The following is a 129275-nucleotide window of genomic DNA, read 5'->3' as shown; positions in this document are numbered from 1 at the left end:
ATATGTCTTTCGTGTGAACAGAATATATTTTTCGTGTGACAGTTGTCAAAACTGTGTTGATTTCAGTCAGTTTGGCTTGAAGAAGCCGTGAGGTCTAGAGAAATTGTGTGAACATAGTAAAAAGTTATCCATTGTGCAGTTACTTTGTTGTCAGCTTCAAAGCTACAAATCGTATTAGAAATAGTTGATACAGTTGTATTGACAGAAACTATTCATCATGTAACAAGAAAAACTTCTTCCTATAATTCAACTTAACAGAAAGATGGACTTTTTGGATATGGTCAGTTTCAAGTTATACGTGTCTAAAAAATAATAAAAATAATCCAGATTATTTTCAGTGGTTGTTAACAACTTTCAGTAGTATGCGATTCCACTGAGCAAGGGGGAAAAGCATATTTAGGAGCTCTATAGTATTCATAAAGATGAAGAACAGGTATATGTCCAAATTCCAGATGAGATTTTTTCTCCCAAATTACTTTTACTTCCAAATTATTCAAGCAAAACTCATGGAGATATTGTGCTTGTGCTTTGAGGTATGACAATGAGATAGTTGTTTCTTGGTGTGGAATCCACTACATTCCATTGTGTGTGTGTGTGTGTGTGTGTACTCACATGTTATGAAAATGGAATAAAATTAAATTAAGAGAGTGCCTACAGACTTTGAGGGTGAGATTTTTGTATGCCAAGTATATTTTTGAGAAAGAATAAACATCTTTTTTCTTCCTGAATAAATTATGTTTGAATTAATGTTACACCCTGTTACTGAACTTGAATGTTAAAGCTACTCATAACATAAGCCAGCAACACTACCTCAAAACCGTTTCATATTTAAGGTTGTTGGTACAGAAATGATTGAGTTGTTAAAGCACAATCACCTGTAGGTGAAATACTTGTGGGTTTTGAGAATAATATAATAATCCCTTAACCAAAGAATATATGTGTGTGGTTATTACCAAACCAGCAATGTTATACGTCATTATTAAAAAATACTAACATAAATTATCTATAGAAGATTGGAACAACTTGTAGGAGCAGATACAGGGGAAGATCAGTTACATTCTGAAGGTAGGTTGAAGAAAGACAAACTACTATTTATAGCATTTGTAGATTCAAAAGAGTTATCAAGGTTCAGATACAGGAGAAAAAATACTATCCGCAACTTGTTCACAAATCATGTACCAAAGCTAAATGTATTTGCATTATATCTCTAAAATCTAACAGTCATATTTTTAATCCAATATGTTTAATTTCCAAGCATATTAATTAAAATAAGAAACATATTACAAATTTAAAGGCAAGATGGTGAGTTCAGTATCCTGCAGCATTTTCTGAAGATTCCAGGTGGAAGGAATAGGAAGGATGAGGCTACAGGGTCTCACAATAGTGCTACTTATTTATCTCTATTTGATTCTGATTGCTGTGGAGTATGAAGATTGCTTGGGCTACAAATGGTTGCCATCATTAGGAGCATAACATGTAAATGTGACAAAAGCCCAGTGAGGCTATATAACCCCCATCCTGGTGGAGAGAACAGCTGAGGACATATGGAACAGATGTAATGCCCCATGTTTCCTCTAATTGCTGTTCCAGTTTTTCCACTTATAGATGGGTTTGAAAGCAGCAATCAGCTGGAGCCTGTCAAAGCTGTTGATTTCACTACTAAAAGTTCAGAAACTGCTTTTTCAGTTGTTTTTCGTACCGATCGTGCTTTTCATAATTGCTTTATAGTCAACTGGATAGGTTCAAGGACCCTGAATAGTGTGTGTAAGTGGCTGCACTTTGGTTAACACAGACAACTCTTACACTTTTTTTCTGGCAGAATCAATAAAATCGGTGTGACAGCAACTTATTGAGGAGGTCGTACTGTGACACAGACACAGGAATTCTCTCTCTTCTTACTAATGTGGAATGAGCTCTCTTTCCAGTATCCTTTATACTGGCATTTTTACAAATAATTGCGTCTAGATCACTAAATATACTTTCATTGATTGCGAGATTTCAGCGACTTCCATAATCAGATATGTAATTAAGGAATAAGTTATATACTAATGTAAAACAGTATATACACATTATCAGTCAAATTCACCCACCAAAACTTGAAACCTGTAAAAAGAAGTTCACTGTCCGTTACAATAAACAATATAAATATGTGGTGCATCAACTATGAGATTTTAATCCTTTTGCAGTCAGCCCTTTTCTGTGGTGAGTTCTAATGTCATACACTTTTATACTGTCATGCTGTGTTCCATTTAAATTGCCATATGTCATGCAATATTATTTAAAAATATGAAAAAATACCACTTACCCACAAAAGTATGCAGTTTAGTTTGGTATACCCAGATTGTTATATTTCGTCACTTAAATTGTTTATTAAGTGACCAAATAAATAATATTTTTAAAAATAAATTTGGTTTTGTTTCTATATAATTAACACTACACTTGATTTAAAGAAAGCTCACTATGTGCCACGTAAGCTTTGAAGAAGCCCATTGTATGAAAAATATTCAAAGGCGAATAAAGTATTTTATTCTGTTCTGTCCTGTTTCATAAAACATATAGAAATTTCTGCATAAAATAATACAAGAAAACTGACAATTTTCATATTATTTACAGAGAGAATAATTACTATAATCGGGTAGAATATTACAGTCTGTCTGATGTACAGGGTCCTGTTTCTCCAAAGCCATATATTTAGGAGAAGAATATGTTTTGCCAATTCATGGAAATGCCAGAGATGTTTTGTGCTCCAGTATGAAAACAATATAGGTCTTTTGTTGAGCCCCATATTCAGGAAGCATCTTATAAAATCTTTTACCCCAAAATGGGTGTGATAGCAGCTGTAGTTTTTCAGTTGCAATTACTTCAGTGTACTGTGCTCATCCATTTTGTCTTCACTGCCAATCTATAAACCAGCAGGAAAGTCACTGTCACTTTCTGCACTGCTGCTATTTTCACTAAAATACTCTGTATCACTAGTATTTTCGAATAACTCATGAATGTCATTGTTAGTAAGTCCTCTGATTGGATCAGGCATTGGACTCTTTAAGAGATGAAAATAAATTAAAAAAGGGACTAAGGTAGATGGAATGAACAAACTCTAACTTAAAGAAAACCAGTAGAGACACAGTATTAAATAACAATACTGCGCAAAAATGACAACGTCAGATGAAATAACAAAATATAAACTGCTACGAAGCATGATGACAAATGAATAACACAGCAGCAGAGTTAACGACCATTAGTATTTCACTGCATCAAAGCTCAAAAGTCAATAATTATCAACATGCATGTAAATCAAAATGTAGTGTGTCAATATTGAGCACGCTGGCACCATCTAGGGGTGAATTTTATGAGCTAAGCAAAGCTAAACAGAGTATTGTCGAATTGGCAGTCTGACAGCACTTATCATAAATCGTGATCTTGACATTCAAAGGGTTAATAAACAGTACTAGCTATTTCATCCATAAGAGGTGGAAAATGTTGAGAGAATGTTTGTTTAATCGAGTAACAGTACAGGTTCCAACAAATGGGCATCAAAGCATGTGCTGGGAGTTGAATTCAGCTATAAATAGTGGTGTGAACCAGCAATACATCCCAGCCTGGTGGGGCCCAGGCAGCAGGTAAACAACAACATAGCATATGAAGACGATGAGTGGGTTGGTCATCAAAATAATATATGTAAATAGAATCAAAAACACATCTGTACACCCAAAGACACACACATTAATTAATTACACTGAGAGATCTCAGCATTTGATTGATAAATTAACACATTTTGGAAAGGTAGTTCCATCTCTCAGCAGTATCAGCAATTTATTATCAAAAGAATGGTCGGTTGTCCTGCAGCCAGTGCTAGTGCTGCTTATGCATGTCACAGCCAGAACATGTCACTGAACAAGTCCTGAAAAATTTCAAAAAAGCAATTAGCAATAAACTCACTCTGTTCATTTAAAATTTTTTTAGGTTCTTTGTTTTTATGGGTAAAAATTCAAAGTCCTCCAGTGTATTTAAGGCATGCCCATTTTTACTCTGTTTTCTACTTTTGCATTTTTAGTGGATAGTTTAAGCACTATTGCTCCCATCGTAGGAGTGCTTTCTAAATCTTGTAGTGAAATTCCTCGTTGTTTGTGCTTATATAAAATTTATTGCAGTTGCTACAGTTTATATCTTGAGCCAGTGTATTTGTCACCTTTTTCCCTAATTTTATTTTTCTAGTTTGAAAGTCTATGCTGATATTAGCTTTATTGAAGCTGCACATCTTGCTACTATCATTTCTCCTATACCCATTTGCACTACGTAATTGCCTTAAGTTCTTGCTTAATCCCGTCCTCGTTCAATAGTAACTTCAAGACTGTGTACATCATACATTTGAAGAACCTTCTTAGAAGACACAACTTTGCAGTTATGATCACCTCTATATTTCTTGTTTCCTGTGTGCCACCTGTCATTGTTAGTAATTGCAAGTTCCGAAAAATATATGGTTTTCTCTCCTCTGAGCTCCACCATTAAGTTAATTTTAGAGTACATGGCACTCATCTTCCTATCCAATGAGAATTATCTCTATGCAACAAAATAATTTCATCCAAATATAATAGACCATATTCTCTTTTATGTGCAGTTTTGTCTGACAGAACCTATTCTCTAGATCCATCAAGTTGATGTAGGTTGCTACATACACTCAGAATTGAAGAGAGATTGTGACGGTATCTAGCTGGTGGATCTTCTGAGAAAACAGTCTACGTGTGCTGGACAAAAAATTTAGTAAACCCTTTTAAAGGTTTCCAATTCACTCAAAATTTATTGTTGCAACAGTGAATATGGAGCATGTGAAATGAGTACATTTACATATCAGTAGCACAAGCGGTTCTGAGATACCAGGTATAGACCTATGGTGAAGTACCCACATTAGTACGTGATGTAGCCTCTACAGGCAGCAATGCAGGTGCAGACTCTGGCATCCAGTGAATTGTACAAATGGCACATACTGCCGTGGGGTACATTATGCCATGTATGCTTGACCTGCTCGCTTAGTTCTGTAGGAATTATTATTTGGCGAGACACACAAGTCACTTGTCTCATTACATACCACATGTGGTCGATTGGAGACAAGTCCGGGGATCATGCTGGCCAGGGAAGTTGCTGCACATCTTGCAGAGTGCATTGAATTTTACAATCAGTGTGTAGACAAGCTTTATGCTTTTGGAACAGCCTTACTGTTGCAAGAATGGCAAAAGGATGGGTCCAACAACGTTTTTCATGTGCTGGGCGTTGGTTAGTATCCCCTCCAGAAAAACAAAGGTGAACAAGAGTTGTAGCTTATTGCACCCAAGACCGTAAGATCTGGATTGGGGCCATGTGTGTTGGACGAATGCATTCTAAGGAGACAGTGCTCAACTGATCTATGTTGTACACATGAGCAACCATCACTTGTGTGCAGCCAGAATCTACTTTCATTGCATAAGACCATGGTGCATCATGTCATCTTACAAGTGATCCTCTGACAGCACCAGTCAAGCTGTGCACATCAATGCTGTGGCATGAATGGAAGATGGCTAGGGGTGTGCATGCCTGTAGTCCCACTACTAATGACCAGTTAGCAACAGTTCTTGTTGACACATTTGGGCTTGTAAGCCCTCTTATCTCTACTGTGGTAGCTGTATGGTCTCCGACTGCTGCTCATACAGTGTGAAGATCCTGGTGAGTGTCTGTGCTGCACTGGTGTCCAGAACCCCATCTACAGAGGTGAGGATGTTCACGTGACCACTGATACATTATTGCACAATTGACGCAGCATGTCCAACTTGTGTGACAGTTCTCTAAAAGGACCATGCCGCCACTTGGAAGGCCACGATTTGACCCGTTTCAGTCTCACCCAGTGGGCTGTTGCAAGCATGAATGCATTGCCATGGCGAGGTTGCCTGCTTGCTTCACACATTTGCACCACACTGTGCTTTCAGGCTGTGAGCAAACAGATGGCACTCGGGTACCTATGCCACTATGCAGTCCGTTGGTGGACTATGTTGAAACCATTATCAGTACGTCTACTATCCCCCAGGTGGCATACGCTGTCATTGGATCAAAATCAACATCGTCTTCCCAGGTGTGCTAATTATTTTTTCTGGCAGTGTGTTTGTGAGTTATCTGATATACATGAATGCATTCAGAACCAAATAAAGTAATAATGCCTTTCATGATGCTAAACAATCTTGGAAAATCCACAGATGCATCTACAAACCATACTATATACTGTCAGATGCCATTCTTCCAGCAATAATTGCAAGATGTTTTCATATGACCAATATGCAAACTTATGGCCTTTCAGTACACAGAGAATTTGAGCTTACCAGAACAGTCAGATCCTTGTACAACAGTAGGAGTTCAGTTCCACTTCTGCTGCATAATTGGAAGCATTTGGTGCTAACAGACATTTATTATAATAGGTACAGCCCTGACTTGTGCTTTCAGAGCTCACCTGGAATAGGGAGTCATGAAGTGATGTCTTACAAGATGAGGGTCTAACATGTGGGTCACTGATTTTGATCAAGTTATGCAAGAACATTTTGAATAACAGATACCCAATGTAGGTTGTAGCCTTAAAGCACAAAAATGTAAATTACTCAAACATGATTAACTTTGGACCGCATATTATTATTAAAAAAAATGTTTGTTTTTAGGTGATCTTTTGATGTATAACATTCAGAATATGATTTTCCGTCATCAGCTTTGACCTTGATTTTCTTCAAAAACTAGGGAGTGTCTAGCAAAAAGCAGAAACATGTGTCTTTATTTTTAATACAGAATGTGCTTGCAAAACTTGATCAAAATTGGTGACGCAGGTGTCAGACCCTCCCCTTGTTAGACAAGAATCTGGCAGTTACTCCATTGTGTAATATGTGCCAGTTTGTACTTTTCTATCTCCTCTTCTCTTCTTTTAAAAACAGCATATGTCATTTCAACAGTTTCCATGTTAGTTATTTGCAGTAATGCAATATATTTGAAGCATCACAATTTTAAAGACTCATTGATTCGAAGAATCATTAATTATTATTGGTACTAACAAGTACTAGTTCACAAACTTTGCACTTTCAGAAATATTTACTTCACAGATAAAGTAATCACTGCAGTGACAATTTATCAAAATCACTGTGTTCCAGAATGAAAAATACATTATGTGCATTCTGACAGCTTATCACAGACAGACTAACTCATGCCGTTTTATAAATTTGTGAGCTATCTGTTATTAGCATCAGATGAAGGGAATAGTTAAAATTGTGAGATTTAGCTACATTATAAAAATTTGTCCACCCTACAATAATTGCACCATAGACAGGTAAGTGAAATAATCAGGGCCAGTAAGTTATAAACAGTCTTATAGACATACTATGAGAGGAGAGGAAGAATAGAGAGCAACTCATAAATGAAAGACTGTAGTAAATGACAAGTATAGAAACAGGAACAAAGCACAAAGATAAATAATAATTCAGTTTTTGTCTGTAGATAGTGATATTTCTCAAGTGAATTTCAAAAACGAGGTGATGTTACATAGTGTGTGAAATAGTATCTACATAATACTAGGCAAGCGTAAAATCGAAGCATATTTATTTTGCATGTTGGTATTCCAGTTGCTGTGGGCTTATTTATTGATTGTCATTTTTATTTTCAGTTCAGTGCTGTTATCTGAGTTAACATTTTGTCATTCAGAGACAGTGAGTGGAGCTGTGGACACAAGGAAATGGAGTGCCAAGTGGAGAAATCAGAACATGTCTGACATATTCTTCTGTTTGAATTCAGTAGAAGGGTGACAGCCTTGAAAGCAGCCAGAAACATTTGCACCGTGTATGGGGATAATGCCATTGGATAGAGCATGGCAAGAAAATGTCTTTGTCGTTTTAAGGAGGATCGTTTTGACATAGTGACTCTCCATGTTCAGGAAAGATGAAGATTGTTTAACTCCACTAATCCACAATGATCCACATCAGTGAACTTGAGAACTGGCAGATGCGATGAATTGTGATCATTTCACCATCATGCGATATTTACATGCAATGGGAAAGGTTCAAAAACTGGGTGTTTGTATGCCGCATACTCTTAAGCCAAAATCACAAAAATCGGTGGTTAGCTGTATGTGCATCTCTGCCTGCTCATCATCAATTGGCTTGTGAGCAACACTGACCATTCCTGTCCTGTATCATTACTGGTAATGAGAAATGGTGTCTTTATGCAAACATAAAGAAAAGAAAGAATGGTTGATCCCAAACAAAGCAGCAACTCCCTGAACGAAGATCTTTATGCATCCGCAAAAGATAATGCTATGCATCTGGTGGAACAGCGACGGTGTGGTGTACTATGAATTGCTTCTATAAGGTGTAACCATCACTGTTGACATCTATTGTCAACAATCGAGGTGTCTTGCAGATACAATCCACGAACAGCAACCAAGGAGACTGCGTGAAGTGATGCTACTCCACGATAACACCAGCCCCCCTTCTGCTAGACTGACAAAAAACACTCTACAGGAGTTGCCTTGGGAAGTGATTCCACACCAACCTTATTCACATGAATTCTCCCCTCAGATCTTCAGCTTTTCTGCTCTCTATTGAACAACCTTCAATGAACTCCTGTTCTGGATGCAAATGCACTCTGAACATGGCTCAAAGAGTTCTTTGCCTCAAACCTTGTGTTGTCCACTGTCGCGGAATTGAAAAGTTACCCGAGCATTGGCAGACTGTTATAAATAGAGAAGGAGAATATATTATAGTTGATGAAGGTCTCTGTTATGTATATATGTTGTTTTTATTAAACTTATGGAAAAACACTACAAACTTATGCACCAACCTAATACAAAGAGTGGGTTTTGAACCCTTGAATAAGAAAGAAATTATCCAGAAACTAAAATAATGGGTCAACATAGAGACCATCTGAGGCAGCTGTACCAAAACTGTTTACTTTAAGGTCATCAAACCCTGGTCCCTACCGCGTATGTGATGAAACCTTCAGTATCTCTATTTGTAGAATGAATTTAGACTACTTGAACATGCACATTCAGTGCACCAACTGGGAACAGCCTTAAGGGGTGCTGTGTAACAAATGCACTGGGTGTGAAGGAGATAACATCTTGGGGCTACTGATAACAAACAGACCCGAACTTTTCGACTCTGTATGTGCAGAACAGGGAATCAGTGATCATAAGGCCGTTGCAGCATCCCTGAATATGGAAGTTAATAGGAATATAAACACCGTCTGTACCTTTGTAAAAATTTCGGCAGAATTTCTCTCTGGCTTCAGCCAGCTTTCTGTATCTATAACAATTTCAGCTTCGGTGCTGAAATGTGATGTAGTTGAGCTTCTCATGGTCAGGGTATTACTGGGTGATTAGAGGAGTGCTACATGGCGGCTGCTTAACAGGGGTTACTGGTATCAGAGGAGGAGATGGCATGGGAGATCTGTTTATGGATGCACTGAATAGGGTATTGTCTGTCAATAAAGATTCTGGTAAGGCTATCAGTATATTTCAACAACTCCTGCTGTCCATTGCAGATATGGCATCCATGTGTGGCATGGCTATAAGGAGGAGACTTTTTGACATGTAACAGGCAACAGCTGTCAAAGTGGAGGTACTGCTGGTGGTCGATGTGCTTTATATGAACAGGCATACTTATGGAGCCACCTGAGAGGCGGAGATTAGCATCTAGAAAGGTAGCTCGTTAATTTGAGAAAGACCAGGTGGAGTGGATTTTGGAGTAGGTATTAAGGTTATGGAGGAAGGAGCTAAGGTCGTTCCTGCCATGAGTCCAGATCATGAAAATGTCAGCAGTGAATCTGAACCAGGCAAGGGGCTTTAGGCATTGACTGGATAGGAAGGATTCTTCCAGAATCTACATGGTCCGTAAGACATCACATTACTTTTCCTCTTCTGTCCCCATCCAGATCACATATTGCTTCAACCACCAGTCTTGCTCCCCCCCCCCCCCCCCCTCCACCTCCATAACTCATGCAGACACTCCCTCTGGCCTCATATGGGCTCTCTATCTCATTCTCTTTGCCCCCACCCCCTTCTCTCTCCTCTCACCCTGTTTTTCCACCCATCTGCCTTACTCTCTCTCTCTTCAACACCACCTTCCTCTCTTTTCCCTCTCACCCCTCTCCCTCTCTCTATCCCTTATACGCCCTCCCTCTGAACTCCTTGTCGTCTTGTTATGCAGTTGCTAAGTCATCTGATGAAAGACCTACTTCACACTACCCACTACTTGCCTCATGCATCCTTCCCTACACTCTACCCAGGCAACTGCTTGCAATAATTGATATTCCATAATCGTCTCACCACCATCAGATTTGCTTAGCTTTGGGTGTCTGTGTGATTGTGTGTGTGAATGTATGTACTCTTACTAGAAAAGCAGCAAGAGCTCGAATGCTAGTATTGCCTGTTTTCTGTTCCATGTTTCTGTACACCATGCGCCAGTCTTCTTTTGGTAAGTGGTAGCCTTTCCTCTGTTTACGTATTTTTTCCATCCATGAATTTCTATTATTGTTACACTTCAGAGTACAGATGATTTCAAAAAGTCGATCACATTTCTTGGGGCCTCTACTTCTTAGCAGTGAACCACTTGTAGGACTGACCTGCTACTGTTTGCACTCTGCATGCTAGGGTTGAATGTGGAGCATTGGTTAGTATGCTTGCATCATCAGTAAACATTACAGCTTTGAAGTGCCCTTTAAAGTCAGTGGAAGATCATTTGTGTAGAGGGCCCAATATTCTCAAGTTATAATTAGTAGTACACTGTCTGTTTTTCTCTACCCAGTTTCAAAATCTGATTATATATGTGTCAGACTCTTCAAAACACACTGACGTTTGGGCAGATTCATTCCTAACTGCGGATCAATTTTGTCTAAAAATTTCTGAGGTATCTTGCAGGGCTTCTGATGTCATCCTTAACTGTATGTCACGGTGCACAAAAACGTATATTTGCAACATTGCATCACTATTTTGCATTTTTGCAATAGCAACAAGTAATAAAATTAATGCTAACATGTTGGAAACCTTATATTTAATTGTGTATACTCCAAGCACCACACCAGACAACAAAAGAATCTAGAACAGTACACCAATCAAATTCAAGTGCAGGAACTAAGTGAAAATCAGCATGCCTTATAACTGTTTTTCAGTAATTTCCAGGTAATGTCAGTAGCGAAAATTTTGTATATGGATTTTACCTGGTGTTAAGTACAAGAAGCAAGAACATTGCTAAAGGTTTTGACATGACAAGTCTGACCATTACCTTGAAAGAATTTCTCACATCTTGGAAACTTGGTGTTGTGGTCTTCAATCTGAAGACTGGTTTGATGCAGCTCTCCATGCTACCCTATCCTGTGTAAGCTGCTTCATGTCTGAATAACTAATGCAACCTGCATCCTTCTGAATCTGCTTAGTGTATTCATTTCTTGGTCACTCTCCATGATTTTTAACCCTCTCTCTTCCCTCCAATATTCAAGTGGTGATACTTTGAGGTCTCAGAATGTGTCCTGTCAACTGATCATTCTTTTAGTCAAGTTGTGCCACAGGTTTCTTGTCTCTCCAATTCTATTCAGTACCTCTTCATTACTTATTTGATCTATCCATATAATTTTCAGCATACTTCTGTAGCACATTTCAAAAGCTTCAACTCTCTTCTTATCTAAACTGTTTAGCATCCATGTTTCCCTTCCATACATGGCTACACTCCAGACAAAAACCTCCAGAAGAGATTTCCTAACATTTAAGTCTATATTCTACGTCAACAAGTTTCTTTTTTCCAAATATGCTTTTCTTGCCATTCCCAATTTGCATTTTATATCTTCTCTACACCAGACATCATCAGTAATTTTGCTGACCAAATACCAAAACTCATCTGCTACTTTCTGAGTGTCATTTCCTAACCTAAATCCCTCAGCGTCGTATGATTTAATTATACTACATTCCATTATCCTTGTTTTGTTTTTGCTGAAGTTCATCTTATATCCTCCTTTCAAGGCACTTTCCATTCTGTTCAGCTGCTCTTCCAAGAATTTGCTGTTCTCGACAGAATTAAAATGTCATTGACAAACTTCAGAGTTTTTGTTTCTTGACCTTGAACTTTAATTCCTGTTCCAAATTTTTCTTTGGTTTCCTTTACTGCTTGCTCAATGTACAGATTGAATTATGTCAGGGTTACACTACTATCCTCAATTCTCAAACAGTGCTTTCCTTTTGTGTCCTTTAACTCTTATAATTGCAGTCTGGTTTCTGTACAGATTGTAAATAACCTTTCTCTCCTGTATCTTATCAATGCTATCTTCAGAATTTTAAAAAGTGTTTTCACTCAAAGTTGTCTAAAACTGTAAGTCTACAAGTGCTTTAATGTAGGTTTGCCTTTCCTTAACCTACCTTCCAAGATAAGCCATAGGTTTCATATTGCCTTGCATGTTCCTACATTTCTCTGGAATCCAAACTGATCTTCTCCAGTATCAGATGCTACCTGTTTTTCAATTCTTCTGTAAAGCATTCATGTTTGTATTTTGTAACCATGACTTATCAAACTAATAGTTCAGTAAATATACTAGAGGGAAACATTCCACATGGGAAAAATGATGTGACTTACCAAACTTAAGTGCTGGCAGGTCGATAGACACACAAACAGTTCAGTAATTTTGACATCTCTCACAACTGCTTTCTTTGGAATTGGAGTTATTATATTCTTCTTGAAATCTGAAGGTATTTCGCCCAACTCATACATCTTGCATGCCAGATGGAAGAGTTTTGTCATGGCTGATTCTTCCGGGGCTATCAGTAGTTCTGATGGAATGGTCTGCTCCTGTGACCTTGTTTCAGTGCTACGTCAAATTTTTCTCACAGTGTCTCCCATCTAATCTTCATCTACATCCTCTTACTTTCTATAATATTGCCTTGAAGTTCACTCCTTCCACCTTTCAGCAAAGAAGTCTGCTTAGGATTGATTTCCATCTGAGCTCTTGATATTCATACATCTGCTTCTCTTTTCTCCAAAAGCCTCTAATTTTCCTGCAGGTGGCATCTATCCTTCTACTAGTGGAATATGCTTCTAAATCCTTACATTTGTCCTCTATCCATTCCTGCTTAGCCATTTTGCGCTCACTGTCAATCTCATTTTCTATTGTTTGTATTCCCTTTTGCATGCTTCAAGTTGTTCACACTGTATGAAGCATTTGGGTAAATTTTAGCAGTCAGTAAAATTTGACCGTAGTAGGACCTAATAGCCAGAATTACAAAGACCAGTGTTATGCATATGAATATGAATTCTCTGCTGGGGAATGTAAAAGGTGTTTTTTTTTTCTTTTTTTTTCAGAGAGATTAATGGCACATTAAGTGAATGTGCTGTATTTTATTTTTAACAAATGCTTCAAACTGTAAATGTGTTCTCTCGTGGGATATGAAAATGTTAGTGGATGAGAAGCTGGTGACATCACAGTGAGGAATTCCATCATTGTGCAGCCTATGTAGTATCTCTTACCAACAATTCACTGTTGAAGCCATCATCGAGCCCAGATTCTTCTTCACAGTTTTCTCCACTCTTCTTTGATGATTGCTAACAGTGCTAAAGCAATGGTTTTAGGTGTGTCCATTTTCATAAATAAACTGTGTGATTAGGTTCCAGATGCAGCTGACGACTGCTACTGGAGACTGCTATGGTCGCAATTCACGATAAGGACCACGTTCCATGATATGTATCGTAACACATCATTTCAGAGTGTATAGCAACACTCGATACCACGTGTGGGTTGCTTCATGATGTGAAACACATCCCGTGTGAGGACAGTTTAACATACCTGGAAATAAAAACATGAGGAAAGGAGTGCTAGTTCTGCAAGGTTTGCAGGAGAGCTTCTGTAAAGTTTGGAAGGTAGGAGACGAGATACTGGCAGAAGTAAAGCTGTGAGGACCGGACGTGAGGCGTGCTTCGGTAGCTCAGTCAGTAGAGCACTTGCCCGCAAAAGGCAAAGGTCCAGAGTTCGAGTCTTGGTCGGGCACACAGTTTTAATCTGCCAGGAAGTTTCATATCAGCGCACACTCCGCTGCAGAGCGAAAGTCTCATTCTGGATGAGGAAAGTCGTCCACTTACTTGAAGATGAATAATATGTTGCTGATATGGACACTTACTTGATCAGATTATTGTGAACAGTAAATTTTGTGTCGAACAACATACACTGCTGGCAATTAAAATTTCAACATCAGAAAGGAAAACAAATAACACAATCTTATTTCTTGTGTGTATATAGTTTAATAGGAAGAATACAGGATACCATTTGCAGGTGATTTGGGGATGTATAGGATGCGAAATTTATTACACAAACCTGTCATCTATGACAGCCAAAATGGCTCTAATCCAGCCAAGCATCGAATCAAAGTGAGCTTGGTTGACACACTGGTACGTCGTTCCACGTTGCTTCAATTACAAGTAAGAGTCCATCAATCGTAGTGGCTGGTGAGTGGTGCATGCTGCCCTTGGCAACTCATGAACAAATGTTTTTGGTGGGTGAGATATCAGTAGATGTACTGGCCAGGGAAAAAGTTGGACATCCTTTGTACTGAAATAGGTCAGGACATTATGCGGTTTTGCAAACTGACATTGAAAGACAACATCACAGAGCCTTCTACAATAAGACACACCCACTAACCTTAACATGTCAGAAACGTAAAGCCTGCTGTCCAAACTACCAGCTATGTGAACCAGAGCTGACTGCACTGTGTACCCCATGACATCCCATATGATCACGCCAGGCACTGAACCCGTATGACGATGATGATGGTGACAGATGCAGTCTGGCAATCTTTTATTATCCTCAGAGCATCCACACAGGGACAGGTATGTCATGAAACTAAAAAAAGAACTGCGACTCATCTGATCATCTGAAAATATGACATGGTGGTACTCCTCAGACTAATGTTGGTAACGGGCATGCCACAATTTGTGCATCTGTCTGCTGACATAACCGAACGGACCCGCAAAAATGGTTACCATGCTGACAGTGTTTAGTGCTCTAGACTTTTCACACTGTATGGATGGATATATGTCTTTCTGCAAACAAGTTCATTTAGTGACTCAATGTACGTGACGTGGCTGTTTATCCTACACGGCCGAATGAACAATATGTCGGTCTTCTCAGCTGCTAGTAGCCTGGAACCAATTTTTTTATTCTGCCCACTCATCTAATATAAGGTGCATAGGAAGCTGCTTTTTCGGATTGCTAAACAACACTTCAAGCAAATCTTATTAACAGAGTTTAACACTAATTTAAATTGACTATACATAACTTTGGTATTCACAAAGGTGTGTAACAAGCAAGTGGCAACATGCAAATAATCAATGTCCTTCGGTATATACAGTTTCAATGCAAGAAAAACAATACAGTTCATAATTCACTGCTGCAGCATTTGTATGACGGCTCTTCTTCCACTCCATCCACGGCTAGACAGTGCAGTGCTCATATTCTCTTCGTGTAGAGGAAGCACCTGTCTTGGTGTCATCCTAGAGAGGGGTTAGTCAGCATGACGTCGTCTCACAGCCGTCTCTGCTCTTCCATCCTTGATCGTTATGCCATCGCTTGTTACGCTGCAACATCATTGAGATCCTGCATGGGGTTCAGTATGACCCTTTGAATCCACCAACTGCATAAGATTCAACAGTCATTTTAACCCATTGATTCCATATTCACATGACAGTTGTGACCCCTGACCAACGAGACCAGCAATATTTTGGAACAACAAACTGCAGTGACGATTGTGCTGCCATTGAATTCTGACATGTGCTGTGTAATGGGACACCTTTTTCTAAGAGAAAATTTTTTTTTAGAAGTAACTGATACCAGGATTAATCCCTAATCTGGTATAGGTGAACATTCTCAGTTGTTTCACTGAAAGGATTTAATTTGATTTTGTATACGATGTATTATATTTCAGATTAAAATGTACAAACAGATATTAATTTGTTACACCCTCCATGTATGGTTAAAATTATTCTTTATTTAAATTACAAAATATGTGGCATACTTAGAATTCATATTATTAATTGCACAATCTAATGTGAATTATTAAATTTATTTCTGGATTCATTTATAAGGTAATGATATAACTTGGTAAAGATTCTACTTTTGTCAAGAAAGCCTGTAAACTCTTTGGAATGTTGTCAGTACCGCAGAGTGTTGGTGGTAGTGGGCATGCCTCTGATGGAAACAGATGTAGTTACAATTTTAACAATGTGGATTTGTATTCTGAAGTGGAAATTGTAAAGCCGGTGTGATATTGAATAATGTGACAAAAATAAAATTCAAGAGTAAAAGAAGCAAATCTTCAAACATTATTCAGATCAACAGGAACATACAAAATCAAAATTTCAGCTTCAAGAATACCCCCAGACGCGACAACTGCAGCCAACACCAAGAGAAAATGAAGATAAGTAAAAATATTTTCTTTTGTACATCTTATGTCTCTTGAAGCTTTCGAAACTTTTAGAGACAGAGAAATTTAATGGTGATGTGAGGGAGGGTAAGATTACAAGTGGGGGTGCTCAGCCAGGATCTGTTGACTGATAATGAAGTTTTGTCTGTTGCAGAAGAACAACAACAACAACAACAAAGATTGAAGTCCCAATCACGCAACAAAAGAAGACCTGAGGACTGTCCAACAAAGTCATGTCATTAGTGATGAGATACTATCAACAATGACGAACCAGATCAATTGAAAGAGGCCTTTACAGCTACGATGACGGACATCAATAAGAAAAAAAGCTAAAGACAAACTTTTTTTTTTTTGGTGGACTCGTGAGATTGCTAAGAAAATGAATAGAGGCGAGGGTAGTGGTGATGAAGTGAAAGCTGTATGACCCAGCCAAAACATGTCTGAACCAAGTGAAAGTCTAGTCAGCAAAGAAACCTTGGAAACCAATGTTTTGAGTTGATTTTAGCAAAATTAGAAAAAATGAAGACGGATAATAAAAACAAATTTTGCGCAGTGAATATCAGTTAACTGAGATAAAGACACATAACAATAGCAAATTTCGTGCCGTTAATGATCAGTTAACCAGAAAATTTACTTCACTACAAGGACAATTAAATGACCTGAAAACTGAAAACAATGGTAAAATGGACAGGGTACAATACCAAATAGACCAACTTAGTAATCAGGTTTGGGAAATAAAAAATGGGCTATCACATGTATTAAAAGGTGTGAATGAAAAAGTTGATGTCTTCTCCAAAGTAAATTTATTGTTTTGGAAAATGATCTAGTAAATGAATCTGCATGACAGGAGAAGAATGTTAATGACATAAAGAGTTCAGCAAAAGGTCGTAGAGGAAAAACGGAACAGAACTTTAGTAGCTTAGATCAAAAAATTTTAAATGCTGAAAACAGTATGCTACTGTAAATGTTTTAGATTAAAAAATTTCAGTAGTTTAGGAAAATTGCATTCACAACAATCTATATTCAGATAATGGTATTGCGTAGTCCAACATTCCAATCAAAAGTTTTCCATCACACAATTTACATCCAGTGGATTTTCTACACCACTGTAGAGATAGTTTTGTGTCAGGCATGAGTGATGACCAAAAAATTAAATTTATTAAAAGATGTCTTGAAGGTGAAGCTCTGTCTTGGGTAAATCTAAATGTAAGTCAGTGGGAGACATAGCAAAGTTTCGAAAAAAGTTTTTTAAATAAATTTTGGTCAGAAGCTGACCAAGGGAGAATTAAAAGTGAATTTCTGAATGGTCCTAATTATAGGAATAGAGATGGTACCCTGAAAGAGTTTTGTAAGAATCAGCTTAAGAAATTAACACACCTTAAAAAACCATTTGACGAAATGACATTGATTGATGCATACAGAAGATTACCAGAGAGATTGCAGTGTTTTTTAGTACATGGACCTGATGATTGTCTTGAACAATTTTTACGATATGTTGACAGGCTAGATAGGGCAATGGAAAGCAGCCTGTACCATAACAATTGAAATGATAGAGATCAAAATGGTAATAACTACAGAGACAGAGCTAGTGGTAACTTCTATCAGGATCAACATGGTAATAGAGACAGAAACTTTGAACATCAGCAGAACAGGAATAATGGGGATAATCATGTCAATTTAATAGGAGAAACAATCATAGAGGTAACTACTTGAGAAACGGCAGTCCGCTTCAATGAAGGTTCACAGTTTTGGGGTGAGGAAACACAACAAGTACAGGACCTCCAATTTACACTTGCAATTAGACAATAATAACAGTACTAATAATGAGGCACAAGTATCTGAAGTTGGACATAAGGAATATCGGATTCTCATTTATGTTTTGGTCAAAAGTTTTGGAATACTATGTTTAATTATAGTGATGTAGGTACTAATCACAAACCAGAATGAGAGAGTAATGGGAATTTTGATGCAGCGTGTTTTACTGATTACTTCCCTTGGTTAGAAAACAGCATTATTGATGCATGTAAAACAGGTTTTGACTGCATTGGATCTGAATTAGGTGGTATTTTTTATGTAGATGTGAATGAGAGGTGTGAAATAACTGAGGTTGGTAAGTCTGAGGCTGGGAGCTTATTGCAAATGAATGTAGGTGAGGTGTGTGACTTTAATGTTGCTGAAACTTTTGTTGCTGATGATGTTGATGAAGTAATGTTGGAAGAATATTATGATGATGAGTTGGGTTGGGTTGTTTGGGGGAAGAGACCAAACAGCGAGGTCATCGGTCTCATCAGATATGGGAAGGATGTGGATGGAAGTCGGCCGTGCCCTTTGAAAGGAACCATCCCGGCATTTGCCTGGACCGATTTAGGGAAATCACGGAAAACCTAAATCAGGATGGCCGGACACGGGATTGAACCGTCGTCCTTCCGAATGCGAGTCCAGTGTGCTACCACTGTGCCACCTCGCTCGGTGGGACGATGATGGTCAGGTTTTGTGGAGTTTAAGAATAATGAAGTTTCAGAGTTATTTGCGAATACAGATAAGGTAAGTGATGCTTATGATGATATAAGCGAGAGTAGTATGGAGAGCTGCATCAAACCAGTCTCAGGACTGAAGACCACAACAACAACAACAACAACAACAAGCGAGAGTCATGGAATACTAGTCCAGTCAAAGCAGTTTTTCATTAATTTCATGCAGAGCAGTGACCCAAACAGTAAAGGTGTGTTATCTGTAAGCTTAGAGAATAAAGGTGAAAACTTTTTGAAATTTGTTTGGGAACAAATTGATGATAATGTAGATAAATGTGCAATCTGGAGTAAGTTATGTGGTTAGTTAAAATTTGTATCCAAATTGGTGGAATGAAGTGAAAGATGATGTCAGTAGGAAATGTAATTTTGACAGTAATATATTTTGTGTTCCTTCTGTAATAAGTGATGTAAGTTGTGCTATGGAACCCATGCAGTGCGTTCAATCTTCACCTGACAGCATGTGTAACCAAAGTAATGCTATGATACCAGTAAAATTGATAAAACCTTGGATAAACAGTGTGGATGTAGCATTTAATGAAACTGAAAGTTATCTTTTACATGAAGCGCCTAATAACAGAGATAATGATTCAGATTTTGGATGTCCTTACATTAAGATCAAGGTTGATCAATGGGAAGGGAACTGTTTGATGCAGGTAGCCCAATTTGTGGTATATCTGAACAATTTAGAGACAAGATCCAGTATAGTTAGAATTTTGTGGAAATGCCCATAGTAGGTCTAAAGATAAGAGGAGCTACAGGTAAGCAAAGCAAATTGGTAAAATCTCAGGAACTATTAACGTTTAGTATAGAGGGCAAAACCTTTGAACATGGATGATTACCGATCCCTAGTCTGGAAGAAAATATAATTCTTGGTATGGATTGGATAGTGAAAGTTGAGGCTTGTTTTGGATGGAGTGCTAAAGAATTGTTTATTTTCGAACCTAAAAGTAATACTTATGTGACAACTAATTTCTATATTTTAAACTTTGGGAAAAGTTGTAACTATCTGCAAAACATTGTGAACCAAGGTGAGTACCAGGTGTTTGATGATGATATTAGTTTTTGATGAGATTGAGGATCAAGATTTTGAAAGTGTAGTAGATTCTAAAGCAAGGGAAGCCACAAGCTTAATGATCTACAAAACGATTAACTTAGGAATTCGTTATTGGAGTTTAAAAACATGTTTAGTGAAAAACCAGGAAAAGTGAAAGGCTATCAGTGTATGCTTTACCATAGAGATCATCAACCTTTCCTTCTCAAGCCACATAATATACCATTTTCGAAAAGGAAAGATGTAGAGAAAGAAATTCAGAAAATGGAAACATGGGGTGTAATTGAGAGAAATAGGAATGCTTACAATAATCCTTTAGTTGTGGTAAGTAAGATAAATGATCGAGTGAGAATTGTTTTGAACTCCAGACATCTTAATAAATTTCTCATCAGACAGAATTTGGTTAAGTAAAATACATGAGTAGTTTGGACTTGATCTCTGGATCTCACCAGATCCCACTTGAAATTAATTCTAGAAAGTATACAGCATTTTTGTATGGAGGTAAGTGTTTTCAATAATATGTGGTGCAATTTGGGCTAAATGTATCGGTAGCTTAATTCATAAGAGCTCTGGATTCTGTCTTAGGAAGTGAAGTGCGTTCAAAATTAATTGTGTATGTTGATAACATTCTGGCCACAGAAAAGACTTGGGAACAACATTTGAATCTGTTAAGAGATGTGTTTTCAAAATTAGAATCAGGAGACATGACTCTGAAAATAGGTAAGTGTAAATTTGGTGTGGAAGAAGTTAAATTTTTAGGACATGTTATATCTGAAAAAGGAATTGCACCAGATAAAGAGAAACTTGCTGCTATTGCTAATTTTCCTACTCCTCACAACAAAAAACAGCTTAAATCATTTTTTGGGCTAACAGGATTTTATAGAAAACTTTGTAACAGCCAAGCTTTGATTGCTCCATGCTTGTGTGAACTTTTGAAGAATACTGTTTGGGATTGGAATCAGGAGTGTCAGGATGCTTTCGATGAGATCAAATGACAGTTGTATCAAAGTCAGATATTGTTCAGACCAGATTTGTCTCTTCCTTTTTGTTTTATGACAGACAGTAGTGATGTTGTGTTGGGTGTTCATTTATTTCAAGAGAATGAAATTGTTGGTGTTATTGAACACAGATCTCTTGCATTTGCTAGTAGAGTATTGCAGAAACACGAAAAGACATACACTGTAAATTTGGCTGTATATTGGGTTTTCAACAAATTTAAAAATTATTTGCTAGGTCACAAAGTCATCATCTATACTGATCACAAAGCATTATGTTATCTTCAGGTGTGTAAGCTGTACCATAACAGAATTACTCATTGGGCCTTGTTTTCACAGCAGTTCAATTATAAAATCAGATACATTAAGGGCATAAACAATGTAGTTGATGACACTTTGTCTAGGCACCTTTAGGCAGTAAATCATCTAACAGCTTTGGAGAAGGAGAGAACGAGTTTAAAATTATGTACTTGAGAGGTGTGAAACAGGAGAAAGAATTCTTGAAAATTTGCAAACACATCTGCACATATCAAAATAATGATCAAAATTGGAAATTGGTTAAGAGCATGTTGGGTAAGAAAGGAGAAGAAAAGACAGAACTTTATTATAAGGTACACAAGGGTATTTTATTCAGGAGACATAAGACTCACTCACAGGATTGGAAACTATGTTGGCCGGAACAGTATATTGATACTTTAATTACTTATACACATGAGAGTTTTGGTCATTGTGGATCCACCAAATGCTAACAAAAGAATCAGGAAAACATATATTTTAAAACATAGGAAGGAAAGTCAAGAAGAAGATTGCCAGCTGTGACAGATGTCAAAGAGTGAAGGTAACCAAACTAGTAGAGGCCAAATGCAAAGCATACTGCCTAATAGTAACCTAGATCTCGTGTCTGTGGATGTTTATGGACCCTTACCTAAATCTAAGAATGAATTTCGTTAACAGGTTTTAATGTCATTATTTCTTCGTCAGACAATTGTTAGCCTCATTTTCATAATCTGCCACCACGATACCACTCCTTTTAATATACTACACGCAGTTTTTTCGAAATTTTCCCGAATTTCTCCGTTCTTTAACGTGTTTTGGCGGCAACACAACCACCTAACCTTTATGCACACATCGTTGTCTATCAACCCAAGTCCAACATAGCCCAGCTGTAACCAACACCTTTTCGCCTTTTTTCATTCCAGATCTCCAGTTACTTTCCGGTTCACCTTTATCTCTCCCCATATATTTTTATTTTCATTTTCATTTGACCTCATGTTACACCTTCCACCTTCTAATACCATGTCACCCTCACAACACCCCCACAACGACCCCTTTAAGTTTTATTTACATTCCCTCCGCAAACATGCCTTCGCCCTAGCCAGATTACGCTCCCATATTCTATTTTCTCAGGCTTGTCTGACATTTGGCATCACCCCCAAAGGCCTCACACTTAAAGTTCCCATCTCTGGCTGCAACCCTTCCTTCCATCAGTCCCTATACCAGTTCCAAACTGAACAATCCATTGCCCTCACCCACCTAATCCTTCACCTACACATCAACTCAGCCAATGAACACACCCGTCAACTCCTATCCTTAATAAAAGTCCTTAATCTTTCCTCTCCCACATCCACACCGGCTGTTCAGAGCATCCTCCTACAGGCCAACCGTAAATTAGAACAGCATGCCACCCTCCACCTCAAAAAACTATCCAATCTCCTGGTTTCCCACCTCCGGAAAGGCAACTCACTCACCCTTCAGAACCTTTCCAGCAAACCTCAACCTCCTCTCATTGCACACAAACCCAGTCTCTCCCATCTACTCAATCTCCCACTTCCAGCTCCACTCCCTCCAAAACCTCAAAATTCCGATCAACACAATCTGGAACCACAACACCCTAATTCAGTAGTTAACCTTTCCTCCAAACCTCTCTCCCAATCCGAAACCTCTGTCCTATCCAAAGGCCTCACCTTCAGCCCCACTCCCAGATTCAACCAGACAGCCCTCGTCAAAGATTTACTGTCCTACACTCGTACTCTCTGCTGGAAGTATCACTTTGCCACGAAGAAAAATGATCCTAATCCTACTCCTAATGATCCGACTCCCCAAGACACCATCCAAATTGAACCCTGCCTGGAACAGTTCCGTCCTCCGTCACAGCGGGACCCACCTCCTCTTCCTCAAAATCACCCTCTCCAAACCTTCCAGGAATTTCTGACTTCCAGCCTTGCATCTCAATCCTTCTTAAAAAACCTTAATCCTACACCCAACATCACCACTGCTGAAGCCCAGGCTATCCGTGATCTGAAGGCTGACCGATCCATCGTCATTCTTCCGGCGGACAAGGGTTCCACGACCGTGGTACTTGATCGTCGGGAGTATGTGGCTGAGGGACTGCGTCAGCTTTCAGACAACACCACATACAAAGTTTGCCAAGATAACCCCATCCCCGATGTCCAGGCGGAGCTTCAAGGAATCCTCAGAGCCTTAGGCCCCCTACAAAACCTTTCACCTGACTCCATCAACCTCCTGACCCCACCGACACCCCGCACCCCTACCTTCTTCCTAAAATCCACAAACCCAATCATCCCGGCCGCCCCATTGTAGCTGGTTACCAAGCCCCCACAGAATGTATCTCTGCCTACGTAGATCAACACCTTCAACCCATTACATGCAGTCTCACATCCTTCATCAAAGACACCAACCACTTCCTTGAACGCCTGGAATCCTTACCCAATCTGTTACCCCCGGAAACCATCCTTGTAACCATTGATGCCACTTCCTTATACACAAATATTCTGCACGTCCAAGGGCCTCGCTGCGATGGAGCATTTCCTTTCACGCCGATCACCTGCCACCCTACCTAAAACCTCTTTCCTCATTACCTTAGCCAGCTTCATCCTGACCCACAACTTCTTCACTTTTGAAGGCCAGACATACCAACAATTAAAGGGAACCGCCATGGGTACCAGAATGGCCCCCTCGTACGCCAACCTATTCATGGGTCACTTAGAGGAAGCCTTCTTGGTTACCCAAGTCTACCAACCCAAAGTTTGGTACAGATTTATTGATGACATCTTCATGATCTGGACTCACAGTGAAGAAGAACTCCAGAATTTCCTCTCCAACCTCAACTCCTTTGGTTCCATCAGATTCACCTGGTCCTACTCCAAATCCCATGCCACTTTCCTTGACGTTGACCTCCACCTGTCCAATGGCCAACTTCACACGTCCATCCACATCAAACCCACCAACAAGCAACAGTACCTCCATTATGACAGCTGCCACCCATTCCACATCAAACGGTCCCTTCCCTACAGCCTAGGTCTTCGTGGCAAACGAATCTGCTCCAGTCCGGAATCCCTGAATCATTACACCAACAACCTGACAACAGCTTTCGCATCCCGCAACTACCCTCCCAACCTGGTACAGAAGCAAATAACCAGAGCCATTTCCTCATCCCCTCAAACCCAGAATCCCCCACAGAAGAACCACAAAAGTGCCCCACTTGTGACAGGATACTTTCCCGGACTGGACCAGACTCTGAATGTGGCTCTCCAGCGGGGATAAGACTTCCTCAAATCCTGCCCTGAAATGAGATCCATCCTTCATGAAATCCTCCCCACTCCGCCAAGAGTGTCTTTCCGCCACCCACCTAACCATCGTAACCTGTTAGTTCATCCCTATGAAATCCCCAAACCACCTTCCCTACCCTCTGGCTCCTATCCTTGTAACCGCACCCGATGCAAAACCTGTCCCATGCACCCTCCCACCACCACCTACTCCAGTCCTGTAACCCGGAAGGTGTACACGATCAAAGGCAGAGCCACGTGTGAAAGCACCCACGTGATTTACCAACTGACCTGCCTACACTGTGATGCATTCTATGTGGGAATGACCAGCAACAAACTGTCCATTCGCATGAATGGACACAGGCAGACAGTGTTTGTTGGTAATGAGGATCACCCTGTGGCTAAACATGCCTTGGTGCACAGCCAGCACATCTTGGCACAGTGTTACACCGTCCGGGTTATCTGGATACTTCCCACCAACACCAACCTATCCGAACTCCGGAGATGGGAACTTGCCCTTCAGTATATCCTCTCTTCTCGTCATCCGCCAGGCCTCAATCTCCGCTAATTTCAAGTTGCCGCCACTCATACCTCACCTGTCTTTCAACAACTTCTTTGCCTCTACACTTCTGCCTCGACTGACATCTCTGCCCAAACTCTTTGTCTTTTAAATATGTCTGCTTGTGTCTGTATGTGTGGATGGATATGTGCGTGAGTGCGAGTGTATACCTGTCCTTTTTTCCCCCTAAGGTAAGTCTTTCTGCTCCCGGGATTGGAATGACTCCTTAGCCTCTCCCTTAAAACCCACTTCCTTTCGTCTTCCCCTCTCCTTCCCTCTTTCCTGATGAGGCAACAGTTTGTTGCGAAAGCTTGAATTTTGCGTGTATGTTTGTGTTTGTTTGTGTGTCTATCGACCTGCCAGCGCTTTCGTTCGGTAAGTCACCTCATCTTTGTTTTTATATATAAGAATCATACCAGTTGGATAGATTATGTCAGTGATTTTGAGGATATTATGAACAGCTTACAACATTCTTCAACAGGTTTTTCACCATTTGAAACCATGTTTAATAGCAGATGAGCTACTTTATTTCTGAAAATGTTGAGTTTCGTCTATGTAAAATTCTGTCACCGCAAGAGAGGGAAGAATGTGTTAGGGAGATGATGAAAAAACAGGGGGGTAGGAGAAAGTAGAGACATGATGGGAAAAAGTAGATTTTCTAAGGTGGAGGGAGGAGATTTTGGGTTGGTGAAAGCCAGAGAGAAATCTAAAGTGTTGACATCTGAGATAAAGAAATTTTCCGATACTTATGTTGAATCATTTGAAATTCATGACAATTCACATCCTAGTGCATACAGGCTTGTGTATCCTAAATCTAAGAAGTTATTTGGATTATGCAATATCACTGAGCTGAAAGCATATAGACATGATCCACAAGTATCTATTTTTTTCCTATTGTCATTTATTTAGTAGGTAAGATGATGTGAATTTTAAAGTTCTATTTTATCTATTGACTGAGTTAAAAATCTGTGCTAGACTATATAATTATGTTCTGTAATAGATTTGTGCTTTAGAATTTGATACATATATGCCATGAGACTAAATGAGAAGATCTTTTTGCAATTTTAAAATGGGAGAGTGTTCATAATTTGTACTGCAAAAATTAGGAATAGTATCTGAGGATATCTGTGTGTAATACCTTAATAATCCATTTCTTTTCATTGCATTTAACTCTGAATATTAATGTTTCATATATGAACACTTTTTAATCACACCTGACATAAATGCCATATAATTGACTTAGAAAAATGACTAAGGAGAGCATATCTCGTCTGATGTGAAGAATGTATAGAACAGTGTATTTAGTACACAAAATAATGTTTCAAGATTTGATATGAATGCTAGACAGGACGTTACTTATCCGTCGGAGTGTGTGATAAGAACTCTAAGGAGGAAGCTGAAAGATGTGGGCGGATTCACTCACCACACAGCTGTATGGCTGTACCCTGCTGACCAATTGACTTACAAGAGATCATAAGTGCTGGGTAATGTATGCGCATCCGTCAACTACATCTGCGTTGTGTCTGATATTTGTGAATTGTTAGCCAAGATTGCTAAAGACAGTGTTATTCAACATAAATGCATGTTTTTTCGAGTAGGGGGATTTACTTTCCAAAACATTATGTAACTTTCAATCAGTATGTATTTTTTTAAATCAGTTGTAAATGAATCTTTTAGGTCTTGGTGCACGTAGGTTGGTTGTATAGATAATTGGCAAATAGTGTGGAAGACATTTACACGTATAGACAATATAACAAGATGTATACATGCCTGCTTTCAATTCTCAAGCTACTGCATTGTGTCATCCTTCAAAGATAACCATGACTCTGTTTACCTGTATTTATCCTGAGTATTGCAATATTGTATCTGATTTGAACTTGAGTTGTGGACAGATTCATGCTTATCTCTGTTTTGGGTACCCCTGGTCATCGTGACTCTGTGTACTCAAGGAGAGCATACAACTATTGATTGAGGCTGGATGATTCTTACAATTACTCTTTGCATAATTGAACTTATTGACATGATTATGAGCTTTATTCATTTTGTTGCGTCGAAACATTATTCTGGTCTGTACTCGTCATTGTGAGTTTTTTGAGTCGGCCCACTTGTCGTATACTTAGGCTCTGAAATTTTCTCTTCTCTTTTGAAGATTTTGAAAGCTTGATTGCATGGGTGTTACTTACAATTTATAAGTCTAGTAATTTACATTGGCTCTGTATTTATTTATATAGTTTAGTGATGTAATGTTGTAGTTTTGACTTGTATTATTTTCTTGTGACAGTATGTTCCACAGATCTGAAAATCTGAATAGTGTGGAAGACATTTACACGTATAGACAATATAACAAGATGTATACATGCCTGCTTTCAATTCTCAAGCAACTGCATTGTGTCATCCTTCAAAGATAACGATGACTCTGTTTACCTGTATTTATGTATAGATTATGACTTGTATAGTAGATATTTTGCTTATGTTTTCTGTAATATCTTATGTATCAGATACTTCTGTACACTATATTCTAGCATCATCTTGTACACTGTTTGGCAAACCTTATAGTCTGTCACAAAATACTGTAAACATACTGTAATGGGACACCTTTTTCTAACAAAACCTTTTTTTTAGAAGTAGCTGATACCAGGATTAATCCTGAATCTGGTATAGATGAACATCCTCATCTGTTTCACTGAAAAGAATTTCATTTGATTTGTATATGATGTATTATATTTCAGACTAAGATGTACAAAAAGAAATTAATTTGTTACACTCTGCATGTATGGTTAAAATTATTCTTTATTGGAAATTATGAAATATGTGTTATACTTAAAATTCATATTATTAATTGCACAATTTAATGCAAATTATTACATTTATTTCTGGATTCATTTATAAGATAATGATATAACATGGTAAAAATTCTTCTTTTGTCAAGAAAGTTTGTAAACTCTTTTGCTTTGTAAACTCTTTGGAATATTGTCAGTACTGCATGTTGGGGGTAGTGGGCATGCCTCCCATGGAAACAGATGTATTTATAATTTTAACAATGTGGATTTGTGTTCTGAAGTGGAAATTGTAAAATCGGTGTGATACTGAAAAATGTGACAAAAAATAAAATTCAAGAGTAAAAGAGGCAAATCTTCAAACATTATTCACATCGACAGGAACCTACAAAATCAAAATTTTCAGCCTTGAGAATGTACCCCTAGACACGAGAACTGCAGCCAACAACAAGAGAAAATGACGATACGTAAAAAGTTTTTGTTTTGTATACCTTACGCCTCTCAAAGCTTTCAAAACTTTTAAAGACCAACAAATTTAATGGTGACAAGTGGGAGTGTAAGATTAAAGCAGGTAGACATTTCTCTTTCTTCTTAAGCATGGTGGACTCACATACCTTAGTGCATTAAAAAATAAATGTCAAAAGCTCTCAGAACCTATGACAATCTTCTCACACACAATCAACATTCAAAAGCACAAATGTGATTTCTGAATGAGAAATCTGCCGTGTAATCATTCTTTACGTACAGAAAATGGGTCTTGCAACTCTTGCCTACTTTATGTGCTTACACTGAAATGTTAATTATTTGCATATACAAGCTCATACTACACTTCATGCCAATTTAATGCCGTCTTCACGGTGTTGCAACTTGAATGGCCACTAGCATAATTACCTAGGACTAGTGTGGTCAAATGTTACAAAGTGTTGGAAAAGGAGAAGAAGGTCTTTGTGGATGGATGGATGGCAAGCAACAAGAGGAATTTTTATAGTAAATCCACTGAGAGAGATACAAATTGCTGAGGAGAATTTCAGTTTCATTAGGGAGACAGCAAATTTTTTAAAGTGGCAAAAGTAGAATGAAGGTTCATGGTGGGGCCAAGCACAGAAGTAGTGTCCCAACAGAGGGAGTGAAAATAGGGAAGAACAATTTTAAAAGTAATTTTTTAAAGAAGTCATCATTGTGATAAGGTTGTGCAGAGAGTATAAAATGACAAAAATAGTGGAGAGGGTAATGTGTTGTATTTGAATGTGTCAGCTCAGAAATCTGCATGCACCATTACAATAAAATACACATGACTGTGATGGATAACCAGTGGTTAGCAAACTGAGATGTACATATCAAGAGTGCATCAGCAAGGCAAAGTATATATTATAAAATGAAAATAAATTGAAGGATAATGTATTGCAGAAACATTACAATTTAGTGTTATGGCAAAGACAAAGTGGTGTTACAGTAGGACATTAACCTAGGTGACTACACATTTCAAAAACAGGTTTTCAAACTGCAGATCACAGGGTGAGTAATAAGTGAGCAGGAAGCGATTGTGTATGACAACTTATCAAATGTCTCCCTGTATGACTGACTACCACAATTCAAAAACTCGACTACCCAGTTGTGGAACATGCTGCAGTCTGTAACACTAATGACACTAACAACTGCTTCAACACCTGTACCATTTGAATTCTCTTCCTGCGCCATAACCTTCTCTATGCTGTGAAGAAACATTCTCCCATCCCTCCACCCCTGGTCAAAACTTACTAAATCTTGATGATTGGCAAATCCCTTCCTATTTTCTAGCCCTCATCCTTTTCTGCTATCATTTACAATCGCATACTTCTTCTGTTCCAATACTGTATTCTCCTCTACCATTATCTATACCCCAACTCCCTTATTTTGGTAAGATGTTACCCAGATACTTCTCTAACTCCTCCTTGTACATCTTGCCCCCATACTTTATCTTATAGCTACTATGTGCAACCACCTCAAAACCTATGCAACTTTCTGATCTTCTATGGGTGCTTAAGCACCATCCCTCATGCATCTATAAATGAATTGTTACCTTTAGCCCTCCCCCCTTTCGTTCTCAACCTGCAGTATACTTAAGCGCCCACACACACACACACACACACACACACACACACACACACACGAGGATATTTTTCAGCAGTCATTCCCTTAAAAAATTTCTTAAAATGTTTATTATAGGATCCTCACACACAAAAGTTCATGCATAAATATTCACCATTATGTTGAAAGTACTTCCACAAATTTCTATTGAAAATTACCACAAATGCAGTTGGCAACAAGTAACAAGGTGTTAAAACAGCTCTCAAGTTCTTTATTGTATACTCATTTAAAAAATGACATAAGAATGCTTTCTCCCATGAACTGAAGACAAAAATAATTAACACGAATTTCTGCAATAATATATTAACATCAGCAACATACTGAAATTGGATGAGCGGTAAAACGATAAAAAAATTGACTAATAATAATATCACATTAGAGCAACAAGTTATAAATGTTCTATGATTGCTTTGGTTAGGTGCTGAGGTGTTGGTTTTTCTGCCGTTGTCCACACAGTTAAACCTGCAGTCTTCAGAGAGGCCTCCGTAGTGGGCCCAATTGCCACAATCTAAAAAGAAATTAATACATTTATTTTAATTAATATTCCAGCTGATATTCTATCTGCTGCATGACACAGAGTAAGTACAGTACTCACTGACAAGGGAAAACTCATGGGACAATATCAGTGAAGCGTATGTTTCAAATATACACATGCCTTCAACAGTAGACAGGGTGCTTAAAAAAATGTATCACAAATTTTGAAAGGTGGCATGTTGGACCAAAACAAGACAAAATGTGGGTCCTAAAATGCATATCTTGAGAACTGTAAGCAAGTGTCCATCTTGACTAATGTGAAACCTACGTCTTCAACTGCAAGTTCTTTACTATTACAAATCACCTATAAAATGCAGTAAACAAATGAGGATGAATTCCTCTGTTGATGTCCATGGATACAGCATTTAGTGAACATCTGTTAGTGTTGTTACTGTAACCATATTCACAGTTTTGGGTAAATGTGGCATATACACTAGTTCCAACAGAACTAGTTTGCATTTCAGTAAGTTTTACATTGTGATGTTATCTCTGCACTTACTCGCATCGGAGAAGTCAATTATTCCACACAGGAAATGACAGACATGATCTTCTGTTACGGTCTGCAAACGGAATCAGCAGTTGAGCCATTTAGGGAAACCATGAAAAACATATATCTGGATAGACTGATAGGGATTTGAACCCCACTTGTCAGGTAAGACCGTATAACAGTGGGTACAGGACAGACAGGACACTCCACTGTGTGAACAAGCAATATTCGATGCTCCACTCTCTTCTATAGATAATGAATGCTGCACTGGAGATATTATGAACTATTTTGGACAGTGCAGTGACATACCAAAGGCGCTTTATGAATAAAACTGGTGATCTCAAGTACAAATTTTAGGAAGTAACTACCAAGCCATAATGATTAACATTACTTCAGAGTAGAATCCAGATGATATACAAATACTGGACATGATGATGAGGCATTTTTAGACCTACATGTACTCCTGTACTCTTATAAGCCACCATATAGTGTACAAGAATCTTTTTCCCCCCTCTTCCTATTTCAGCTGTGGATGGTATGCAGGAAGGACTGACAGTATCCCACTGCATACGCATAAATTTCTCGGATTTTCTCTTTTTCATCATTACACATTATGTATTCTGGAGGATGTTGTATGTTTCTTGGCACATATTAAGATGTGGTCTTGAAATTTTGGGAGTAATTCTCTCTGCAATGTATATCACCTTGCAGCATCTCCTACTGGATATCTCTGTTATGCTTTCATTCTGGGTACATAAACTCATGACTATTCACGCATGTCTCCTGAAACACTGTTATCTGTTAGTCCAACCTGATAAAGTTCCTACACTGAAAAACAATACCTACGAATTGATCAACTTAGAACTTTGTAAGAAGCGTTCTTTGTGGGTGAGTTACCTTCCTTACAACTTGACAGATAGATCCAGTTTGATCGGTGGAGTGATTCTATCTTAAATTAGTCTGGACAGATACTTGACTGACTAAAATACTGATTGCCAATCATGCAGTTAAACAATATTGGGTCTTTTTGTCTGTTTATGTGGATTAGATTGAATTTATTTACTTTGGTGGTTAATTGTCTTTGCAGCAAACACTAATCATCTGAGAGTCTTCCTGCTTGTACGATAGCTATGTGATGATGCAAAATTATATGTAACAGTTTCTGAAAGATGTAAAACACAGCATCAACCTTGCCTCCACACACAATCAGCATCTGTAGACTTCACATAGATTCCTATAGAGAGAATGCCTGATCTTGGGGAAAGAAAAGAAGCCATCATATCTTCCTGTAGTAAACTGGTATAATGAAGATGGGTCTGAAGTTCTGTATGTCTATCCTGCAACCTTTCTTAAAGACTTTGAATGATCTGAGCCTTTCTCCAACAATGTACTTTGTTTGTTCCACAAATTTACAACACACTGCCAGTAAGAGAAAAGCTAGCTCTTCTGCATATTCAGCATAGAATCTTATGGCTGAGCATCAGGTCTATTGGCTTTTTGCCCATAAAATATCTACAGTTTTTCGGTTCTAAGTTCAATCAATTCCATGTCCTGAATTTTGACATCCCTCTGACGATCGAAACAAGGAACTGTGTTGTGTTCTCAGTGAAGCAGTTTTGGAAGCAGAATTTTAAATATAAGTCTGTATTTCATCATATTCCATTTCTGTGTTGTAATGATCAGCTAGCAGATGACTTTGAGCCAGTGACAGATGGAATGCAGAAAAACAATGTTTTTGAGTTCTTTGACAACTTGGAAAATGAGATCCTCCTCCTCAATTCAGTGAATACTTATCAAGTAGCTGTCATTATGTCTGTTTTGACTTTGTTCAGCTTTTGTCAGCAAGGATTCATCTTTCTTTCAACTTGGCATGCAACTCTCTCTGCTTCCAAAGATACTTTCTAATACAGGTATTGAAATATGGTGGGTGTTTGCAATCCAACATTACCTTCTACAGCAAAAATGTATTTAGCATACTTTACATTCTCTTTTTCAATGCTGAATTTTGCTGTTGATCACTTTGGCACTTCATAACCATTTTACTGTTGTACGTAGTAAGCAGAAATCTCTAACATTTTTTAACTATTTATTTAACAAATGATCAATGATGCTTTAACAACCTTATGGTTGCCAATTTCATGGAACATCAGATCAGATGGCCAACCAAATTATCTTCCTTGAGCCACTGCACAGAAGACAGCACATACTGCACAGAAGACAGCACATTTCCATTTCATTAAGGTCATTGAAGATAGAGCACATGTTCTAGTTATGGAAGGATGGGGAGGGAAATAAGCTGTGCCCATTTAAAGGAACCATTTCAACACTTGGCTTAACTGAATTATGGAAATCATGGAAAACCTAAATCTGGATAGCCAGACAGATGGAGATTTGAACTATTGTCTGTACGAGCCCAGTGTACTAACCACTGTGCCACATCGCTTGATGTGCTTACTGGACCTTAGGGGTGTAAGACATGTAAGATGAGTCACCGTATCAGCCACTCTCGGCTGAGTTTTGCCCCTGGCCATAGACTGTTGACAAGGCACTATACATAGTGATCATGTATAGAACTCTATACATGGTTTTGTTATTTTGCACATGCATGCTATCTCGTGGTACTAACAACGCTAAAGTATTTACTTCTAAAAACAAAGATGATGTGACTTACCAAATGAAAGCGCTGGCATTTCGATAGACACACAAACAAACACAAGCATACACACAAAATTCAAGCTTTCACAACCAACGGTTGCTTCGTCAGGAAAGAGAGGAGGAGAGGGAAAGACGAAAGGAAGTGGGTTTTAAGGGAGAGGGTAAGGAGTCATTCCAATCCCGGGAGCAGAAAGACTTACCTTAGGGGGAAAAAAGGACAGGTATACACTCGCGCGCGCACACACACACACACACACACACACACACACACACACACACACACACATACACACACACAAGCAGACATTCGTAAAGGCAAAGAGTTTGGGCAGAGATGTCAGTCGAGGCGGAAGTACAGAGGCAAAGATGTTGTTGAATGACAGGTGAGGTATGAGCGGCAGCAACTTGAAATTAGTGGAGGTTGAGGCCTGGTGGGTAACGAGAAGAGAGGATATACTGAAGGGCAAGATCCCATCTCCGGAGTTTTGACAGGTTGGTGTTAGTGGGAAGTATCCAGATAACCCGGACGGTGTAACACTGTGCCAAGACGTGCTGGCCGTGCACCAAGGCATGTTTAGCCACAGCGTGATCCTCATTACCAACAAACACTGTCTGCCTGTGTCCATTCATGCGAATGGACAGTTTGTTGCTGGTCATTCCCACATAGAAAGCTTCACAGTGTAGGCAGGTCAGTTGGTAAATCACGTGGGTGCTTTCACACGTGGCTCTGCCTTTGATCGTGTACACCTTCCGGGTTACAGGACTGGAGTAGGTGGTGGTGGGAGGGTGCATGGGACAGGTTTTACACTGGGGACGGTTACAAGGGTAGGAGCCAGAGGGTAGGGAAGGTGGTTTGGGGATTTCATAGGGATGAACCACGAGGTTACGAAGGTTAGGTGGACGGCGGAAAGACACTCTTGGTGGAGTGGGGAGGATTTCATGAAGGATGGATCTCATTTCAGGGCAGGATTTGAGGAAGTTGTATCCATGCTGGAGAGCCACATTCAGAGTCTGATACAGTCCCGGAAAGTATCCTGTCACAAGTGGGGCACTTTTGGGGTTCTTCTGTGGGAGGTTCTGGGTTTGAGAGGATGAGGAAGTGGCTCTGGTAATTTGCTTCTGTACCAGGTTGGGAGGGTAGTTGCGGGATGCGAAAGCTGTTTTCAGGTTGTTGGTGTAATGGTTCAGCTTATTTCCTCTAGAAGCTGTGACCACAAATTTTGATAACGATAGCTGCATGAGACACTAAGTATAAGAACCAAAGAAATGTTCCCCCACAGATGAGTCAAGTAAAATCCTAGTGATAAACTGTTGAAGCATTTGCAACAAAGTCCCAGAGTTTGAAGCAATTCTAAAAGGCACTGGAGTTTGTAATGCCTCGCAAAATTTCGGGGTAAATTGTAGAGATCCTCGTATTTCCACCATCTCGAACATGCGTTATTTTAGAAATGAGTGTGGTAAAGTGCAACTGTGTCTACTGCACCACAATTACGTGTGTGCAGAACAGATGTGTATCGGACGAGTGATCGGCGCAGGCAGGTAGTCACCGAGCCTGCCTCAGAAGTTACATGTCCAGTTCAAGGAATTGATGCGCCCTACTCCGTGCGACATCAAACATTATTGTGTGAACATTTGAATGTTGTTGAAAGAAGAGAAGAGACCATTAGTAATTCATTCATTCTCTTTCTTTGGTAAGGTCCGGAGAGTTGTCTTGTTAAACTTGGAGATTTTTGTAGAATGTATTTATGCAAAAATGAAAGTGATAGTTTCTGACAGTGAGATTGAGCTCAAAGTATTCTTGAATGTGTGGAGTAATTTTAAAAACACAAAAAATTGATCCAAAGTAGCATCTTATCCTCGGAGAAGAAATTGTGCAGGCCTTTGCACCTGGCTATCCTGAAAAGAAGATCGCTGATCAACTCCAAGTAAGTTCTATAGCCAAGGGGGAGTGTGAATCTTGCACACCAGTACCACACTGCCACCCTTAATCACCAGAAAAGTGAGCAGGACATGAAAAGGAGGAATTTTTTTTGAAGAAGATTGAGATGAGAAAAAGTTGAGAGTTGCCATAGCAACATATAATAACGAGACAAAAAAAAGTTGGTCTGCAAGATTCGATGAAGAAGATTTGGTTGTGGGGAGGAAGCAATCCTCACACATGCAGTAACCAGCCAACGCAGTAACCAGCCATTGTTGCTGGTTGCTGTTCAAGTTGCTGACTTCACGCCTGCCGATGAAGACACCGATGCCGCGACCAACATTTGACACTGCCGGCGCCCCTGTGGTACACTGGTGCAGTATCTACACCTCACCGATGCAGCCTGCCAGGTGAGCTCAAGATAATAACTATCTGAATGTAAACTAGGGTGGTCATTATTTACAGAGGTAAGTTTTTTTTAAATGATCACAAGATCAAAGAAAAGTAGGACAGTGGAGGAGGAACAACAACCTACAGAAACTGTAGGACCAGACATGGCGATGACAGTGACCAAGGTCACGCCAGACTGGACTGAAGTAGCAAATTTAATTAAGGGACGAAGTCTGAAGTTGCACTCTGTGATTAATACTTTAAATGAAGAACTAGAAGCACAGAGTGCTACTTTAAGCGAAAAGTTAGAAGCACAGAGTGTAACTTTAACTGCTCAAATTGAGTCTTTGAGAAATGAAATAAGTACTACTTTAAGTGAAAAGTTAGAAGCACAGAGTGAAGCTTTAAATTCTAAATTTGAGATGTTTAATGATAAAGTGGAAAATTTACGAGTACATTTAAAGAATGAATTAAGTAATTCTTTACCTGTACAAATGAATCAAATGTTTACGGACTTTAACCAAAAGCAGGATCATCAATTTCAGAAGTTGACCCAGAAATTAGAATTTGATATTGAGGACAAGTGTACCAATATAGAGCCTGAGTTTAATGAGAACTTAGGGTCATTTCAAAGTGTGTGTAATGTTACATTCGACGCAGTGAAACAGAGATTATATACCTTAAAAGATACCATTGAAAGACAAGACAAACTGATCACTATTGTCCAATCGCAAATTTCAGGGGTCAACACACATGTAGATGTAGTAGAGAGAAATTTTAATGAAAGACACCATAAATATAAGCAGTCTGGAGGAACAGGTAGAGGAATTAATCGACCGAAAGTTGCTGAAAGGGTAAACACAGACAACATTCCACCATGTTTAGCTTCAGAACTTGATGATACTAAAAAAGGCATAGACGATTTGTGGACGGAATTTAAACTTATCCAGAATAAGACAGAGAACGGGGTAGCTTCACAGAATGTAGTGTTCGCTAGTAAAGTGGTAATTGTTTTGTTGAGGGGAGACTTTCACACAAAATGTAATAAGAAGTGCTGGTCTGCACTTGCTCAAGTGATGTTAAGAGCAGATCCATGGGATCCGGGTGGAGTCACATCATTCCCCAGGGACATTAACATTCTGTGTTAACGGGCGGAGTGATGACCATCGGATCCCAAGTTGGGTTTGGTGTTACTTCCATATTCGTTTTCTTACATCAAATTATCTTCAAGTCTTATACTATCCTGTATTCTATTTTATTCCTCTTACACTGTCATATAGCTTAGTACTTGGGCATAATCATCTAGACGCTGTGGACAAGCATGGTTGATATCAAGGTCATACTGCTTTCTGTGGAGGTAGTAATAAGTGATCTTTTCAATTCAATTTTATTTTTATTATCACATAACATGCCTTATACAATCAAAGATTGTGACATAGGTGACTTGTCAGTTTTACACTGTATATAATAATACTAAAAATAGACAATAAACTAATAATATATATGGTGTAACATCTTCAAAGAGGTATTTTAATTACAATTATAATGCATTGTTGCCATTCATGAAATCTTCTACACTAAAGTAACATTTATCTTTCAGATATTTTTCCAGGTCTCTTTTGGTACCTTTTACATTTGGGTCATCCATATCTTTCCTTATTTTATTTACAAATTTCATGCCCATATAGTATGGGGTTTTTTCACATGATTTTAAACGGTGGGTGGGTAACATGTAGCTCGTTCTATATCTAGTATCATATTGATGCAAGAAGAAGTTGCCCTCAAAAAGTTGTGGGTTTCTTTTTGTGAAAGTGAGAGTTTCATAAATGTATATGCTTGGAATGCTCATTAGATCTAGTTTTACAAATAAAGGTTTGCAATGTTGCTTTGCTTTTGCTCCCACCATTGCTCGGATGATTCTTTTTTGTAGTCTAAAAGCTCTAAGTAAATTTGTTTTTTCAGACCCCCAGAAAATTATACTATACCTAATGACTGAAACAAAATATGCATTATATACAGTTTTTCTTACAGCTAAATCAGTAATACTATACAAGATATTCATAATATATACAAGGCTATTCAGTCGACCCAGTATGTTGTCCACATGGTGACTCCATAACAGGTTTTTATTGACTAACACGCCAAGGAATTTGACACAGTCTGCAGTCTCTAATTTTTTGTCCATATACCTTATTTCACATATAGACTGTGCAGATTGTTTTGTGGTAAAATCAACAATTTCTGTTTTTGTAAAATTTAATGTCAATTTATTGTTTTAGTCCCATGCCTCTACTTCCCCAAGTGTTTGTTCAATATGACAAATTAGGTCTACCTCATTTTTACAACCGACTACAGCTGTTGAGTCATCTGCATAGAGGATAGTATCAGACTGGACCTAACATGGCATATCATTAATATAATACAGAAAAAGCAGTGCCCCCTATATTGAAACTTGTGGAACACCTAATTGAGTGTTTTTCAGGCCAGAGAGAAATTTCTTGCCGTTGATGTTAAAAAGTACTCTTTGTTTTCTGTTTGCCAAGTATGATGACATCCAGCTAAGAGATTTTCCTTGAAAACCATAGCGTGCCAATTTTTGGAGAAGCAGGTCATGATTTACTGTGTCGAAGGCTTTGGACAGGTAACAAAAGATGCCTGACACACACATTCTATCATCAAGACATCTGCTGACTTTTGTGACTAATTCATTTATTGCATGGATTGTGCTGCTGCGGCCTTTTCTGAAACCATATTGACTGCCTAAGATAATGCTGTTAGATGAATTGTGATTTTCAATCTGATCACATGCAGCTCTTTCAAATATTTTTGAGAAAATTGGTAACAGTGAGATTGGCCTATAGTTGCCCAATTCATCTTGTTTGCCTTTTTTATGTATGGGCCGAACTTCTGCATATTTTAATCTATCTGGGAAACATCCCTCATCAAAAGATTGGTTGATTATGAAAGAGAGTGGATATGTAATACTGTGACGGACTATTTTTATTATTTCAGTGGGGACCTCATCCCAACCCGCAGATTTTGGATTTTTGAAGGACATTATGATTTTGATGACATCTGGGATGTCTCACTCACGTACCGGTAAAGTGGGGATCCTGGGGAAGGGGGGTGGGAAGAGTTTCCTGTCTTTCGGGCTAACTTCTTTCTCTTCTTCAATCTTAGCAACCATTTCTACTTTTCCCTTCCTTACTTCTCTTTTGAGTACCAGTCTATCTTTCCCTCTGTCCATATGCACCCACTTCTATCAAGTCTTTCTCAATTTCCGTGGTTTTCTACGACTTTCAACTTATTTTTCATAAGCTGGTCGAAGAATCAGGCTACATGACTACCCATATGCATACACACAAAGACACAAACAGGAAGAGTACAGTTTAAGATAATGAGGGAACCGTCATGTGTTGGAGGGAGAATAGTGTGTACATAGTGATAGGTATGTGCACCTGGTTATGTGAGGTCATGGTTCCACACCACCTAAGGTATGCACAGGGATATATTTATATATGTAAGAGCTAAGAGTATTTAAGGTTATGATGATGACTGTATTACACTAGTATGTGTACACGAGAGGAGGAGGAACATATTGTGGTTCGTTATGCTACATTGTATACTTAAGTGGACAGAATTGGTGTCAGTCTAACGACTGTTCTGACGAATTGTAGGATAAGGGGACAAGCAGAGTATAAGTAGGAGCGTGAATCAGGCTACACGATTACCCATACGCATACACACAATGAAACACAAAGACACAAACAGGAAGAGTGCAGTTTAAAATAATGAGGGAACCGTCATGTGTTGGAGGGTGAATAGTGTGTACATAATGATAGGTATGTGCACCTGGTTATGTGAGGTCATGGTTCCACATCACGTAAAGGTATGTACAGGGGTATATTTATATATGTAAGAGCTAAGAGAATTTATGGTTATGAAGACTGTGTTACACTAGTATGTGTACATGAGAGGAGGAGGAACATATTGTGGTTCATTATGCTACACTGTACACTTAAGTGGATAGAATTGATGTCAGCCTAACTACTGATCTGACAAATTGTAGGATAATGGGACAAGCGGAGATTAAGTAGGTGTGTGTGTGTGTGTGTGTGTGTGTGTGTATTAAATAACATTTCCAAATGGAAGAGTAATGGTGGAGGACTCTAAAGGGTTAAAGAAAGTATTGAGAAGCGAGTGGTAAGGAGCGAAGTAGGATGTTAATTTCTCTGTATTCGAATTCTGGGGTACATAAAGATGTATGCTAGGGCAATGAACTATGCAGCCCACTCAGGAAGGAGAAGGAGGATGCAGCCAGCATAGATTGGATGGAAAAGGGCAGGTAGGCACACCCAAGAAAGGCTGACCTATACTGTGCGGGCACGAGCACCAAGAAGGGGATTGACCTGTACCATAGTATATTAGGAATTTGTTTAAAGAGGCGTACCTACCAAAATGCAAGGAGGAAGTGCTTTCATAGTATCAACCCGTATGTGAGGTATAGGTACTGTGCCAAAGGAAAAGGGCAGTATCGTGACAAGTCACACATTTTGTAGAGATTATTCTGGTAAAGGTCCCGAGTTCGAGTCTCTGTCCTGCACACAGTTTTAATCTGCCAGGAAGCTTCATTATTCTGGTAAATTTGAATTCTTTTTTCCACTCACATTGTTATGTTTGTGTGAAGTTACATGTGTTGAAAAGAACACCTTTATTTACCCAGAGTTCCTCCAGATTGTAAAAGGCATTGAATGAGTCCATACTTAGAAAAAGTAGTACACGAAGTACGGGCAAATAACTGCATACGCTTGGGTTATGCACACTTGGAGTTTATGATTGGAAATGGAACAGAAAGATTCTTGTCCTTACAAAGTTTACATTGATCAAAAGGTCCATGATTATAATGGTATTAACATGGAAAAGCAAATAGAACTATATATAAAGAACCCGATGGCTTTAAAAAAAAAAAAAGTCATATACATTGATGGAAACGTAAAGTAATATTATATGAATACAATATTGATGTACATAATGAACATGTATAAAATATCGTGTGTTCGAGCTAAGGGGAGGGATATGTAGTGCCTCGAGAATTTCGGGGTAAATTCTAGAGGCCCTCGTATTTCCACCATATCAAACATGCGTTATTTTATAAATGAGTGTGGTAAAGTAGAACTGTATCTGCTGCACCACAATTACATGTGTGCAGGACGGACGTGTATCGGATGGATGATCGGCATGGGCAGGTGGTCGCCGAACCCGCCTACGATGTTACACGTCCAGCTCAAGGAATAAATGCACCTTACTCCGTGCGACATCAAACATTATTGTGTGAACATTTGAATGGTGTTGAAAGAAGAGAAGAGACAATTACTTATTCATTTATTCTCTTACCTTCGTAAGGTCCAGAGAGTTGTCTCGTTAGACTTGGAGATATTTGTAGAATGTATTAATGGAAAAATGAATGTGATAGTTTCTGACAGACCGGTAGGTGTCGAGCTTACAAAAAATATTTCAGTTGCATGAACACTGTTATGTGTGATGAAAATACAGTGAGGTTGAGTTCAAAGTATTCTCGAGTGTAAGCAGTTATTTTAAAAGCATAAGAAATTGATCAAAAGTAGCAGCTTATCTTCGGAGAAGGAGCTGTGCAGGACATTGCAGCCGGCTATCCTGAAAAGAAGATCAGTGAAGCAACTCCAAGTAAGTTCGATAGCCAAGGGGGAGTGTGAGTCTTGCACACCAGTACCTCACTGCCACCCTTAATCACCGGAAACTGCCAGAAGTTCATAAAATACTATGCACAGAATGCTGGCCAAAACCTGGACAGCAGTAAGATTTTTGGGGTAAATTTAAATTACACCAAAGGAATAAGCTAACAGGAAATGGAAGAGTTTTGTTCATCACAGTAAACAAACTCAAATCCAACAAGATAGAAATGGAGCTGGATGTGAGACAGCTTGGTCAAGAATCATTATATGGGGTGGGAATAAACTTTTATAGTGCAACTCACTAATTCATTCACTGATGAGCCACAACATTATGGCCACCTACCTAATATCTGGTATGACCACCTTAGACACAGATACAGGATGACAATTACTGAACTATATGAAATAAAATCGTCGCAGCTTCTGAACGGTTTGCATTAGGACTTTCAAACTGCACGGCCACGGGGCATGATGGGAATTAGTATGTGCATATGGTTTGGTTTACCAATGAAGCCCACTTTCATTTGGATGGGTTCATCAAAAAGCAAAACTGGTGCATCTGAGGGACTGAGAATCTGCTTTTCGCCATCGAGAAGTCTCTTCACCCTCAACGAGTGACTGTGTGGGGTACAATGTACAGTCACAGAATAATAAATATGATATTCCTTGATGGCACAGTGACTACCGAATAGTACATCAAGGGTTTGGAAGATGATTTCATCCCCATTACCCAAAGTGACCCTGATTTCAACAAAATGTGGTTCATGCAAGACAGAGCTCGACCCCATTGAAGCAGGATAGTGTTTGACGTCTGGGAGGAGCACTTTGGGACCGCATTCTGGCTCTGGGGTACCCAAGTCCACTGGCATGGGCCTCGATTGGCCACCATATTCTCATGATCTGAACAAATGTGACTCCTTTTTGTGGGGCTATGTTAACAATAACGTGAATAGCAATAAACCCAAAACTGTTGCTGAGCTGGAAACAGCCATTCAGGAGGTCATCAACAGCATCGATGTTCCGATACTTCAACGGATGATGCACAATTTTGCTATTTGTCTGCGCCACATCATCGCCAATGATGGCAGGCTTATCGAACATATCGTAACATAAATCAAAATATCTGTAGTGATGTTTACATGGGAAATAAAGTCTGCACTTGCCTTCGTTTGTAACTAATTTACATTTTTTTCATGTACTTCAATACTTGTCACCCTGTAACTGTGGCAACACATCATGGTAGTAAAGCAATGAGGCCTCGGTAGGTCGTTGGATGGAGTTGGCACCACATTTGCACACACAAGTCACCTAGTTCCCATAAATTCCAGTGAGGGGGACGATGAGCTCTGACGAGACATTCAATCACATCCCAGATGTATTTGATCAGATTCAGATTTGGCGAGTTGTGTGTGTGTGTGTGTGTGTGTGTGTGTGTGTGTGGGGGGGGGGGGGGGGGGGGGGGGGGGGGGCAGAATATCAATTGGAATACGCCACTGTGTTCTTCAAACCACTCCACCACACTGTTGGCCTTGCGACATGGCACATTATCTTGTTGAAAAATGACACTGCCATCGAGAAACATGATCCTCGGGATGGGGTGTACATGGTCTGCAACCAGGGTATGATACTCATCGGCCATCATGGTGCCTCACACGAGCTACACTGGACCCATGTATGACCCGTGTGAATGTTCCCCAGAGCATAATGGAGCTGCTGCCAACTTGTCTTCATCCCGCAGTATAGAAGAAGGTATTGGGATTCATCAGATGATGCAATGCTCTGCCACTGCGCCAACTTCTAGTGCCAATGCTCACATGCCCATTTCACTCAAAGTTGCCAATGTCGTGGTGTTAACACTGGCACACGCATGGGTTGTCAACTGTGCAAACCCATCGTTAGGAGTCTTTAGTGCACAGTGTGTTCAGACACTTGCAGTTGCCCAGCATTAAAGTCTGATGTTAGTTCCGCCACACTTTGCTGCCTGCCCTGTTTTCCAATCTGCCCAGCCTATGACATCTGATATCTGTAATGAGGGGTGGCCGCCCAACCTCACGATGTCTGGATGTTTTGTTTTGTTTTGTTTTAGGGCACAAAAACAACTAGGCGCCCACGTCAGAACCGTAGAACACAAAGATGAAAAAGAAGTTAAAAGCAACTACACATTATGCCCAATCAACAGAAGGAAAGACAGATAAAAACAGGGACTTTCTTTTGGAGAAAGGTCCACAAAATAAGCCACAGAGATAATGGAGGTCCTGAACTAAAGATTAAATGTCCTCCATCTTATTGTTATGACAGATACATCGTAAAATGTGGTAGACACCCGTATGTCGATTGGTAAAATGGCCGATAACTCAGACGGCAAAGATAAATTAGTACATAAGTGGTAAAAAAAGGGCATTCCACCAGCAATGGCAAACTGTCAAAGGTTGATGCCAATGAGCACAAAGTGGTGGGGGCTCATCGCTTAACAAATGGCGATGGCTAAAATGACAGTGCCCAATACGCAACCTAGGTAAAATGATCTCCTTGCGGCGAGGGGAGGCCAGCCAAGTTGCTGGGTGAGGTTTAATTCCCCAGAGCTTGTTCCCATGAAGGAAAGACCAGTGGTGATGCCAAAGTAACACCACCTGCTGACAGATGGCAACACAGAGATCATTGAAGAGAATGGAAGAACCAGCAGGCTGAGTCTTGGGCAACAGACTCAGAGGTCTCATTTCCTGTCACACTGATGTGACCAGGAACCCACATAAACGTCACAGTGACTCCATCAAGAGTGAGCATGTGAAGGCTTTCCTGAACCTGTTCCACTAAGGGATGGACAGTCTACATCACGCACAGGCTCTGAAGGGCACTGAGAGAGTAGGAGCAAATGACACAATTGAAAAGCCTGTGTCGCTGGATGTACTGTGTGGCCTGATACAGCACGAAGAGCTCTGCTGTAAATACAGGGCAGTGTTCTGGAAGCCGATACCAAAAATTGTCGGTACCAATGATGAAGGCACATGTGACACCATGTTCAGTTCGAGAGCCATCAGTGTTCACAAAGGTACTATTGTGAAGTTCCTTGTGAAGGTCAAGAAACTTACAGTGATACAGCTAGTCTGGAGTAGTGTCCTTAGGAAGCGAATGAAGTCCAAGGTGAACACAGGCCACCACATGAATCCAATGTAGTGAAGCGTTCACATCCATTGGGGAAGTGGAGGTAGTGTGAAGTTAAGCTGCCAAAGCAACAGCCAAAAGTGAACTCCAGGAGGTAACAGAGAAGAGGGTTGCACACCATACTAGCGGTCAAGGGATTCATCGAAGAAGGAGGCATAGGATGGGTGGCCAGGCATGGCAGACAAATGGCATGTGTATCCACTGAGGAGAACGTTACATTGGTATGACAGAGGTAGTTCAGTAGTTTCTTTATATAGATTCCCAACTGGGCTCGTGTAAAAGGCGCCAGTGGCCAAATGGATGCCACGATGGTGGATTGTATAGAGACGGTGTAAGATGGATGGACGTACAGATGAATAAATGAAACACCCATAGTCTAGTTTCAAACAGAGGGATCGGTACAAATGGAGGATGGTGGTCTGATCCGCTCCCCAGGGAGTACAGCCACGGACACGTAGGACATTGAGGAACAGGTATGGCGCGGGCGGCCAGGTAAGATATGTGGGAGGACCAAGAAAGTTCTCTATCGAGCATAAGCCCCAGGAATTTGGTAGTTGCAGCAAACGGAAGAGCAACAGGCTCAAGATGTAAAGATGGTGGAAGAAACCCAAAGTGCTCCCAGAAATTCATACAAACGGTTTTCTCAGTGGAAAAATGAGAGCCATTGTCGATGCTCCACAAGTAAAGACAATCGAGACAACGCTCCAGACGCTGCCCAAGAAGGCAAGTCCATGGAGAACGCAACATATGGCAAAATGATTAACCAAAAGAGAGCCTGAGGTGCCTGAAAGGAGACAAGCCATAATAGGATTAACGGCGATAGGAAAGAGGGTGACGCTCCAAACTGGATCCTGAGGCGCACAGTTTTCCTGGATAAAGGTTTCCTACAGGGCAGAACCAACATGTAACTTGAAAACACTGTCTTTTAAAAATTTCTGAAGGAAACGGGGCAGGTGAGAGAGTACAGAGGATACCAGTCCTCAAGCAGGTGTCATAGTAGGCTTTCTCCAAATCAAAAAACATGGCCATAGTCTGGTATTTCCACAGAAAACCATTCCTGTCAAGGGTTGACAAAGTGAAGAGATGGTCAACTGCAGAATGGCACACTCGAAATCCGCACTGTGCAGTGGTTAGCAAATTGCAAGATTCCAGCCACCATACCAGCTGGTCATAAATCATACGTTCCATCACATTGCAAACACAGCTTGTCAGAAAATGGGGCGGTACCTAGAAGGAAGGTGTTCATCCTTACTGGGCTTAGTGGTTTCACCCCAGCATCTGGGAAACGTGCCCTCTGCCCAGATGTGATTATATGTATGAAGGAGAAAGTCTTGCCTGCAAGAGAAAGGTTCTGCAAGGAATCAGTGTGAACATCGTCTGGCCCTGGGGCGAAGGATCGGGATGAAGTGAGAGTATGATCTAGCTTCCCCCTAGTAAATGCGGCATTGTAACAGTCACAATTCTTGGAAGAGAAGGGTATTGCCCGAGCCTTCACCATTTGTTTCCGATGGAGGAAAGCACAGTGATAGTGGGTGAAGCTCGAAATACCCACAAAATAGCAGTCCAAGGTGTTGGAAGTAGCAGTAGGGTCCACTATGACATCATCTGCTATGGTCAGGCTGGAAATTGGGGAACAGACCTTGGTCCCAGAGAGCTGTCGGAAGTTGGCCCACATAACGCAGGAGGGACAGGAACTATTAAAAGAACTAGTAAATGAAATACAGCTTGCTTTTGTGCTAGCCTGAAGAATGCAGCGACACTGCGCACACAACTGTTTATAACAAATACAGTTTGCCATCATAGGATGATAGTTAAAAATGTGGAGAGCACGTCTCTGCTACAGGGCACAGGGGCTGGAGGATCCTGCTCCATGAGATCTACAGAGGCATTGGCATTTTCCCTTGGTCGGTCTGCAGAGTGCAGGGCAGAAAAACAATTGGTGATGTGCACCAACGACAAGGAAGGTATCAAATGGTGACACCATTGAAGAGAATCTCCATGTCAATGAAGGAGAAGACCATTTGCCTTTGTTTGATTTCTTGGAGCCTTTGTGGTTGTTAGATGATTCTGAAGTTTGCTGGCTGGAGGGATGTAAAAATTTTTTGCGGGAGCATTCCTACTGTCTTTTCTGGCTGCTTCTTGTGTGGCAGGTGAGTTCGCCATGTGAGGCGAAAATTTGGTGGCTTGTTGCACAGCTGGAGGAGAAGGAGATGGGGATGCTACTGTGACACTGGGCAATTTTACAACCGAGGTGCTGAATTTGAGGTCACGTGTCTGCATGGCCTTGTCCTTCGTCGAGTGAGATGTAGCAAGAACAATACTGTTAAGTGCCAGATGGTAAAACACAGTTTCCAAATAGCCAACAACTTGCAGCAACATGGTAAGGCACTTTTTCCTTCACCTGGATCTCCTGGACAGCCCGCTCATCATGGTTGTGAGGAGGTTGCATTGTTGCCATTGCAATTGATACAGTGCATATGAGCATCCCTATTACAGGCTGCAAATTTGGCCAGGTGTCGACAGGACATTTGAGTGTGGTTGTAACTATGACACTGGTAGCAGTACATTGGGTTCAGACTTTGATAACTTCATAGCCAGCTTTGAACTTTGATGGGAGCACTACTCTATCAAATGTGAGAAAAAGAGTGTGAGTGGGTGCCACGGATGCATCTGCCTTTTTCATCGTCTGACGGATTGCAATGACACTCTCATCAGAAAGGTAAGTCTGGATTTTTCCCTTGGTCAGACCATCAGGCAGCCTAGTGTAAATAACACCACGCAAAGGATTTGGTGTTCAATGGGGCTCGATATGAACAGGATAGCCTTGGTGGAGTGAAGCTGCAAGCAGTTGTTGTACTTGAGAATCACATGTAGTCTCCAAAACCCACAAAGTGCCATTTTGTAAACAAGAGCAGGATTTCACAGGGCCAGAAATTGCATCAACACCTTTCTGAATAATAAATGGATTAACCATACCAAAGGACTGACTGTCTTCAGTATGTAAACCATGAGGAACCAAGGAGCAGCTGGGAGAGTCTTTGAATTGTTAGCCTCATTCCATTTACATTTAGTAGACGCAGACTGAGAATATGATGTTTGGCTCATTGCGAGAAAATTCTCCACGACTGCCAGCATATCCGATGGCACACTCGTTCCAACTGGAGGCCCCTTCTCCTCTGCCCCTCTCGCCCCCTCAGAGGCGGGCTCACTTGGCTTAGGTGATTGCTCACATGGTTATGCCACCTGAACACCTGACAGAAGGATCAATTGGCAATTTGAGAAGGTAACAGCTCAGACAATCACCCTTCCCTGGGCCTCACCTGTGCCAGGGGATACATGCGAATCCTACCTGTCAACCTGTGGCTGGGAATTATGCGTTACCCAGTCGCCTGTTACATGTCAGATGTGTGTGCAGTCTTCAGGAGTGCACAGGGAGGAAGAATAAAAATCTCTAACGTTGAAGTGGAGGAAGGATGGGAGAAGGGGAACAAAGAAAGAAAAAAAGAACTAAAAAACAGTGGAGGTACTATTCTGATGTCAGGCTACTGAAAATGCTGAACACATTTCCAAAAATATCCTACACATGTTCCCCAAGGGAGGGGAAAAAGAATAGCAAGCGGATAGATTTACAGCACGTAAGGGAAAAGATGCTACGAAGGTTGGGGACCCCTTGTTGCCAAGCACGAACTCAGCAAATAGTGGTGAGCCTCTTGTGGGGGACATGTGGACATGGTTTCACCTCTTGTTGAAGACACTCACCACAGCACTCCCTGAATACCTGACAAATCATGCAGCTTTCAAAATGTTCGTACCAAGCCTCTGGGCCATCACAATCTGATTTCCATCAAACTCAGATAGATCACATGCTTTCCCCATTCTACACATGGACAGCACACTCACAGATACTACATGCACCATGCACTTGTCTTACTAGAAGTCATTTCTCGCCTGGTGACACTGCAATCGACCAGATGGATTTATATCGATAGTAGGTCGGTGGCCATAATGTTCTGGCTGATCACTGTATGTTGCCTAATCATACTGTCATCATAAGGAGACTTTAATCATCCAATTAATTGGTAAGTTGGCATATTTACAGTTTCATAAGTGTTGGGTGAGACACGGCAGGCTGCGAAATAGTACTAAATGGCTTCTCCAAAAATTTCTACGAACAGATAATTTATAAAACTACTCATGAATGCAATATATTATTTTTAATAGCAACAAACAGACTTGACATCTTTGGATTTGTCCTCAAACTGGCATCAGTGATGATGAGGCAGTTGTAGCAACAATAATTACCACAGTACAAAGGACAACTAAACCAAGAAGAAATAATTACATGTTCATTAACCTAGATAAAGATGCAGAAGTATATCATCTCAAAGTGGAAATTCAAACATTTACTTATTGACAGGAGCATGTGAGAAACTGTGACTCCAGTTTAAAGGAATAGCTGACAAAGTACACAATAAATATGTACCTAGTACAGCAGTTCATGATGAGAGGACCTGAGTAAACAGTAACAACTTCACAATAGATGTAAAACAAAGCACAGGGTTCTACACAGAGAAATACTTAATGAAGTGCACTTTTGGCAGAGGACAATGCATGAAATGATCAATGACTGATGTAGAGAGAAATTCTGCTCTCATGCAGAAGAAAGGCAAGGTGGTAGTAGATGGGTAATCATTAAAGTCCGATTATCACTTCGTAAAAATAAAGTTACATATTTCATTTTTGACTGTTTGCAGGTACACGTATGCAGACCTGGTACATGTTCAAATCCCTGTGCAACAACACTCTACCCATGCCACTAGAGAAGCCAAAACTAAATGATGCAGTCCATTGATAATGTGGAGTATCGTGTGGTAATTTGTTTTCTCCATTTGAAGGGGAACAAAACTATAACAATCCATGCTGAGTTGATGGAAGTGTATAGCAACAGTAAATAGTTACATGACACAATTGTTAGGCAGGTGCAGGTGCTACCAGTGTGGTCAAACAAGACCAATGACGAAGAATTAAGTGACAAACCATCCCTATGCAAAGAAATGGGAACTGTAAGAAAAGTGGAGGCCATGCTCAAAGATAGGTGTATCACAGTCAACTTAGCAGTGGAAAAAGTGAATATCAGTTATGGATTAGTTTTCAATATCTTGTGTGACATTTTGAATATGACAAAGGGTGCCACCTACTGTGTTCCACAGCTGCTCACAGCCGTTCTAAATGACTACTGCACCGAGGCAGCAGTGGAAATGTTACAGCTTCTTCTTATTCTTATTCTCCTTCTTCTTTAGCTAGTGCCTTGTCCCGCAGTTTCCGCAGGGTCAGCATGGTTACAATTGGACTTGGCATGGTTAATTTGAAGGGGTGGCCGGATGCCCTTCCTGCCTCCATCCTGTGCCCCCTGGGATGGAATCAGTGTACCCCTGCTGTCTGCGTCTAGTGTAAATCATGAAATAGTGTTTCAAATGTCTGAGTGTCATGTAACTGAGGTGGGACATGGGTACCAGCCCACTATTCACCTAAGGGGATGTGGAAAACCACCTAAAAACCAAATCCAGACTGGCTGGTACACCAGCCCTCGTCGTCAATCCGCCGGGCGGATTTGATCCGGGGCTGGTGCGTCTACCTGAATCCAGGAAGCAGCCCATTAGCGCTCTTGGCTAACCTGACGGGTACTGGAAATGTTACAGCTGTTTCAGACAAATCCAGATGACTTCTTTAACTACTCAACAACAATGAGCCCAAAAAAAGCAGCAAAGCAAGTAGTGGAAACATGGATTCATCACCACCAAAAAAGGAAAAAGACCCAATCATAAAAGTACAAGGTGATGCTGAGTGCCAAAAGATTATGCTTGTAAGAGGCAAACCGTCACAAGCTATTGACATCACACAATGAGCTTATTGGAGGCCATCAAGACAAAATGTTGCTGCTGGTTGTCCAAGGGGTAGTGATGGGAACATCTGCTCTCCACATTTTTAAATATAATCCTATGATGGGAAACTGTATTTGTTATAAGAAGTTGTGTGGGCAGTGTCGCTGCATTCTTCAGGCTAGTACAAAAGCAAGCTGGATTTCATTTACTAGTTCTTTTAATAGTTCCTGTCTCTCCTGCGTCATGTGGGCCCACTTCCGACAGCTCTCTGGGACCAAGGTCTGTTCCCCAATTTCCAGCCTGACCATAGCAGATGATGTCATAGTGGACCCAACTGCTACTTCCAACACCTTGGGCTGCTATTTTGTGGGTGTTTTGAGCCAGTTGTAGTTTTATGTATTGGTTAGATTATTATTCGCTTATTTCTTTTCAGTTAAACTAGTCCGTGGGAGCAATCAAATGAAAATAATCAACAAAGTCTGCTGCAGTTTTGCATACTGATGAATGATTCATTCTTCTTTTTCAAATGAAATAAGTACGCAATTTTTCTATCCAATGAACCACATATTCATTCTTCAAACTCTAACAGCTTTCAAGAGTGTTGCATTCTGCCCTCAGTGGCTGTAGATAGCGGTCATGTGTGCGTGCGGGGAGGCCTGCTTGTGTGTGTGTGTGTGTGTGTGTGTGTGTGTGTGTGTGTGTTTTTTTTCTGAAGAAAGGTTTGGCTGAAAGCTCAATGTGTAACAGTCATCTTTTTCATAATATTGTTAAAGTAAGCAGTATATACGTTCATTTAATTATGTACTGTATAGACTAAGTCTTTTCATCAATTAAAACTGATTAATGTACTGCTGAGAATTAAGGTGTCCCAAATATAATAAACACACAAGTAATTAAGTTGGAGTTTTGTTTGGATTACAAAGTTAATTGGGAAGTTCCCTTGGGAGTACATGGAGAAGACAGGACCATTGCCAAACTTTAGCAATGGTATGCATTTGATTGTAACGAAAAGCTGTGATGATGCCTGTTAATTAAAAATCACTTGAATTGAGCTCTAAATCATTTATTCAGCTATTTATTTGTGTGGGAGATAAATACAGTGTGAACATAAAGTCCGGGAACACTTTCAATTATTTATTGCACAAGAACCAAACATTGCACAGGTATCATACATATGTCATTTTGAAGAGACACCATGAAAGGTTTTTTTTTCTTTTTTATACCACCACAGCATAGTTTGGTAATTTGCTGATAGCCAGGGCTAGTCGCAAACATGAAGAGTTCATGTGCGGAGCGAGCTTTCTGTGTGCTGGCGTTCGACAAAAACAAGTGTGCTACAGCTGTTCAATGGATATTTAGAACCAAGTACGGTAAGAAGCCACCAACAAGGAAGTCCATTTACCACTGGCACAACAAATTCGTGAGGACGGGTTGCTTGTAAAACTTCCTGGCAGATTAAAACTGTGTGCCCGACCGAGACTCGAACTCAGGACCTTTGCCTTTCGCAGGCAAGTGCTCTACCATCTGAGCTACCGAAGCACGACTCACGCCCGGTACTCACAGCTTTACTTCTGCCAGTATCTCGTCTTCTACCTTCCAAACTTTACAGAAGCTCTCCTGCGAAACTTGCAGAACTAGCACTCCTGAAAGAAAGGATACTGCGGAGACATGGCTTAGCCACAGCCTGGGGGAAATTTCCAGAATGAATCTGCCAGGAAGTTTCATATCAGCGCGCACACCGCTGCAGAGTGAAAATCTCATTCTGGAAACATCCCCCAGGCTGTGGCTAAGCCATGTTTCCGCTGTATCGTTTCTTTCAGGAGTACTAGTTCTGCAAGGTTCGCAGGAGAGCTTCTGTAAAGTTTGGAAGGTAGGAGACGAGATACTGGCAGAAGTAAAGCTGTGAGTACCGGGCGTGAGTCGTGCTTCGGTAGCTCAGATGATAGAGCACTTGCCCGCGAAAGGCAAAGGTCCCAAGTTCGAGTCTCGGTCGGGCACACAGTTTTAATCTGCCAGGAAGTTTCATATCAGCGCACACTCCGCTGCAGAATGAAAATCTCATTCTGGGTTGCTTGTGCCCAGTAAAGAGAAGTGGACGTCCCAGAGTGAGTGAAGTGAATGTGAAGTGCGTGCGAGAGACATTCATAAGGAGTCCAAATAGCGAGGGAAGACCTGCGACAGAAGCTGTCTATGAAACCATTTGAATTGAAGCTAGTACAGAAGCTCAATGACGAGACAAAGACAAGCGTTTTGAGTTTTGTTCACAGTTGCAACAATTGAATGAGGATGGGGATGGCATCGTTGCTCACCTAATTTTTAGCGATGAAACCACTTTTCACGCTAATGGGAAAGTGAACAGGCATAACTGTTGAACCTGGTATACAAAGCATCCACACGAATGCATTGAATTACGTAAATGTTTTTTGTGCCTTGTCACGTCGAAAACTGTACGGGCCATTCTTCTTCACCAAAAGCACTGTCACTGGATACTCCTACTTGGACATGTTGCAGGATGGCTGATGCCTCAAATGCAACTGGACTCTCTGTTCTTGTTTCAGCAGGATGGGGCTCCTCTCCATTTTCATCGTGAAGTTCGTGGGTACCTGAACACGGAGCTACCGGATCGATGGATCAGCCATGCTACAGAAGAAGACAGCTGCTTCATGAAATGGCCTTCCCGATCACCAGATCTCACTCCGTGTGACTTTTTTCTGTGGGGACACATTAAAGGTCTGGTGTGTGTACCGCCTCTACCCCGTGATTTAGCAGAGCTCTGGGAGAGAATATGGGAAGTGACTGCCATAGTCGACGATGCCATGCTGGGAAAGGTATGGCAAGAATTCTACTACCATATTGATGTCTGCCGGCTCACTCATGGTTCGCATATCGAATGTTTGGGGGGGGGGGGGGGGGGGGGGGGGGGGGGGGGGGAAGCTTTCAGAGTTTCTCTTCAAAATGCAATATGTATGACATCTGTACAATGTTTAGTTCTTGTGCAATAAATAATTGAAAGTGTTCCCGGACTTTATGTACACCCTGTATATTGTGCAAACAACTTATGTCACCTGTTATGAGGGTACTAATAGCACCCATGCGCACAAGAAAGTTTACATATCGGCCTTATTTTATACAGTCAACGGCGACTATGATGTCTTTTAGTTCTGAGTTGTTAGTGTCGCTCCGATATTTGATTTTTGCTGAGTGTCTTTAACTAGCCTTTAGTTCAATTTTTTGTCTGTGAATTAGTGTTTGCCTAATAGCAAACACTGTGTCTGAATCAAAATGTCAAAATGCTCAGTGGTACGGGAATGCAAGAAAATATACAGCTGGATAAAAAGTGATCCTCAAGATAAATTCACTGTGGTGCACAGTATCTAAAAGGATGATTAATATTATGAAACTATATATAAACTAAAGAAAATTAACAAGTGGTGACAAATAGTTCACATGAAATAATAATAATAATAATAACTGTTCCAACAAGTGACAGGATTTACTCAAAAACAAGTGATTAAGTCACCAATCAATTTTAAAAACGGTATATTACACGCTTTGTGTCACATCACCTCGGCATTTATGAAAGAGAATTATCAGTGAGAGGTGCAAGCCAACAGGAAGATAGAGATGGAGGATCAATAAATTTAAATAAAAAAGTAATCTGTTCTTTATTTAAACACAAGTTTATAATGTAGTGCTGGGTGTTGCCCTTTTGACATCAACCAAAAACCCATATTTTATCCCAGAAGAATGAAAATTCTCTGTTCAGGTAAATAAATTCACACATTTGGGAAATATTTCATTTTTAGAAATATACTTTTTATTCAGCTCTCCTTGAACTAAGATATGTCACTGGTTTCCAGAAAAGTTGGCAACCCTAGTCTTGGTTCATGTATAACTGAAAAACCTGAAAAAGTAATTGAAATCACTTAAAAACTAAGAGTGAGTGAAAAATGTTTGAAACAGCTCACACGGCTGCAGAGACTAGTTTCATTTGGTCAATCGACTGTTAAAAGCAGTAGGTTGTCCTGTCACTACAAAGGGTGTGTTTTTGTTCCAAAATACCCCAGCTACTTCTGCACAGCATCGTCACCCATGCTGCCTCACCCTCTGTATTCTCTTAACATGGCATCCAGCAACTTCTTCCTCCTTTTTCAGATGGAGAAACTACTGCATGGCTGGCTTTTCCAGAGGGATGACAGGGCTATTGTTCAAAGATGGAATGTTTCCTGAACAACCATAATGCTGGCTTTTACAACTGAGATCCAGTTGCGACTCATGCTAAATTTTACCAATTTGCTACAATGTGGTGGCCTCCCACCAGTATATTAATTTTACATATAACTGAACTGTTTAAACGTATATAAATTTTATGATCAATAGTTTAACACTGCAAGAGGGGGGGAGTTGACAACCATGGGAATTGAACCCAGGTTCCTGATCTGCCAGTCCATGAATTAAACCATTCGGCCACAGCATGATTACGTCTCCTTAAAAGGCCTTCAGACTCTACATGTAAAGCTTTAGAGAGCATTGTACTTTTTCCTATTGCCCACTCAGCAAAATATTCTAGGAAAGGGATATCAGGCTGCTTCAACTTACATAGTTTCATTTTATCTATAGTTTCTTTCAATGGACTCAATGGCCGATTGGAAATCAATGAACATCATTCAAATTCTGTGGCAAATGACTGACTTCCAAATTAAATATTTGTTCAGGCCCTTCCTAAAACCACCTTGATATTCACCTAAATTACTCTTCAGTGTTGTTTCTACTCTGTTTAGTATAATCTTGGAAAATGTGTTATATGCAAATGGCTGCAAAGAAATACCACTGTAATTGTTAATATCTTATTTATTGCGTCTCTTATGCAGTGAATGTACCAAGACCACCTTCTACTCTCTTGGGAATTGCTCTGTCTTCCAAATTTTCTCAAAGATTAATTTTAGTCTATTTTTTAGTTTTTGGTAAAGACAACTTCAGAAATTCTGCTGTAATAGAGTGTATTCCACTAGCTTCATCAGATTTTAGTAACTTCTTCAATTTCTTTAAGCGTTGAGGGTAAATGTTTTTCTAGATTCACATGAATGTTTGAGTATTCAAACTTAGGGATTGGTTCTCTACAATTAAGAAGCTGATCAAAATATTTTGCAAGTGCTGTGACATTTTCAGTGATTCGTAAGTCAAATCAGTGAGCTTCATCCCACACCCCTCTGTTGTTAGATTTACATTCAAAGTAGGCCTCCCTAACTCTCTTAAATTTCACTTTCTTCTCCAAGGATCTACTGGAAAAGAGCCTGTTTAGCAGATCGTCTACAGAAAACACTTTCATACTGAATTTCCTCAAATATTCGCTTTTTTTTTTTTTTTTTTTTTTTTTTTTTTTTTTTTTTTTTTTACCACTGTCTAGCCAGTAGCCTTTTGACCTACAAGGGTAGTAATAATAACTAAATTGCATACGTTAATTTGCCATGCATAAATTGAATTGTTCAAATATATTTAAATTCTACAATTAATAGTTCAACATTAAGAGAGGGGATGTTTGTAATAGCAGGAATCAAACTCAGGTCCACAAATTGCCAATTGGCATGTTGAACTACTTGGCCTCAGTGTGGTTATGACGACAGTTCCTCAAAAATCCCTCATGCTGTACAGTTGTGCAATATTCCAAATGCAGTTTCAAAGAAAAATACTGACTTGGTGCTGTAAGTAAAGTAACACTCACAGTGCCAGAAGGGATAATGCCACATCAGAGCATACACCTGAAATCAGACAGCTGCGTCCCTCGTTTGAGGTGATCGTAGCACGGCTGACCATCATTCAGCACTTGACACTGGATTATAGTTATTGTGAAGAGAGCACTACAAAACACGTTTTTGTTCATTTCTGTTGCATACCAGCAAACATCTGAAGATAAATGGTGTAATTTTAGTGCAATTTCTGACTCAAAATCAAAGAGAAATGATATAATTTTAGTGCAATTTATGGCTTGCATTCAAAGAGAAATGGCATAATTTTAGTGCAATTTTGGATTCACATTCAAAGAGAAATGGTATAATTTTAGTGCAATATTCACAGTGTGCTGTAGCACATTGGCACACGACAACCGGCTACCACTGACAAGATCTCTGTCAAGTCATACATTGTTTGGAAAAGTATGTTGCCTTATAGGACTTACACCATCACCAAGCTTCGTGGCTTCAGATCCATTTTGTCAGTGGTACCCAAGTTAGTGTCCTGACAGTCCTGTACAGCCAAGTCTCTAGGGTTCAATAGAATTGCTGTCAAGAGTTTACATTGAATCTGCAGTTACCTCCCATATTAATCATAATATACTGTAGATTCCAGAAACAGAAAACTATGCATAGTGACTGGACAAAAGCACAGGTCACAACTGTTTACAAGAAGGGTAGCAGAAATTATCTTCAAAACTGCTGTCCAACATTAATGAAATGCATCTGTTGTAGAATCATATAACATATTCTGAGCTTAAACATCACGAGATATTTTGAACAGAATAACCTCCCACGTGCCACCACCACTGATTTTGAAAGCCTCAGCCATGATAAACCCAACTTAAGCTTTTCTCACATTAAGGTAATCAGGTGGATGAAGGATTTCTAACGTACATTTAACTCCATACCACACCAGTCATTATTAACAGCGGTTCAATAATGTGGGGCATCAAACAAATATCACAACTGGATTGAGAATGTTTAAGTAGGAAGGATGTAGCATGTAATCTGGAAATGTGAGTCATCAATGGAAGCAGATTAACTTCAGACCTGGACCCAGGGATGTGTGTTGGGAGCCCTTCTGTTCACATTGCACATTAATGACCTGGTAGGGAATATTAACAGTCACCTCACACTTTTTGCAGGTGACAATCTACGATTTCAAATTATTGCAAAGATGTAGTACTATGAGGATATGTATCAATAAAATAAATCACATTTGAAATCAGTCTACTCATACAAGCACCTGGGTGTAACAACATGAGGGGATATGAAATGGAATTATCGTATAGTCCCAATCATGGGAATAGCAGGAGGGATACTTTCACTTGTCCTATCTTAGAAAATGTCTCTAGTGTGTGGCACCCACACCAAATGTGAACAACAGAGGATAATGAATGTATACAAAGAAGGGAAGACAGATGGTCATGTGTTTGTATGATTTACACAAGAGACTGACAGAAATGCTGAAAATCCTCAACTGGCAGATGCTTGAAGAAAGACGCCAACTGTCCTGCGAAAGACAAAGTTTCATGAACCGGTATCAAGTGAAGTATCTAGAATTGTCTGTTAGGATTTGTATGCAGTTAGTAATAGAGGGAGGAAAGTGATACCTGTGCTGGAATGAAATAAGTTGAATGAACTTGCAGAGCTCTACAAAGGTGCTGTGTGTTACACTTGTTATTCTGGAAATCTTTACTTTTCAGTTGTAAGAAAACTGATTTAATATATGTAAACGAACTCTCACTTATGGGTAATTAAATATCAAAACCAACACTACCAATCTACTATATTGTTTATAAATTCTGCAGAATTAGATATCAATATAAATGAATGAAAAGTTTAATTTTTCTGCTTGTAATCACGGCAATTTATTCAAAGTTATTTCTTTCGTGATTTTAATAGGCTACATCCAACATTTTTATTCTTTAGCTACAACATGAAATAAAATTTGAAGATGAATTGATAATTCTAAACAGCACACCCACAGAACATTAAATGAATATCCAGCTGTGCAAATGACAGTGAGTTGTAGTTCGAGGAAAACCCACACACTCATTTTGACAGTTGCCAACTGTCCACTGCCAGACATGATTCACAGCTCAAAGAGGTTACTGTTGGTCAAAAACAGTTCAAAATAATCAGAATTGCTACTTGAACATACGTTTTGCAGTACGCATGCATGCACTGATTATTGCAGTCAAGAAGTAGTTAGTCACTCAGCATACAGTGCATCCTTGCATTAAAAATGCTACATCTGTGTAATGCAGCCATGTAAAGACAATAGGGAAAAATTATGAAGAAATGGCGCATGTAGTTTGACGTCTACACTGAAGTTATTAGAGATGCACTTCTCACTCAACTGAGGAATGAGGAAAGCCATTGATCATGAACTTAGTGAAGGAAACATCTTTGTTTTCACCAAAGGTCATTTAAAGAAATCATGGAATAAGTTTAAGCAAACACTAAAAATTGTAAAATCCAGGATGGAATAAAGACAATATTAAGAAAAGAACAGATTATTACTCATCCTACAGTGGAGATGTTGAGGCACAGACATGCATAACAAAAAGACAGCTAAATGTGAGCTTTTAGCCAAATGGCCTTGTTCTAACAGATAACACACACACATTCACGTAAGCACCAATGGAAGAAGCAATCTGGGTGTCGAGGATAAGGAGGAGGCTGGGGCGGGGAGGGTAAGGGATAGAAGGATAGTCATGGGGGAGGATGTAGTGCTGTTTGTGGGAGCATGCAGAAACATGGTGGTGGGCAGGGTATGGTAGCTAGGTGCAGTCAGGATGTTTGAGGGGGGAGGAACGTAGTGAAAAAGGAGAGAAGTAGAGGAGAGAAAAAAAGATACAAGTTGAGCCAGCAGGGGGAAACTAGTGAGTCTGTTAGTGGAATAGAAGAGAGTGTAGTGCTTGAGTGGGAGCAAGGAAGGAGATAGGCGTGTGAAGGAAAGGGACTTGCAAAGGTTGAGGCTGGGGGTGTTATAAGAACATTGGATATATTGCTGGGAGAGTTCCCTCCTACACAGTTCAGAAAAGCTGGTGATGGAAGAAAGGATCCAGATGGCTCAGGCTGTAAAGCATTCACTGTGTAGGGCTGCGTATTCAGCAACTGGGTGGTCCAAACACAACTTGCTTCACTTCAATGACTGCTTCACAAGCTGTGCCATCTGGATCCTAACTAACAACATCAGATTTTCTGAATTGCTCAGGTGGGAACTCTCCAGTAATACATCCTACATTCCCTTAACCACTCTGGCCTCAATGTTTGCTAAGCCCTGCCTGCCCTTCACCCACCTATCTCGTTCTAATCACCCACTCCAGCACTACACAGCCTTCTATTCCACCAGCACACCTGTTAGTCTCTCTCTCTGCCCCCCCCCCCCCCCCCTCTCCCATTCCCCTTCTATTTCTACTTTAGAAGCACTCCATTTGGCTGAAAGCTCACATTTTACTGTATTTTTGCAGTGCCTGTAGCCAACACAACACCTTCTCTATAACGTGACATCCCCTTTATAAGGTGAGTAGCAAGCTATTCTTTTCATAATACTGTAATCTTACTGCAGGTGTTACATTATTAATGAAAAAAAGCCCAGTATTTTTCTATTCATGGCAAGTGCTTAATTTTTCATGTAATGGCAGAAGAATGCTCCACATTTAATCAATGAGTTGCAAATCACATTTTTCATTTATCAAGGAGAAATAATCACTAGAGACAAACACAACTATTATATAAATTAATACATAATCACTCAGTTTTTCAAGAAAAATTATGTCAACAAACCTTGAGTGCAGCCAAATCAATCCCCAGTTTCCGAAACACAGGTACCGCAAAACGAACTCCAGATGGGCTAAAAAAGGCAACCATTTCTGGTAGTCCTTTTTTTGTTATAGCTCTCAAATTTTGTTCAATGTCAGGATGCGGACAAGTGCGATATGATGGCACAGGATCCAAATGGATGCCACCAACTGCTAACGCACCACTTAGGCGATCACCTCCAGGTTCTACTGATAGTGTTCCACAGGGGTAGAGCAGTGGCAGGTGGTTGCCCTCTGTCCCCTGCATTTCTGAGAAACAAGTGGAGAAAAAGTGCTGTCACTGAAATCAAATATTTTCTCTGGTTACATTCTGAAGGGAAAATCAGTAGTGTTTGAACTAATACGCTGAGACTTATCTCATGGGGCAACATATCTATAAAGGCAACTTGCCATACTGTCAACAAACATACCTGAAAGAATAAATTCAGCAAGAGCAACAGCATGTCCAGTGTTGCTTCCCTTGCCTTCCATTGTCAGTTCTCTCTGTAGAACATTACGAGTAGTTTCACCTACGACATATGCATTTCTCCATCCAAAATGTGATGGTGTCTTCCCTTCCAGAGAGAGAGCAACTGCTTTAACCGTACGAGGACTTGTAAATATCAACCCTGCAATACATTGCAATTTGTACAATAACTTTTCAAACTTTCACAAATTCCTGAAACGTCTTATAAAACTTATCTGAACGTGAAAAATGTTATAACAATATGTTATTATCTGCTGCAGTATTTATGTTTTAATACAGTTTGTAACTGATGGTCCAAAAATTATGTGCCTGCATTCTGCATCAAATGGTTGTTATTGTTGTGATCTTCAATTTGGCTCAACACATCTCTCCACATTAGTCAATCCTCTGCAAGTGTCTTCCTCACTGTCTAACTATTTTAATTCACAGTCCTTTGAGCCTGCTTACTGTAGTCAATCCATGATCTTCCTTTATTATTCTGCTCACCCCTTTCCACTTTCATAAATTATCAAATCGACTATTCCTTCACCCCTTCTTTTAGTCAAGTTGTGCCATATACATCATTGTCCCCAATTGATATCAGTAACTCTTCATTTGCGTGTCACAAAGATACTAAAGGAACTGATCTGGAAGAGACTTGAAAATAGACGTAAACTGTCCCAAGCAAGCCTATTAATGAAGTTTCAAGAACCGGCTTTAAATGATTTCTCTAAGAATATACAACAACCCCCTACATATTGCTCACACATGGATCGTGAAGGTCAGATTAGAATAATTACTGCACACACAGAGGCATTCAAACAATCATTATTCCCATGCACCATGCATGAATGGAACAGGAAGAAACCCCAATAACTGCTACAGTGGGATGTACCATCTGCCATGCAACTCAAGGTGGTTTGCAGGGTACAGATGTAGATGTAGTAATCCGATCTAGTCAGCTAATCATAAGCATTCTTCTTTAGTACCATATTTCTAAAGCTTCAAGTCATCTTGACTGTATTGTATATCATCCACATTTCATTTCTGGATAGGACTCTGCACAAATGCTTTCAGAAAAAGGCTTGTTGGCACTAAAGTCTATATTAGATGGACGTACTTTTCTTTGTTACAGAAGATATTCTTGCTATTAAAAATGCCTGCATGCATTTCATATTCTCTTCACTTTACCACTGTCAGATATTTTACACCTTTAAAAGCCACTATCCATTAGTTCCATTGACTCTACGGTTTTACCCTCCACAATTATTTCTTCTGATAATCAATATGTCTTTTTCCTGCTTTGTACATCATTACTCTTTATGCTTTGTGAGTGTTTCTCTAAATATCTGCACTCAAAGTTTACAGCGCGACCTAAATTACATATGTGCTAAAGCTTATAGTGGGGCTTTACACACTACATTAAAACAAGACTAACGCGTTAAGCAAAAAATGGCTTTAGGAGCAAATTATACTCCAAAGTGTAAAGGAAAACGCATCCTGTGTAAGGATACTGAAATGCCCAAGTTGTACCTTTAAACATGGTTGCAAATCTGCTCTGCACATAAACTAACATTATGTTCCTGCATTTACAGTACACAGAAGGCCTTAAGTAAAATGACTTAACACACAAAGAAAATATCAGATAATTAGAGTTTACAATATTTTACCGACCATGCTCCTACACCAAATGTTACTGTGCAGACACTTGTGTGTATGTAAATCATCAAAATGTCAAACCAAATAAACAATTACGATATCGAAATGTCAAGTAATAACTGATTATGCGGCTTGCCTTAAAACGTGAAAAATTATCAAGTAGCTAATCTAACCACACATCGGAGGTAACACACAACCAAATTAATTTACATGTATCAGAAATTTACAGTGATAAGTACCTTTCTTAGTTTACATGGCATACCTGAGTATTCTTCCGGACATTGCAGTTTTGTACGCAATCTATCCAAATCAAAGAATTCAAACGTTAACACTGGAACAATATGTGCTGTGATACCGGCTTCCTCCAAGGTGACCTTGTAAGCATCTTCTCCATTTTTATCCTCGTCTTCTGCGGGCGCTTTGAAAATTATGATTTCTTTCCTAGTCGTTTTCATAACCTAGTGATTAAGCGATAGTCATGTACACACAATAAAGCTAGGCCGACCCTCTCATTCATACAGATCACACTTTGTACATGTATAAACATAGTGACGTAAACATTGACTGTTTTTAAAACACCTATGACGGCGACAATTACTCATGGAAATGTTCTAAATCCAAGCCCCTCCCCACCGGCCTGAAATTGTTGTTCTGCGTCTGTGACCAGAATGTCAGTGGACTGTATGGTATGTTTAGACAAAACTCTGAATTTTACAGCTATACAATAGCGTTTACATTTCCTATTATAATTAGGTACGCATTAGATTCCCCCCCCCCCCCCTATTTTCTGATAATTTACATGCAATATATGTATGCATTACGCACCGAAATAATTGGCAAAGTTTTCCTATCGCGTAAAACAATATTTCTCCATTAATGTTGCACTTTTATTGATTTATAACGAAAAGTGTCTTCAGAGAACCACTACGTAGTGTGAGTAAAAAAAATAAATAAATAAATAAAATAAAATTTATGGAATTTGAATGTTGTTAATACACTCTCCAAAGGATGTTTCTGAGAAGTTGGTTTCAGGACATTTATTTCGTTTATTGTGTCAGTTGTCATTTCAGGATCCTGTGATAAAGATTTGACGTTTACCTCTCCTTCTCGCTACGTAGTACGTTTTCATTCTGTAATATTCCTGCCTACGCCATGTCAAAGATCTTTGTCAATAGAGATACGATGAATATTTAGGTTCGTTTCAGCAGCTACCATTCGGCATTCTGCAATTTGCATGCTTTATTGCTCATGCGCAGCTACGACGTCGTAGAATTCCGTGTTTGGTCGTTGCATTTTTCGTCCCATTTCTGGATAGATTCCCGGGCATAGTGGTGGATAAGCATCTGATATACTTTCCTTACTATTAACAATGAAATGTAAACGTGAAAGAGGGAACTGCAATAGTTCGAAACGATTGAAAAATGCGCCATAAACTAAACTCGACTCACGTGAAGCGAGGCATGCGCGAATCTGGCAGTTTGCTCCCACTGCTTGTACACCGTACAGCCACATTCCCACTAACCAGAAGCGGGATGAGACATTACTTACACGCATTTTCAGCTCTGCGCATGGACGTCAAGCTGTCTGGCTGCTGCTTAAACGAACCTTTTGTTCACTTTTTTTTTGTCAAAGTTAATTTGACAGTGTAATACCGGCCTAATAAAATATTCATACTAAAGCCGCAACAGAATCATTTACCGCACCCAATATTTCGAATGAACAAAAATCAGGCAGAATACAAGTAACAATGCAATTAAAACGGTCCTATACACGCAAGAACTTGTAATCAAGAACACAACGCGCTGAAATCAGTTCGTAGGTGCCGCGAGACGGGAACACACACAGCTAAGTAAAAGGTTGGCTGCACCCAAAAAAAAAAAAAAAAAAAAACAAATGACTACCCGGCGAAAGCCCCCGACGCATACTGCTCCCAGCGCTCCGTGACTCGATTGAGTTAACTGGAGTAGGGAAGGACGTATACATTGCAGTGAGGTGGACATCGAGGGATTGTTGTGTGCCGTAAGCTTTTGACATTGTTGTGAAAATTGCTGCTGTATTAAAAAAGAACAGAGGAGTGATAGGAAAATGACATGGTACGAATGATGCAGAAACTATTCTTATCAGAACAGCTGATATGCGAATTGTTGGAGTTGATGATTATATGCGAATTGTTGGAGTTGATGATTGTTGTATATATTGTTTGTTGCGAGTATGACGGATACACTGTCTTTCAGGAATCCGTTGAAAAGGAATTACTTGACAACGAAGCCAACATGGGTTCCACAAGTTATAAGCAAAGCTGATGACAAGGAGCTGGATGTCATGTTCCACAGATTGCAGCAGTATGTCCAACACATTAATTACTTTACGCATTTAACTAATAAAATTGCGTATGGCAGGGTATACAAAAAACTGCATTGTTGGCTTCTAGTTAATGCATATTTAGTTAGACCTGTTTTCGTGTAACAATATGTGAACGAATTTGACATCTCAATTAGGTAAAAGTAGAACGTCATTTATTTGTTCTTTGAACACTGTGATAATAATGTATGTAGGTGTATGGAATATGCAGCAGTGACTGCGATGTAAGTGTGAAAAATGTAAAGAAGAATAATGTATTGATGTTGAGGAAGTAGGCGTGGCTGAGGTGTAAACTCTGAGCTGCAGGAAATGTTAGGGTCAGTGTACCAGGTCAGTAGAATTTGTAACCCAGTGCAGGGTGAACCAAGTGATAAGAGGAATTATAAGGCATTTATATAGGGATTTCACAAGTAAAGAGGTAGTGATAGTGGGTGAGACAGGAAATAGTTTTGATTGGAACTGGGTATATTATTCAAGAGAGCTGCACTTAGTTGAATTGTTATGGTGCCATTATGAACCATGCCTTCATAGCATCATGAAGTGTATATGCAGGGCAACAGAAAGAAGATGATATTTAATGATGGCTGATGGTGGGCATGCTGCACTGGAATCATTTGGGACTATCGACAGATGTGGCTTCATGAGCAAAAGCATTGTGGTTTGATCGTGGGGTCATATGATCACATACATGTTGTCATCGATTGGAAGAATAGATCATTTTTTAGAATAAACCTCTACAGCATGTGGCCCTGCTAAACTTATCTAGTCAGCCCATGAATGTTTGATTCAATTATAGCAAAAAGCTTTCTTGTTACGTACGTTAATCTCAAAGAAACCACATGGGCAAGTAACACAGGAACTCAAACAGATCTAACAGTGTTTCATCAAAACAGTTGGCTAAAGTGTCAGTCACAAATAATCATTGTACACCATTTTGGAGCTGAATTTCCATCTTTAAACTATAGAAATATTAATCACTGAACACTGGGTTTGAGATCCAGAAACATATAACATTATTCATATATGAGATGGCAAAGAATAATGTCTTCCATACAGGGGGAGGATCATGTATGTGTAGGCTCACCATTTTATTCTTCCAATCCAGGACATATTACCATATTTTTTGGGTCCAGCCAAGGACATATTTTTGAAATTACTTAAAAGCCCTAACAGTTTACTGGAACATTTCAACTTTATTTATTGAGTTATATATTTTTACAGGTGCACCTATTTTCAGTAATGATTTGTGTGTTATGTAGGCTGAACTACCAATTCCCAAAATACAGGGTGATTATAATTAAAGATAAACTTTCAAACCATGATAGAAATAACACCACTGCTCAGAATGCGATCAAATCACAGTGGAATATTATCGGAGAAGGGGGCAAACATATGGCAGAAGAAAGATAAATAGTTACAAAAGCTAGCAATAGATGCCAGTGTAAGCAACATAATTTAATAGTGGTTGACTACAAATGACAAATGAATCATACAACAATGCCTAAGCTGCAAGTTGACATTAAACAAATAGCACTACTCTGTGTGTATGGTGTACAGGTGTGATACTATTAGTTACATAAGCCCATCCACCGTGGCAAGGTCATATCACATCGGATGGGAAAATCGGTTTTTAATTGTCCTCAGGCTAAAAACCACACAAAAAGCAACAATTGGATCGGATTTTAATTTCCCTGAGGCCAAAAATTGCATAAAAAGCATAAATCACATCAGTTTTTAACTGTCCTGAGGCCAAAAACTGCATAAAAAGCATCAATCAAAATCAAATCGGATTATTACTTTCCATGTGACTGGCACAAAACATGTTCAATATGCTATTCACCATTTTCTGCAACAAGTTGAAATCGAGAAATAGCTTGTACCACAACTGATAGAAGTGTTTCCGGGGTCATGTTCAGTATATGTTGCACAATGTGTGCCTTCAATGCAGCTAAGTTCACAATTGGAACACTGACATATCATCTCTCAGATAGGTCCGCAGCCAGAAGTTAAGATCAGATGATCAGGATGGCCAGGCCGTAGGGAAATGATGGCTGATAATTCTAGCATTTCCGAAATGGTGCTTCAGCAGCTGCTTATCTGGATTTGCAATGTGCAGAGGTGCACCATCTTACATAAAAATGATCCCATCCATACATCCACGGTGGTAGAGAGCTGGAATGATGTGGTTGCTCAAAAGACACTCATAGCACTTACCAATGATGGTACAGGTAACAGGATGGAAACACCTGTCGGTTTGAAAAAAATATGGCCCTATGATGAATGATGCCTTAAACCAGCACCACACAGTGACCTTTTCAGGATGAAGTGGTACTGGTTGATTTGCGTGTGGATTTTCTGTTGCCCATATTCGACAATTCTGTGTATTGACATAGCCTGTCAAATGGAAGTGGGCTTCGCCTGTCCACAAAATCTTCCACAGCCAATCATTTCCACTTCTATGCGAGCAAGAAATTCTAAAGCAAAGGTCTCTCTTGCTGGCAGGGGTCAATCCATTTAAAATCACCCAATATGAATAAAATTTGTTGCTCAACATTTTTGATTTTCTTGATTTTTTTTTTATCATGAGTTCTCTATAGGCAGACATTCACTAAACACTGTTTTAAAAATTTTTATAAGTCATAGTTCTTTTCTGGCAGCAATTTTACAAAGGCGGTTGGGCAAATTTTAGTGGAAGTTAGCAAACAAGGGCTTGAAATTATTACAGTTGACATTGGTCAAATGATGTTTAAATCATTACATACAATAAATGATCAAATATTTCTACTTTTAAATAACAATGGGCAGAGATAACAATTGGTAAGAGTTCTAATTTTTAAAATTAACGGTACATTTGTTGTACTACACTTGCGTACAGTATACACATAATAATGTTTCTCCATGTATACAGATTTAAAACTTCAGTTATAAATACTTGCCAGCTGCAATTTTCATTAGGGAGTTAAACAAACATGATATTTCATTGCATAGTTTATCAGTTATGTTGTGTGTTCTACCAGACACTGGTGTGAGTTCCAGTGGAGTCTGCTTTCGTACTATTTTATTTGCAGGCACCCAAGCAGCGCAATTTTTGGAAAGTTGAAAGGCAGTTCTTGGACCAGAAGGGTGAAAGAAATCCACTAAAACATCATTGTTATCTTCACTTTTCTTCTCAATTTTTCCAAGCCACCACTTCTCATCATACATACAAACAACAAAATCGTTATTTGTAAAAGATGATACATTTGTAAAAAGTATTGAAGTTTGATGATCATCAAAGTTGGAGCCTTTGGAAGTAACAAAACATCTTATTTGATTGTCACTTATGGGAACATATCTGTGATAGCTTCTTGTTCCTTTCAAAGGTAAACAACAAGCAAATCTCTCAGTCAGCTTTGTTTTGATTTGTTCAATTTCAGTTGAAGAAACAAATATATATCTAATTCCAGTAATATTCTGTTGACAGTATTTGAACAAATCGTGTGGAGTCAGGATCTGTTCTGTGTAAGGTCTTTGAAGGGAAGCTCGTGTAACTTCTCTTTTTGTTGTTCCACCTATCCCATCGTAAGAATTCTTTCCGTGTGATGAGGCAGAGAAATTCCACTCTGCTGGTAAACCAAAATCAGTTTTGTGTTGGCAGATACTAATGAAGTTTTTCTTATTTTTGTACTGGCCGCTTGCTCCATCACTAAAGTAGATTATCTTTTCAACATTATGTATGATATTCTTAATTTCTCTAATGAGGTGATGTTGAAATGCATACACAGTTGTGGTATTATGTTCTAGGTGGTCACTAATTACACAAATAGATTTGCAACACACGTTGTCTTCTTTTTTAAAGTAGATGGCAAACGGGTGCAGTGTCGCTTGTGCATTAGTCCAGTGAAAACTTTGAATTTCATCCTGTACTGTAAATGTATAGTTTTCTGCAAAATCAGCAATCACTAAACAGTGGGTTTCTTTCAGGTTATCTTTCGTTTCCTTAAAATATTGAGCTTGAGCTTTTGAGATAAAGTGATGGGATTTTAAAAGCACCAACTTATCAACAAGAGACTGTAAAAATTCCTCACTTGGCATTACCTGTGTAATAAGCTCAACTCTATCAGTTTGTACCCATTGTTTGAAAACTACTTCATCAGGCAAGATGTCAAGTTCATTTTTTAAGATATCAAGTAGGGTATCTGGTCCATGACATCCTGCACACATGTCAAGCATACATTTTTCATTATCAATATCACATACCATGAAAGCTATCAGGTCTTTATAATTTGCATTAAGCTTTGCTCCTTCCATCATAAGCTTTGTGTTTTGATGATGCTTGCAAACGCATACAGTATGAGTTCCTGATGAACCCGGAAGAACACACCACTTTTGTCGTAGAACACAAAACATAGAGCGGCCGATTTTGTTATCTGGGTATTTTTGTTTATAGAAGCTGTAGAGCTCATTCAGCGAGAGAAGAATTAACCTTTTCTGCTTCTGCACCTTAACATTGTCAATCACAAGTTGAAACACATTCCTTTTTACCAGGACACATGCGACTATTGTCATCATCCTCGTAAAATTCTTTAACACTATTAACAACAACTTCACTTATTTTGTTGGCACCTTGTCTTTTCGAAAGATGTGGTAAGATACCTCGATCCATAACTAGCTGCCTAGTTAACTTCACCATGTATTCAGATGCACCAAATTCCTTGATTATTTTTTTCTTTGACCATGATCTTGGCAAGAGGCTAATTATCTTAATTTTGTCATCTTTACTGGAAACTTTGAATTTTTCTTTCATTTTGGTAATAAGTATATCATACTCACTTTGTACATTTTCTGTACTATTTCCATTCTGAGGATTATGGAAAGATTCTTCCAATTTTCGCTTGACAGCACTTGTAATTTTATCAGTTTTTCTTTGTAAAACTGATAGTCACTGGTCTTTGTTGAGCTTTGTTATTTTACGTAAAGGAGATAATTCCAAAGTTTCGCAGGTTGATTCTACTTGATGCAAAGGATCATCCTCAACCAATTCAAAAGGCCAAGGAAGAAATTCAGGATCATTCTCAACACTAATTGCCACTTTTTCAGCTGGTTTATTTACAAATATTTTTGATGCGCAAGTTGGGCATAGAGCTCGTCCAGGAATTAGGTTAATATCCACATTTTTTTTGTTTAGGTGTTCTACTAGTATTTTACGCAAACCATTTTTAACTGGCTTTTTTGAGTACCAAATTGGTCACAACACTTTTTACCAAAAATGTGGTTGTATTTGTCTAAATATTTATCTTTGTGGTAATAACAAATATTAGAAATTTCTTTCAAAATTCTTAATTTTAACAAACATTGTTCTTCAGCTGGCAAGTCACTCACTCTTATTAATTCTTGATGCACTTTCTTCTTGTAGTGTTGTTTATGGCACTGTTCACTTATTAGTTCACCCACAAAACAACTCATTTCAATACTTGAAAAATCTACTATTCTTGAAAACAGTTGAAGATGGGACACTTCAGATCTACACTTACAAAACTCTTATTCACCTGTTTATTGTCTTGGGTCCTGCAAAGAAAGTAATGTGAAAAGTAACTCCAATGGAATTCACAAAGTGTCTGGTAGAACGCACAATATAACTGATAAACTATGCAATGAAATATCGTGTTTGTTTAACTCCCTAATGAAAATTGCAGCTGGCAAGTAGTTACAACTGAAGTTTTAAATCTGTATACATGGAGAAATATTATTATGTGTATACTGTACGCAAGTGTAGTACAACAAATGTACCGTTAATTTTAAGAATTAGAACTCTTACCAATTGTTATCTCTGCCCATTGTTATTTAAAAGTAGAAATATTTGATCATTTATTGTATGTAATGATTTAAACATCATTTGACCAATGTCAACTGTAATAATTTCAAGCCCTTGTTTGCTAATTTGACACTGCACGAGCATGTAGAGGGGTAGCATTTTTACTGAAATTTGCTGCTCTATTACTCTCAATGTAGTTGAGTCTCAGTCATAATTTTTTTGTGAGATATTCCCATGAGAATAAAGAACATTCTGTAAAATTTTCACTTGTTTTCATTCAGTCCCTTTTTAGATATTGACCTGCGAAAATTGACGTTAGAAGGGTTTTGGCCAGTTTTGAAAAGCTCTAGAAAAAACAGGAGTGCATTCTCAGGACTGCAACTTTTACTGCAGGTAGTTATGTAAGTACACAACACAGAGATAACATATTATTAGTGAGTCTCTCTTCCTTCATGAAGATTGAAGGCCTTAAAAAGTGAAGATTGATAAATTTTTTCTGAGGCTTTACAGAAAGAGTTTGAATGACTCTTTTGCATGATAGAAAAACTAAAAAAAAAAAATATGCGTGAAGTTCATTTCACACTGAGCACACTGGTTTTTGAATTATTCTGATATCTTTTAAAATAACGTGGCAATTAAACTTTCCGCAAACATCGATTTCCACTAAAATTTGCCCAAACGACACTGTAAAAGCGGCTGCCAGAAAAAAACTATGACTTATAAAAATTTTTAAAACAGTGTTTTGTGAATGTCTGTCTATATGGAAGTCATGATAAAAAAAATCAAGAAAATCAAAAATGTTGAGCAACATCGCCTGGGTGATTTGAAATGGATTGACCCACAGGTCAACAGGAAGCAACTCATGCACATGGGTAATTTTGAATGGATAGCAAAGAAGGATATTTCATACGATTTTACACACCATGCTCATGGATATGTCCAATGTTCAGGCAATTCTCCGTGCATTACATGTTTGCACACCACCACTTGTCTCCTCCTGCATTGTTGTGGTCACTGCCTCTGCTGATGTCGAATCAATTCATTTCCTCCCTCTACCAGGTTGCACACCAAAAGTACCCATCTATTCGAATTTCTGAATAATTTTCTCCAGACTGGTGGCAGTCATCGAACCAGTTCCATTTTTCAAACCCTTCAGTGTCCGGAACTTCAGCAGAGTGATGTGTGTACAGTCATCATTCTTGTAATATAGCTTTACAAACAGAGCGTGATCCTGCATTGAGACAGTCATGGCGACTGTCACAGATGTGAAAGGAGGAAAATTCGTGTATCCGGCGTGTTTATACTAACTTCAATGGGTCGTGCACATGACGGGTGTTTTCATTTATGAATTCTGACATATACAGCGCCATATGTAGATCCATTTTCACACTATTTTTTTTTCTTCTGCCATACATTTTCTGCCCTCTCCGATAATATTCCATTGCAATTTGATGTAATTCTGACCAGTGGTGTTATTTCTTCAGCATTTTGAAAATTTAACTTTAATTATAATCACCCTGTACATCTGTCTTAATCACTTGGAATGTCTGTGAAAAGATTTTCATTCCACTTTCTCTTCACACCATCAGAATTAATGTTGGCGTTATCAGTATAATAAACCAACTTTTCTTTGAGTTTATATTTTTTTCATACTCTGTGAAAGGTACAGACTCAAAATTTGACCAGTTTCACCTTCATCGAAACTTAAAAGTATTAATTCCTTCCTCCAAACTGAAATATCTTACAGAATCCGGAACAAGTTTCCGTTGCTTCTGTTTGAGCTATCCATCATTACTGCTACATTCACTGTTACCATCATTACGCTATTTCAAAAATTTCTGTTCCTGTTGCAGGTTAAAATTAGACACTCTTATTTAGTCCAGAGCTAAATGATGATGAAGAAAACTGATAAAATAAAATGAAAAAAAGTGTGTGATCAAAAAGTTGTGGCGGAACTTGGTGGCCCCCTCTCCCCATTAACACGAGTGCTTACTCCAAGGTCGGCTGACTGAGGCACAGTCGTAAGAGAATGTTCAAAAATGCACTGTCAGACAGTTCAATCAAACATTTAAAAAAATAGTTCTAACGAGTTATAAAATTATCAGACTTCACATATTGTTGTAACCTCAAACAGCACTAAAGAACCAGGACTATCTGGGCTAATCCCAGACATATAGTTAGACAGTGTATGTGTATCAAAAAGAGAACACAGTTTAAACTTGGGCATAACCATACCACAGTTGGTGATGAAAAATTTTGAAATATCTGATATTTAAGCACAGATATTGGCAACGGCCTTGCCGCAGTGGATATACCAGTTCCCGTCAGATCACCGAAGTTAAGCGCTGTTGGACGTGGCCAGTACTGGGATGGATGGCCATCTGGGCCGCCATGCGCTGTTGCCATTTTTCGGGGTGCACTCAGCCTTGTGATGCCAGTTGAGACGCTACGCGACCGAATAATAGCGGCTCTGGTCACAGAAAACCATCATAACGACCGGGAGAGCGGTGTGCTGATCACATGCCCCTCCTATCCGCATCCTGAGCTGAGTAAGATACAGCGGTCAGATGGTCCCAATGTGGCCTGAAGATAGTGCTAAGTACAGATATGGGATTTACAAAAAGTAATACTCATTCTTTGTCTTGACTGATCACCTAGTGGTGAGATAGGGCCAGGTGGGGCATTTGTAAACAAGGGTTCATGGGAAACAGTAGGTAGAAAATTTTGGTGGAGAAACATTTGGTGTAATTGTTGGCAGCATTGTTTCCAGCCATCATTTTTTATTCTAACACCACTACCCTCTCGTTTTTATTGTTGAATGTTATTAATTGTTGAGCTTTTTATGTTGCTATGTTCTAACAATTTGTTAGATCCAGATTTTATAAGAATGAAAATTGTGTTTTGTTTCCTTGATTTATTGGCAAGTTAAACGCATTTATGGTCTGTTAAGTTTTTTTATATCATTCCCAAACAAGATAATAATAAAATAACTTAATTTCAAGCTTAATAAGAACCATTGCATGTTAACATTTTACCAAAAAATTTTGAAGTGGGATAACTGGGCACAGATGCTGAGTGGAGATTGCAAAACAATATGATATTATTGTTCTGTGTCAGGTTCTAAAAATGTCAAGGATTTACATTAAAAAGCATCCAGATAAGAATTACACTGTAAATGATGTGTGAAGGGCAGTGAATGATGTTATAAATCCAATTAAAAATATAGGGAAGCAAGAGTGGCTTACGGTGTCCCTTGTGAATGCTAGAGATCCGTTTGTGATTCATCGCCTCTATAGTGAACTAAATAATTTCTATGAAATGTATGCGCTAAAAGATGACCAAAAATCGTACTTTGTCTGCAATTGTGACAAGTCTGGGTTTAGCTGTGATCCCGTCCAGGATAAGAGCTCTTGGGAAGCAGGGAAAGCTACTGATTAAGGTGTCTGCTGGGTCGTGTAGGAAATCAACAACTTTAATAGCCTACATTACTACAGATTGCAACTTGCCACCATTGATCATGTACAGGGGTGGTGCAGTATAACGCCTATCCAAGGTAACTTTTTGCTGCTTCAACGAGTGGGTGGATGGAGGAGCTTCAGTTTCATCAGTGGTTCTCACACACAAAAACGTCATAACAAATCACCAGTTATCCAGCCAGAGTGCTGTTTTGATATTTGACAGGGATGCTAGCCATGCCAGTCTATGATTTCATAAACAGCAAATGGGTAAAATAGAGCAATGTTTGCAATAATAATAATAATAATAGTAATAATAGTGGTGGTAGTAGTAGTAGTAGTAGTAGTAGTAGTAGTAGTTGGTGAACATCCTTGGTCAAATTTTGTCAACTGCACCAACATCTGAAAACATTAACCATGGATTCCTACTGCTGGATTTTTTTCCAGATTTATTTGACTGTAAGGACTTATAAAAGACAGACATTTTCTTCATAGCACACAGTCTGCCTCTCCCAGCATTTCATTTGTCAATTCGCTGGAAACATCACTGTTGGGCAGACCCCATCTGCCTCCTTCGCCCATTCATGATGTAGGGCTAGCTCATGTAATAGTTCAACCTATCAAAGACATGTCCGTTTTCAATTCTAAAAATCTTGTAGATTTGTTCTGCAAAACTGTCTGAAATGGCAAGAAATCAGCTTCCACTCACACCATAAGAAAAATCAATCCTAATTTTCAACATCTTCAGTATGGAACAGTGTTAACAAATACAAAAGTTTTATGCCACCTGGGAGAAGATGAAGAGGAGGAACAGGAAAAAAAAGAGGATTAAGACCAATAAGAAGAGAAAAATAGAACCGAGCGACGACTGAAGTTAAGGAGCAGTTGCCAGTGTTTGATTATGAACTTGAAGTTTTTGACACAGATGATTGGGATCAGGTTGATTATTCTATCCTAACTCAGTCTTCAGTTAAAACAGGACTCTTTGTAATGGTCAGAATTCTTTCTGGGAAAGGAAAATTTGTCAACTACACCTATGCAGCTTTGATGCAGGAAATAAAAAGTTAAGGGCTTCAAACCTGTGAACTGAAATAAGTCAATACTTCAAGCACAGCAAGAAGGTATACTTGAAATGATTTAGCTGTTTTACCAGTTCCATCTCTCCAAAAATGTTCATACCAGATTAAATTCATTTTCAAAATTACATTGATTTCTTCGAGGGCTATCCACATATTTTGTGTTTTGTTTATGTATGTTGACAAGGATTATGTTACCTACTCCTCAGTTTTAATTTTATTTGATAAAAATACTGTTATAATCATTCAGGAAGATGTTCATAAGTCAGAGAACAATATTGGTTTACAGTTACCCATGCTGATAATCCATGCCCAGTCGACACTTTGCGACCGGGATTCTGTCTGCTCCTGACCTAATGGAGTAAACCTGAACACATGAGATAAATGTAAACTTATTATTGTATCATTTAGAATCAACTGATTAATGAATCCAAGAGCAGATTTTGTGTTTCAGACCTGTTATGTCTTAAAACTGCAAAAATACCCTGTTTAAATTTACAAAACTAATACTTACTTCAAGTCAGAGTCAAAATTTTTCAAAATCATTTCCCTTTCCCATGCCCAAGACTTGACACTTGTTTCAACTAAATTAATGAAAGTTCTGGACAAAATTTCAATTCCCAAGAACAAAACTGTCATATGTGGAGACATAAATATAAACAAATATCATAGATAAAAGCAGCAGCAGTCTCTCAAACATCGTTCATAGCTTTGGCATGTCTTGGTTGGCCAACAGTGCAACAAGGATAACAAAAACTGTAGGATCACTAATTGATATTGATCACATTGTTACAGATATACACAGGGAACACTATGTGGTTCATGTAAAAGATCTGGGACTGTATGATCATTTATGCCAATTTAGGCCCACCATACTGCAGGTCTAAAAAAGATATCCTTCAAAACACAAAATTCAGGTTTGTCAAGTTATTAAACCAAATCCAGGATGAAATATATACAGAAAAATGCAGATGTAAATTTGTCCCAGGTTCTGTATGATACGAGGGCAGTTCAATAAGTAATGCAACACATTTTTTTCTGAAACAGGGGTTGTTTTATTCAGCATAGAAATACACCAGGTTATTCCCCAATCTTTTAGCTACACAACACTATTTTTCAACGTAATCTCCATTCAATGCTACGGCCTTACGCCACCTTGAAATGAGGGCCTGTATGCCAGCACGGTACCATTCCACTGGTCGATGTCGGAGCCAACGTCGTACTGCACCTTAACTTCTTCATCATCCGCGTAGTGCCTCCCAGGGTTTGCGTCCTTCATTGGGCCAAACATATGGAAATCCGACGGTGCGAGATCGGGGCTGTAGGGTGCATGAGGAAGAACAGTCCACTGAAGTTTTGTGAGCTCCTCTCGGGTGCGAAGACTTGTGTGAGGTCTTGCGTTGTCATGAAGAAGGAGAAGTTCATTCAGATTTTTGTGCCTACGAACACACTGAAGTCGTTTCTTCAATTTCTGAAGAGTAGCACAATACACTTCAGAGTTGATCGTTTGACCATGGGGAAGGACATCGAACAGAATAACCCCTTCAGCGTCCCAGAAGACTGTAACCATGACTTTACCGGCTGAGGGTATGGCTTTAAACTTTTTCTTGGTAGGGGAGTGGGTGTGGCGCCACTCCATTGATTGCCGTTTTGCTTCAGGTTCGAAGTGATGAACCCATGTTTCATCGCCTGTAACAATCTTTGACAAGAAATTGTCACCCTCAGCCACATGACGAGCAAGCAGTTCTGCACAGATGGTTCTCCTTTGCACTTTATGGTGTTCGGTCAGACAACGAGGGACCCAGCGGGAACAAACCTTTGAATATCCCAACTGGTGAACAATTGTGACAGCACTACCAACAGAGATGTCAAGTTGAGCACTGAGTTGTTTGATGGTGATTCGTCGATCATCTCGAACGAGTGTGTTCGCACGCTCCGCCATTGCAGGAGTCACAGCTGCGCACGGCCGGCCCGCACGCGGGAGATCAGACAGTCTTGCTTGACCTTGCGGCGATGATGACACACGCTTTGCCCAACGACTCACCGTGCTTTTGTCCACTGCCAGATCACCGTAGGCATTCTGCAAGCGCCTATGAATATCTGAGATGCCCTGGTTTTCCGCCAAAAGAAACTCGATCACTGCCCGTTGTTTGCAACGCACATCCGTTACAGACGCCATTTTAACAGCTCCGTACAGCGCTGCCACCTGTCGGAAGTCAATGAAACTATACGAAACGAAGCGGGAATGTTTGAAAGTATTCCACAAGAAATTTCCGGTTTTTTCAACCAAAATTGGCCGAGAAAAAAAATGTGTTGCATTACTTATTGAACTGCCCTCGTATTTAAACTAAACTTTGAATAGTTATTTTCAAAAGTATCTACACCGATAGGAATATCCAGTGAAATGAAGTAGATAACAGAAGGTATAAGAAAGACCATAAAATATCTCTGTTCCATAAGATAAACCCACAGTGATCCAGAGTTTCTAAACTATTATCAAAGATACAAAAAGATTTATGGGAGGAAAATAGTAGCTAATGACAAAACAGGAGCAAATACTCAGGATAAAAAGCAAAATAGTGCAGAAGATTGCAAACCAAGAAACAGGAAAAAAGAAACTAAATCACAATAATTTACTCATACAATTACAAGGGTATGTTGATAAATGATCCATAGAAAATAACAAATTTTGGGAATGAATGGTTTTAAGGTACAGCAGAAATAACACCAAAATGAGAATTCACAAAATTAAATATTGTCCCCGTAAAAAAATTGTGTGGCTAGCACAATGATGTAACCTCCCAGAGAGTATGAGGTCAGGAAAACAGTATAAAAATTATAAAATAAGAAGGCAGCAAGCATAGGTGAAGGGCTAGCCTGTGAATATAAAGAATCTATTGGCAGTATACAAGCCTCTTTAACTGGTATAATCTTCTGTAGTGGTCAATCCAAGGATTGGTTTGCAACAGCTACAATGGCAGCTTGTCTCCATTCTGTGCGTCTTTCAGCTTTTCTCTTCATTTCTTTATAGGTGTTACATCCCACATCTTTCACGATTTGATCCATGTACCTCAGTCGTGGTTTTCCTCTTGGTCTTTTTCCCTCGACATATCCCTCTACGATTGTGTTCAGAAGTCCTTTGTCTTAATAGATGGCCAACTGGTGTAATACACAGTGCAAAAAAAGTAACACTTTTTCAAAACCTCATGACTGTCTCCCATCGCAAAGTATAAGTTTGCAGTATGACTCAAAGGTGCCTACAACCTTCCTTTGTTGTGGTACAAAAGCGTGGTACCATGTGACAACACTCTTGGATCCAGTGACAAATAAAAATATATATATATATAAAAACAAAGATGAAATGACTTACCAAACGAAAGCGCTGGCAGTTCGATAGACACACAAAATTCAAGCTTTCGCAACCAACGGTTGCTTCGTCAGGAAAGAGGGAAGGAGAGGGAAAGACAAAAGGATGTGGGTTTTAAGGGAGAGGGTAAGGAGTCATTCCAATCCCGGGAGCAGAAAGACTTACCTTAGGGGGAAAAAGGGACAGGTATACACCGCACACGCACACATATCCATCCGCACATACACAGACACAAGCAGAAATGTCTGCATGCCTAAACATGCCTTGGTGCACGGCCAGCACATCTTGGCACAGTGTTACACCTTCCGGGTTATCTGGATACTTCCCACTAACACCAACCTGTCAGAACTCCGGAGATGGGAATTTGCCCTTCAGTATATCCTCTCTTCTCGTTATCCACCAGGCCTCAACCTCCATTAATTTCAAGTTGCCGCCGCTCATACTTCACCTGTCATTCAACAACATCTTTGCCTCTGTACTTCCGCCTCGACTGACATCTCTGCCCAAACTCTTTGCCTTTACAAATGTGTGCTTGTGTCTGTGTATGTGCGGTTGGATATGTGTGTGTGTGCGAGTGTATACCTGTCCTTTTTTCCCCCCAAGGTAAGTCCTTCCGCTCCCGGGACTGGAATGACTCCTTACCCTCTCCCTTAAAACCCACATCTTTTTGTCTTTCCCTCTCCTTCCCTCTTTCCTGATGAAGCAACCGTTGGTTGTGAAAGCTAGAATTTTGTGTGTATGTTTGTGTTTGTTTGTGTGTGTCTATCGACCTACCAGCGCTTTCAGTTGGTAAGTCACATCATCATTGTTTTTAGATATATTTTTCCCATGTGGAATGTTTCCCTATATATAGGGAAACATTCCACATGGGAAATATATATAAAAATAGAGGGAAACATTCCACGCAGGAAAAATATATTTAAAAACAAAGATGATGATGATGATGATGAAGATGAAGATGATGTGACTTACCATAAGTCTGTTTGTGTTTCTATCGACCTGCCAGCGCTTCCATGGTAAGTCACATCATCTTTGTTTTTATATATAACTGGATCCAAGAGTGTTGTCACATGGTACCACACTTGTGTACCACAACAAAGGAAGGTTGTAGGCACCTTTGAGTCATACTGAAAAAAAAAAAAAAGAATATATATATATATATATATATATATATATATATATATATATATATATATTACGAAAGCGCTGGCAGATCGATAGAAACACACAAACAAACACGTACATACACACAAAATTCTAGCTTTCGCAACCAATGGTTGCTTCGTCAGGAAAGAGGGAAGGAGAGGGAAAGACGAAAGGACGTGGGTTTTAAGGGAGAGGGTAAGGAGTCACTCCAATCCTGGGAGCGGAAAGACTTACCTTAGGGGGAAAAAAGGACAGGTATACACTCGCGCGCACACACACACACACACACACACACACACACACACACACACACACATATCCATCTGCATATACATAGACACAAGCAGACATTAGTAAAGGCAAAGAGTTTGGGCAGAGATGTCAGTCGAGGCGGAAGTACAGAGGCAAAGATGTTGTTGAAAGACAGGTGAGGTACGAGTGGCAGCAACTTGAAATTAGCGGAGGTTGAGGCTTGGCAGATAACGAGAAGAGAGGATATACTGAAGGGCAAGTTCCCATCTCCGGATTTCTGACAAGTTGGTGTTAGTGGGAAGTATCTAGATAACCTGGACGGTGTAACACTGTGCCAAGATGTGCTGGCCGTGCACCAAGGCATGTTTAGCCACAGGGTGATCCTCATTACCAACAAACACTGTCTGCCTGTGTCCATTCATGCGAATGGACAGTTTGTTGCTGGTTATTCCCACATAGAAAGCTTCACAGAGTAGGCAGGTCAGTTGGTAAACCACGTGGGTGCTTTCACACGTGGCTCTGCCTTTGATCGTGTACCCATTCCGGGTTACAGGACTGGAGTAGGTGATGGTGGGAGGGTGCATTGGACAGGTTTTACACTGGGGGCAGTTACAAGTGTAGGAGCCAGAGGGTAAGGAAGTTGGTTTGGGGATTTCATAGGGATGAAGTAAGAGGTTACCAAGGTTAGGTGGACGGCGGAAAGACACTCTTGGTGGAGTGGGGAGGATTTCATGAAGGATGGATCTCATTTCAGGGCAGGATTTGAGGAAGTTGTATCCCTGCTGGAGAGCCACATTCAGAGTCTGATCCAGTCCCGGAAAGTATCCTGTCACAAGTGGGGCACTTTTGTGGTTCTTCTGTGGGAGGTTCTGGGTTTGAGGGGATGAGGAAGTGGCTCTGGTTATTTGCTTCTGCACCAGGTCGGGAGGGTAGTTGCGGGATGTGAAAGCTGTTTTCAGGTTGTTGGTGTAATGGTTCAGGGTTTCCGGACTAGAGCAGATTCGTTTGCCACGAAGACGTAGGCTATAGGGAAGGGACCGTTTGATGTGGAATGGGTGGCAGCTGTCATAATGGAGGTACTGTTGCTTGTTGGTGGGTTTGATGTGGACGGACGTGTGAAGCTGGCCATTGGACAGATGGAGGTCAACGTCAAGGAAAGTGGCATGGGATTTGGAATAGGACCAGGTGAATCTGATGGAACCAAAGGCGTTGAGGTTGGAGAGGAAATTCTGGAGTTCTTCTTCACTGTGAGTCCAGATCATGAAGATGTCATCAATAAATCTGTACCAAACTTTGGGTTGGCAGGCCTGGGTAACCAAGAAGGCTTCCTCTAAGTGACCCATGAATAGGTTGGCATACGAGGGGGCCATCCTGGTACCCATGGTTGTTCCCTTTAATTGTTGGTATGTCTGGCCTTCAAAAGCGAAGAAGTTGTGGGTCAGGATGAAGCTGGCTAAGGTAATGAGGAAAGAGGTTTTAGGTAGGGTGACAGGTGATCGGCGTGAAAGGAAGCGTTCCATCGCAGCGAGGCCCTGGACGTGTGGAATACTTGTGTATAAGGAAGTGGCATCAATGGTTACAAGGATGGTTTCCCCGGGTAATAGATTGGGTAAGGATTCCAGGCGTTTGACAAAATGGTTGGTGTCTTTGATGAAGGATGGGAGACTGCATGTAATGGGTTGAAGGTGTTGATCTATGTAGGCAGAGATACGTTCTGTGGGGGCTTGGTAACCAGCTACAATGGGGCGGCCGGGATGATTGGGTTTGTGAATTTTAGGAAGAAGGTAGAAGGTAGGGGTGCGGGGCGTCGGTGGGGTCAGGAGGTTGATGGAGTCAGGTGAAAGGTTTTGTAGGGGGCCTAAGTTTCTGAGGATTCCTTGAAGCTCCGCCTGGACATCAGGAATGGGATTACCTTGGCAAACTTTGTATGTGGTGTTGTCTGAAAGCTGACGCAGTCCCTCAGCCACATACTCCCGACGATCAAGTACCACGGTTGTGGAACCGTTGTCTGCCGGAAGAATGACGATGGATCGGTCAGCCTTCAGATCATGGATAGCTTGGGCTTCAGCAGTGGTGATGTTGGGAGTAGGATTAAGGTTTCTTAAGGAGGATTGAGAAGCAAGGCTGGAAGTCAGAAATTCCTGAAAGGTTTGGAGAGGGTGATTTTGAGGAAGAGGAGGTGGGTCCCGCTGTGACGGAGGACGGAACTGTTCCAGGCAGGGTTCAATTTGGATAGTGTCTTGGGGAGTTGGATCATTAGGAGTAGGATTAGGATCATTTTTCTTCATGGCAAAGTGATATTTCCAGCAGAGAGTATGAGTGTAGGACAGTAATTCTTTGACGAGGACTGTTTGGTTGAATCTGGGAGTGGGGCTGAAGGTGAGGCCTTTGGATAGGACAGAGGTTTCGGATTGGGAGAGAGGTTTGGAGGAAAGGTTAACTACTGAATTGGGGTGTTGTGGTTCCAGATTGTGTTGATTGGAATTTTGAGGTTTTGGAGGGAGTGGAGCTGGAAGTGGGAGATTGAGTAGATGGGAGAGACTGGGTTTGTGTGCAGTGAGAGGAGGTTGAGGTTTGCTGGAAAGGTTGTGAAGGGTGAGTGAGTTGTCTTTCCGGAGGTGGGAAACCAGGAGATGAGATAATTTTTTGAGGTGGAGGGTGGCATGCTCTTCTAATTTGCGGTTGGCCTGTAGGAGGATGCTTTGAACAGCCGGTGTGGATGTGGGAGAGGAAAGATAGAGGACTTTTATTAAGGATAGGAGGTGACGGGTGTGTTCATTGGCTGAGTTGATGTGTAGGTGAAGGATTAGGTGGGTGAGGCCAATGGATTGTTCAGTTTGGAACTGGTATAGGGACTGATGGAAAGAAGGGTTACAGACAGAGATGGGAACTTTAAGTGTGAGGCCTTTGGGGGTAATGCCAAATGTCAGACAAGCCTGAGAAAATAAAATATGGGAGCATAATCTGGCTAGGGCGATGACATGTTTGCGGAGAGAATGTAAATAAAACTTAATGGGGTCGTTGCGGGGGTGTTGTGAGGGTAACATGGTATTAGAAGGTGGAAAGTGTAACATGAGGCTGAAATGAAAAAAAGTATATATATATATATATATATATATATATATATATATATATATATATATATATATATATATGGGGAGAGATAAAGGTGAACTAGAAAGCAACTGGAGATCCGGTGTGAAAAAAGGCGAAAAAGTGTTGGTTGTGTTGATCCTGTGGTGAACTTGGGTTGGTAGACAACGATGTGCATAAAGGTTAGGTGGTTGTGTTGCCGCCAAAACACGTTAAAGGGTGGAGAAATTCGGGAAAATTTCGAAAAAACTATGTGTAAATGTATTAAAAGGAGTGGTTTTGTGGTGGCAGATTATGAGAATGAGGCTAACAATTGTCTGACGAAGAAATAATGACGTTAAAACCTGTGGGAAGCGGCTAAAAAAGATCAATAATGTGTGAAAAAACGGAAATGGAAATAAAGCGAAAGTTATTAGAACTAGCCGAAATGGTTGTTTAATAGGTGAAAGGTACTGTTTGTGAACTAGAAACGGTGGATTTTATAGCGGCGGTAGTGTTGAAAGCGGAAAAAAAATAATAAATTTTTTTTTTTGGTTATGGTTTGGAAGTGGGTTACGTATTATTGAGTATATATAGGCGGGATAAAATTGTATTGTATGTAGATTACGGTAAAAAGGAGAAGGTGAATACAAAGTGAACCTACTGGCAAAAAAAAGAAAGAGAAAATAAGATGACAGAAAAGATTTCGAAATGCAACAGTGACAATAACAAACGTGATTGTTGGGTTCAAATTAATGATATGAATATAATAGAGGGAAACATTCCACGCGGGAAAAATATATTTAAAAACAAAGATGGTGTGACTTACCATACGAAAGCGCTGGCAGGTCGATAGAAACACAAACATACACACAAAATTCTAGTTTTCGCAACCAATGGTTGCTTTGTCAGGAAAGAGGGAAGGAGAGGGAAAGACGAAAGGATGTGGGTTTTAAGGGAGAGGGTACGGAGTCATTCCAATCCCAGGAGCGGAAAGACTTACCTTAGGGGGAAAAAAAGACAGGTGTATACACACACACACACACACACACACACACACACACACACACACACACACACACACACACATACATATCCATCCGCACATACACAGACACAAGCAGACATTTGTAAAGGCAAAGAATTTGGGCAGAGATGTCAGTCGAGGCGGAAGTACAGAGGCAAAGATGTTGTTGAAAGACAGGTGAGGTATGAGCGGCGGCAACTTGAAATTAGCGGAGGTTGAGGCCTGGCGGATACGAGAAGAGAGGATATACTGAAGGGCAAGTTCCCATCTCCGGAGTTCTGACAGGTTGGCGTTAGTGGGAAGTATCCAGATAACCCGGATGGTGTAACACTGTGCCAAGATGTGCTGGCCGTGCACCAAGGCATGTTTAGCCACAGGGTGATCCTCATTACCAACAAACACTGTCTGCCTGTGTCCATTCATGCAAATGGACAGTTTGTTGCTGGTTCCCATCTCTGGCTGCAACCCTTCTTTCCATCAGTCCCTATACCAATTCCAAACTGAACAATCCATTGCCCTCGCCCACCTAATCCTTCACCTACACATCAACTCAGCCAATGAACACACCCATCACCTCCTATCCTTAATAAAAGTCCTCAATCTTTCCTCTCCCGCATCCACACCGGCTGTTCAAAGCATCCTCCTACAGGCCAACCGCAAATTAGAACAGCATGCCACCCTCCACCTCAAAAAATTATCCAATCTCCTGGTTTCCCACCTCCAGAAAGGCAACTCACTCACCCTTCACAACCTTTCCAGCAAACCTCAACCTCCTCTCATTTCACACAAACACAGTCTCTCCTATCTACTCAATCTCCCACTTCCAGCTCCACTCCCTCCAAAACCTCAAAATTCCAATCAACACAATCTGGAACCACAACAACCCAATTCAGTAGTTAACCTTTCCTCCAAACCTCTCTCCCAATCCGAAACCTCTGTCCTATCCAAAGGCCTCACCTTCAGCCCCACTCCCAGATTCAACCAAACAGCCCTCGTCAAAGATTTAGTGTCCTACACTCGTACTCTCTGCTGGAAATATCACTTTGCCACGAAGAAAAATGATACTAATCCTACTCCTAATGCTCCAGCTCCCCAAGACACTATCCAAATTGAACCCTGCCTGGAACAGTTCCGTCCTCCGTCACAGCGGGACCCACCTCCTCTTCCTCAAAATCACCCTCTCCAAACCTTCCAGGAATTTCTGACTTCCAGCCTTGCTTCTCAGTCCTTCTTAAAAAACCTTAATCCTACTTCCAACATCACCACTGCTGAAGCCCAAGCTATCCGTGCTCTGAAGGCTGACCGATCCATCGTCATTCTTCCGGCGGACAAGGGTTCCACGACCGTGGTACTTGATCGTCGGGAGTATGTGGCTGAGGGACTGCGTCAGCTTTCAGACAACACCACATACAAAGTTTGCCAAGGTAATCCCATTCCTGATGTCCAGGTGGAGCTTCAAGGAATCCTCAGAAACTTAGGCCCCCTTCAAAACCTTTCACCTGACTCCATCAACCTCCTGACCCCACCGACGCCCCGCACCCCTACCTTCTACCTTAAATTCACAAACCCAATCATCCCGGCCGCCCCATTGTAGCTGGTTACCAAGCCCCCACAGAACGTATCTCTGCCTACGTAGATCAACACCTTCAACCCATTACATGCAGTCTCCCATCCTTCATTAAAGACACCAACCACTTTCTCAAACGCCTGGAATCCTTACCCAATCTATTACCCCCAGAAACCATCCTTGTAACCATTGATGCCACTTCCTTATACACAAATATTCTGCACGTCCAAGGGCCTCGCTGTGATGGAGCACTTCCTTTCACGCCGATCACCTGCCATCCTACCTAAAACCTCTTTCCTCATTACCTTAGCCAGCTTCATCCTGACCCACAACTTCTTCACTTTTGAAAGCCAGACATACCAACAATTAAAGGGAACAGCCATGGGTACCAGGATGGCACCCTCATATGCCAACCTATTCATGGGTCACTTAGAGGAAGCCTTCTTGGTTACCCAGGCCTGCCAACCCAAAGTTTGGTACAGATTTATTGATGACATCTTCATGATCTGGACTCACAGTGAAGAAGAACTCCAGAATTTCCTCTCCAACCTCAACGCCTTTGGTTCCATCAGATTCACCTGGTCCTACTCCAAATCCCATGCCACTTTCCTTGACGTTGACCTCCATCTGTCCAATGGCCAGCTTCACACGTCCGTCCACATCAAACCCACCAACAAGCAACAGTACCTCCATTATGACAGCTGCCACCCATTCCACATCAAACGGTCCCTTCCCTACAGCCTAGGTCTTCGTGGCAAACGAATCTGCTCCAGTCCGGAATCCCTGAACCATTACACCAACAACCTGAAAACAGCTTTCACATCCCGCAACTACCCTCCCGACCTGGTACAGAAGCAAATAACCAGAGCCACTTCCTCATCCCCTCAAACCCAGAACCTCCCACAGAAGAACCACAAAAGTGCCCCACTTGTGACAGGATACTTTCCGGGACTGGATCAGACTCTGAATGTGGCTCTCCAGCAGGGATACGACTTCCTCAAATCCTGCCCTGAAATGAGATCCATCCTTCATGAAATCCTCCCCACTCCACCAAGAGTGTCTTTCCGCCGTCCACCTAACCTTGGTAACCTCTTAGTTCATCCCTATGAAATCCCCAAACCAACTTCCTTACCCTCTGGCTCCTACACTTGTAACCGCCCCCAGTGTAAAACCTGTCCAATGCACCCTCCCACCATCACCTACTCCAGTCCTGTAACCCGGAAGGTGTACACGATCAAAGGCAGAGCCACGTGTGAAAGCACCCACGTGATTTACCAACTGACCTGCCTACTCTGTGAAGCTTTCTATGTGGGATTGACCAGCAACAAACTGTCCATTCGCATGAATGGACACAGGCAGACAGTGTTTGTTGGTAATGAGGATCACCCTGTGGCTAAACATGCCTTGGTGCACGGCCAGCACATCTTGGCACAGTGTTACACCGTCCGAGTTATCTGGATACTTCCCACTAACACCAACTTGTCAGAACTCCGGAGATGGGAACTTGCCCTTCAGTATATCCTCTCTTCTCGTTATCTGCCAAGCCTCAACCTCCGCTAATTTCAAGTTGCTGCCACTCGTACCTCACCTGTCTTTCAACAACATATTTGCCTCTGTACTTCCGCCTCGACTGACATCTCTCCCCAAAGTCTTTGCCTTTACAAATGTGTGCTTGTGTCTGTGTATGTGCAGATGGATATGTGTGTGTGTGCGAGTGTATACCTGTCCTTTTTTCCCCCTAAGGTAAGTCTTTCCACTCCCGGGATTGGAATGACTCCTTACGCTCTCCCTTGAAACCCACATCCTTTCGTCTTTCCCTCTCCTTCCCTCTTTCCTGACGATGCAACCATTGGTTGCGAAAGCTAGAATTTTGTGTGTATGTATGTGTTTCTATCGACCTGCCAGCGCTTTCGTGTGGTAAGTCACATCAACTTTGTTTTTATATATATGTGTGTGTGTGTGTGTGTGTGTGTGTGTGTGTGTGTATATATATATATATATATATATATATATATATATATATATTATTTTATAATGTTAGGTGTAAGGTGGGTTAATGATGTCACATTGGTATCAAATTTCACCAAAAGTCTGCCCAAAACCATCATGGACACATCACATGATGGAAAGAGGTTGTCACACCCCCTGTTACCTACATTTTGCCCCTCCTTTTGAGGCCTTTGCAATGGAGATCAGAACTGCAACACCCAGCATTGAAATCATGTAGTTTTCTCATGAGTGACCAAGAAAAAATTTTCAGACACACCGCCTCTCACATTCGAGACAATGCCTCAGGAGATGGCATAAAGGGTGTTAACGGTACTATCCCTTCCCTTGGGGTGTTGAATCCCGATGTATTTTTCAGTCAGGGCAGGCAACTCCATCTAATGGGTGTAGAAGGTGTTGCCTCCCCTCAGGCATTGTCTGGTTAGGATTGTCTGCTTTAGCACCTGAGAGCAGGCAACCCAAATGACATGCTTTATACATTTTTGACATGCTCAACAAAGGTGTGTGGGTCACACTGAGTGTTGCCAACCTGGGAGGTGTTAGAGGGACCCTTCGCTATGTTATTCGCACGCCTGACAATGTTGCAACCCTGTATGTTACAGAAGACATGAAAAGCATAAATACTCTTTGCTGCTCTGGGTCTCATTCAGATTTCGTCGAATGGTTTGAACCATCCCTAGAGATTCCACCATGTACACCAGAGCAAAAACTGGGGTTGCGTTACACTCCAGAGGGGTCAGATCATGTTCAATGGGGTTGCAATATCACAGTGTCTTTAAAATAGGGTTGAATTGTCAGGATGGGGGAGGAAGTGGTGTTAGTAGTGTCGAACACTGTCAAGAACATCATCCTGTTGCTCATCGACACTGACCTTTAGTTTTTGATCACCAAATGTGTGGAGGCTTTTTGTATCAATTTAGAGTGGTGGTGTGTTTGGAAGAAAGCTGCATGATTTCAATCCTGGGTGTCACAGTTCTGGTCTCCATCATGGAAGCATCAAAAGAAGAGGTGAAATGTGGGTAAGAGGGTTTGTGATGACCTTCCCATGGGGTGACACGTCCATGGTGGTGTTAGGCAGAATTGTGGTGAAAGTTGGTACCAATGTGACATCATTAACGCACCTTACACCTAACATAAACCTATGGGCTGCGGCCTTTTTTTGCATCTGTTGACACCTTTATATCTGTAGGGTCACTGAAGTAGAGGAAGGTAGCAGGAGTCTTATGCGTCGAAATGGAAGACAGTTACGGGATTTTGAAAAAAAATGATACTTTTTTTTGTAGTGTATATGAGTTGGTAAAAGCCTAGATCAGGGTCATTGGCATATTTAAGTGTTTTGTGCTGCATTGTTGTCAGTGCTTGAAATGGGGTGTTATGAAAGGAAAGGGGGTGTTTCAGCTGTTGTGTCTACATAGCCATTGAGAGGCCAGTGATCACATCAGTATATCACGAATCTCCAAAATTGTAACACATTCAGAAGAAAGAGATAAATATTTTGACAATGAATCTTATTGATTTAAGTTTTAGCTATGCTGCTAGGTCCCGACTTAACCACAATCTTGTAATTTGTGGCATACTTGGAAAAAGAGTCTAAAAGTATCATCCCATGGCTACATGAAACTGATGTGTTACGAACCTAAGTGCAATATAGAAACACTGCCATGACTGCCGCTGGCTCTGATATAGGTTTTAGCCATTTGAGTCTTACAGCTGAGGTAACTTTCCAAGTATCAGAAACAGGCAAGGGCTCTGTCTGTAACAAATGAAGGTGATGTAAAATATATAGAAAATAACATGTCCTTTTCTCTCCCTTTATCATTCTCAACAATGATAAAATCCGTGGTGAAAGACAGCGTAATAAATTACTTGAATAATGAACACTTAAATCTTTCTGTATTAGCTCTGTCTTCTCTTATTCCATTAGAACTATCATTTCTCACCATGTAGGTTGGTGACAAGAAAATATTTTCTTATTGAGAGGAGAGAGTTAGTGGTAGAAATTTTGTGAAAAGATCTTACTGCAACGAAAAATGCCTTTGTTTCAATGACTGCCCCTTCAACTTGCTTATCACATCCATGTCACTCTCTCCCCTATTAAGTGATAATACAAAATGAGCTGCCTGCTTTGGACTATTTTGACGGCCTCAGTTGATCCTATATGGTAAGGATCCCACACCGCTCAGCAGCACTCGAGCAGAGGATGGATGAGTGTACTGTAGTCAGTGTCTTTAGTAGGTCTGTTACATCATCTGAGTGTTCTGCCAATAAAACACAGACTTTGGTTCACCTCCTCCCCAACATTATATATATGATCGTTCCAATTTAAGTTGTTCGTAATTGTAATTCCAAGGTTTGTAGTTGAATTGACAGCCTTAATGGATATTTTTCTATACTTATGTGGATGATTTCACACTTCCTTATTTAGAAACAATTGCCACTTCTTGCACCATACCGATATTGTATCTATGTCATTTTGCAATGGTTTTGATCTTCTGATGATTTTCGATGTTGATAAATGACAGCATCATCTGTAAACAATCTAAGAGGGCTGCTCAGAGTGTCTCCTAAATCATTTATATTGATCAGGAAAAGTGGAGGGAGACCTGTAGTACTTCCTTGGGAAATGCCAGATATCACTTCTGTTTTGCTCTATGGTTTTCCCTCAATTACTGTGTACTGTGACTTTTTTGACATGAAATCATGTATTGGATCGCACAACTGAAATGGTACTCTGTAGGCATGCAGTTTGATGAGAAGTCTCTTGTGAGGCATGGTGTCAGAAGCATTCTGCAAATCTAGAAATATGGAATCAGTTTGAGATCCCCTGTCAGTAGCACTTGTTACTTCGTACGAATAAGGAGCTAGTTGTGGTTCACAAGAATGATATTTTCTGAATCTGTGCTACTGTGTCAGTAGAGCATTACCTTCGAAGTAATTCATAATTTTACACACAGTATACATTCCAAGAACACAATATGCATTCCAGAAGCCTATTGCAATTTGAAGTCAGTGATATGGGTCTGTAATTCATAATTACTCTGATTTTCTATCTTGAGTAGGTACTGATGTGAACTGTGCAACTTTCCAACCTTTTGCTTTGGATCTTTTGTCAAGTGAATGGTTGTATATGATTCCTCAGTATGGGACTGTTGTATCAGCATACTTTGAAAGGAAGGTTATTGGTATGCTATATGGACCAGAAGACTTGCCTTTATTATGTTATTTAAGATACTATGCACCAAGGATATCTACTCCAAAATTACTTGTGTTGGCAGGTGTTCTTGATTCAAATTCGGGAATATTTGCTTCATCTTTTTTGTGAAAGAATTTTGGAAAACTGTGTTTAAAAACACTGTTGTATTGGTGCTGTCATTGGTAATATTACTATTGTTATTGCGCAGTGAAGCTATTGATTGTGGGTTACTGCTGGTGTACCCATTGAAGTCCATGCTAAGTTTTTAGTTTCAGTAAAGCATTAGCAATCTTGGAGATTTTATATTTTTTAAAATTTGGCAAGCTTTTTTCATTGCTTTTGTTTTGTGTACAAGGGGGATGAGTACCATCTTTTATTAGTTTATTTGGTATATCTCTCAGTTGCTGAAGAATACTATTTCTTTGAATTTAAGGCACATGTGGTTTTCACTTACATAGTGAATTGGGAAGGTATGGAGAACATCTTAGAAAGGCATCACTTGAATTTTGGATATATTTTGTCTACTTGTGGTGGATTTGGATAGTGCAGTGGGCAGTCTCATTACAGTGACCCTGTGGTCACTAATCCCAGTATGTGTCACGATGCTCCATACTTCCTCAGGGTTGTTTGTTGCTAAGAGGTCAAGTATGTTTTTGTGACCATTTACACTTATAGTGAGCTCGTGAACTAAATGCTCAAAATAATTTTCGTAGAAAGCGTTTAGTACAATTTTATACCTACCATCAGCTTTGAACATGTATTTTCTCCAGCTTATTGATGGTAGATTGAAGTCACCACCAATGAATGATTGGCATACCTGTTGGAGATGATATTCAAGTTATCTTTGAGCTGTTCAGCTGCTGAATCATCTGAATCAGGGGTCTGTAAAAGGAACCAATTATTAATTTAGGGTATTTGGGTTGTCAAGTATAATCTCTACCCAAAGCAACTCACAGGAACTACCTACTTCAGTTTTGCTTTAAGACAAAGTACTTCTAACAGCAATAGACACACTACTATCATTTAATTTATCCTTTCTGAATACCGTTAGGTCCTTTGTAAAAATTTCAGCTGAACTTACTGCCGGCTCTATCTATCTTTCGGTACCTAAAGTGATTTAAGCTTCAATGCTTTCTATTAAGGCTTGGAGCTTTGGTTTTTCGAACCTGAAACCCCTTCAACTTACGACACAAGTTGAGAAATCAGCAACCAATATGATCTCAAAACCGTCTGAACCTCTGATTCAGACCCTCCATTCAGCTCTGTACCAAACGTCCACAGTCAGTCCTGTTGATGACGATGCAGATGGTGAGCTCTGCTTTCATCTAGTAAGCAAGACTGGCAGTCTCCACCACTTCAGCCAGCCATCCATAACCAGAGAGAATCTCTTCAGATCCAAAGTGACACATCATTGGTACTGACATGAGCCACTACCTGCAGTTGGCTGCACCCTATGTTCTTTATGGCTTCCATAATGACTCCTCCCAGCATGCGCACAACAGAGTGCACACTGGATTTCTTCCCTTCTGTGGCAGCTATATCCCTAAGGGGCCCCATTACTTGCGTGGCTTTGGAGCTCCCAACTATTAGTAATCTCACCCTCTGTGAATGCACAAGAAAGAATGAAAGCTAGCTAGCTTTCAGACGAATCCTTTAATGAGCTAGAGAACTCTACATAATTAAGGGAATTGTCTGGAAGCTAGAAAGCTTTCATTCTTTTTGTAAGTCTGTCTATTGATGACTCAAAATTTTTAGTGACATACTTACCAGACCCCAAGCACATTTCATTGGAGTCGCTAAGGGATGCATCTTAGGGCTGGTATTGTTGCTGATATACATCTATGGCTTTCCAAACGGTATTACACGTGGGGAGAAAAATCGTTTAGCTGATGACAGCAACATTATAATCTCAGATAAAACATCAGAATTCCTAGTATAGATAGCAAATGAAATCCTAAGGGATTGGTCATCATGCATTTACTTAAACTTACACTCAATACAAACAAAATTAATGTTTGCTTAAAGAAGGGAAGTAATTCAGTAAAATTACAATGTGCACAACTTTGCTTCCACCATTTGCTGATAGGTGGCGATAACGGTAAGTAGTGGTCGAAAGAAACAGATCACAGACATCAGGCAGTTAGCTTGGACCTCAGTCAACATAACCTCATTCAAACATTAGTCGATTTGTGTCTTCATCATAAAGTTATTCTTGATTGAAAATTTCAGTTTACGAGCCTAATTCTCATCATTTGTGGGAGGTGTTACTGTTTTGTTTCGGTATGAAGAAAACAGCAGCTGAGTCTCATTGAATGCTCTCAAGTACGTATGGTAAGGACGCTATTAGTGAAAGAATGTGTCGTGAGTGGTTTCAATGCGTCAAGAAGGGTGATTTTAATGTCATAGATTGGGATAGTGGTGGAAGAGAGAATGTTTTCGAAGATGCAGAATTGGAGACTTTGCTGAGTGAAGACTTGCATCAAACTCCAGAATAATTGGCACAATTAGTGGTAGTGACACAGCAAGCCATTTCAAAACGTCTCAAGGCTATGGGCATGAGTCAGATAGAAGGAACTTGGGGTCCCTTGTAAGCTGAAACCAAGAGACGTTGAACGGCATTTGTGTGTTTGTGAACAGTTGTTTCAGAGGCAAAAACGAAAGGGATTTCTGCATTGCATTGGGACCAAGGACAAAAATTGGGTTCATTACGATAACCCTAAATGCAAAAAATCATGGGGATATCCCGGTCATACTTCCATGTCGACAGCCAAACCGAATATTCACGGCTCCAAGATCATGCTGTGCATTTGGTGGGACCAGCTTGGTGTCGCGTACTATGAGGTTTTAAAACCAAGTGAAACAATCACAGGTGCTTGTTATTGAACTCAATGCATTTGTGCAGAGCATTAAAGCACAAACGGCCGCAATACAGTGAGAGTTGCGATAAAGTGATTTTGCAGCATGACAACGCTCAACCCCAAGTTGCAAAAGAGGTCAAAACATACTTGGAAACATTAAAAAGGGAAGTGCTACCCCATGCGCCGTATTCTCCAGACATCGCTCCCTCTGACTATCACCTGTTTAGATCAATGGCACATGGCCTGGCTGACCAACATTTCTGATCTCATGAAGAAGTCACAAATTGGATCGATTTGTGGGTCACTTCAAAAGATGAACAATTTTTTTGACGCAGGATTCGTACACTGCCCGAAAGATGGGAGAAAGTAATGGCCAGCAATGGAAAATACTTTGAATGAAACGTATAACCAATTTGTTTCATTAAAGCCTCAAATTTTGGGGAAAAAATGGCGGAAGCAAAGTTGTACACCTTGTAAATATAGATGAAAATTTCTTAGATTCTGTAGGAAACACAAAATTTTTAGGAATTTATACCAATGGTCACCTGAAGTGGAGTGAACACACAAATACATTAGCAAAGAAAATTGAGTCCTGTCATCAGTGTTTAACAGACAACGCCTTATTGTTACACATTATTCCTATACATATTTTAGTGATGAAATCATTTTGTGGTATCCCATACACAAAACATGGACACAGCCTTAGAACTACAGAATGTACCATAAGCATAATAATTAAAAATAATAATCAAGACCCCTGTATATATTTATTTAAACAGCTGTGAAGTTGTTAGAATCCAACTGCACTATGTCATTACATATACCAGTCTATTATGCACACCAAGAACAATATTTGTAACTATCTCACAAACAGCAGCTTCCATCATCATAGAACAAGAACCGGATTAAACTTACATTTACAGAGACTAAGCAAAGAAAAAGCACAAAACATAATTTTCTACAAGGAAATAAAATCACACCTACAAGAAATTGCCCATTGAGATTAAAGAGAGAAATAAAATTCAGATAGTTAAAAAAATCTGTTGGTCATGCAGGGATTGTTTAGAAATAATAAACAACTGTCATTATTCAGTAAACTACCATAGTTTAGTGAATCTGACTGTAAAATCATGTGCCCACGATCTGTTATGAATAATTCTAACCTCTTTCCATTTTCATGAGCTCTTTAAAAATTGTTTACATTCGTAATTAGGTTGTATATTGGCATCATTTTGTAAGTGATTTATGGATGAATAAACAACTAACTGGGCAAGTCATGGTACATAAATGGAAATACATGTATCATGTATTTGCATAGTCAAAAAGTGTTCACATAGGTACTTCATTTGCATAATTGAAAACAAGAAGGTATTTGCATCTGACTTATGAATCTTATAATTAGAATAATTTTTACTGGTTTGTGGTAACAGCCATTTAATTTCTTGTGTATTCGATTTTCACCTTTGTGATCTTTCTTTCATCTTCTGACTTCATTTTTCAGTATAATTGTAATCTTTATTTTGTGTCTTTATATAAAACTTTTACCATTTAGTTAATTATCTGGCTGATTTGATGGAATCTTTAATGATTCTTTGCCTTTTTTTATTGATTGAAAATCTGAAGAGGACTAATGACTGATAGAAGTTGTTTATGGCTCAGTGAAATGCTCACGTGATTATGTCATAAAAATATAACATCATAATTACAATGACTTAATCTCCAAGGACAACATGCCATTTTTTTCCAAAGTGTATGCTATGACAGGCATACGGTCATTGTATTTTTTTTCTAACTAAAAGTCGTTTAGAGCAATAGTACGAGATTGTATGACATTTTAGCTTGTGTTTGTAAACTATCCTGTTTGACAGTTTATTGTAAGATACACGCCCAGCTCCTACTGGATCTTTGTTACTGAGTTTAAATGTTAATACTGGTAATGTGGTAATCATCTTTTGATCTAGTGGTTTCGTCACGAAAATTTCTACTGGCGAGAGAAATCACAAGGAGGCTGTTGCATACTTACTCATTCTGATATAAAATATGAAAAAAGGAATGATTTGAATCATTTGAATGAAGAGTGTGTATTTGAAAGCTGCTGTCTCCAGTTGAGGGACCCAAATGTCGTAGTAGTTGCTGTTTATAGAGTAACAGAGAAAGCTACAATTGAAGACTTTCTGGTGAAATTTCATTACTTGCTTGAGAAACTCATTTAAGAAAAAAGGAAAAAGACAGGAACAGCTCCTGACTTCAGTATTAATACTGTAGTTGAAAGCAATGATGTGGCCAAATTCACTGACTTAATAAAAAACTTTGGCTTCAGAATAAACTTCATGCAACCCACTGGAGTAAATGCACAGTCAGCTACCAGTATTGATAATATTTTAAGAAGTTATGTATTTGAAGATGTTTATAAATTTTGCATAGATCTAGGAATCTCTGACCACTCCGCATTATTCAGTTAACTACCAAAAACTAAGAAAGAAATTTCATGTAACAAAAGCCATATGAAAAGGAACTTCAGTGAAAAAAGTCCAGTTGTAGTTAGAAGTAAGTTGAGAGAGGTTGAATGGCCTTAAAACAGCTTTATTTTGAGTAATATTAACTTTAACGATTTTTAAAGCAGCTTTCTTGAAATATTTAGTGAAATTTTTCCACTTAGAACCACATGCAACAAAACAACTAATAAATTTAAATGGATAATGCGGGGTAGAACAATTTCTAGTACCAGGAAGAGGTAACTCCAAAATGAACTGAAATATAATAAAAAACAGACATTTTACTGAGTATGTTCGTCATTATAAAGCTGTATTTTTTTTAAAAAAGTTGTGAAGGCAGTCAAACAAATGGCAAACAACAAGTTTATTGTACAGCATAAAAAAATGCAGTGTGGTCTGTTGTCAAACCAAGTTAGGTGCTAGGGTTAGTAGTAATGAAATATCAAGGAATAAAGAAGATGATAACTTTATTGTAAACCCGGCTCTAATAACAGAGTGTTTAAATGAGTTCTTTATAAATGTTGCAAAGTCAGATGTTGATGTAGCAGAGCATCAGATTAAAGTAAATTCCTTTAGAATCCACCAAGAAGTTGAGTATCTTACAGATTTCAAAAAACTCATAATAAAGGATGTGGAAAATGTTATACACTGAAGAGCCAAAAAGCTGGTACACCTGCCTAGTATCGTCTAAGGACCACGCGAGCATGCAGAAATGCCACAACATGATGTGGCATGGATTTGGCTAATGTCTGAAGTAGTGCTGGAGAGAACTGACACCATGAATCCTGCAGGGCTGTCCATAAATCAGTAAGAGTGCGAGGGGCTAGAGATCTCTTCTGAACAGCATGTTGCAAGGCATCCCAGATATGCTGAATAATGAGTTTGTTGGCCAGCAGAAGTGTTTAAACTCAGAAGAGTGTTCTGGGAGCCACTCTGTAGCAATCCTGCATGTGTGGGGTGTCACATTGTCTTGCTGGAATTGCCCAAGCCTGTCAGAATGCACAATGACATGAATAGATGCAGGTGACCAGACAGGATGCTTACACATGTGTCACCTACCAGAGTCGTATCTAGAAGTATCAGAGGTCCCATATCACTCCAGCTGCACACACCCCACACCACAACAGAGCCTCTACCAGCTTGAACAGTCCCCTGCTGACACGCAGGGCCCATGGATTCATGAGGTTTCTCCATACTCATACTTGTCCATTCGCTCAATACAATTTGAAACGAGACTCGTCTGACCAGGCAACATGTTTCCAGTTGTAAACAGTCCAATGTGGGTGTTGACGGGCCCAGGCTAGGCTTAAATATTTGTGTCGTGCAATCATCGAGGGTACACAAGTGGGCCTTTGGCTCCGAAAGTCCATATTGATCATCTTTTTTTTTTAATGGTTCGCACAATGAAACTTGTTGATGGCTCAGGATATAAATCTGCAGAAATCTGCGGAAGGGCTGCACTTCTGTCATTTTGAATAATTCTCTTCAGTCATCGCCGGTCCTGTTCTTGCGGGATTTTTTTCCAGCCACAGCGCTGTCAGAGATTTGATGTTTTACTGGATCCTGATATTCATGGTACACTTGTGAAATGGTCGCTACCCCGGAGATGCTGTGCTCCAGCACTCGAGCGCCGACTATATCACTATGTTCAAACTCACTTAAATCTTGATAACCTGCCATTGTAGCAGCAGTAAACGATCTAAGAACTGCACCAGACACTTGTTGTCTTATATACGTGTTGCCGACCGCAATGCCCCATTCTGCCTGTTTACATATCTGTGTATTTGAATATGCGTGCTCTTATCAGTTTCTTCACCACTTCAGTGTATTATCATTAAAAAATAAAAAAAAGTGGTTAAAACAGCGTTGGCAAAATATGAGAATTGCCCAGAAAGTAATGCACCACATTTTTTTTCTTCAACAAATCTTTATTGAACATAATAATAATTACACACACAAAAGAATGGTGGTTTACCTACGCACCCTATTTTTCCACGTAATCTCCATCCCATTTTATGGCTAATCTCCATCTCATTCGATGACCTTCCTCCAGTGCGAAACTAGGGTTTGCATGCCCTGTTGGTACCAATCCTTGTCCTGGTGGTGGAGCCAGTGCTTCACTGTGTGGATCACCTCCTCGTCATCCCCAAAATGTCTTCCACAAATGGCATCTTTTAATAGCTCAAACAAGTGGGAGTCATCAGCATGCTGCAACACGTCAGGTGTGATGGCCGTGGATGGTCTCCTGGACTGCTGCAAATCATAGAGCTCCGCCGAACCTCCTTGTGATGACCACAACCTCCGTGAACAGCGACTAACTGTATTTTTGTTGACAGCAGATGCTTGAGAGACTTTGCACAAGCGTTTGTGAATATTTCCCACAGTTTCTTTCTCTGCAGTGAGAAATTCAGTGGCGGTATGTTGCTTGTAAGGTACATCACTTACAGACGCCATTTTGAAACTGTCCTGCAGCTACGCTGTCAGAAGTGATAGAAACTTCAAATAATACATGTGTAATGTTTTACATTCATAGCATTTTTTTCGGCTGAGAAAAAAAAATGCAGTGCATTACTTTCTGGGCAACCCTTGTAACACCTCCCTTAACTAAATTATTCAACCAATCGTTTGAACAGAGATGGTTTCCTGATGTTTTTAAGTAAGCCAAAGTCAGACCTCTGTTCAAGAAAGGGTCGAGGGAAGACATGGGAAACTATTGGCCTATTTCTATTCTTCCAGTCCTGTCAAAAGTGTTAGAGAAAGTAGCTGCGAACCAGGTCAAAAACTTTATTGTAAAAAATAATATTATTGTAAGTAACCAATTTGAATTTCAACCAGGAAAAAACACTTTGGGTGCAGTGAATAACTTTATTGAAAAGATAGACTATTCATTGGATCAGAGGAGTAAAGTTGCAGGTACCTTCTGTGAACCATGACTTGCTTATCTACAAATTAGAAAAGTATGGGATTAAGGACAATGCTCTAAATTGGCTAATGTCATACTTACACAACAGAAAACAAAGGGTAACTATCACCTCAAATGCAGTGAATTATTATTCTGAATGGAGTACAGTATCACAAGGTGTGCCTCAAGGCATCATTTTGAGGCCAATCCTGTTCCTATTCTGTGTAAATGACTTACCCATAAATATAAATTCCCCATGATTTCTGTTTGCAGACAATACTTCTGTTTTCATTGAAGATAATGATGCAGAGAAAATTCCAAGCTCCATCGAAGCACAATGGATACCTTAGAAAACTGGTTCTCGTTACATGGGTTGAAATTGAACATTGCGAAAACCCATATGGTACATTTCAAAACCAAACATTCAAAATGTATGGCACTTAAAATACAACATAACAATCAACCCATGAGAGAAGTTGACATGGTCAAATTCCTGAGACTAAATGTTACAATAACTTAAGCTGGAAAACACACATTGACTTCCTATCAAATAAACTGAGAGCAGTTTTGCATTCGCAGTGAAAATACTAGCAAATTCCACTGACTTGAGTACACGAAAAATTGCTTATCATAGTTATTTTTAATCTGTCATTAGATATGGGATAATTTTCTGGGGAAGTTCAAGTAGTGTATCTCAGATTCGGAAACTGCAAAAGAAAATTGTCTGATACACATGTACTCCACAGCAAACAGAGTCTTGTCACCCATTGTTTTTGAAACTACAAATCATAACTGTTTCCTCCAAATATTTATGAATTTATAATCTTCCTACAGACTAGACAAAAATTATTTGAGGAGAATCATTTTAACCATACATATACGAGGGTAATCCCAAAAGTAAGGTCTGCTATGTTTTTTACTAGTACATAGACCTGTTTATTTCGACAATGGTTTACATCAGTTTACAGCTTGAACATTTAGCTATTTTTCGACATAATCACCATTTCTGTCGATGCATTTTTGTAGACGCTGTGGCAGTTTTTGTACGCCCACGTCATACCAGCTCGCCGCCATGCTGTTCAGAAAGTTATGAACCTCTTCTTTCACTTCGTTGTTGGCACTGAATCGCTTTCCAGCCAAATGTTCTTTTAACCTAGGGAACAGGTGATAGTCACTGGGTGCCAAGTCAGTGCTGTAGGATGGGTGGGCGATTATGTTCCACTGAAACTGTTGCAGGAGAGCAACGGTTTGCTGAGTGATGTGTGGGCGAGTGTTGTCATGGAGAATGTGTACACCCTTGATCAACATTCCACTTATCTGGTTCTGAATTGCCCGTTTGAGTTTTTTCAGAGTCTCACAGTACCTGTTCAGCATTAATTGTGGCCCCAGTGATTCAGCGTTGACTACGAGGTGAAAGAAGAGGTTCATAACTCTCTGAACAGCATGGCGGTGAGCTGGTAAAACACGGGCATACAGAAACTGACACAGCGTCTACAAAAATTCATCGATGTAGGTGGTGATTATGTCGAAAAGTAGTTAAATTTTCAAGCTGTAAACTGATGTAAACCATTGTAGAAATAAACAGGTGTATGTACTTATAAAAAAATAGCAGACCTTACTTTTGGGATTACCCTCGTAATACAAGAAATAAAAATAATTTTACGATACCCACACACCAGTTGAAATTAGATGCACGGACTCTACGGTACATAGGGATGACAATGTATAACAAGTTAATGGGAAAAAACATATTTAATATGAAGCCAGAAATTTTATAAATGAGGCTACAGCAGATTCTGTGGGAGAAATGCTGCTATTCAATAGAAGAATCCATAGAGGATGAAATGATAATTTGAGCAAGGGGGAATTAAGTGTCAGATTTTATTGTATGTATGTTAACATCAACTGTACTTTGTTTATTGTGAAATTTTCCTGCAGTTTGATGTGTTTCCTGCAGTTTGATGTACCTGAACCAAATAATTTAGGTTATGTACATATGAGACAGATAAACCACAATTCACGAAGTGCTGCACATATCATTAGAAAGTTAATTGTTGTCTATTTGTGTGATGCAGGTTCTGTTAAAAAGGAAACCTGTCCTCAGTCGTTCATGTTTGTGATTCTACCAAATGTATTTTTGTAAGCCTGTCTTGAAAATAATTTTCATATGCACCTAAAACAGTTTTACATCTAAAATAAAGTTCTACAAACTGTTGTGAAGTGAACAGCAGAGGGTATACATATAATTGTTATTAGAGCATTCCCATTGTGTATGGAGTGTGGGAACAGTGACTCTCATCTTTGTGGTCCCAACAGGAGTAATACATGGGAGGATGAACAATATATTTAGATTCTTCACTTAATACTGACTCTCACAACTTTTAAGTGGGCTTTTGCAGGATAGTTAGCATCTGTCATAAAGCATCTCCATGACACTCTCCCATGGGTCAGACAAACCTGTGACCATTTGAACTACCTTCTTTGCATATATTTGATGCCTTTTCTTAGTCCTATTTTGTTCAGTCCCACATACTTTACCAATGTATTCTAAGATGGGATGCACAAGTGTTTCGTAAGCACACTCGCACATTCACTATAAGCAATTTCTCCAGCATCCTGCCAATCAGCTGAAGTCTGTCACATATGCCATACCTACAACTGAACTTTTGTGGCCATTGCATTTCATATCGCTACAGATTATTACATACATTGTTTTAATGTTGGTTATTTTGTTTGCCATTAGAGCCATTTGGAAAAGGAATAAAAGCTTGAGAAGAAATAAAAACTTTGAGGTGTGTGGATGACAAAGGACTGTAAAGATCAGTTGAACAGAATTGACAGTACCTTGAAAAGAGATTATAAGACAAACATTAACAGAGTAAAACACATGTAATGGAGTGTATTTAGTGAAACCAGACATTGTTGAGGGAATTAGGCAAGAAAAGGAGACACAAAAAGCATCAGATGAGTTTTGTTATTTGTATATCAAATAACTGATGCAGGAAAAGCAAAAATAAAAATTATATAAAATGCAGACAAGCAACAACAAGAAAACCATTTATTTATGATCATTGAATATAAATTTGTGTTAAAATGTTTTCTGGGAATATTTATGATAATGTAAATGGAAAGTGTTACTCCATGAACACCTTGACCATACACTATCAAGCTGACACTCCATCATTTCCATGCATGTGGGATATTATGGTTAAAATTTCATCCTTATGTGAGATTATTTTTAGTGCAGAAAAAGCAGTTCCTATAGATAATGAATGGTGTGAGTACATGATGGCTATTGGGCATATCATTTTACTGAACCTTTTCAGCTTGTAATTGCAACACAACATTCTCAGAAGATATGCACATGTAGCTTATCACCATGTTTTGGACTTTGAAAAAGATACTGTTGTTGGCTTGAGGGACATGGGAGCATCATACTGAAAGATCAGACATACAGATGGCTGTAGCACCACAACTGCAGAATGAGTGGTGACAAGATGGACAGAACAGTAGTGTGGCAAGAAGAGTAGCCTGTCATTACAGAAGCAGTTTACCACAACAGGATCATAGGAGTCTTAGACTGACTCTGATGCATAGAAAGAACCTCAGCTGAAATCTGGGAAGAGGATACAGATAAGAGTTCCAGTAAGAACCGTGGGGAACAGATTACAGGAAGCCCCCAGGGGCTCGCCGCTTTTTGACGGGTCCGTGCTTGGCTACCATGTGGTCCCAGACCTTGCAGCATCTTTTCCTGTCTGTGCTGCACGTCTGTCCTCTTGCTATTCTTTTTACTCTCCCTCGGGGAACATACCTGGGATGTTGTTGGAAATGTGTTCTGCACATTCAGTCACCGATATCATAACAGTCTCTCCACTGTCTTTCGTTCCTTTTTTCTTTTTTCATTTCACTTCTCCTATCTTACCGCTGCTTTGACATTTGAGGTTCCCCTTTTTCTTTTTCCTCCCTATGTGCTCCTGAAGGCCACCCCACGCGTCTGACACTTAACGGGTGACTGGGTAACATGTAATTCCCAGCCCTGGGTTGACAGATATGGTTCCCATGTACCCCATGGTAAAGGCCAGGCCCAGGAAGGGGTGATTGCCTGAGCTGCGACCTTCCTAAATTGCTGATTGGTCCTTCTGTCAGGTGTTTGGGAGGTGTGAACAATCACCTAAGGTGGATGCACACCCTTTGAAGGGGGCCTGCAGTTGGAAGGAGCGCTGGTAATCAAGAGGAATTTTCTCACAATGAGCTGAACATCTTTTTTTCAGTCTGCGTCTACAAAATTTAAAAGGAATGAGGCTAATGATTCAAAGGCCCTTCCAGCTGCACCACAGTTCCTTGTGGAGTCTTGTAATGAAAATGGTCTATCTTTTGCTGTGGTAAATCCATTTATTATTCAGAAAGGTGTTGATGCAATTGCTAACCCTGTGAAATCCTGCTCTTGTTTACGATATGGCACTTTGCTTTTAGAGACTACATCTGATTCTTAAGCACAACAACTGCTTGTAGCTTCACTCCTCCAAGGCTATCCTGTTCATGTCGAGGCCCATTGAATGCTAAATTCTTCATGAGGTGTTATTTACACTAGGCTGCTTGGTGGCCTGATGAGGCAGAAATCCAAACATACCTCTCTGATCAGGATGTCATTTCAGTCCATCAGATGATGAAAACAGTAGATGCATCCTTAGTGGCCACACTCACTCTTTTTCTCACTTTTGATAGAGTGGTTCTTCTGTCAAAAATCAAAGCAGGCTACAAAGTAATCACAGTATGACTGTAAATTCTGAACCTGATGTGCTGCTACCAGTGTCATCATTACAACCACACTCGAGAGTCCTGTCGCCACCGGGCCAAATGTGTAACTTGTGGAAGGGATGCTCACTAGGGCAATTATCCACCTCCTCCTCCCTACTGAATCAACTGCAATGGTGACCATGCTGCGTCCTTCTGAGATTGTCCCATGTATCTCAATGAGTGGGCTGTCCAGGAGATCTGAGTGAAGGAAAAAGTGCCTTATCCGGTCGCTTGCAATTTGTTGGCTACTCGGAAACCATGCCTTCTACCATCTTGCTCCTACAGTACTGTTCTTGATACATCTCACTCCATGAAGGACATGGCCATGCAGACACGCGACCTCAAAGTTAGCACTATGGTTGTGAAATTGACAAGCGTCATGGTAACATCCCTGCCTCCTCCTCCAGCTGTGCAATAAGCCACCAAACTTTCACCTCATGGGCAAAGACACCTGCTACACAACCAGCAGACCGGGAAGGACAGAAGGAATACTCCTGCGAAGACTTCCTATGTCCCGCCAGCCAACAAACGTGAGTCTTCCTCTGCCAACCGGAAAGGCTCCAAGAAGTCAAACAAAGGGAAACGGTCTTCTCCTTCGCCGACTCGGAAGATCATCATGTCGGTACACACTGCCAACCATTTTTCTGCCCTGAACTCCCAGAGACTGACAGAGGGAGAATGTCGATGTCTCTGTAGACCTCATGGAGCATTATCCTCCTGCCTCTGTGCCCTGTAGCTGCGAGTCTACGAAGACTGGCCCTTGGCAGCCACCAGTGTGACACCCTTTCATTTTTTCCTTGTCGTGACTCTCCTCAAATCCAACAAAGAGGACTTACAGCTGCCTTTAGAATCGCAGCATGCGCTTGTACTCTGCCACCAGGAAACAAAATTGTGTCCTCATGGCTGCTTTGAGCACTTGCATTCCTTCCTGGTCCACTTTGACCTTCCTCCCGAGGACAGCATTCCATCTCGTGGGGGGAGTCATGCTGCTCATCCAGGATGATGATCATAGTCAACCCATCTCCCTGACTACCTGGCTTCAAGCTGTTCCTTCCTCACTTAAGCTTTTCCCTTTATACTGTCCACATGCCTCCATCATTCAGTGTCAACAGGGCAGACTTCTTCCATCTTATTGGGAACTCCCTCACCCCTTTCTGTTGCTCAGTGACTTAGTGACTTTAATGCACACCATGCCCTTTGGACTCACCCAGAACCTGTCAGAGAGGTGCCCTCTTGGCCGATCTTCTCAATCACCTTAATCTCATCTGCCTTAACATGGGAGCACCCATGTTCCTTTCAGACTCCACTCACACCTATTCCCACTGCCCAGGTTGCCCATCATCTCGAGTTGTCCGTTCTCTCTGACACCTACTCAAGTGACCATTTCAGGTGTGCCATCCAATTCTGATTCCCACACCACCTACGTGCACACCCAAATGGCAGTTTTTGGGCGACTGGAGGCTTTACTGCTCCCTGGCGACCTTCAACGAACAGCATTTTCCCAGTTGCGATGACCAGGTAGTATATCTTACAAACATTATCCTTACCGCTGCAGAACATTCCATTCCTTGCACTTCCTGTTTACCACACTGTATCTCAGTCCCTTGGTGGACTGAGGCAAGTCGCGAAGCTATTCGCACTACAAGATGTGATGTCAAATTTCATTATTTGTTTGTGACACCCCTCTATTGCAAGTGGTTGAAAAGATTGTGATCTGACTGCAAAAATTTCTTGCAGAGAATGAGTTTGTTTTTGCGTGCTGGTAAGAGATGTACATTGTACAATGTCATCTCTTGGCAGCTTTTGTGACTAATATTTTGAATCTTTTGTATAAAATTCTTACCCCTTTCACAATAAATGTACTGTTTATTACATTATTTTATTGATCTTTGTTTTCATGGTATTAATTTTAATACCAGCATGTGGACTGCCTTATTGTAGTATCAGTTAACAATGTAATGTGCCTTATGTGGATATGTTACTTCCCTCCCCTTCCCCCTCCTTTGTGAGTAGTATATTATCCTTATGTATTGAATTTGGGTCATTTCATGTCAAGTTCAAAAATGTTCAAATGGCTCTGAGCACTACGGGACTTAACTTCTGAGGTCATCAGTCCGCTAGAACTTAGAACTACTTAAACCTAACTAGCCTAAGGACATCACACACATCCATGCCCGATGCAGGATTCGAACCTGTGACCGTAGCGGTCATGCAGTTCCAGATTGTAGCGCCTAGAACCGCTTGGCCACTCCAGCCGGCTCAAGTCAAGTGACCTAACAGTTTCCACCCAACTCTCTCCAATTTTGATGAAATTTTTACAGGGTCTTACATGGAGCCATGCCAAATTACAGTCTGGTAAGTAATATGGTGGGGCCACTAGGCATGCTCTTGTAAAGGCAAGTTTTTCCACCTTGTGATAGATATGAATAAATCACAAAGTTTGCTTTACTGTTGCTCATGAAACAAGCGGGCTTCTGGGCAGGAACTTGATGATTCGATTCTGATCAACTTGTAGCCTATTTGCTGAACATTTGTTCAGTGTACAGGAGATTCATTGTAGTCTGCTGTCAAAGTAGCTCATACAGCTTGTTCTGGCAAGTTTAGAAGGTTTGGCAGCTTGTATCTTATGATAGAATGACTTTTTCATGCTGTTTTTTCCCCCCATTTGCAGTCAGCCAACATGTCATAATGCTGTGCAGGTCGGATCTTGATTTTGCAAATAATTACAGAGTTATCCAAGATCAAAGTCGATTCAAAAATTTATTCATCAATTTTGTCTGGTTTTCAAAAGGCTGTGTTTCAAAAAGGCGTGGATTTTGTTTTTCTGTGCACTATTTTGAGACAAGCCAGCTCAAAGATAATAAAGTCCAAGAGTTTCTAAGCCTTACTGTCAGTGTCTCTTATACATTTGATAATTCTGTCAATTTCTTGTAATTTTTATTCAGCTTCCCTAATTTTCGCTTCCCTACTTCAGCTTGTATTTGGGTTTATGTGTACCTCTGTTAATAATTTAATAACAAGCTTTATTTACACATTAGCTTAATATTGTACAGGTAGTTTTCCATCTTTTTTCGAAGTTTCTTGTCATGCAAATATGGTCTCAGTCCTTTGTCTTTAGCAAAATTTCTAGTATGTTCGGTTTCCGTGGGTTGGCTTGTCATTTTTCTACTACCAAATTTTCGCATTTCAATTGGCTGCCACATTTTTTATACTCCTAAATTTTCACATTTCAATTGGCTGCCACATTTTTTTACCTCCATTCTTAAGCCCTAAAGATAAGTAATGACATTATACAGCCTGTACATTTTGTTTCTACCATGATAATGTTCAAAATTATACAGTTTTTTGCAGTTTCTCTCTCTCTCTCTCTCTCTCTCTTTTTTGAGTAGTGGAAAAAATGTGGCAGCACCACAAAAAGAGCACATTACCACGATTAATACAGTGCAGGAAACCCACTGACATTCAAAACAGCTTCCAGTCATCTCAGAATGAATAAATACAGGCCCTGTACAGTTTTCAGGGGAATCTTACACCATTTTTCCTGCAAAATAGCGGCAAGTGCAGGGAACTAAGGTGAAGATGGATAGCGATCATACACCCTTCTCTTCAAAGTAGGCCAGAAAGGCTCAAGAATACTGAGATTTGGTGACTGGAATGGCTAGGGGAGATGGGACAGTTTATCCTCAAGCTCATAAAACCAATCCTGGATGATGCACGCTTTGTGGGCAGGTACCTTTTTGTCTTGGAACACAGCATCACCATTGGGGAGCAAGCACTGTACCATGGGAAGGATCTGATCAGCCAAAACGGTCACATAATCCTTGGCAGTAATGCAGCCTTGTAGAGTAACCATGGAGCCCGTGGAATACCACTATGGCTGCCATGTTTCATTATTGGCATGTAAACTCATGCAGAATTTGAAAATTCTATTGCTCCGTAGTCCATGTTGCATGGCTTCAGCGTAACATTTTCCTGTTACAAGCATTTGCATTGCTGATGAGTGGTTTTGGAATTCCAGCTCGCCTTGGAATTCCAGCTTGCTTTGCAATTCCATGCTTATGCAGCTTCCTTCAAGTTGTTTTGGTGCTGACAGGGTTCGTGAGTGTGACATTCAGTTCTGCAGTGACTTTTACAGCTGTCATCCTCTAATTTGTTTTCCACTGCCCTCTTGAATGACCATCTGTCATGATCACTAAACACATACTTTTGTTTGCATTGTGACTTAGCAGATGATGTTTTTCCATTTCCCCTGTACATGGTATAAATCTTAGATACACTACCTCTTGAAACCAAAGTACATTGTTTCGCTTGGTCACAGACGCACCTGGTGTACAAGCACAAACAATTTGCCCACATTTGCATCCACTTGCCTCTGGCATAATGTACATGTAAACACAGAACACTGTTCTGACAATGAATGATAATTACAATGTATTAGGGATGTTGTACAGGTGCCATTTGTGGTCAGATATGATTGCGTAACCTGCAGGCTTGGCTATCGTGTGCATTTATGTTCAAGTTTGCATTTCTTGCGGAGTTTCCATGTTTTTGTCCAACCCCTGTAGATGGTAGCTGTTAACAATCCATATAAATTTGTAATGCAAGATTTTTCTGTTATTGCATTAATATTGAAATTACCTGACATTATTACATGTTTTTAGTTTCAGTTAGTAACACATCAAACTCACTGAAAAATCTGTCTGCTATAGACCTTCACAAGCTAGGCACTGGGGGGATGTTGTTGCTGTTGCTGCTGCTGTTGTTGTTTTTACTCAGGAGCTTGGTTAGATGGTTAGATGGCCACTACAGTCTGTCATGTAGGAAGGCAGCTCACTAGAAATGGGGGAGCACAAGGGAAGTGTGGAGGGGAAGTGGTTTGCGTAAACATGGGAACAGGGAGGGGATAAATAAAGTCTTATGTTCCTGTGAACAACAGTCAGGTTCATTTGACTATGGTACATCATATTATACTTTTGAGGAGGACACCACATGCAACTGTTTTTGATCAATCATCTACATGAGATAAGTCTCATTTCACAGATTGATGATCTCATTTCACAGATTGACAACACCGTTCCAGTGCTGTATTTTGCATGATGTTGGAAGGTGAAAGCAACTTCTGCTGCTTTGTGAAGACGTCAAGTCCAGTTTTTCTCAAAAAACGATTGTCTAATGACAAGGTCATCAAAACTGATTAAAAGCAAAAATGTAATACGCAATCACATATTGAGAAAACCTGAATTGGAATTCACATGTTAAAGGACTTGATCAACCAAGCTCTGCAACTTTACAGATAACAGTAGACTTTTAGAAATGAAAATGTAAAGCTGATTGACTTTTTCTACTTTCATTCACTACTTTGTTATGACATCATGTTCTTTGGTCACTCTTCTTAAGAGGAATGAAGTGTTGGTCACATAGAACCATGTAATAGGGATAATTTGTGATGTTCACTCCAGAAACCTCTTGCAGACAGCTCATAAAACAGTTAGGCATACTGGCAACAGCCTTACAGGACAGTGACTACTACAAAAAGTTTGTTTTCAATGATCAATTGCAATTTGAAAATGTCAGTAACACTCATCATTACAATAATTAAAGTGAGATTCTTTACACTGACCATCAATCATCCATAATGTGGCATGGCAATGAGTGAAGTATTTGGCCAAATAAATCTTTGACAGCTTATCGATTGAAGTAAAGAGTCTTAACGGATAATAAAATTAACTTCAAACATAAATGGGAATCATAATATTTTCTTGACAATTCCTACGCCATAGAATTTCTTAAAACAGTGTACTTTTATAATGCATTTGTGCAGGTGTATTTTAATGTAGTTAAGTGTAAATTACTGTGCGTAAAAAAGAATTATACTTGGCAAAGGTTAAATCGGAAGTCTGTTGTGTAAATGGTCGAATATTGTCGTATTTTTTGCTTTAAAAAAAAAAAAAAAAAAAAAATCATTGTGAGTGTAATCTAACTTATTCCACATTACAGTGAGAGACCGTATGTGTGATTCATGTGCAAGCAAACAACTAATGATCTTCTTTCTGAATAATGCATCTGACAAGTTCATTGAAAACTAGCCATATCTTGACAAATGATCATTCCTATCATTCTAAGGGCTTTTCCAGTTTGTGCCTTGAAAATTACATGGGGGGGGGGGGTTACCTGTCAAAATATCAGAGTTCTTGACAGATTTATCCAGCCACATTCTCGCAAGTTAGTAGAGCACATTAGACGCTGCAAAAAGCTTAAAATTCGAAACTAACTAATTAACTAAATAGCTGCTTCTCCTTGGGTGATATGTCGAACATCATAGTTGTGTCACTCATAACAAGTGAATGTTTGCATACTTCTTGGGTTACTAATTCCCAGTCAATGAAGGCTAGGAAGTTGTCATACACTATTTATGTAATTGGTATTTTGAAAAACATAAACATTTTTTAAACAATGATTTCTTAAAACCAAGAATTGTCATTACTTATTTTGTTCCAGATTCTGACATCATAATACTTTTCATCACTGTTATCTGAGACTGCATCCGAATGATCTGATTGTAAATTTATGAAGATAGGTTCAAGGCTTATATCTGTCTTCACCTCCCTGTTAAAGACCTCATCTTCAAGCTTTTCACCATGTCACACACAGTCTGCTCAAGCTGCAGGAGAGACATTGTGTGAGGCGTCATGCACAAGTGACTCAGTGTTTGTTATCTTGAATGTTTCATTTTTCTGCCACATAACCTTTAACCTATGCCCAAATTAATTCAGTCGGAGTATGGTGTGAGACTGTATCGATGTGCATGTAAGTTAAGTTCATAGATTTTCTATCGTAAGTTGCATAAATTAGCAAGCTGCAGGAGTTTGGCATGTATCTGGCTTGTATTGCGCAGAATATTTTTATTTTAAAGCCAGAGCACAATATTTGCTATTCTGGCATTGTTAATACAATGATGGACCTTGCAGCAAGATATGTCAAGAACTGTTTTGTGTAACACTTCTTGAAAGTGACAGCATTTATTTCCGAATGGTGATCACTGTTGGTTTTCTTACACCTAAGTATAAGTTTGCGCTCAGGAATAAAACCATAAGAAGAATAGCAGGCACAACAGTTATCTGAGGACGTATTCCTACGGGAACTTGAAAACTGCCAGTACCATCATTCTTTTTCCAGCAGATTCCTTGGAATGATTCTGGTTCAACCACGTTTCATCAGAGTAATAATGCAATGTTGAACAAGTATTAAAATATTTAAAACCAATATCTTTTAAAATTTTTTTGATTGATAAAGTGGTACCTTTGAAGTCAATATCCTCATGCATAATACTAACAAGTTGCTGTGAGGTCGAATATCTGCTATTTATATACATTTCAGAAACAGAGTGTAAAACATCCTTGTCAAAACCATCCATATGCATTGTAGATTTGTTGTTACTTCAGTGCCTTCCAGGTGATCTGAAACCAACTACTCCTGACATTTCTACAGTTGTGACACTTTTGTTTACAATTCACTGTATAGTTTCTTTGCCAACACTACGTGCTTTGTGGTCCATTCTTGTGTTATCAGAATGTCAACAGTAGGAGTCCCACGTTTAGATTCAGATTTTAAAAAGTTATAAATGTGGTAAATAACTGCTCTCACCTGCCTGCTTTTGGAGCATTTCATGATTATTGCCGTCACTTGATAGATTTATTTAGAAAGTGCACAAACGTGTGCTTCCACTGCATACTATGGTGCTTTGACTCAGGCTTGTAGTGATGCACCCATGTTTCATCTCTGATGACAGTTTTGCTCAAAAATGCATCACCTTTGTTGTTGAAGCAAGTAAGTGTTGACATACCCTAACACGGGTGAGCTTATGGTCGTCGGTAAGCTTTCTTGGTACCCACTGTGTACAGACCTAATGGAAACTGAGCTTGTCGCCGGGTTATTTGGTAACCGTGATAGCGTTACGGAGATGTTTAATAAACTCAAGTGGCAGACTCTGCAAGAGAGGCGCTCTGCATCGCGGTGTAGCTTGCTGTCCAGGTTTCGAGAGGGTGCGTTTCTGGATGAGGTATCGAATATATTGCTTCCCCCTACTTATACCTCCCGAGGAGATCACGAATGTAAAATTAGAGAGATTAGAGCGCGCACGGAGGCTTTCAGACAGTCGTTCTTCCCGCGAACCATACGCGACTGGAACAGGAAAGGGAGGTAATGACAGTGGCACGTAAAGTGCCCTCCGCCACACACCGTTGGGTGGCTTGCGGAGTATCAATGTAGATGTAGATGTAGATGTAGATGTAGATGTGATGGGCGGAGCCATGGCTGATGTTTAAAGTGGATGCTACCTCATCGATAGCGATTCGCCTATTCACCATAACCATCTCTCGAGTTTGCTGAATGTTGTCATATGTAGTGGAGGTTGATGGCCATCCCACTCCCTCTTCATGTGTTACACTTGTTCGACCACTTTTAAACTTCTCGATCCACAAAAACACAGTTTTATGTGATAGTGCACTTCTCCCACATTACGATGATAGTCTGCAATGAATGCCTGCCCCTCTGACACCCTCTGACCCTCTGACCAGAGGAATCGGATCACCACTTGTTGTTCCTCTTTGGTGCTCACTTCTAATGAAACTGCCATGCTATATATGCAACAGAAGGAAGAACAATGGCGGAAATAAGATCAAACTGTCACAGCGTTACCACAACAGTACAACAATGACATGTGCAGGGACAGAAGACAACGTGCGCAATGTAAAAAATGTTATGGCAAAAGTGTAGATAATTTTTGACTTGCCCTCATACATTCACAGCTACACTGCTACAGAAAATGTCACCAGTGGTTAAGTGAATAGTGCAATCGATCTGTGAATAAAATTGTCACATTGAAGTATGCCAACAGTGCAGCCTACAGGAGAGAGATTCACGCCATCTAGCAGTAATTTGCAGCTAGGTGAATGGAAAGAGAACGCATCTTACTGGCTGCCAGCAGTAATGGGGCAATGTGCAGAATGGATGGAAATTGGGTTGCCTTCCTATGTGACATGGACTATTGTTTATCCTGTGCATACCTCTTCATTTATACATAAGTAGTGCAATCTACATTAATTTAAACCTACTTACTGGTGTCTCAAGCCTTGGTGTCCCTCAAATATCATCAGAAAAGAGACCGTAATGTTGAAATTTATATTCAATGTTAACAATTTTCTCTTTTTCAGGTATGTTTTTCTTGCTATTGCCAGTCCGCATCTGTATCTACCCTACGTTGGCTGTCGTCAGTGTTGCCTAAACAGAAAAACTCATCTACTAATTTTGGTATCTCATTTCCTAATCTAATTTCCTCAACATCACTTTATCTGATTCAGCTACTTTCTATAACACTTGTTATACTTTTATTGACTCTCGCCTTATAATCTCTTTTTCAAAACAGTATCCAAGCCATTCAGGTGCTATTCCTTTACTGTCTCTGACAGAATTACGTTGTTACTGCAAACATCAAACTTAAAATTTTTTCTCCATTAACTTTAATTCACTTTCCAAATTTCTCTTTACTGTTTCTTCACTCTTGATGTTTTGGCCCCTTTTGTTATTGATCCATTTATTGTTGCTGCTATGCTGTTCCACCTGCAGATGATTTTATGATTTATGCTGATCCTTGTCACTGTATTTCTGTTATGTGTATCCATAATCTACTACAATACTTCCTGACTCATTGCTTGCTTTCCCTTTGCATTTCTATGCAGGAAATGTGTCCTAAAATTTTCTGTCTGTTATTTAAAGCTGTTTTTATTTTTTTTTCAATTTTTCAATTAAATCTTCTCTGTGGAAGGCTGATTGTGCAAAAATTATGGTACACTTACTGCCATTTTAAAGAGGTTTTACATTTTTTATTGCTTTTTCTTTTAAAAAAATCAACTTCTCAGTTATGCACCTGGATTACTAATTCCCGTTGTTTCAGAATCTGTTGATTAATTTCTCAGGATGTCTGCTACTACCGTACAGGGGCTATCAGTGAAGAAAACTATTTTTAACCCAGTGTTTGTTGTTTTGATGATCTTGTGTAAGCATAGTAGTTTAGTATAATGAACCTCAGAAATTTCTGTATTTAACATTGCACATAGAAGTGCATTGAGTCACCATTGCTCCATTTGTCACACTGACACCTGGTGCAGTTGTGTGCTTCATGACTTTGTGTGCTTTGTGACTTCTATGTACCCAGATAGACAAGCAGATTTACATTAAAAAAAGTCTTCAGTGAGAGGTTTGTATGAGATTTTAATGGTCTTTCTTTTGTTACAGTTTGGAAGAGATCACAAGAAGATTGCAGAAAGAGATGAAAAAATATTTGGAAATTGCTGGAGCTCTCAGCAAAGCGGAACAGAAAATTAGTGCTGATTTGAGCTCAAGTCAACTGTCTCATCAAAATGAAAGATTTCGCACAATTGTTGATGATTACCATACTGTTACTGTTAAGGTAATTTTTTTATAAATACTAATAAAACTAATTCAGCAAATGCAGACATAACTTGTGTGTTCCGTTTTCAATTGCTTAATGTTTCTGCACATTCACAGTTGGATGACTATACAAATCATCAGACATAGGTCTATGTATTACATCTAATCATGCCTGTCTCAAGGATGCAAATAATCTTTTCAGACTATGGCACTATGTTATTGTTCTGGTTTCCAGCTCAAAGACTTTGTTGATGCAGCTATCTACAGTAGCCTATCATGTGCAAGTATCTTCATCTCTGAATAATTACTATAATCTACATCTCTTGGAACTGTTTACCGTATTCATGCTTAGGTTTGTTCCTCCAATTCCCCCACCTTCTCACTTCCCTGCAGGATATTTTGCCTATCTCATATACAGGGTGACAGTTATTGAACTATATGAAAAAAATGTAAATGAGTTATGAACTACGCCATGCACACACATTAGTCAAATGCAAATGTCGCTACAAATATTCAGAATTGGGTTATGACATGTTTGATGTGCCTGTCATCACTGGTGATGTTGTGGCGCTGACAAACAGCAAAATTCTTCATGACCTGCTGAAGTGTCTGAATATCGATGCTGTTGATGAGCTCCAGAATGGCTCTTTTTAGCTTGGAAATGGTTTTGGTGTTATTGCTGTACACTTCGTCTTTATTACAGCCCCCAAAAAGGAGTAGCATGTGTTCAGATCTGGAGAATATGGCGGCCAATCAAGGCCCATTCCAGTAGACATTCCCAACACTGTCCTCACAAACACTACCCGTTTTCTCAAACTTGCAAATCAAATTATTGATATTTAGCACACTTGGACTGGTTGTCTTCAGCTTTAACTTGGTCACAAGCTTCCTTTGAGCTGCAGTTGGGCTGTTATTGCTTGCACAGTAGGCCTTCACAGGCACTAGACACTCAATTATTTTGACGTGCAAATAGTCGACAACAACAAGGTGCATGTGCGTGCTCATACTAACTCCCATCATGCTGCATGGCCAGCTGTGCAGTTTAAATGTCCTAATGCAAACCGTTCAGAAGTTATGATGATTTTATTTCGTATAGCTCAGTAATTGTAACACTGTAACTTGCAAACCAGGTGAAATAGTCTTTTCATGACTGGCTCTTCTGAGGATCACATTAATTCTGAGAGAATTTCATCTTCTCTAAGGGCTTTGTTTCAAGTTAGGCCATTGTGCGCTCTCAAATTCTTCTTGCAGTATCATATCTCCCATTTCATATTTATTTGTTTGCTCTTTCTGTCTATACTGTTGCTCTCAAGTTGATTTCCCTTTATTGCCCTTCCCTATATTCCTCCCACCTTCCAGATTTTCTGTTTTTGTTGATACATCACACCACATGGTTCTTAGTATTCGTAAAGCTGTTTCTTTTTTTTCCCAAAGGTTTGTTTAATTGTCAATAGGAAGCATCTATCTTTCCCCGTAATCATGTCAGTACTGTGCACACATACAATTTCAGTGTACATTTTCACAAGGAAAGGTGTCAAATGATAACAGTCCCATGAACATAGATATATACAACACCAGATACCTATTGAAGTAATCAGTTTTACGTTTATGATATTGCAGTGCTGTGTTGTTAAGAAGTATGATGCAGTGTTCCTTTGGACATACATGCAATTCCAAAGGAACAGGCACTGCATGACTACAGTCGTTATGAAATACATGAAACGTAGTCACAGTTGCAAATAATTCACGGTTGCGAACATGGGCAGCCGTTAGCTGTATAATGGAATGACAACAATGAGAATTTATGCTGAATCTGGTCTCAGACCTGCTTTATTCGAATGATCTTCTTAACCGCTTTGGCTATCTGTACATGACCCATGGCCAGACCCACATGTCCATATGTCGTCATTCGTGCATCACAACCTGCACTACATATTACGTAATTCCCCTACAGTGGAGGACATTTTAATTGAAAGTTGCTGCATGGTATTGACAGATAAATATTATATTGCAGTGCCTGTTAAGAAGTACAGTGCAATGAGTTGAAGGCAGACACTCATATAAGGCAGGAAATCTGGGTTCGGGTCACGGTCTGGCACAAATTTTCATTGTCGTCATTCCATTATACAGTTGGTGGCTGTCAGTATCCACAACTACGAATACATTTCATGTAATTTTATTTTTGTTCTTTGTTGTTACTCTTATTTTAATTGCGCACATAAAATATGATTTTAACTGTGCACTTAAATCATGCCAAACCATATCATCAGAGCAGAGAATATGTGAAGAAACATAAAGAATGAAAAGTTACAGACAGGCACAATTAAAAGACACTCACATAGCTTTCAGCCACAGCCTTCGCCTGTAAAACACACACACACACAAAAGCACACCTCATGCATGCACAACCACCAACTCCAGCATCTTTAGCGGGAGTACAACATCATGTGGGATGCATGCAGCAATCTGGAGGGGGTGGGGAAGGGGAAGGGATGGTAGTGTATGGGTGGGGGGAGAGAGAAAAATGCTGTCTTGTGGAGTATGTAGGAAGTAGACCGCCAACCTGTGCAGTGTCAGGAGGTTGTGGGCCAGGGAGGTGGGGAAAAAAAGGTGCAAAAAAGGAGAGGTGCAGGGAAAAACGGGTGGATATGTTGACAGAGAGCTGCAAATACACAAGGTTGGAGATGAGAATGGGGAGGAGATGATAGGACAGAAGGGGTGGAAACTGTTGGGTGGAGGGTGAGGGGACATTATGTTACCATAGGTTGAGGCCGGGATAGTTACGAGAGTGTAGTATGTGTTGTAAGGATAACTCCCATCTGCACAGTTCAGAAAATCTGGTGGTGGAAGGTAGGATCCAGATCACTTGAGTAGTGAAGCAGCCACTGAAATCAAATGTGCTATGTTCCTCTGCATGTTGTGCCAAAGGGTGGTCTACTTTGCTCTTGGCCACAGTTTGGAGTGTCCGTTCATCCTGGTGGACAGCTGGTTAGTAGTCATACCAATATAAAAATCTGTGCAATGATTGCAACAGGGCCAGTAAATGAGATGGCTGCTTTTGCAGGTAGCCTGGCTCCTGTTGGGGTAGGATAAATCTGTGATAGGACTGGGATAGGAAGTGCTGGATCAGTGGACTGGGCAGGTTTTTCACCTCGGTCTCACAGGGATATGATCCTTGTGGCAACGGGTTGGGATTGGAAGTGGCATAGGGATGGATTAGGATGTTGTGGAGGTCGGGTGAGTGATGGAACACCACTTTAGGACGGGTGGGAAGTATCTTGGGTAGGATCTTCCTCAGATCAGGGCAAGATGATAGGTAATCAAAGCCCTGCTGAAGGATGTGGTTCAGTTGTGCCACTGCAGGTCGCATTCGGAAGGACGCCGGTTCAATCCCGCGTCCAGCCATCCTGATTTAGGTTTTCCGTGATTTCGCTAAATCGCTCCAGGCAAATGCCGAGATGGTTCCTTTGAAAATGCATGGCTGGCTTCCTTCCCTGTCCTTCCCTAATCCGATGAGACAGATGACCTTGCAGTTTGGTCTCTTCCCCCAAACAACCCCCAACCCAGTCCGGGTCGATACTGGGTGATAAAGGGGTCACTTCCTTGTGGTTTCTTCCTGGGGGTATGAGGTGAAATGACATGGAATATCTGTTTGTGGACTAGGTCTGGGAGATAGTGCCTGTCTGTGAAGGCATTGGTAAGACCCTCAACATACTGAGCAAGGGAGTTTCGTCACTGCAGATATGCTATCCCTTGCAGGCCAGGCTGTACGGGAGGGATTTTTTGGTTTGAAAGGGATGACAGCTGTCAAAATGCAGGTTCTGTTGGTGGTTGGTGGGTTTAAGGTGGACAGAGGTACAGATGAAACCATCAGAGAGGAGAAGGTCAACGTGTAGGAAGGTGGCACAATGGGTTGAGGAGGACCACTTGCAGTGGATGGGAGAGAAGGAATGAGGGTGTGAAGGAACGGAGATTGGGTGTCTTAACCGTGAGTCCAAAGCATGAAGATATCATCAGTGAACCTGAACCAGACTACGGGTTTGGTGTTATGGGAGGCTAGAATGGTCTCCTCTAGGGACCCTTAAAAAGGTTGGCATAGGAGGGTACCATGTGGGTGCCCATGGCTGTGCCATGGATTTATTTATATGCCTTCCCTTCAAATGAGAAGTTGTTGTGGGTTAGGATAAAGTTAGTAAGGTGTATGAGGGATGAGGTAGTGGGTTTGGACTCTGAAGGACATTGGGAAAGGTAGTTTTCAGTAGCGGGAAGACCATGGGCATAAGGGATGTTGGTGTATAGGGAAGGAAAGGGGTGAGGATGGTGGAGAGTCAGTGGGGGAAGTCGTTGGTGTCTTTGACATGGGAGGCTAGATTACGGGCAGTTCGTTGGAGGTAGTGGTCCCTGAGGGCCAAAATTCTTCCAGTGGGGGCACAATAACCAGCCACAATGGAGCATCCAGAATTGTTGGGTCTGGGGATTTTAGGGAGCATGTAGAAGATGGGTGTGCAGGGTGTCATAGGCCGGTATTACACTATCAAATTTCTTTGTCAAAGATTTGATCAAAGATGTGATCCAATATTCCGTCCAATATATTTGACAAAGATCTTTGACGGAGCGCTAGAAGGGGTATTACACTGTCATCAAATTTTTCGTCAAAGTTCAAGATGGCTGACAACAACTTGTTATTAACCGCAGCAGTTCTACGTACTCCAATTGCATTGTGTGCACATGCGGAAAAGAAGTGGGGGGAAAAAATGGAACCATACATACGAGGTTGACAGTCTTAAAAGTCCTGGGATTACAACTTGATAATAAATTCAGTTGGGAGGAGCACACCACAGAACTGCAGAAAGGCCTTAACAAATCTGTATTTGCAATTCGAGTGTTAGCAGACATAGGCAACATAAAAATGAAAAAGCTTGCATACTTTCATTCCATAATGTCATATGGGATAATATTTTGGGGGTAAATCTTGAAGTCAAACAAAAGTTTTCAAGGTCCAAAAGCGTGTAACACGTATTATTTGTGGAGTAAATTCACGGACCTCCTGCAGAAACCTCTTCAAAGAACTGGGTATACTAACTACTGCCTCTCAGTATATTTACTTCTTAATGAAATTTGTCATAAATAATATATCTCTTTTTCCAACAAACAACTCAGTTCATACATACAATACCAGGAACAAAAATGATCTGCACAAGGACTTAAAAGCACTTGCTTTAGTTCAAAAAGGGGTCCACTACTCAGGAACACTCATCTTCAATAACTTGCCAGGAAACAAAAAATTTAGTTAGAAATAAAGATCAGTTTAAAAGGAGCCTGAAAGGCTTACTACTGGCCAACTCCTTCTACTCCATTGGCGAAATTTTTAATAGAAACAAATGATGTATTGTATTTATTCATACTATTAGTATTGTTATTTCAGCTTAAAAAAAATCGACATGTTCCACATCCACGAGGATCTCCTCAGCACGGATCTATGGAACGAAAAACTAATCTAATCTGGGTGAAGCCGTGGGTTTTACGACGACACGATAAAAGCATTCAACAAAACTTGTTACGTGAGCTTACAGTGGAAGATGTCAAGTCGTACATCAATTACTTAAGAATGGATGAGCATACATTTCTGTATGTGCTCAATGAAGTGTATCCTCATATCACAAAGCACAATATTCACTTAAGAACTGCTACATCTTCAGAATACAGGCTCACTATAACACTCCGATTCCTTGCTACAGGAGAGGGTTATGTTAGGTTAGGTCAGGTCAGGTTAGGTCTCCAATCTTCTTAATCTATTTTTGTATTCAGGGTGCCTCACGTTGTAAAGCGCCTCATCAGCTTCAGCTCTATTAATTTTGTAGTTGTCGGCACACACCAATTGTATTTACCGGCAATGGTTATAAAAACAGAACAGACGACAGAGCGCTGCTAGCGCTCCATGTGGTAACATGTCACATTGCAGTGAGCAGAAGACAAGCAGTTTCTTTGATCAAATATACAGCGAGGCCCTAGATTTGATCAAATATTGGACGACATTTGACAAAGTCCCTATTACACTATCAAATATCTTTGACAAAGATATTGGACAAAGAAATTTGATAGTGTAATACCGGCCATAGGGGCGAGAAGGGAAATAGATTCAGGGGAGATGTTCTGGGAAGGGCCTAATGCTTTAAGCGGAGATTGTAGTTTGTGTTGACTTCTGGGATGGGATCACTCTGGCAGAGTTTATTTGGTGGAGAAGTCGGATAATTGGCGGAGGCCTTATGCTATGTAGTCATTTCGATTCATAACAACAATGGTGGAACCTTTGTCCACAGGTAGGATGTAAGTCAGGATTTGTTTTGAGGTTGTGTGTGGCTGGTCTTTCTTCTACTGAAAGGTTGGTTTTCTGATGAAGGAACCAGTGCCTGTCAGCAACTTGACGTGTATTTTTTACAGAAAGTAGCCATCTGTGTTTTCCTATATTGTTGATATTCCTACATGGAGTTTCCATTGTTTAAAAAACGAAAAGATATCTTATATATCTCTCAGTTATGTAGTGCTCAATTTGGTTTTTTACTGGTTTCTGATAAGTACTTCCTTGTAATGTTACACCACAATTTTAATCTTGGCTTGTTATGGGCGTATTATATTGAATGGAAAAAGTTTAAAAAAATTGCTCTCGCATTTTGTGGTATTGACCTTATACATACAAACACAGGAAATTGCACGAGCTGTGAGGTTTATTACGTAGGGATAGCATGAAAAGGTAAACTGCACAAGCATCACAAAATAGAGCAAAATGTGAAATAATTGTGGAACGCAAACAGTTTTCTAATTGTTAAAGAGAGAGAGAGAGAGAGAGGGGGGGGGGGGGGGGGGAACAGTTTTGTTCTGACACAGATTTTTCATGATACATTGGGTCAGTTCATGGGAACCATAAAATATTTTATGGTTTATAGCTCAGATTTGTTTGAGACAGTGGAACTGTGGATGGACAGAAGGCCCTGCACCAAAATATCATGCATGGAAGGAAGTTACCAACTTACAGCAGTTCACCTGAAGTATCAGAGAACTGTCTGTACGCTGGAAAAGTTTTAAATATCAGTTCACTTTTCTGATCTTAGTTTATTCCAATTAACAATAAAAGAAATGTTACATAATATGAAGTTTCTGAATGTCATAAGTTGACACAATAGTTCATGTCCATATAACCGTAACAAGCAAACACCTGTGTATAAGAACTTTGTTAGTAGTTGTGTGAATCCATATGTATCACATTGATAAAATTATTTATGTGTAATAAAAGTCACACAGCAATTCTTGTGTAATGCAAATGGTTGATTAATTACCAAGTGTGGAGCTTTGGTGCATCAGAGTATGAAGCTTCTAGTTTGTTCGCACATTATTGCAGTGATAAAAAAGGTGAAATATCCATTTTTGCGAAAGTTATTTGGACTGATTGTATGTGAATTAAGCCAACACATTGATATATTAAATAAGAGTTTAGAAAGCGGGTCTGTTATGCAGGAATAGTTAATATTTTGAGGTTCTTCAGCTTCACTGCTGCCAAGGCTGTGAAGTTTTCAGTGGACCTAGTTCCTATAGGTTTAATAATCCACATTAGTACACCCAACAAAACATTAGTCAGGCTATGATGACATACTGTCTGGGGTGCTGGAATTTGATAAATAATTAATGTAATTAAAGCATAGCAAACAATGGTTAATCGAGGATGAGATGTAACAATATTATGAAAAGGGTAGTCGCTATTCACCACATAGCCGAGATGCTGAGGCGCAGATAGGCACAACAAAATAAGCTTTCGGCCAACAAGGCCTTTGTCAAAAAAATTTGTAATGCATTACTATACTCAATGTCTGTTGTCTATTTTCTACAAAGGCCTTGTTCCCTGAAAGCTTATTTTGTGACCTATGTGTCACCACAGAATATGACTCGTATGGTAAGTATATACATTATTACCATCGTAAGTAAATGAGTTGAATAGTGACAGAAGGGAGGATGCTGCATATGCCTCTCACATAAATGAAAACAAAAAATAAGTAGGTGTGAACTATGTTACAACAAAGGAAATCAGGAGTTAAGACTTCCAAGATGGAACACAAGAGACATAACATGTGATACCTGCATAGAACAAATATTAGGTATGTGCATCTGGAGATCCCTTTGTTACAAGTCACTGTTGCAAACGCCATGGCACATACACTAATATGAATACATGAATACATTGAACAGACCAGACATGTCAGTGTCTGGATGGAAAGTTCATGGGGGGAGGGGGGGGGGGGGGGGGGGGGGGAAGGAACGAGTGAGATTTGAACCCAGATCTTTGCCATTTTGGTCCAACATCTTGACCACATAACCTGGGCACAGCAGACATTCATGTTCCTCGAAATAGCACATATTAAATTTGGACCATTCACTGTTACTATTTTTCTTCTTTTTTCCACAGTTCCGTACACCTTCTTCCAGTTTTCATACTTGATCTCAGTTCAGTTTTTGACAGGCTATCCAATCAGCCAACTTACCACTAAATCTGAGGGGGCTGTGATAGGGAGTTTTGCTTGTGAGCAACCTTCCCAAAGTTATGAGAAATAAACCTGGATAGGTTTGCTCTAAAATGTAACAGCTCTCTGGACAGTCAGCTGTATTCTTTTGGTGCCACCCAAAACCATAGATCACTCTCAGTTTGCGTGTTGGTCTTCTGTAGGTAACACACATCTTCTGCAGTTCATACAGTCAGCCTCCAGGCCACGTGAGCCTACAGCTTAGGCACCATGTTGCTGCAGCTTACCTGTGTGACTAATACCTCAGGATTTGAGAAGTTTTGTCGAGCAGAACCACTTACAGGCTTGTTGCTAGCTAGTTGTGACAATTGATACATTAGAATTATGACAGGAACTTGTAATTATGATTGCATTCGAACCACTGAGGCATTTATGCTGCCGCTAAGATAATCTTAAATATTCTACTGCCAGGTACCATAACTCGAAAGAATTTTTCTTGTTCTCCTCCATTTGTTTCTATATTGATCTGTGTTCCATGATTTCCTATGTTTTGTTCTTCCTTACTGACTGAGGGCTGACTGCTGGTACCTTAACAGTTTCGTTACGGTAATAGCACTTTTGCCACTCATTTCATTGTTTTCTAATTTATTGAAAGAGTGAGCGTTCATTTAAATGGTTCCCAGTGAATCTATGAAAAACATTTATGTTTCATTGAGCTTGTGGTTGACACATTTTAGTAGAATTTTGTTGTCTCTTCTTGTGCTTGATTTGAATCGTTCTTGGCAACCATTACTGTGATCAGGCATGAGGCCAAGGCAAATTAAATTTGCAGTGAGAGAAGAATTTGGTGCTTTAGGCAATGTGAGGATAGCAAGGTTGGATGGTAGAGTGCTCGTTTTAAGCCATGCTTATGGATGCAGGCTCCATTTTCACAACCAACAGGAGAGATAACGCTAATACCAATGTGACGTTGCCTCTTGGCTTGATAATCGCACAAGTTTCTTCAGATGTGGCATGTCCATCCTGTAGAGTTACCAAGTTGTGGGGATGCTGATTGTCAATCTCATCCACTGTGTGATTAAGATTGGGTAATTTAGCAGTCCTGTTGAGGTGCTGTAGGATACCTGCATGTTAGTCAAACCAGGAGGGTATGCAAGCTGCCCTCTGAAAACGGCTGTAGCATTTTGGAAGGCTGGAGTGTGCGCACCATACCAATTATAAAGATTTAAAAGGAATGGCACCACTTAGTCACTGAGAATATTGAAATGAACATTCTGATTCATGTTCACAATTATGTGAATGAGTAGTCCCAAGTCATGGTACACGAATATTTCCCAAATCATAACAGAACAACCTGCAGCCTACACTACTTCCTCCACACATTGCAGGATAATTGAACTGCCCTCAGTGCCATACATCAATTGAAAAGAGGCAAAATCATGACTCTTCAGATTACATTACACATCAGCAGTTAGCTGCTGTCCAGGATCTGTGTTGTCTGGCCCGTTGAAGACATGCTGCTTTTGCCGCTGTGAGGACTGACCTTTTGTGAGGTACCTGTATCCAAATATACATTGCATGCAATTCCCTTTGTACTGTTCATTGTGAAACTGGCTGAGGTGGACTTGCATTCACAGACAACATCAATTCCTATTTTGAAACTTACTTTCATTGGAAAGGCATGACACTCATCTCTGATACATGTCAGTTAGGATCTTTCCACAGTCACTAGTATTCATTGTGTTACATGAATGTGAGTGACAGAGCATTACTTGTAGACATGTTGGACAGTCCGCATTTGATACAACAACCAATAGGGCTGCTACATTCACAGTCGTTTGGTCATATGCGTATTCAAACATGATAGCATGTATCAGCTGTACTGTCATGCTTTGACAATGAGTCATCTTAATGCAATTATTCCACACAACTGGCAAATGTCCGCCTCTGGTAGCTGAGTGGTCAGCGCGACAGAATGTCAATCCTAAGGGGCCAGGTTCGATTCCCAGCTGGGATGGAGATTTTCTCCACTCAGGGACTGGGTGTTGTGTTGTCCTAATCATCATCATTTCATCCCATCAATGTGCAAGTCGCCAAAGTGGCGTCAAATCGAAAGACTTGCACTTGGCGAACGGTCTACCCGACAAGAGGCCCTAGACACACGACATTATTTAATAGCAAATACACACACCACTGTACTTCTATGACTTAGTTCTTATTATTGGATAGCTTTTTTCATTGTTTCCTCTTTTTCTATATGTTATTTAGAAAGCCACATAGTTGAACATTGTAAAATTTCATTATAATTTTGTGAGAACTGACTCCCCATGTTTAACACTGAAAACATTCACATTGTTTGCTTGTGATTTCATAATGAGTTCGAATCAAGTCTAAGACAGTATGTTTCTTTTTTCCAAAACCTCAACATTTCCCCTTCCTGGATGGGGCTTTATACGAACCTTTTCTCACTTGACACCATAGATTTTGGGGGGGGACCCAACTTTAGTAGCAGATATCATTGAAGTTTTTATGCCTGCTGTGATAAGCAACCCTTCCTCAAGTACACAGAAAGTCTGATTAAGTTTTTTCATATACATGTCGCTCAAGAAAATATATCCTTCCTTGATTCTAAAAATCTCCCTTACTTTCAAACCAATTAATTAAATAAAAATGATGATTGAAGTAATTTCGATAATGATTTAGAAATAAAAAAAGATATATCCTTCTGATGAGATTCAAACCGACAACATCTTGCATGTGAAGCTACTACCCTATCTGTTACACCATGCAACCAGACTGTTGTTGTTGTGGTCTTCAGTCCTGAGACTGGTTTGATGCAGCTCTCCATGCCACTCTATCCTGTGCAAGCTTCTTCATCTCCCAGTACCTATTGCAGCCTACATCCTTCTGAATCTGCTTAGTGTATTCATCTCTTGGTCTCCCTCTATGAGTTTTACCCTCCACGCTGCCCTCCAATACTAAATTGGTGATCCCTTGATGCCTTAGAACATGTCCTACCAACCGATCCCTTCTTCTAGTCAAGTTGTGCCACAAACTCCTCTTCTCCCCAATTATGTTCAATACCTCCTCAACCAGACTAAACAATACAATTTTTTTAACTTTATTGAGTGTCACACAAAATTCTGAATTTTGCTTTCTTCAGTTACTCGCAGACGAGGGCCCACCAGGGTTAATGGCTGCAGCATGCGATATCTGGGATTTTAACCGACATCACCACATAGACAATTTCAAAAAATCGATCTCCCCATTGGGGACCTCTCCTTGCAAGAATCGAGAAAAATGTATAAGGTCTATGGTGTTGCACATTGTTACTCCTTGTTTCAAAATATTCCCCATATAGGCAATATCTTGAGCATCTATATTATACAGAGGCTTGGTGCAAATATACTCTATTTGCATACAGCCATTTGTTTCTTCAAATAATCACAAAACAAAAGTGAAGCCAGTGGAAGAGTAGTGTGACACAATGCAACCAAAGTATTTAGCATTTAGCTCTTGCATGTTGCACAAAGCACATAGTGGAGAAACTGTTAAGTAACACATCAGGGACGAGAACTGAAAACTACTGATGTTATAGTGAAGTGTATGCTTGTTGTGGAGCAAGCAAGAAGTTTTATTTGCAGCTTTGTATTAAGTTGTTGTTTTATTGCAAGAAAAGGCTTTTACTTTGTCTCTGAATTGTCTCTTATATTTTTTACAGGGTGTAGAAAATGTTCCAGAATTATCTAAAATATGTCAACAGGGGTTCTTGGACCCATTAAAAAAGTACGGAAGTTTCTTCAGTGACATTGATGCCACATTTCATCGCCGTGAACAGTTGGTACAAGAATGGAAGAATGCTGCTGCAAAAGTGCGCCGCCTTGAAGAACGTGAACGAACTGCTAGCAATGTTGTTAAATTAGAACGTGAGAGAAAGACTGCCGAGACAGCTGCAGAGGAACTTATAGTGTGTCACAAATCACTTTTGTCAGATGTTACTCAGTTTTATTCACGCCGTATCGACTATTTGCAGCCTTCATTGCAAGCCCTTGTATTAGCTCAGCTGGATTACTATGGGGAGGCTACACGACTCTTTACTCTCCTTGTCCCTACACCTGCATCAGGATCTGCGGCAAAAGGTTCTCCTTCTTCTGCCGCAATTATTGAGTCAGAATTTCAGCAGTCTGTTCAATCAAAGTTGTCACAAATAAGGGCGCTGTCAATTGTGAAACAATCCAAGGGCAGTTCAGTACATACATAATACGTACAATATTCTGCTCTAGATAATAGTGCAGGAATAACAGTGACAAAAGATATGTAAGTTTTCAACAGCTACTTATTTTCTTTGTCCTGTTCGGCTGTGACCCACCAAGCCAGGTGTTACAAAGTTTAAGGCACTGAACTCCCATTTGGAAGGTGTGGGGTTGAAATCCTATCTGACCAAGGTTTTTGTAGTTTCGCTAAATTGCCTAAGGCAAATGCCAAGATGGTTCCTTTTCAGAAAAACCCTGTTCAGTCTAGGTTTGTGCTCAGTCTCTAGTGACCTCAATGGCAAAATTGAACCCCAGCTGTCATCTGTTTAAGACCATATATCTAAGTCTGTTTTCTTTTTTCCTGATGGAAGGCAGAGCCTGGCTCTTAATAGCAAACAGCCAGTGCAGGTTAATTATTAACAAATGAAAGTCGTACTGTAGCTGTAGCGTATGAGTTTTGCCCAGGTATACAGTTTGGTTGACTGGTGAAAGGCAGTTAACAATCATTGTTTACTGGAATTAAGAGCTTTCAAATTGTTCACATTTTGGTTGCACTTTGGCGTAGAGCTTTTGAGGTTTTCCCTGAAAGGTACAAAGAAACAAGATTTGCAGTCCAGTACGAAAGGGCTTGTGTGAAGCATTTATTGCAATAGACAGACATTGTTGGTAGAATTGGCATATTGTCAAAGGAAAATTTTGTGACTGACGAATGTTAAAAAAAAATTATTGCCATGCCCAATTACTCTCATGTTTCCAGATTTGGCTATTTTCTATTGTAAGTGGTCATCTTCAGAACTAATGGAAAGAAAATGAAAAATAATAACCATTGTAATGGAATCTTGTCTTACTACTTAAAACCAAATGTACTTAACATTTCGTGCCTGCAAGCATGTCAGCTGTTAATTACTGAATAAGTTACATAGTCCAGAAATAAAGTAACTAACTGTGTCAGAATTTAAAGGATACATATATTTTAAAAGTTATACTCATAACCAATTTTCCATGGTTTGATAGTAATTCTATTGCTCTCAGACTTTTGTTCAAATTTAATACAACTATTAAAAACAGTGTTTAAAAAATGTTCTGTTTTAATTTTTTTGAGGGTACATTTTAAGAAATTACTGTTATAAAAATCTGGTAAAAGAGATTGTAATTAGTTCATTGTATCGTCAGCAGAAGGCATTCTTGTCCTGAATTAGTAAGTTATTTTCATTTCAGCCAGATGATTGGTGCAGGCGACATGGGCTGGATAACACTAGATGGCTCCTTCACTTCACAGCTATGTAGGTTCCAGCTGGCATCATGTTTAATGCTATCAGTGAAGCAAATTAATGAAAACCATTCTACATATTAAAATTGACGTCCTACAGACCTATTTCTGTTTTTAGCACAATTTATCATGTTCCTTTATCTTCATAATGTGTATTTTCATTATTGATGGGAATTTTTGGAAGCACCACAGTTTTTATTGCAAAAAGAATTTGCTGAAAATAGAATTCCATGAAGACTCTTGTGTAATTTTTCGAACATGTTTGTGGAGATGTTTGTAATAATTTTATGTGGTTTACAGCACATCCCCAAACAGTTACGAAAGAGGACGTACAAATAAAATACACAGTTTCTGAAGATGAGTGTGTAACTTAATAATGGTCTGTAAAAATGAAAATATATATATATATACAGGGTGCCCCTTTTACCTTGACCACTTAAATTACTGTTTGTCCAGATGCAAATTACAAAATGTTTCAAGCAAATGTTCTCTAGCCATCAGGGGGATATCAATCAGCATGATTTCCTTCGTTGTAGCTTTGTTTTATACAAAGATATGAACAGCGATATGACTTTTTTAAATGCCACCCTGTATTTTTTATTCGGTAATTCATTTCCTCCCATAAAGACCTATTCAAAAATGTATCATGGTGTACCATTCACTGAAACACGACGTTATTAATTATATAACACAACATTGACTTTGAGACCGGGATCACAAACTCATCCACTTGCTGGAGTTGTCAGAAAACAAATGAAAACCAAGTAAAAACTTAACACAAAATTGACTTTGACTCTCCTGTACCATTACCCAATGGTAGAACATTCAGAGGTGCTCAAAGTGGTGGCCCAGGACACCGATACACTGGTGCACTCATTGAATGAAAGAATTATTTACTGCTGTTGCCTGCTAAAGAGAATTACAAGCAAGCAGGATACAGTCCTGCATGTCCTCTGGAGTTGTTGG

The 129275-nt window shown here is 39.9% G+C and overlaps 2 protein-coding genes and 1 pseudogene across 2 annotated transcripts; 2 read left to right on the top strand and 1 right to left on the bottom strand.

Moving 5' to 3' along the window:
- Nucleotides 1-30243: 30243 nt before the first annotated feature.
- LOC126473395 (uroporphyrinogen-III synthase-like) lies at nucleotides 30244-63230 on the bottom strand. Its single transcript, XM_050100404.1, has 4 exons — nucleotides 62721-63230; nucleotides 60765-60962; nucleotides 60320-60603; nucleotides 30244-30561 (listed from the first exon to the last, which is right to left on the bottom strand). The coding sequence occupies exons 1-4, from the start codon at nucleotides 62911-62913 to the stop codon at nucleotides 30442-30444; spliced, it is 795 nt and encodes a 264-aa protein (XP_049956361.1). The 5' UTR covers nucleotides 62914-63230; the 3' UTR covers nucleotides 30244-30441.
- Nucleotides 63231-64366: 1136 nt separating this feature from the next.
- LOC126473394 (bridging integrator 3-like) lies at nucleotides 64367-128083 on the top strand. Its single transcript, XM_050100403.1, has 4 exons — nucleotides 64367-64551; nucleotides 64693-64800; nucleotides 114121-114295; nucleotides 126508-128083. The coding sequence occupies exons 1-4, from the start codon at nucleotides 64544-64546 to the stop codon at nucleotides 127045-127047; spliced, it is 831 nt and encodes a 276-aa protein (XP_049956360.1). The 5' UTR covers nucleotides 64367-64543; the 3' UTR covers nucleotides 127048-128083.
- On the top strand, nucleotides 72901-73018 carry LOC126475910 (5S ribosomal RNA; annotated as a pseudogene).
- Nucleotides 128084-129275: the final 1192 nt, after the last annotated feature.

Source organism: Schistocerca serialis, chromosome 4 (genome assembly GCF_023864345.2).
Source record: "Schistocerca serialis cubense isolate TAMUIC-IGC-003099 chromosome 4, iqSchSeri2.2, whole genome shotgun sequence".
Classification (NCBI taxonomy): domain Eukaryota; kingdom Metazoa; phylum Arthropoda; class Insecta; order Orthoptera; family Acrididae; genus Schistocerca; species Schistocerca serialis.
The sequence above is the reverse complement of the archived record's forward strand: the minus strand, read 5'-3'. Positions and strand labels throughout refer to the sequence as shown.

Bases quoted from the DNA above. Each gene is read 5' to 3' on its own strand.
- LOC126473394 (XM_050100403.1), top strand. The intron at 64,801-114,120 runs GTATGTCCAACA...CTTTTGTTACAG, and splicing joins ATGTTCCACAGATTGCAGCA to TTTGGAAGAGATCACAAGAA. The intron at 114,296-126,507 runs GTAATTTTTTTA...TATTTTTTACAG, and splicing joins ACCATACTGTTACTGTTAAG to GGTGTAGAAAATGTTCCAGA.
- LOC126473395 (XM_050100404.1), bottom strand. From the start codon at position 62,913: ATGAAAACGACTAGGAAAGAAATCATAATTTTCAAAGCGCCCGCAGAA. The intron at 60,963-62,720 runs GTATGCCATGTA...AATGTATTGCAG, and splicing joins ATGTCCGGAAGAATACTCAG to GGTTGATATTTACAAGTCCT. The intron at 60,604-60,764 runs GTATGTTTGTTG...CTTGTTTCTCAG, and splicing joins TGCTGAATTTATTCTTTCAG to AAATGCAGGGGACAGAGGGC.